This window comes from Megalobrama amblycephala, linkage group LG8 (genome assembly GCF_018812025.1).
Source record: "Megalobrama amblycephala isolate DHTTF-2021 linkage group LG8, ASM1881202v1, whole genome shotgun sequence".
In the NCBI taxonomy this organism is placed as follows: Eukaryota; Metazoa; Chordata; class Actinopteri; order Cypriniformes; family Xenocyprididae; genus Megalobrama; species Megalobrama amblycephala.
In genome coordinates, this window is record NC_063051.1 from 36,289,245 (window position 1) to 36,404,069 (window position 114,825).

A 114,825-nucleotide genomic window follows, 5' to 3' on the forward strand; every position below is an offset into this window, starting at 1 on the left:
CATACTCTTGAATCTTAACTGTCCTGTCATTACTGGAAGACCCACGACTGTTTTCATGTTTTATGATCGTTGTTTGTGAGTCCCTTGTAATTGTAAAAAAGGTAATTGCAACTTTTTATCTCACAATTCTGACTTTTTTCTTTCAAATGCGACTTTTTATCTCACAATTCTGACTTTTTTCTTTCAAATGCGACTTTTTATCTCACAATTCTGACTTTTTTTCTTTCAAATGCGAGTTTGCATCTCACAATTATGACTTTTTTTCTTTCAAATGCGAGTTTTTATCTCACAATTCTGACTTTTTTCTTTCAAATGTGACTTTTTATCTCACAATTCTGACTTTTTTCTTTCAAATGCGACTTTTTATCTCACAATTCTGAATTTTTTTCTTTCAAATGCGAGTTTGCATCTCACAATTATGACTTTTCTTTCAAATGCGACTTTTTATCTCACAATTCTGACTTTTTCTTTCAAATGCGAGTTTGCATCTCACAATTATGACTTTTTCTTTCAAATGCGACTTTTTATCTCACAATTCTGAATTTTTTTCTTTCAAATGCGAGTTTGCATCTCACAATTATGACTTTTTTTCTTTCAAATGCGACTTTTTATCTCACAATTCTGACTTTCTTTCAAATGCGAGTTTGCATCTCACAATTCTGACTTTTTTTCTTTCAAATGCGACTTTTTATCTCACAATTCTGACTTTTTCTTTCAAATGCGAGTTTGCATCTCACAATTCTGACTTTTCTTTCAAATGCGACTTTTTATCTCACAATTCTGACTTTTTCTTTCAAATGCGAGTTTGCATCTCACAATTATGACTTTTTTTCTTTCAAATGCGACTTTTTATCTCACAATTCTGACGTTTTTTTCTTTCAAATACAACTTTTTATCTCACAATTATGACTTTTTCTTTCAAATGCGACTTTTTATCTCACAATTCTGACTTTTTTCTTTCAAATGTGACTTTTTATCTCACAATTCTGACTTTTTTTCTTTCAAATGCGACTTTTTATCTCACAATTCTGACTTTTTTCTTTTAAATGCGAGTTTGCATCTCACAATTCTGACTTTTTTCTTTCAAATGCGACTTTTTATCTCACAATTCTGACTTTTTTTCTTTCAAATGCGACTTTTTATCTCACAATTCTGACGGTTTTTTTCTTTCAAATACAACTTTTTATCTCACAATTATGACTTTTTTTCTTTCAGATGCGACTTTTTATCTCACAATTCTGACTTTTTTCTTTCAAATGTGACTTTTTATCTCACAATTCTGACTTTTTTCTTTCAAATGTGACTTTTTATCTCACAATTCTGACTTTTTTTCTTTCAAATGCGACTTTTTATATCACAATTCTGACTTTTTTTCTTTCAAATGCGAGTTTGCATCTCACAATTATGACTTTTTTTCTTTCAAATGCGACTTTTTATCTCACAATTCTGACTTTTTTTCTTTCAAATGCGACTTTTTATCTCACAATTCTGACGTTTTTTTTTTTCAAATGCGAGTTTGCATCTCACAATTCTGACTTTTTTCTCAAAATTGTGATAAACTCACAATTGCAAGTTAAACTCACAGTTGCAAGTTATAAAGTCAGAATTGCATGATTAAAAACTTGCAATTCCTTATTTCTTTTGAGTTTAAATCTCACAATTATGACTTTTCTTGCAATTCAGACATTTTTCTGAAAAATTACAAAGTTTCTCACAATTATGACTTTTCTCAAAATTGATTTTATATATCAGAATTCTGACTTTTCTCAATATTGTGAGTTTATATCACAATTCTGACTTTACAACTCACGACTGCAACTTTATAGCACGCAATTCTGATAAAAAAGTCAGAATTGTGAGATAAAAACTCGCAATTGCTTTGTTTTTGTTACATATTTATTAGTATTCCAAAGTATTCTAAAGTATTTAGATTAAGTTACAAAACTTGGGTAATATAATGTTACAAATTACTTTTTAAAGCATGTATTTTGTAATCTGTAGTGAAATACATTTTAAAAGTAACCTACCCAGCCCTATACAGTATTATAGTATTTACAACACTTTAATGAATGCTACAGCATACTGTAGTATTAACTATAGTGAACTGATAAACTGTAATATACTTTAGTTTTTACTACAGTAAACTGTAGTGAATTGTATAATATACCCTATAGTTGTAGAAAACTTAGTACAGTTTTGGGTAAAGTAATTTGTTTATATTACCACAGCAACTATAGAATTACAGCAACAAATTAATTCAAGTACTTTATAGTATGGTTCATAAACACTATAGTATTTTTTTCGGGTCAAAATGGATGTTTTCTGTGAAATAAGTGTACTCGAATCTAAAGTATAGGTAGTATCAAATTGTTACTCAATTAAAATTTACTGGAATGAATTTAAATTTAAATATCCACATTTAATTGTTCTTAAAGTACCTTTTAGTTTTAGAAATTAGCTGATGAAATATTAACTGATTAGCAACCTGTTGATCACAAAATTATTGTCCTGTCTTTAGTTTTAGAAACTATTATCAGCGGCTTACTGGAATGCATGATTCTGATTGGTCGATTGTGGCGTTCAGCGGGAAATTATGCCAACGAACGACGTAAATTTCGTTTCGTTCGACTCATACGCAGCTGGCGCCTTGGAAGACTTAAGTATTAATATTACTTTAATATTTTGCAGTGCTGATTGTTATGTATGTTGTAATGGACTATTTTTTGCTTTAAGGTAGTGTACAGGTCATGTATAGAACTCCTGTTAGCTTTGATGATTGTTAAATTCGTTTAAATACTGATAACGTCGAGTTTTTGCATTTGACTAAACCAGTTTTGTGTTATTACTCTAATATAATCAATGTGTGAAAAGTCTCCTCAGAATTTCGCGCCATTTGTCCGCGAGCGCGTAAAAGCGGACACGTTAATATTTGAATCCAGTTACCGAAATAAATGTCATTAAATGATAAAGACTTGTTAATCTTGACTTGACAGTGACACAAGACCTACAAAAACATTTTGGATGCAACGGGAATCAAAGGTATATGCTGTATAATTTCTTCTTATTTAGTTCACCCCAAAATTAAATTTCTGTCATTAATTACTCGACCTCATGTTGTTCTAAGACTTTAGCTCATCTTAGGAACACAAATGAAAATCTTTTTGATGAATGCAGAATCTCTTCAGAAAATTTGGACTAAACCGCTCGATGTTTTCCGATCTATATTAACTTTTTTAAGCGTCAAAGTTTCAGTTGCAAAGGCAGTCTATGGAAGGAAATCTGAAAAAGATCTTAAAGGGTTAGTTCCCAGCTAACAAAAAAAGGTCCCCAGAACGTCCCCTGAATGGCCTCTGCGAACGTCCCCCGAACGTCCATGTGTAGGGTCCTCTGGCTGTCCCGGGGACGTCCGCAAAGACGTCCTCCGGACATTCACGGGGACGTTCACAGGACGTTCAGCGGCCATTCGGGACGTTTAGGGGACTTTCGATTAAGTCCTCTTATTGTTTTTTATTTTACTTCTAGGTTAACAAAAGAACACAAACACGTTGTAAGGAGAAAAATACATTTATTTATTTATAATAAATTATCAGTTTCATAATTGTTGTGCTCTTTCCGTGTGTGTGTGTGTGTGTGTGTTATGCAGTTGTGCACGCGCGTCTCTCGTTGTCAGCTGTGGCAGTCCGATGGCAGTTTTTTCGATGGCTTCTAACCTAAAACGACAAAATGAACACATTCAATAATGTTTCAGGTATCGTTTGTCTATTAAGAAACATTTGTTACTGACAATTTGGATTCGTGAGACCAAGATTAGCGTACATTTGAAGATAGGCCGTAACGGTCAGCCGCGACGGACAACAACTTCAGCAAACGTTTGTAAATGTAATCTTGTCATATAATTTAAACTTTACAAGATAAACAGTGGTTATGGTAGCTAATGTCTGCTAAACTAAAATTTAAAATACCTTTTTGACCGACGAAAGAGAAAACTCAAGGCCTCATCTGAGAAAATCACCGGCAGGACCGTTAACTGTCGACGCCGAGCGTTGCCATGGATACATGCGCGTAACCTAAAGAATGACGTCACTCGATTGTCACTTGCTTGTATCTCACAGTGTGGCTATATTACACTTTTTGCCACATGCTATACCTTTCTTATGTGTAAAAATTAAAGTAATTTTTTTAAAATAACTTTTCTTTAATAAAACCATGTTTGACAGGTATTTATGGGTATAGGAATTGTCTTACCTGTGTTATTTTCCAATTTCTTTGCCAGCAAAGTGCTTTTCCATTCTTCATCTTTTCTTTGGCTGCATTCATCAGTTGAAGTCAATAACATTATTTTAGAGCTCCAGTTCAGGGTGATTGGGACACTTTTTACCATTGAGATGACTTGGATAAAATGTCCCATTCTTATATTATCCCACATCTTATATTCAGTAGCCTACTATTGGGGGGCATCATGATTTTGATGTTTAAAATTTTAACTGCTGAAAGCACACATGATCTGATGACATCTTTAATTAGTTAGTAGGTTGAAGTTACTCCATTATTTTTTCCCATAGGCTAACATGAAAGTTGTTCATTTTTAATATTTACTTCATTTTACAATGAATGGGTCATTCTACAGAAAAGTCCACTTTTCTGTCCCTTTACAGAAATATTACACTTGAAAACACTTTTTTTTATATTGAAAACAATTTTTTTTATATATTTTAATATGAAACAATATTTGAACAATTAAACCTTCTTGCGCATCAATGTGGCAGTATTTGTTTTTAAATTATAAAAATTCCAAACAGCACAGAAGTGCTCGTCCCCACAGTCATGTGGGAAAGTGCTTTATTTTGAGCTCAGAACCAGGGTTTAAATACAATAATGTATGCATAACTGTCAAATATATTATGTAAATGACATAAAAAAACAAAAACAAATGCTGAATAAATATTATAAAATATATTAAAAAAAAACCCTGGTGTTGTGTCACTGGTGTTACCTTTAACAAAAATCTCTTATTTTGAAATAAAAATCACACTGTTGACATCAATTGACTACCTTCTTCCTATTTCCTGAAGATCCATGAAGAAAGACACATGGAAAGTCCACTATCTCTTTTCAGTTATCAGAAATTTTAATTAGAAAATCATAATTTCATATGAAGCTTTTAGTTGAAGTCACTGGTGTGACCTACTTTATTATTAGGGAATTTCAAAAAACTAGAATACAAATGGATTAAACTACTTAATTTAGTGAATATACCATGATTGACAACATGTGGATTGATACCTTGCAGCAGCCATAAAATGCATTTTTCATGAAAAATGTCACTGGTGTTACTGTCACTCACTGGTGTTGTTTATAGAAAAAAAACTTTATTCAAAGCTATTTATTTAGTTATTTTCCATAAAATAGCACTAAATAATGTGATTCTAACTTTTTTTTCCTATTGTTAATCCTCCTTTGGTCAGATATGGCTAAATTGAGGGTATTTGGCTAAACTGAGAAGCTGAGAAGCAGCGACATTACGGACAGCGTATTTTACAGACATTTTTAAAATGTTGTTTATGATCTTTTACTGACTGCTTTCACTAAGTGTCAATGAAAAGTCTTTGATTGTATAAAAAATGTAATAAAATTTAGTCTCCTCTCCTTGATTATAGTTGAAGAATAAGTAGGCTATCTTTGGTCCTATGTATCTGTCACTGGTGATTCATTGTGTCACTGGTGTTACTGTTTTTTGTCTGTCTCATTAAATAAAATGTGTCATATGTGACATGATAATACTTTTACATTCATGGAATTCTGCTAAACTCAAGAATTAAGATGTAAAGGATTGCATTACTTGTTTATAACTGTTTTTCAAACATTTCCATTGTTATAGCAAATACATGCATAATTAAATTAGCATAATTCAATCACTTTTAACTAACCTGATTGAAATTAAAAAACAAAACAAACATAATCTCCTTATTTTTTTCATTATCTTTTTTTCTGTAACTCTGACTGCATGTGCTGAAAAAAATTGAGAAATATCATTTCATAAAAATGTTTAAAATGCCAGAGAAGTATGGTAACACCAGTGACAAAAAAATGGTACATGCTGTCTTTAAATGCACAAAATAATAATAATAATAATAATAAATCATAAAGCTGTCATTTGTATTCATAAAGTCAATGTGTAATATAATAATGTGGTCTAAGTTTAAACGTTAGAAAAAGAAATACATTTTAAGACATTTTGTCATACCAAAAGTGGACTTTTCTGTAGAATGACCCGAATTCATTTACTATTTTTACTTGAAGTAAAACCATAATATCAACCTGCACAACAAAACAATCATGGTTTCTGTAAATCCATTATCATGTTTAAAGGGATTTTTAAGGAACACAACCTCCTTTAAATCCAGTAGGTTTAGTTTCATTTGCCCTTTGTCTGAGTTTCAAGGTGTCAGGTCTGTTGATAAAAGGCAACGCTGTTTTTTTTTTACAAGTGTTGTTATGGAAATACCAGATGAGGGACGTCAGTAGGACTTTCGCAAACTGGCAAGGACTTGAATGTCCTCCGAACGTCCGTCAGCGAACGTTACAAAGCGGACCAAACGCGGACGTCCTCCGAACGTCCGCCAGCGAACGTTAAAAAGCGGACCAAACGCGGACGTCCCCCGAACGTCCGTCAGCGAACGTTAAAAAGCGAACCAAACGCGGACGTCCCCCGAACGTCCGCCAGCGGACGTTAAAAAGCGGACCAAACGCGGACCTTAACGGACGTTCACAAAGTCCGGGGGACGTCCCTTGTTTGCTGGGGTTCACCCAAAAATGAAAATAGTGTCATTTGTTATTAACCCTCATGCCGTTCTACACCCGTAAGACCTTCGTTAATCTTCTGAACACAAATTAAGATATTTTTGTTGAAATCTGATGGCTCAGTGAGGCCTGCATAGCCAGCAATGACATTTTCTCTCTCAAGATCCATTAATGTACTAAAAACATATTTAAATTAGTTCAATATTAATATTATGACGTGACGAGAATATTTTTGGTGTGCCAAAAAAACAAAATAACTTATTTAGTGATGGCCGATTTCAAAACGCTCCGAAGCTTCATGAAGCAGTGTTTTGAAATCGGCCATCACTAAATAAGTCATTATCATTTTTTTTGGCACACCAAAAATATTCTCATGGCTTTATAATATTAATATTGAACCACTGTACTCACATGAACTGATTTAAATGTGTTTTTAGTACATTAATGGAGCTTGAGAGAGAAAATGTCACTGTTGGCTATGCAGACCTCATGGAGCCATCGGATTTTATAAAAAAATATCTTAATTTGCGTTCCGAAGATTAACGAAGGTCTTACGGGTGTGTAACGACATGAGGGCGAGTAATTAATGACATTATTTTCATTTTGAGGTGAACTAACCCTTTAACAGGCCTAGCAATTGACAAATAGGAGCCAAGAATTTTATATGAAGTTTTATTTTCAATTTTTGTAACATTGCAAACCGTACAGATAAATCATGTTCTTAGCAAACTACAGTCTATGATGACGGTGTGTTCACTACAGATAAACACATTGCAGCAGATACAGCTGGACTGGTGAATGACCTGCTAGAGAAAGTAATCCAGTTTACGTGAAGTTTCACAAACGTTCTGCAACTTTAAAAAGACAAACAACTTCCACCTAACTCAGGCTAACTATAAAAAAAAACCCAAATGCATTATTAAAAGAAGAAAAAGAAAAAAAACCCCACTGCTTGACAACGTTATCCAAGCACTTTTAATTAGAGGGTATTTGCTTTAAATAGAAACTGCAAACAGACATAGCGAATGGTTGTAATTTTCAGGGAGAAATTGACTTTCTACACTAAATATACAGTATAACACCGTTCCACATCAGCCATGAGGAAAGAAACAGCTCTAAAATCGGAGAACATTTTAAGACGAGCATGTACCAGTAAATACAGCAGATTCTGAGGATGCAGAGTTTTGTTTTATAAAAAAAAACAACAAAAAGGAATGAGCGAGTTCAGAGAGGAAAGTTTTCAGACTGATCTAGGACGAGCTTTCCTCCATCTAAACTCTATTTAACAATACATCTCAAACACTGATCAGTGGGAAAGGGCTGTTTCAGTCGCTCATGTCCATGTCTTCGTCTCGCTGGTCTTCGCTGTTTCCATCCGACTCGCCACGACCAGCGTCATCTGCACTGTCCGCTTGAGGCTCTTTGGCCTGCGGCGATGAGGCGGCGTCAGAGTTCCTCTCTCGCTCTTCCTCATGCTCGCTGTCGTAGCCCTGCTCTTCCTCATCGTAGTCCCTGGTCACCTGCAGGATACAGAATTCAGGAGCAGTTTTAAAGGTGCAGTATGTAATATTGACAGCTAGTGGTTGAAATGGGTAATACAGTCCAAATTCAAAATGTTGGAGACTTGTTTTGTTTCGTTTTCCCCGCCCAAACTTCCACATGTTTTATCATCTATTGTTTATTATATTTTTCTTTTCCTCCTTCGTTTTTCATTTGGCTTAACATCTGGCAACGAGGAATTTACATTTATTTGAATGTTTATTAATGTACATTGTTCATTTTCAAATAAATTACTAGTGATAACTAGGTCAAAACAACATCATAATTGATGCATTTTAAATATATAAATTATACACAATTTAAAATTCTACCTGTAAAATAATATTCTGTTTCTAAAGCATTAATATATTTGAAACAGCAAATTCAGTAATATGCCAATAGAAACAACTCTAAAATGTCAGAAACGTTCCTGTCGTTTTAAATCAAGTTGAACTAGCGTTACTGGAGATCGATTGTTGTTGACAATACTTTATAATTACAGTAGGCTATCATTAGTTTTGTCCAGCTAATTTTTTATTTTATAGGCCCCCATAAAAAAAATAATTTGTAGGCTAACTGCCAGATAACGATCACCTGTTTTTTCCCGTCATGGCTAACGTTAGGCGTGTTATCTTATCTTAAAAGCTAATAACATTTATTAATTAGCTTATAAAGCCCACATTTAATGTTACTGAAAAAAGCTCAGTGATCCGTCAGGTCCTGTAGGTCAGTTAGTATGATTTACTGCTGAACAACTCATTTGTCGGTGTGAAATAACACAGAAATCAAAAATTAAGTTAGTTATACATCTTCAATCTCCCCTCGAAGCTCTGACAGTTCTCAGAGAAGCTGTCAATCATGACGACACGCCCCGTTTCTACAGCATCAAATTACTAACTAAAATCAAACTTGTCACAAAAACGAACAATTGAACATATATCAGCGTGATAACTACCTTACATGACCAAAACCATCTTTCGGAAAATTTTATTGGAAGTGTAATTTATTTTTTTATTTTGACTCAAGTCCTGTTCGTTTGCATGGAGAGTGCAGGGTTTTTGACTTGTACTGCATCCAGCCACCAGGGGGCGATCAAAGAGCCCGCAGCTTCACTTTTCAGGATGTATGAGGCACACCCGCACACAACAGGAGCGAGCGCAATGAGTCTTGCAAGCATTTCCAATATTTATCTGCATTTTAATATGCCTTTTAAGATGGATGCCGAGGCTTTTTGTGTCGAGTAGAATCTGCAAACTCTGACCCAGTTTGTTTGCTTCCTTCCATGGCTGCAATGCACCATTTTCCACCAACTGGCAAATACTATTGGGTAAATTGGCAGTGGGTGGGATCACAGACATTTCCGACACGAAACGCAAATTTAAGTAGCGTAACTGACTGTTGATTGTTTTTGAGAGAAAAAAAAAAAGTATGTGAACTTAGCATGTTTGCAAAGTGGTGGAACTACGATGTCAGTTAGCATCACGCGCATTCCCTTGAAAAAACCCAATAGGATTTTTCCATAGGCTTTTGGATTATCATAAAGTTTATGATTCTTACATGTTTTGCCCATCAAGAAAATTTTCACAGATGAACACAACTTATGAATTTAAGCCTAAATGCAGTCGCCAGAAGCAAAAAGCTAAAGGTAAGCCATGGTCGCACAATTTAAACGTCACCACCACTAAGCTTCCGACAAGTCTTTCAATCTTTATCTAAAAACATTTTCCCTGAAAGTTTGAATTAGAATAGTTTGAAAGAGCGCAGTTATAAGCATAACTAGGCTGTAAAAGCGGACTGAGCTTACCTGTTCGGCGTGATGTTTAGTGTCGCCGACTGCCTCTGTAGTCTGATTTAGCCACTTGTTAGCAACCGTCATTTTCAAGACATGTAACAGCTTAAAGAAATCACGGGTAGGTTAATACTGATGTATTTTATGTCGTAGAATAAAACGTGAAAGTATCTTGAGCTTGTGTTAACCACGGACCTTATTTTAGCCATTTAACCTAAAACCACTTTGGGGCGATGGAACCGCAAGTGCTAAAATGCTAACTTCGCTTTCGGGTTTTGGCCTACAAAAATGCATCATAGTTCCACCACTCTATTAAAATACAAACAGCACCTTAAACGAATTATTGACACTTTCAGTATGGCTATAAAGATCACACAAAATGATATTCAAAATTCTTTTAACATGAAATATGAGGTTATAACTGTCATACTATGTTGTTGCTCAAGCTTTGGCGTTGCAGAAATAGAAATAATTTCTAAAATAGAATCCAATCAGGGTTGAGTAACATAGTAAAGATACATTTCATCGAGTCACGTCTGGTTAGGACACAGTGTAAAGTTGACTAGTTGACTGGTTCGTAAACGCAGTCGTACCTTCACATCTCCTTTCTCGCTGTCAGACTTTCGGTCTCGGTCCTTGTCTTTGTCTTTGCTCTTCTTACTGGTGGAACGTTCCCTTTTTTCCCGATTTCTTTCCCGATCGTCTTTTCTGTCTCTGTCACGGTCTCTCTCGCGGTCTTTATCCTTCTTTTTCTCTTTCTTGTGTCTGAAAGAAACAACATGCAGTTTTTGGGTTAAATCAGGCCTGAGGAAGGGGACGCGATTGTGTAGGAGCGTGTGCATTACCTGCGAGGAGACGGGGAGCGGGACAGTTTTCTCTTGGGAGATCGAGACTTCTTTGGGGATCGAGACATGCTGCGACTTCTCCTGTGCCGTTTGCTGGAGAAAGAAACATTTGCTGGATCAAGAAGAGCTTTGATCTGATATAAACCATAATTATTTAGGGGGCGTTTTATCAACACCGATTTTTAAAACTTAAAAAAAAAAAAAAAGGAAAATTTTTGCATTTTAGTCATTCACAAACTTTTGAAAATAGGTTTTAAAGAGCAAGTTGTTCAAAACGATACTATTATCGTCTCAGTATAAACTACAAAAACACGAATTTGTGAAAACGGTGACGTCATGCGTATTACATGTTCAATTTATAGGCATGTAGTGTTTCTTTACAAAATGACAGCGCCTACTACTGGCCTGGCAGCAGAATGCAACATTTTTAATCATTTTCGTGGATCTGTGTGAACAGAGATTGTTTTGATAACGGTGTCGCCTGTATGTGAAAAACGCAAAGGAAAAACTTTTCTGTTTTTAGTATACCATTGTCATGTAAACATACCCTGAGTTTCACATTTCATCATTTTACTTTACAAGATGTACTTGTGAAAAAAGGAACTGAAGCACCATTTCTAGTCATAATGGCAATTTTGGATAAATAAAATCAAAACTAGGGCTGTACAATTAAATCGCAACACAGACTAGTGTCTGAATATTAAAGTGCAAGAAACTCAAAAGGTCATCACTAAACCCGTCAAAATAAAAGAAAATTGAGAGAAATATTACTATTGTACAGTAGAATTTACTTTATAAAATTATTAAAATGTTACTGCAAAAAATAAAAATTGTTAAATTTCCATTTGATTACACTTTAAAAGATTTGTTAAATTGTTAGTTTTATTCCTTCATTTGATTACCACCATATTATATCTTAATTATAATAGACAACTTTTTCTGAAAAAACATTTCATAAGGTGTTATTAGTGTAGAAATAGACAGTTAAAGATTTATGTATTTAATTAGACATGCTTGTCTGATTATTAATTTAAACCATTAAAACAGAACTTGAAAAAACATTTCATTTGACCAAAAAAAAAAAATGCAATTTTTGTTAAACTGTATAATAATTATACAAGTTTCATTACTTTAATTAGACATGCTTTTTGATTACTAAAATTTAATATAACCATTAAAACAGAATTTGAAAAACAAAAACAAGATTTCACACTCACCGGCTGGTACTGCGGGACCGCCTGGCGCTGCTGTAGCTTTTCGGTGGAGTTTTTGAACGTTTTCTGTTCTTTTCATCCTTCCTCCGATCTCTACATTCGAAACAAAACACAAACATCTTTTACAGGAAATAGACCACTGCTATTGCACAACTAACCCTGACAAACCAGGAGCACAACTGACATGGTTTCATCTGATAACACAAAACTCACCTGGACCTGGAGCGTCTGCTGCGATCCCTGGAATGAGACCTCCTCCTCCTGGGGCTCTTTGACCTCCTCCTGCTCCTGGAGCGAGACCTCCGTCTGGAATGACTCTTAGAGCGCCTGCGGTCACAACATATCCAAATCAGCCCAGGATATGAATTTCAGCTCAAATTTTGATGATTAAAGCATCTCCACAAACCTGTGTCTGGAGCGGGACCTGGACCTCCTGCGTCTGGATCTTGACCTGGATCTCGAACGCTTCCGTTTATCATCCTTTTTACCTGAAAAAGCAAACACTTTATCACAGTGCCCTCTCATTCAAAACTAAAATAACACTGATTTGATCTAGAGTGTCTGTCCGGCTGAAATCACTCACTTCCAGGCTCGATTGCGGCGGAGATCAGTGATTGTGCCTCTCTCACTCTCTTCATGGCTTCTTCAATCTCTTTATTAGAGGCGTCCGCCTTCAGTCCAGGGGTCAGATTCAGCCCAGCGGCGAGAGGGTTCAGCCTGCAATCACAGCAAATTACTGATGAGAACACACTGAACCTCAGACAAGTAGAGCCTTATGATCTCTGCATATGGACTAGTGTCTGTGAATATTAAAGCCTGCATGTTGTGTGTCTCAGTTTGCTCTACTACACAAACTCTCAAAATCTCACTATATGAAGACTAGGGCTTTAACAATGCACTGATTCTCAATTCGCGATGCAATGATTCTGGATTTATCCTGATATTTTCACAGTTTTTAACAGCAGATGGCGCTCTAGGCTAGATTAAATATACTAGGCCTGGTTAAATATACTTGCACCTCGGCTCAGGATGCTTTTATGATGCAAAATTAATGTAAACAGCCCACTGCAAACCCCCTTGTAATTCGCTTCAACCTGTTTGAACCTTATGAAGGATTATTTTAGGTTGAAGTGGTGCGTGTAAAGTAACTGGAAGCAAGCAGAGTACAGGTGTTTCTAAAGCATGCAGTGCCATCTGCTGTTAAAAACTAAGCTCAGAATGGATTTGAGAGAGAATTGCGATACATTCAGAAGATATCGGAATTGATGCAGATTCATTGTATTGCGAATTGATAATGTATTACGGAGGAGGATTAGGGCCAAGCAATAATAAAAAATTGAAACCATCTCGAGATTAAAGTTGTTAAATTGAGAAAAATGTCGTTAAATTACGAGAAAAAAAGTTAAATTACGAGAACAAATTAGTTAAATTATGAGAAAAAACTTGTTACATTTCGAGAAAAAGTCGAGATAAAATGTTGAGAATAAAGTCGTAATTTAACGAGTTTATTCTCAACATTTTATCTCGACCTTTTTCTCGAAATTTAACAACATTTTTCTCATAATTTAATGAATTTGTTCTCGTAATTTAACAACTTTTTTCTCGTAATTTAATGACTTTATTCTCAACATTTTATCTCGACTTTTTTCTCGAAATTTAACAACTTTAATCTCGAGATGGTTTTATTTTTTTATTATTGCTTGGCCCTAATCCTCTTCCGTAATGTATTGTCCCAGCCCTAATGAACACATGAACTTTATCTCCAGAGCTGCTCTGAGAGTCACTTCATCAGCATTTCACCATTTAATCTGAGAAAACTATCATACACAAACTCACAGCTCTTCACTACAAAAAATAAGTTAGTACAAAATAAAAGTTTGATTTAACTTGAAGTACAGTAGAAATTACTTCCCAATAAGTAGTAGCAATATTAAAACTTTGTTTTAATTTTAATTTTAACAGTTAACCTTTGTTGCACAGCATTTTGTTTGCCAAAAAATAAAAGGAATGGTTACATTTGATTTCATTTTAAAAGATGAATTAAATTGTTAATTGTTTTATGTATGTAATTACAACTTCTTTTGATAATTTTGTATTAAATCATAATCCCCCCAAAAAATGTAAACGACAACACTGAATTTGACAAAATACATTTCATATGGCCCTATTATTGTAAACTTAAAAAAAAAAAAAAAAAAAAAAAATCATGATTTTAATTAATTAGACATGGTTTTGATTCCTAAATGTTAACTAAACCATTCAAATTTAATCCAGAAAAACCAATGAAAAAAAAAAAGTGGTAAAAAAATAAATAAATAAAGCATTTCATAGGGCCCTAATACCCAGTTTACGATAATCAGCCCAATTTTGGCAATCGGCGTCGAGTGACAACTGGTCTCGGGACGCAAGAATCAATCGTTTTCTCTCGTATAGAGTCATAGTGGACGACAACCAGAGCTGCGTCTGTGATGCCTCACGACATCCTGACAGAAAGACTAGCGCGTTTAATTTTTTTCATTCCTCCATAACGGGTTCCGGCACATTTGTGGCATTGACAAACGTGGCGTAAGCTCTTCTGTACACAGCTTTCAAACATGGCGAAACGAAAGGTATTGGATGAATTATGCAATAGGAGGAAAGGCAACAATACTCCTGCCTTTACGATATTTCCTCAAGCGATGAACACCACAAAGATGGCGAACGATAGCGGAGGAGCATCAGCAACACGGTAAGTACTGGAATTAGCATCAAGCTGGCAAATAATTCATTATATTCTCCTTAACCGCTTCACTAGCCATTGTTTTTTATGCTCTTGTTTTCAGAAATCAGATGCTTGTTCTCAATGACATCATGCACATTGTTAAAGACGGCAAGTGATGACTGGTCAGGAAGCAAAGTAAAAAAAAAAAAAAACACATATTCTGACAAAAATATTGTGCAGTCTGATCCTGGTGTAAAAATGCAATTGTTAAATTGCACAATTTTCACAGCCCTAAATGAGCAGACGATGATATTGATGGACTTACTTGGGGTCTATGGATGCCATGAGCTTCATGAGCTGCTCAGCTGACAAAGTCTAAGAAGAAAAACACGATTAGTGAAACAGTAGATCTGGTGTACAAAACCTTCTGCTCAAGGTCTGGAACAGGGCTATTGTTGAAAAAGTCAAACCTGAGGGTTTATATTGGGCGCTGCCATTGCCAGAGCTGCCATGGGGTCCAAGTTAGGCCCTCCTAGACCTCCAAGAGGAACACCACCAATCTGACAACAGACAAAACATCAACATCATTATAGTCCAAAGAAGGCGAGCGTCTCTTATTACAGTGATTGACACTCACAGATGGGACGGGGTTGGGCGTCGGGAGGAGCCCGCCTCCTGGCAGCAATCCTGCGACGGCATTGGCTGGAGCGAGCAGCGATAGAGCCTTGGACTCGTCAGGAATCACTCCTGCAGGACAGAAACGCCACAGTTAAACCACGCCATGGTTCTCGCACCACACACAAACAGACCCCAAAGTGAAACTTTCTTTTTTTTTTTTTTGCAAGTCTATATTTGCACTTACATCAGTACTCGCTTTGTCAGAGGAAGCTAACACATGAGGTCCCTTAACAAAAGCATGAAGTGCACAATACTACAAGAAAAGGAAATGACACTAGACACACTGCCAAGATGTTATCACCTGAACTTGATTTTTTAAGTCATGAACCAAATGTAAGCAAGCACAGCCGGATCTCCACTGGGATGTGCTCTCAAGTTTCATAAGTTGTATAATGAACAAGCGATTCAGGTCGGCTGCTTCGCTATAAAGCACACAGAGACATCAAGATAGACAAAACAGAGTTTATGATTTGGGTGTCAGCATCAAATGACAGTTTATTAATCCACTGATGGTGTGACTTACCATAACTAATGCAAATAACACTTGTTTAGGGGGCTTTTGCTGGTGTTTGAGAGCTAAAACTGCCTTTACCTTTGGAAGCACATCTAAACTGAGTGTGTGTGTGCTGGATTGAGACACAAACTTGATAAAAAGAGAGAAGAAAGGACACCTTCCAGCAAAAGCCCAGTTTAAACTCAACTAGAGACTGTGTGTCAAATGCTGAAGGAAAGAATAACTAGAATTAAATGACAAATGAATGTCTGGTGAGTGCATGGAGTCCATTGGGTGAGCGCCTCTGAAATTAATATTTCACTCCAAACAACACAATCATCACTGACACACACACACCAGAGAGAGAGAGAGAGAGAGAGAGAGATAATATGAGAGAGAGAGAGAGAAACAGGACAAGCTGCAGAAGACAAAACTGTTGGGTGGCATTTTCTGCTGGGCCTGGTTTACAGGACTTGCAGAACCAGGGAAAAGAACTGGAAAACACAACAACAAAAAACAGAAACGACCGTTAAAAAGCGTCTCAGGCCTTTTTCAGTCATGTGGAGAGGAACAAAAGAACATTCTCAGACTGTTTCTTACTCAAAAAGGGAGGTTGGACAAATATCACATACGCCCTGAGTTTAGCTATCATTATATCTGATAGTTAGTGCATATATGTGTGCAAAACACTCATGCAGAAATGCGCTACATCTCGTCTTACCGTAGATTATCTCGTGTCTGATTAGCATGCAGTTCAATCAGAAATGTGGAAACCAACAAGGATTTGAGCCTAAACATTTGTGCTTTGCATGAATAGACGGATCGATCTTTGTCTGTGAACTCGAGTGAATTCAGTTGGAGACACAAGAGAGAGGATTATAGTTTACAGCAGGGAAACACGTGGGCCGGCCGCTTTTATTTTTCTACAGGGCAGCAGAGGGTCACACTCAGACATCTGCCGGCTCTGCAATTGCCTTGTTCACTATAAAAATCACACACACAAATGACAAAGAGAAAAGTTTAACAAAAAAAAAATAAATAATGAAACTAAACTGCAAAGGCAATGAGTTAAACATGAGCTCCTGCCATTCACGGATTCATTCCCAAGCATCTCATTGATATTTCTGAAATATACAATCATACTGATGTAACTGTAAGTCTACAATCAGGGTTGAGCGACGGCCGCTGGGGATTCACTGCGCTAATGCCGCCGTCATCTACACTGTGAAGGGATCGATCACGTGTCTGAATAGAAATATGAACGGCACAAACCTTCTGCGAAGGGGACGACGATCAGCGCTCTGTCCACGAAGACCGTGTTGGTCAGGTGCTGGGAAACTCCGACTGATTCCGGCTCGTGGAACTTTACAAAACATACACGTGAAGTCACAGGCAAGGGAGAATCACTGAAAGAAAATATAGATGCTTTTGCAAGATGTACAGTACACGCACTGATCACACACACCTCCTGCAGTTTCAAACACTGCAGTCAAATATTCATCATGTTTGGCTTGATTCGAGCAAATCAACAGATGCGGCTCATCTACGGCATGTCATAAAGATCCAAGATCCGGCTCAGTTTTAGATCTGCCAGCTTCAGAGCAGATCCACCAGCGTCCTACCTTCGCTGCAGATATGATGACGCCAGATGTTTTTCGTTGGGTGAAAAACAACAAAAGCACAGAACAGAAGTTAGCTACTGGAGGGAGAACCCTACATACTGCCTGCCTGAGCAGTGAAATCAACATTGACTGCATTTACTGAGTCGCGTGTGCTGGCTAGTCAGGCCTGGAAATGTAGTTCTATGCCTACAAACAAGCTGCGGGCAAAACCAGCGCTGCGTCCGAAATCGAATACTTCTCTACTACGTAGTACGCCGAAAGAATAGTATGTCCGAATAAAAAGTGTGCGAAAAATAGTACGTTGAAATAGCATATCCGAATAAATAGTATGCGAAAAACAGTATGGCGAAAGAATAGTATGTCCAAATTAATAGTATGTTTAAAAAAAAAAAAAAGCAAACTACTACGCCCGGGGGGAAAAAAAAAAAATAGTATGCGAAAAATAGTACGCCAAAAGAATAGTATGTTCGAATAAATAGTATGCGAAAAACAGTACATTGAAATAGTATATCTGAATAAACAGTATGCGAAAAACAGTACGGGAAAGAATTCCGAATAAATAGTACGTAAAAAAAACAATTACGACAAAAAATGTCCGGAAAAAAAAAATAGTATGCGAAAAACAGTACGCCAAGAGTAGTGTATCCAAATAATAATATGCGAATAACAATATGGCAAAATAGTATGTCCAAAACAGTACATTGAAATAATATATCCGAATAAATAGTATGCAAAAAACAGTATGCCGAAATAGTATATCCAAATAATAGTATGCAGAAAACAATATGGCAAAATAGTATGTCCGAAACAGTACGTTGAAATAGTAAATCCGAATAATAGTATCCGAAAAATACGGCAAAATAGTATGTGCGAAAAAATTGTATGCTAAAACATATGCTGAAAGGGTATGTCAGAATAGTATGCGAAAAACAGTACACCAAAAGAATAGTATGTTCAAATAAATAATATGCAAAAAACAGTACGCCGGAAGAGAAGTATATCTGAATAATTGTATGCGAAAAACATAAGCTGAAAGGGTAGTATATCCGAATAATAGTATGCGAAAAACAATACGGCAAAATAGTATGTCCAAAAATAAATAAATACATTTAAAAAATAAATAAATAAATAAAAATAGTATGCGAAAAAAACAATTTGGCAAATGAGTAATATGCCAGAATAAAAAGTATTTGAAAAACAAACGCTGAAAGGATAGTATGTCCGAATAAATAGTATGTGGAAAACAATACGGCAAAATAGTATGTCTGAAAAAAAAAAAAATAGTATGCGGAAAAACAATTTGGCCAAAAGAGTATTATGTCTAAGTAGTATGCGAAAAACAGAACGGCAAAATAGTATGTCCGAATAAATAGTATGCGAAAAACAGTACGCCAAAAAAGTAGCACGTCTGAATAAATAATATATGAAAAACAGTAGGCGAAAAGCACTCGGATGACCTACTACTTTCGACAAGATTCTAAAGTGTGCATTCAATGGACACTATACTATCCCATGAGGCCACGGGAGAGAATTCATGAATGCCAGTGAAGCGACGCAACTGATGCGGTAGGTCACATGACAATAACAACATGGCGGACGTTGTAGTCCAAATATCATTCATATTCATTCTATATAGAACATAAATGTTTAACAGTCGCTAAATAAAAACAAAACCTACTCAGACAGTATGCGATTTTGAACGCAGCGCATGTCATTTAGCACATCTGTACGGAAGCCCATTAGCACCAAATAAAAATATATCATAAATTCATCATCATGAAATGCTTTGTGTCATCACTTCGACTTCTTAATATCATAATGACTATTTAGAGCGTCACAATCTAGACTTTCTATATCGTAATTACAACTTTATGTAATCAAGATTTACCAAAACATGATTATGTGGCGGAAATGGGCTTCCATAATGACGCACAGACGCAAGTTTACGTGCGTGACGTCACGCCTCGTTTATGCAATAAAGAGCAACTACTGTAAACTAAATATGCATCTGCTTTTGCTGTTTTAATAATTTAAATTCGTTATAAGGAGGTCTGACGCTCACATGTGGATAAGCTGGAGATAAATGAACGATATTATTTACATATATTAGCATATAATCGGGATGAAGGCAACATTATGGTATTGTTATACAGCCGTATGTGTGTTTTCTACATTGAACGAGCTTATATGGGAGTGTTTTGGAACATTTTTATACTCACTCTGGTGGAAAGAGTTTAAGCTCGTCGATTGTTCCGATGAAGCCGAACAGGGTTCTCATCTGCTCCGCGGTGCTGCTCGGCGACACGTTCGTCACCTGGATAACATTGGTGCTGGACGTCATTATGGCTCCGATCTGATGATGGCGAACGTCAATCGAAAGACATTTAAATCCGTGCGGTAGAAACGCGATTTTACTCGATTTTGTCTCAATGGATTCTATCAGTCGTCTCGCGGCCTGCTATCTCACACGCGCATGACTGCGGGATCTGTAATGGCGCTCGTGCTGCGGTGTGAAGCGCGCCCTCATAAGAATATGGCGGCATAGATGGCAGATTTCAAAATAAGAGTTGTACGCTCAAGTTTTTTCATTTGGTTTTTTCAAACTGGAGAAGTTCAGAGAAAAATGTAAAAAAAAATAAAAAAAAAATATACAAATAAATTAATAAAACCAAATTATTTTATTTATAAATAAATAATATTATATTTAATTTACATAATTGGCCTGTAATCACAAGATTAGTAGGTTACTTTGTTATATTTTCCCTCACAAAAAATTGTAAACTTAAAATAATAAATCTGTTTCTTTGTATGATTTTATCACCTGGCAATGAACATGAAAATTATGTAACCGCTAGCATATATTAGTATCACTGAAATACTACTACTGTAGTTTTTATTTATATTTTAAATTCATTTTTATTTTTATATTTTTACTTTTCATTTTAGGTTTCGTAAAAGTTTTAGTACTCTTCTGCATTTTGTCATTTTTATTAAATGCATATATATTTTTTATTTCAGTTTTAGTGAGTTTTAGGGTTATTTTAGTAAATGAAAATGAAAAATGAAAATGAAAAATGTTATATTTTATTTCAAGTAACGAAAATGTTTTTTTTTTTCTCATGGTTTTAGTTTTAATTTTAGTTAACAATAAAATTGTAGTACTCTTGTGCGTTTTGTCATTTTTATTAAATGCATATATAATTTTTATTTCAGATTTAGTGTGAGTTATTTTAGTAAATGAAAATGAAAAATGTTGCATCTAGCTGAAATAAAATACGTTATATTTTATTTCAAGTAACGAAAATATTTTCTTTTTCTCATGGTTTTAGTTTTGATTTTAGTTAACTATAAAATTTTAGCACTCTTGTGCGTTTTGTCATTTTTATTAAATGCATATATAATTTTTATTTCAGTTTTAGTGTGAGTTATTTTAGTAAATGAAAATGAAAAATTTTGCATCTCGATGAAATAAAATACGTTATATTTTAATTTCAATTAACGAAAATGTTTTCTTTTTCTCACGGTTTTAGTTTTAATTTTAGTTATCTTTGACGTATATTTAATGATACATGACAATTAAAACGTTTTTTTTTTTTTTTTTTTTTGGGAATAATTTGTACATACAAAAACTCATCTTTAATATTTTATAGAGTAAAAGTCTTTTGTGGTGGACTTCCTCTATGGCCGTGACGCGAGGCGGAAGTCGTCGCTCACTGTCAGCAGATAGGAAATGGAGAGTGAAGGGGCCTCATCGATACATTAGCGGTGTTGAATGTGATCGATTACTCTGATGTTGATGAACGGAACCCATGGAGACCCATGAGGAGAAGCCCATCATCTACACGATGGAGAACAAACCCATAGTGACCTGTGAGTGGATGTTAATACCCTCATAATACTGTCATCACGACTGCAGCGGTGTTTTGGTGTGTTGTGGTTCACACTGACATCTGATTCATGATATTCCTCATGTCATAATGGAAATATCAGGGATTTTTATTAAATGAACGAGTCTGTATTTTGCGGCTTTGCTTTTAGACTGGAGTAAAACCCGCAAACCGAACAGTCAGTTCTTATCCATGAATCGGTTTGAATGATTCATTACCGAATCAGTCTAAATTCGTAATCACAATACCTGTAACACCGTATTTTGGTAATTCATTTGTTAGTTTCCTCTGCCAAAACTGAAATTGTATAGGCTATCTCCCTAAACATGAATATAATTACACCAAATGCTGCTGCTGCACACAAAATCCTGTCTAATATCTGCCATGTAAATATCAGCTACATCAATTTTTAATTTTTATTTCAAGTAACTGAAATGTTTAGTAACTATAATAGCCCTGATGTATATTAAAGGTGCAGTAAGCAATTTCTGAGAAATGCTGCTGATATTTGACACCAAAACACTTGTAGCCAATCAGCAATAAGGGGCGTGTCCACTCATGAAGGGGGAGGAGCCTGTGTTGTATAGCGTGTTTGTGAATTTGGGGGCGGAGCTGTCAAGATAGGGTGTTGGTGCGTTCAAGTCCTCCTGGGAAGTTCGTATTTTACGTGTTATGAAGTCGCGTTTATAACATAAGTCACTTTTGTCTGAGCAAGATGGTGGTGTACCTTCTCTTAATTAACTACACAAAAATACAGCAAGGTTTTTAAACTCTACTTCTAAAATGAAGATCAAAGAATGTGCGTCAGATGTGTTTTGCTTTTTTTTTAATGTTTTTAACTAATTTATGAATTAAACACTGTAAACTTTATTGTCACATATTATATTGTTTGTTATATTGACCCTTCACAAAGACCCGCCCCCCCCTTAGTTACTGTTGCTTTGTCCGACAAGCCGTGGCGCCGTCACGCCACACAGAGTGAAAAATACATCGTGGAGCAAAGAGGACACTGACAACGCATCGACAGACAAGACAGAGCAGGTTACTTATGATATTAAACAAAGTCCCAGCTTTCAAACTGTGTAGGTTTTTAAGAAATTCGAACAATAAAAAACGTTTTAGTATCTATAGTGCCTCAGTTCAAGTGGCTCGTAAACTGATCATCTCTTCTTACTAATTCATTTATAGCATCAAATAAACATGAATGAACATCAGAAGGAATGTTGTTTCAAACGCTGAAAGACGTCAGCACACACCATTTTCAAGTTCAAGTCCACCAAGGTTAATCTTCTAACTCCTGACTGCTTTGTCGGACAAAATGGCGGATTCGGCGTTATGATTGGTTAGTTCGCTTGTCAATCAAACTCCCAGCGAAGGGTTAATTAGGGCTGCGCAATATTTATCACAAATTTTATCACGCTCGATTTGGCAAAAGCTGCGATTATTTTATGCGCAGCTTGTCAGAGCTGTACGACTCTGTGATCAGTAGTAAATGCTTCTCCATCTGAAAGCCAGAGGGCGCTCTTGCGCAGAAACTCCAAATATGCTCTGCCGCAGAAGTAGATAACACGCGTCATTAGGGCTGCACGATTAATCGCATGCTATTCTCACGCGCATTTCGTCAGTAAAGCCGGTTCCCTGATTACCGCTAAATCGCCATCACCTGCTTTCAAATGAAGCGGCATTTAATAGACAGAGCCGTAGGTCACTGAAAAGCCACGCAATATCGCGTTCATATCGCAGATGAATCGCCTGCGATAATGAACGCGATATTGCGTGGCTTGTCCGTGAACTACGGCTCCGTCTATTAAAAGGCGCTCCGTTTAAAAACAGGTGATGGCGATTTAGCGGTAATCAGGGAACCGGCTTTACTGACGAAATGCGCGTGAGAATAGCATGCGATTAATCGTGCAGCCCTACGCGTCATTCCAGGAAATCCTATACTATCGCTGTAGCTGAATAAACAGAAAATTGAAACTAGGGCTGGGCGATATATCGCATGCGATTGTCACGCGCATTTCGTCAGTAAAGCCGGTTCCCTGATTACCGCTAAATCGCCATCACCTGCTTTCAAATGGAGCGGCATTTAATAAACAGAGCCGTAGTTCACTGATAAGCTACGCAATATTGCGTTCATTATCGAAGGCGATTCATCTGCGATAATGAACGCGATATTGCGTAGCTTATCAGTGAACTACGGCTCTGTCTATTAAATGCCGCTCCATTTGAAAGCAGGTGATGGCGATTTGGCGGTAATCAGGGAACCGGCTTTACTGACGAAATGCGCGTGACAATCTCATGCGATATATCGCCCAGCCCTAATTGAAACGCTTTAATTGATTAAACATGACTAATAAACCCACGACTGCCTTATTCTGTGTAAGAAGCCACATCATCTCACAGAAGGATGCTCAACTATCGTTATGAAGTGAGTTTACAGTAAAAACATGTTATTAAATGTTGTCTTTTGTGTTGACAAGTATTAAACAAATGTATTTGTCATTGAATCATTCATTCAAGAGATTTGTTCAAAAGCACTAATTCATCCAGTAATGAAACAAGTGAAGTCTTTATGAGTGAGTCATTGAATCTTTTGTTGGACTAGATGTTAATTAATGCTTCTCATATCTGGAAAGATGTTTGACACGTGTTGCTTTTTCAAACGTACATTATAGGCACTGTACATTATTGTAGTATTCCGCCACGTTTCTCACTGACACGCCCCCAACTCGTAAACATCGCGGCTTACAGTGTTTCCGACTTTGTGGTGGCTTTTTATGTGTGTTCAACTTGTAAATGCAATCTGTCCGACATGCCTTGAATGCACTTTCAGATCCTTTTGGATAGGGGCGTGTTTGTTTTGGTGATTTCAAATATCAACAGCGTTTCTCAGAAATTGCTTACTGCACCTTTAAATGATGCATGACCATTAACAAACATGTATAAAAGAATAAATAAAGAATGAAGCACTGTAGATGTGTTTTAGTGGTTTAACTGGGAAATTAAAGTGACAAACTTCAGGCTGGTAATGTGTGTGTGTGTGTGTGTGTGTGTTGAGCAGGTGCGGGCGATCAGAACTTGTTCACGGCCCTGTACAGCTCACTGACCCAACAGTTGCCCAGAGAACCCATGGAGTGGAGAAGGTGAGCGCTGCTTTACTATGGCATATTCTCTCACTGCACAGCTGATGTTTTACTATATAGGGTTATGACTATATCTATATATGCTGCCCATGAAATTTGAGTTTTGACATTTGAGTTTAACAGATTATCGAAATAGAATCAATGTAGGGCGGGGCTTGGTTCTGTGCATCAGAGTAGGTGTTGAGAAGTGGGCGTGGCACTCAAACGTGTATGCAGATGAGTGCGAGCTTGCAGGGGCGGGGCTTAAATTGCAATAAATGATTGGAGGATCCTACATACGTCGTCAAGTACACAAGCACATTGTTTCAAAGCAGCTTTACAGGAAATCATGATGTTAATGTTCATTAGGTTTCATAAACATCAGATTGGAGTTTGAGGTTTGGAGGAAAGCTCTCGCCATTTATGTGTGATCTGCATCAAAAACACGCTCTGTGTGAACCGGCCCTTATATACATCAGATCTGATGAGACGAGAGGATATCAGATATTCTCCTCAAGACATTTGTTTCCCATTTGAGAGTATTTTCTTTCTTCTCTTTAGACTTTATCCTCCTTTGGGGCGTTTATGTCGTATTTAAAGCTGATCCACTGGAGCTGTGCTGTGAAATTTAGCTGCGATCGCCCATGATTCTTGTCTTTAGTCATTCAATTCAAGTCTTTGCATATTCTGCTGTGGTGTGATGAGACACCATTCTGTAGTGTGCCGCTGAAATAAGGAAGCAACCTCTGTCACATGATCTTTCAGGCCTGACAGGGAAATCCAGTCATTAAGGTCTTCCTGTTTAGGTCGTCATTCTGAAAGGACCAGATCTGGAACAGTCTCAACAATTTCAAGTGTTGTGTTCAGAAGAAATGCATTTGTTTTGATAAGAATCCACCAGGATTCATACAGACAGTCAAAAAAGTGTAGAAGATGGTTTAAAAAAAGTTGGATTTCCAGCAGGGATTGATTAAAGAGGACTTGAAGTCTTGATTTAGTTTTTGGCTCTACCTTGAATGGTCATTATTTTCCCCAGTTGTTGCAGCTCCTCTCTTCCCAGTCTGTCAGTAACACTCTGTTTAGTTCCTGTCTCTTTTAAGCCCCTCCTTCTGAAAAGCACAGTGTGCTCTGATTGGTCAGCTGGATCAGTGTGTTGTGATTAGTCAAGCGCTTCAAGCGTGTTTGGAAAATGTCCCGCCCTTTACCATAACCGCCAGTTTCAACACACTGCTAACTAACTCAACCAGGCCCCGCCCCTTTATTCTGCATATGAATTATTTAAATGAGAAATATTGTTCATTTCTCGTCTCAGGTCTTACGGACGAGCACCAAAGATGATCTATCTGGAGGCTAATTTTGTCCAGTTTAAAGAGGAATTGCTTCCTAAAGAGGGAAATAAAGCGCTGCTCACGTTCCCCTTCCTGCACATCTACTGGACCGACTGTTGCGTGAGTCTCCGATCAAACCGTAGTTGTGTCCCGAATGACATACTATGTTTCAAAAGGTTATTTTGTAATCCAAAGTTGGACAGCCTTATTTCTTCCGCTAAATAATTAAAGCTGCAATCATTGAGCGCATGTGTCTAACATTCCACACTTAATTTTTTAATGTTAAATAAGTGCATCATTCTGGTATTTAAAGTGCGCTATTTTTTGTTGAAATTACCGCAGAAGTACTGGGATAAAAATTTATATTTCGGATATAAACACAGATGTCTTCGGTAGTGATCAAAATAGAGCAAATAAACTTTTGAAAGTAACTTGACGCTTCAAATAAAGATTGACGCAATTACATTGTTACACCAGTAGGTGTTGACAAGTGTTAAACAAATGTATTTGTCATTGATTCATTCAAGAGATTTGTTCAAAAACACTTATTCATCCAGTAATGAAACAAGTGAAGTCTTTTCAAATAAGTCATTGAATCATTCATTCAAGAGATTTGTTCAAAAAACAATGTTCATCCCCTAATGAAACAAGTGAAGTCTTTATGAGTGAGTCATTGAATCATTCATTCAAAAGATTTGTTTAAAAACACTGTTCATCCAGTAATGAAACAAGTGAAGTCTTTATAAGTGAGTCATTGAATCATTCATTCAAGAGATTTGTTCAAAAACACTGATTCATCCAGTAATGAAACAAGTGAAGTCTTTTCGAGTGAGTCATTGAATCATTCATTCAAGAGATTTGTTCAAAAACACTGTTCATCCAGTAATGAAACAAGTGAAGTCTTTATGAGTGAGTCATTGAATCATTCATTCAAAAGATTTGTTCAAAAACACTGTTCATCCAGGAATGAAACAAGTGAAGTCTTTATGAGTGAGTCATTGAATCATTCATTCAAGATATTTCTTCAAAAACACTTTGTCCCCTAATGAAACAAGTGAAGTCTTTTCGAGTGAGTCACTGAATCATTCACTCAAACCGATTAAAAAAATTAACAAAATAATTAAACATTTTAAATAGACTGCAACAATTAACATTTTGTCAGAACCTCTAGTAAATTACGTTATTTTGTTTAGTTGTCTATTCGGAATTGTGTGAGAATCATGATCTCTATTTGAAACGTGTTTGAAACGATTTGAAATCATGTTTTCTTTGAAAAGAATTGTGCATCTCTAAGAATAGTGCAAAAATAAAAAAAATTTTGCAAAATAAGTCACACAAAGTCGAAATTGCGTTGTTGAGAGAAAAAAACACTGATTTGCAAGTTGCAACGATGTATAAATCACATTTTATTATTACATTCAGAAATGATTTAAAATACTGGTAAATAAAACTAAACATTATGAGCATGTATTTTAGTTTCCCTCACTTCACAACAAATCCTTTAGATTTAACAGTATTCAAAACAGAACAGGAATGAAAAATATCAGTATATAACAAATTATAAACAACATTATAAATGCAAAGCCTAAAGAAATGTATTTAAAGGGAAACTGAAACTAGCGTGTGGGAAATGTGCTAAACAAATAAACTTGATCTCACGTTCCTCTCTCGTTCAGCACGAACACAAATGTTTTGCATGCTTGACATTAATTGCATAATATAAGTTTCAGGTGATAAAAAAACGTGACATATTCTGGAAAATACAGTATGCAGATAGCATTAAAAGAATGATGTTTTAGTGGAATAAAAAATTGTTTATATCCAAACATTTTTAATCCAATTTTGTGTTAAAATGTCTGAACTTGTTTGATCCAGAATGAGATGGAATGTGCATTATAGATTTTAAAAACAGCATTTAGTATGCCATTCTGAGATGCAGGTGTTGTTTAATGTGTGTGTGTGTGTGTGTGTGTGTGTGTGTGTGTGTGTCAGGACACCGAGGTGTACAAGGCATCGGTTAAAGAGGACATGCAGCGCTGGCAGGGCGTCTTGCGTCTCCACGGGTCAGTGGACTGGCTCATCGTGGTGGTGGAGAGTGACAACAAGAAGAAGAACAAAACCAACATCCTGCCGCGCACCTCCATCGTGGACAAGATCCGGAACGACTTCTGCAACAAACAGAGCGACAGGTGAGACGCGCGGAACCCGACTCCGGCTGCGCTGAAATAGCTCCTGATCCCAGCGCGCGTCAGCAGCTGCTGTGACTGAGATCTGCGCCGCATTTAGTGCTGATGATAGCTTTACACGCGCTGCTACATGTCTGATGAGTGTGTGAGCTGAGCGTACGGCTGAATGAACAACTATTCTCACTATTATTCAGGTTATTATAGACAGATGTTTTGAACAGAAACTAGGGCTCATAATCTAATTTATTAGTCAAACCAGTTAAACAAACCAATTAATCAGTCATTCGCAATGTTTTAAAATGATCATCCTGATTAACTAAACTCATTGTTTTTATACTTTATTATATTTTATCATATATTTGTAGTAAAAAAAAAATCAATAAACATTAATATAAAATAAAAGTATAATATATTTTTATGTTATTGCATTTTTATACAATATTTAGATTTATTAAAATGTTTTAAATATAAACAAAATTATAAAAAAAATATTAAAAATAAAAAAATGAATAAAATTTAAAAATAAACAATTATAATAATTAAAAATAAAAAATGTTAAAATCACATTGAGACATTGAGCTATTTATATTTTTATACTTTTTATACTTTATTATATTATATTATATTTATTATATACTTTATTATATTTTTATTGTAGATTTTTAACTATTGAGCTATTTTTTATACTTTATTATATTTTTATCGTAGGTTTTTAATTTAAAGATATATATATATATATATATATATATATATATATATATATATATATATAATGAAAATAAAATATAAAAAATAAAAGTATCTAAATATAAACAAAAATACAAAAAATAATTAAAAAAGTAACATACTTTTTAAAATATGATTAAAATTAAAAAATAAACAATTATAAAAATAATGTAAAATAAAAAAAATGCTAAAATCACAGAGATATTGAGCTTTTATACTTTATTATTTATCATATATTTTTAAATAAATATAAATAAAATTATTATAAAAACAAATTATAAAAACTAAAAGTATATAAATATAAACAAAATTATAAATAATTTTATTAAAAATAAAAATGTAACGAATACTTTTTTTGAATTAAAAAAAAACAATTATAATTTTTAAAAAAAGTAAAATTCTGAAATGTAAAAAAATATAATAAAAACATCACATTGAGACATTGAGCTATTTTTATACTTCATTATATTTTATGACATTTTTAGTTTTATTATATTTTTATATTTTTTTTATTATATTATTTAATAAAGTATTTATTAAAAATGTTTAAATATAAATAAAATTATAAAATATAATAAAATATCTAAATAAATATAAATACATTGTGTTATTTAAATAAAAATGACAAATGTGTTTAATAAATATAAATAAAATTTAAAACATTTATTTAAAAAAATATCACAACACGTTGAGCAAAATAATCAAACTCAGCACATGCAGCGGTCAATCAGATCTGAATCTTACTCAGGTTATTATTCATGGGTGTTTTGCATGTTTTTCACATAATCACCAATTAATCCGGCGTTATCAGAGATTATTGTGTGGGCTGATAACTGAGCCTGTTGCCACGGTGTTTAATCATCTAATGCACTAAATGGTGTGTAAATGAGCGTTGATTGATTTTCCGCCAGTGTTTTGTGTGCGTCTCATCTGCTGTGAATAAATCTGTGTGTCTGTCAGGTGTGTGGCTCTGTCTGACCCTCTGAAGGAGTCGTCTCGCTCTCAGGAGTCGTGGAGTTCGTTCCTCACTAAACTGCGCACGCTGCTGCTCATGTCCTTCACCAGGAATCTGGGCCGCTTCGAGGACGAGATGCGGACGCTCCGAGAGAAACGCACTGAGCCCGGCTGGAGCTTCTGTGACTACTTCATGGTCCAGGTGTGTTATTGGCGGAGGAAGCTGTCAGTCACACACACTGCCTGTTTCCAGCTGTGTAAATCTGTCTGTGTGTTGATCAGGAGGAGCTGGCGTTTGTGTTTGAGATGCTGCAGCAGTTTGAAGACGCTCTGGTCCAGTATGATGAACTAGACGCTCTTTTCACACAGTATGTGCTCAACTTCGGCGCTGGAGGTAAACTGTCTTCTGTGCATTAATGTCTTGTGTTGCCTGGCCTAATTTAATATTTGAAACAGACGTTCATGTTTTAAAGGTAATATGAATAAACGTACACATAGTTAACTACTGTATGTAAGAATATTAAGTGGGAAATAATGTAGGGAGGGAATTTTTTGGGATTTTGGCCATCAGGATTGATTTTTATTGTGAAATTTCATCAGCAGAAAAAAAAATGTTTTATGATAGATTATTGAATGTATATTTTCATTTATTATATTTTTTTATATTGTATTATATTTTTATAAAATATTTATTTATAAAAAATATTTTAAAAATTAAAATAAAATGATCAAAATATTTTAAAATATTTTAAAATATAATAAATACTTTTTGAAAAATGAAATGAAATTATAAAAGAAAAATGTTTAAAAATTAAATATTTTTAATATATATATATATATATATATATATATATATATATATATATATATATATATATATATATATATATATATATATAAATAAAATAAACAAAAATAAAAATATAGAAATAAAATAAAATATTTTAAATACAATAAATTCCTTTTGGAAAAAATTGAAATAATTATAAAAAATAAAATAATTTTAAAAATTTTAAATGATTTAAAAATATATATTTTAAATATATACAATATAACTAAAATTCTAGAAAATATAATAATAAATAAAAGCAAAAATATAATTATAGAAATAGAATAAAATATTAAAAAATAATAAAATATTAAAACATAACTATAACTATAAACATAAAAATAAAATTATAGGAGTAGAATCAAATATATAAAAACATAATAAATACATTTTATAGAAATAGAATAAAATATTTAAATATATAATAAAATACTTTTTGAAATGAATATGAAAAAAATTTATAAAAATAAAATGAATTTTGTTTAATTCAATAATTTAATTATTTATTTATTTATTTAAATAATTTAATTATTTTTTATATATATTATGTTTATAATATATAATAAACATAAAATTATATAAGTAGAATAAAATATTTAAAAAGATATTAAATATGTTTTGGAATAAATATGAAATAAAATTATAAAAACAAAACAATTTTAATTTTTTTTAAATTAAATCAAAATATATTTATTTTTAATTATATGTATATATAAAGCATTTAAAAAATCATTATAGAAATAGATTAAATATGTAAAAATACTTTTTGAAATAAATTTGAAATAAAATAAAAATTTTTAAATTACTCATATTAAGATAAGAGACAAATTAAGAAAGTAAATGGGGCTCATTTTAATTTGGTCATAGTTGGATTCAGGTAAATTGTGCCCAACTCGTCCAGTATTCCCAGGATTCACTCTATTCCTGTGTTTTCTTTGTGTTCAGATGGTGCCAACTGGCTGGGTTCGTTCTGTCAGCCGGTGCGGAGCTGGAACGGGTTGCTGTTGCGCCGACCCATCGACATGGAGAAGCGTGATCTGATCCAGAGAGGAGAGGCCAGTCTGCTGGATCTGCGCAGTTACCTGTTCTCCCGCCAGTGTACGCTGCTCATCTTCCTGCAGAGACCCTGGGAGGTGACGGCCCGTGCGCTCGAACTCCTGCACAACTGCGTGCAAGAGCTGCGACTGCTGGAGGTACTGATGAGTGTTTGCTCAGAGCTTTATTCAGGTGTGATTCAGATGAGTGGGCTGATGGGTGTCGCTGCTGCAGGTGTCTGTGGTGAGCGGCGCGCTGGACTGCTGGGTGTTTCTCAGCTGTCTGGAGGTGCTGCACAGGATCGAGGGCTGTTGCGACCGCAGCCAACTGGAGGCCAACTTCTCTCACACCGTGGGCCTGTGGACATACGCTACTGAGAAGGTGCTGAGACTTTTACTCCATTTTAAAACAAAATTAGAGCATTTGTTACTTAATGTTACTCAGTACTTCTTTGTATAATTATACTGTAACAATGTAACAACCTTAAAATAAAGTGTATTTCAATCTGATGCTGATATAGCGATGCATTTAAATACACCCAACAACCATGTGTTCATCTGTTGGCAGCTGAAATCTCTGGGTGATCTGTGTGGTCTGGTGTCTGAGAACGGCCCAAACTCTGAGGACCTGAACAAAACCGTTGACCTGCTGGCTGGTCTGGGAGCAGAAAGACCGGAAACTGGTAATTAGCCTAAAATAACACCTTGTTGTATGAGGTATTTCATTGTACTAAAATTTAAAGGCACAATATGTAAGATTTTTGGATAAATGTACATTAATACACTCAAATGTATCTGATATGATAAACAGCGCTGCGTTACCCCACATACGCTTGACCGGAAGAAGCAGAAGCGGCGACTGTGGCATAATAAAAGTCACTGCTCTCGAGCCATGTGTCGCGCTAAAGCGGCCTCATTCCGCTCCCACAGCTCTCGGCCTCCTCTGCTTCATACTACAGTTACGTTAATAATCTCATCCCTGAACATGATTTCTGCTCGAGTCCTGTCCAGATTCTTTACCACCATCTGTAGACGTGAAGACAACACATCCCATGATTTCACGCTCAATCTCGTCGTCATCAAGCTACGCTTTTGTTTTGAATAGGCGACGTCTAGTGGCGAAAAATTACATATTGTGCCTTTAACAGGTTACGGTTAGGAATATGTAAAGCGTGTGTTAATGTAAAAAAAACAATTTATATATATATATATATATATATATATATATATATATATATATATATATATATAAAATATATTAGAGCTGTCAAGCGATTACATTTTTAAATCAAATTAATTACATGATGTGTTTATTAATTAACCGCAAATTAATCTTGCATCAGATTTGGCTGAATTACCCCCAAAAGATAATTTAAAGTCATTATTGTGTTAAATGAGAAAAGCATCAAATAGACATTATAAAAAGTTTTAAAGCGTTTTTACTTTTTAGTCATTTTCACGGATTCGTATGAATGGGGATCATCGTTTGACAATGGTGTTGTTGAAGGAAAAACTTCTCCATTTTAAGCATATCATTGTCATGTGAACGTACCTTTAAAAAGAAATATTTTATTTGATTCAACATAGAATTTATTACACAAACTCTTAGGCTTCAACGGCCATGATATATATATATATATATATATATTTTTTTTTTAAGAAGCTGCATCTGAATTTGTATTTAGATATATTTACAGACCGTTTATTGAGGTGGCATGAATGCACTACAATTAAACTGCAATTGAACATAAAAATATAAAAATAAAATAATTTTTTAGTTTTTTAATTATTTAAAAATATATATTTTAATTATATATAGCTAAAATTCTAGAAAATAGAATAATAAATAAAAACAAAAAAATAAATATAAAAGTAGAATCAAATATTAAAAAATAATACAATATTTAAATATATATAAAATACATTTTTAAACATTTTAAATGATTTAAAAAATATATGTATTTTTTTATTTTATGTATGGAGTATATATATATATATATATATATATATATATATATATATATATAGATAATTTGAAGATAATTTAAGAAATGTCTTTTTTCATACAATGGAAGTCAATACAAAGTAGTTTGGTTACCAACATTCTTCAAAGTATCTTCTTTTTATATTTCGCAAAAGAAAGAAACTCATACAGGTTTGAAACAATATGAAGGGTGAATAAATGGTGACAGAATTTTCATTTTTGGTTGAACTAACACTTAAATGGGTTTTTTATTAATATGGAAATATGAAATTTTTTTTTTAATGACATGATACTCTAAATAAGAAACTAAATCTGCCAGTAGGTGGCGGTAAATGTCTAAATGAGTGAGTCATTGAGTCAGTCATTCAGTTCGTTCAGGAATGAAGTAAATGGCTCTCTTTATGAATGGGCCATTGAATCATTGGTTCACCCGATTTACACACACATTATATATGTTCTTATTTAAATTATCTCTGTAATGTGTTTGTAATCTCTCTCTCTCAGCGAACAGCCTTCAGAGTCCATATAAAAAGCTCAAGGAGGCGTTATCGTCCGTAGAGGCCTTTGAGAAACACTATCTGGTGAGAGTTTAGTCCTTTAATCTGTGTGTGTTTACTTTAGGTTTATTTTTGACATCATTTATGAGAGTCTGTCTCTCTGATCAGGAGCTGTCTCACGCCGCTATGGAGATGTACAGGGCGATCGGCCGGCTGCGTTCGGCTCGGCTGGTTGGGAAGAGTCTGGCTGAGTTCTACATGTGAGCATGACTGAAAATCCCTGAAGGAGCAGAAGCACGTATAACGCCCTCCTAGGGGAGATGGGCTGTACAAGTGCATGATTAATCAGACGTGTGTGTGTGTGTGTGTGTGTGTGTGTGCAGGAGGAAGGGAGACCCTCAAAGTGCTGAGAATTTCCTTCTGGATTCCCTGAAGTCGTACGTGTCCGAGAGCTGGAGTTTACCGCTCACACACACGCGCAGACAGATCGCAGAGTGTCAGAAACAGCTGCAGAAGATGGACGAGTATCCTTCACACATCTCTGATCACATGTAAATGATGAAACACGTGACCATATCATGCCACGTGTTTCTAACACTTGTACAACCAAAGACTGACTCTGTTCCTGGTCTTACTGTGAACTAATAAAGGAGAAATGACAGATTCTGGAAGTAAAATGACGTTGTTTCCTGCTGTCAGAAGTGAGGTCAGGTTCCTGTGTTTGCATGTGTTTTCTTTGACCGTGTGTGTAGATACCTGCAGACGAGCGCTCTGCTCGCCAGCGATGCCAACCTGAGCGATGAAGAGAGGAAGCACTTCTGCCAGGAGATCCTGACCTTTGCCAGCCAGACCGCAGAGAACAAAGGTCAACAGAAAGGTCAGATTTGTGTTCGGAGTGTGTTTACCACAGCTGTCCAGCTGCAACAATGACAAAAACACTGTAGAAGTGTCATAACAGCACACTTTATTCCGGGTCACATGACAGATTTGAGGCAGGAATGCTGTTCTTATGTTGTTGAAAGATAGTTGTTCCTTTAAATAATGAATAATTAAAACTTTTTTAATTAAATTTTTTTTTTCTTTTTTGTCTTGCTCTTTGCTCACAGACGGAAGTTGCTGAGAGTTTCATCAAAGATTATAAAATTAAAAAAAAATTTTTTAAATAAATAAAATTATAAAATATAATAGAATAACTAAAAAGAAATGTAAATAATTATAAAAATATAATAAAAATCTTAAATCTAATAAATTAGATAGATTAGAATAAATTACAATAAATAAATTATATATATATATATATATATATATATATATATTTTGGGTCTCACGTTGTTCATTTAAATAAAAGTTTCATTAAAAAAGATTATGAAATTTAAATAAATAAACATAATTGTTTAAAATAAAGATCAGTAAAATATAAAAATAAAAAATTATAAAAAATATAAATAATATATAAGTAAAATAAAATATTATATATAAATATATAAATAATTATGTAGTGAAATATTATAAAAATATAATAAAATAACTAACATTATTGTTATACATAACATAAAAAAATTATTAAATAGTGAAATATTATAAAAAATACAACAAAATAAGTAAAGATATTGCTATATACATTACATTATAAAAATATAATAAAATACTTAAAAATTATAAAAAATATTTCAGGTTTCATGTTGTTCATTTAAAAAAAATGTTTCATTAAAAAAGATTATGAAAATTAAATTTAATTAATTGTTTAAAATACATATCAGTACAATTTGTAAAATATAAAAAAATATAAATAATATAAATAAAAAATAAATAATAATATATAAGTAGTATAAAATATAAATTTATATTATATATAAAAATATAAATAATTAAATATTATAAATATTTTAATATTATAATATTAAATATGAATAATAATATTATTTAACTATTTAAAAATATATATTAAAATAGCAAAAAAATATTGTTATATTACATAACATATATATATATATATATATATATATATATATATATATATATATATATATATATATATATATATATATTAAAAAAAGGTCAATTTTGTGTTATGATAAACGGACCACAGTTACCAGGCTACATAAATGACAGACTCAATGAAATCATGCTATCAGTGCTAATCGTGTGCTTTATTTCAGGTCACATGATAGAAATGTGTCAGGAAAGCTGTTGTCACATGGTTGTGTCTGCAACATTCTTGTCTTTCTCTTTTCCCTCAGACCCGCGTGTTGCTCTGAGCATGAGTTCGTTCACTCAGCTTCACGAGTTGCGTTTCCGTCCCGCCTCGGCACTGGTGCACGTCGGTGCCGTCCTGCAGCTGGAGCTGCATCTGTGCAGTCTGATGCCTGTGCCCGTACGGGTGGAGCAGCTCGCCGCCAGCGTCCACTTCGCCGGGGAGCAGCCCGGCACGACGGCTCAGAAACGAGCCGCTCAGAACCCGGACGGTACCGTCACGTTCCCGGCGGCCAGTCCGGTGTCGGCGTCTCCGGCGCTGGAGCTCTGCGAGATCCAGGAACACAGTCCGTCTGATAACGCGCTGAACACCGCCGGCGTGGTCTGTAAGAACATGCACCTGCTGATGCGACGCCACGACAGCACCACGTCCCTCGACACGCCCATCACTGCGCCGTCTGCGCTCGCTATGGATGATGGAGCTCAGATGCTTAAGGCTCATGATGTCACTCTGTTGCCTGGCAACAACAGCATCGTCTTCACCGCACCAGTGAGAAGAAGCCTTTAATTTGATCTGATTATAGCAGGGTTTACCAAACTGATGAAAAGATCATCATTAATTAATCATAAAAATATAACATTAAAAAATAATTAAATCTTAAAAATGTCAAATTAAATAAATAATTGTAAAATAAATAGTAAAACACCTTTCTGAAAAAAATTAAAGTCTAACATTAAAATAAATCATTTTAAAATAAAAACACTAAAAATAAAACTTTTTCTGAAAATTAATTAAATCTTAGAAAAGTCAAATTAAAATAAATAATTGTAAAATATAAAGTAAAACACTTACTGAAAATGAATTAAAGTGTAACATTAAAATAAATATTTTTTAATAAAAACCCTACAAATAAAACACTTTGTAAAGATTTATTAAATCAGAATGTAATGTAAAATTAAAATACATTTATTTAAAAATAAAACACTAAAAATTAAATCATAGAAATGTAAAATTTAAAATAACTTTAAAATAAAAACAATGAAGTTTTTTTCTAAAAGTGTATTAAATCATAAAAATGTCAAATAAATAATTGTAAAAATAAAACACTTTCTAAAGAATAATTAATTAAATTATAACATTAAAATAAATCATTTTAAAATAAAAACCCTAAAAAACACTTTTCTAAAGATTTATTAAATCAGGAAATGTAAAATTAAAATAAATTATTTAAAAATAAAACACTAAAATTAAATAATGGAAATGTAAAATTAAAATAATTTTAAAATAAAAGCAATGAAAAAAACTTTCTAAAATTGTATTAAATCATAAAAATGTAACATTAAAAAAATCACTTTCTAAAAATTAATTAAATCTTAAAAATGTCAAATTAAAATAAATAAATTTAAAATATAAACCCCCATTTTTGAAATTATAACATTAAAATAAATCATTTTAAAAATAAGAAACACTAAAAATAAACTAAGATCAGAAAATATAAAATTTAAAATAATTTAAGAAAAATAAAGAATAAATTTTAATAAAATAAAAAATAAGTATATATAGATGTTTTACTAAAACATTTAAATAAATGTTATAATAAAATGCATTTTAAAATATAATTTATTTATAATAAAAAAAAAAAAAAAAAAATATATATATATATATATATATATATATATATATATATATATATATATATATATATATATATATATATATAAATTTGTTTAAAATATTTTAGGTAAAAGGGTCTCGACTGACAAAACAGTTTTATTTGGGAATCTCTGGATTATTGGATATATTTCACATAATCATGTGATAATCGCCACCTTTTCATGTGATTTCATTAATCTAAAGCATAAAATGAATCCCTGATTTTCTCAGAGTCAGAAGCCCGGCACATACACTCTCCGGCAGCTGGGCGCCACGGTGGGCCGCGTCCAGTTCGTTCTGCCTCATATTTACCCTGTGGTTCAGTATGAGGTTTACTCCCAGGAGCCTCAGCTCACCATCCAGCCTCTCACAGGTCAGTGACTGAGACGAGAGCGCTTGTGTCCCGATCGCTCGTTTAAACATCGCTGTTTCAGACCCGACGTTTCTTGTTTTCTCAGAGAACCTGTTGGCTGGGTTACCGCAGCAGGTGAAGTTCACCATCCTGACGGGTCACTACGCAGTGAAGAAGGGCGATGCTCTTCAGCTGAGTAACACAGACTCCATGCCGGTGCTGCACTCGTCCACGTGCACCGCCCGCATCCTCAGCAGCACCGGAGGTGAGCGAGAGTCACAGAGAGATCATAGAAATAACCATGAAATAAGTGACACCTAGAACTGAAGTGATTGGATGTGTGTGATTGTCTCAGAGCTGGTGGGTGAGAGCGCTCTGTCCATCCAGTCGTCTGAGAAGGTGACGAGCATCTCTCTTCCTCTGACGCCACCCTACCACACGCTGGAGTTCCTGCTGGATGTTCTGTGTCACATCCCATCATCCCCTGCGCGGGTGGAGAGCGAGCATCTGACTAACGGTCAGATCAGTCATCGCGCCCGCAGCAGAGCGCGCTTCAACAGCGGGATGGCCGTCATTGACCAGAAGGTTTGATACGTGTGCAGAAATCATGCAGAAGTTACACTGATGATTGTTTTTGTGTTTATTGCTGATTCAGCCATAATTTATTAGTTGTTATAAATCTGTCATGTTTTGCTGGTTTTACTTTGATTAATTTCATTAGACATTAAAACAAAGAGAAAAATAATTCATAGTTCTGAATTTTAATGTCATGGAATTTTTATATTGTGTTTGCCAGGCCTGGAAAAGTCTAAATAATGAAAATAAATATATTTAATAATAATAATAACAGAAATGCCAAAAATAAATCTTCCAATAAATATAAATAGATTTCTTATTATTATTATATTTCTTATATATATATATATATAGTCATTAAAATAATTATATATTTAGTAATTTTATATTTATATTTATAATTATATATTTTAAATTTAGTCATTAAAATAAATTGTGCATATATATATATATATATATATATATATATATATATATATATACACAATTTATTTTAATGAATATCTAAATATTAAAAATTAAATATTATTAATAAAAATAATAATAATATTAAATAAAAAATGCCAAAAATAAATCTTCCAATAAATATATTTCATATATATATATATATATATATATATATATATATATATATATATATATATATATATATATATATATATATATATATATATATAATTTTTATTTAAACATAAAAAATATATTTGCATATTTAAATATACACATTTATATATATTTAAATATCAAAAATATATTTTTTTATATATATATATATATATATATATATATATATATATATTTTATTGACTAAATATCTAAATATTACAAATTAAATATTATTAATAATAATAATAAAACATGTCAAAAATAAATCTTCCAATAAATATATTTCATGCAAATAAATATATAAAATATTTTTGACATTTGAATATATATATATATATATATATATATATATATATATATATATATATATATATATATATATATATATATATATAATGTCAATAATATTTTATATATTTATTTTAATGACTAGAAATGATCTCTTTGAAATACATTTTACACAATATAATTAAAGACAAAGAGTGTCACTGAAGGCCCTTCAACACAGGTGTGATATAACGGTCTGTATCTGTTGGTTGCAGGTGTCTGTCGATTGTCCCTGGTCCATTTACTCGACACTGGTCTCTCTCACCTTCCATGTGCCCTTTAAAGTCAAACACTCATTGCTGTCTGCAGGACGGAGGTACTGACCCCTCTTGACCTCTCATTGTTACTATAGTAACCAGTGGTTTGATGTGTTTCCTGTGTGGTTTCATCTCAACAGGAAGTTCATCCAGGTTTGTCTTCAGAATGTATCGGACACTAATTTTAAGCTGACTAATCAGACGCTGGCTGAGAATCAACACACGCCGTCACTGGAGCTGCTCTCTCTCAACACTAAAACACATAGCGTGAGTCTGACTTACTCTGATTGGTTCTAGATAAATAGGGCTGATCGGCTCTTTTGCACAAATCTCTTGAGTGAATGATTCAGTGACTCACAAAAACGTAACTTTTTTTATTACTAATCAGCGTTTTTGACCAAATCTCTTGAATGAATGATTCAATGACTCACTCAAAAAGACTTCACTTGTTTCATTACTGGATGAATCAGCGTTTTTGAACAAATCTCTCAAATGAATTATTCAATGACTCTCATAAAGACTTGTTTCTTTACTAATCAGCTCTTTTGAACAAATATCTTGAGTGAATGATTCAATGACTCACAAATACTTCACTTGTTTTATTACTAATCAGCGTTTTTGAACAAATCTCTCAAATGAATGATTCAATGACTCACTCAAAAGACTTCTCTTGTTTCATTACTGAATGAATCAGAGTTTTTGAATGAATCTCACAAATTAATAATTCTGTGACTCAGTAATAAAGACTTGTTTCATTACTAATTAGCACTTTTGAATGAATCTCTTGAATGAATGATTCAATGACTCACTCACTAATCAGCACTTTTGAACAAATCTCTTGAATGAATGATTCAATGACTCACTCTCAAAAACTTCACTTGTTCCATTAGAAATCAATGTTTTTGAACAAATCTCTTGAATGAATGATTCAATTCTAAATGTTCGCTGTGATCATACTTTAATAGATAGAGTGAATCGTCATTTAGGAATAAGATCTCATGTGTGTTTGAATTGAAATCACAATCTTTTAGCGATTAATCGTGCAGCTCTTCTGTGACTCTGTCAGTGATCTGTGTGTGTGTGTGTGTGTGTGTGTGTGTTCAGGTGGTGTTCAGTCAGCAGTGTGTGTTCAGCGTGTGGGAGCTGCGGTGGAGCGGCGTGCCGCCCGTCTCTCTGCAGTGTGTGTTCTCGGCCAGTTTCGCTCCTGCAGACGCACCGGACGCGGCGCTCAAACCCTACAGCTACGAGTTCGCAGTGGAGAGAGTTTCCGTGAGTCTCGTTCTCTCGCAGACAGACGATCGACTGCGTCGCAGCATCAGTTTAATACATCACATGTTTGTCTGTGTCAGACTCTGTACAGCGTGAGAGCGGAGATCCGTCCGGCCGCAGGCGAGCAGCACTGCCGCACTGGCACCCTCTGCAGGCTGGAGGTGTCGCTGACACGCCTCACTGAACCCAACGACGCGGACCGGTCCGACGAGGAGTTCAGCGAGACGGAAGGTCTTCGCACTTCACGACTGATGTATGAAGGTACGACAGCTGAAGATTGAAGAAACATGAACTTGATCAACATCAAGATTTCAGGTTCAGATGTTTTCCAAGCTGGGGTTTGTGAGTTTATGAAAAGCTAATAATTAATTAAATCATAAAAATGTCAAATTAATTAATAAATAATCTTTTACCTATAAAAATAAATTGCTTACTAAAAACATGATATTTTTTATGTCTTTCAAACTGGTATTTGTGAGTTAATGAAAAGCTGATAATAATTAAATCATAAAAATATAAAAATTATGAATAAATAATTTTAAAATTTTACCCCCCCCCCCCCCCACCCAAAAAAATAGCTTTTTCAAAAAAAAATATATTTTTCAAACTCGTTTTTGTGAGTTAATTAAAAGCTAATAATTAATTACATCATAAAATTGTCAAATTAATGAATAAATAATTTTATAATTTTATCCTAAAAATAAATCGCTTACTAAAAACATGAAATTTTTTATGTTTTTAATGAAAAGCTGATAATAATTAAATCATAAAATATCAAATTAATTAATAAATCATTTAAAAATATTACAAAAAAATAAATAAATCACTTACAGAAACAACGTGATATATTGTGTTTTTCAAGCTGGTTTTTGTGAGTTAATGAAAAGCTAATAATAATTAATACGGAAGAGGATTAGGGCCAAGCAATAATAAAAAATAAAACCATCTCGAGATTAAAGTTGTTAAATTTCGAGAAAAAAGTCGAAATAAAATGTTGAGAATAAACTCGTTAAATTACGAGAAAAAAACTCGTTAAATTTCGAGAAAAAGGTCGTTAAATTACAAATTTGTTCTCATAATTTAACAACTTTTTTCTCGTAATTTAACGACTTTTTTCTCGTAATTTAACGAGTTTAATCTCAAGATGGTTTTATTTTTTTATTATTGCTTGACCCTAATCCTCTTCCATAAATTAAATCATAAAAATGTCAAAATAATGAATAAATTATTTTAAAATGTTACCCCAAAAAATAAGTCACTTACTAAAAAATGAAAAAGCTGGTTTTTGTGAGTTAATGAAAAACTAATAATAATTAAATGACAAAAAAAATAAAGTCATATGAAATCATATGAATAAATCATTTTAAAATGTTGCAAATGAAATTAAAACACTTACTAAAAAAACATGAAATATTTTAATCATTTGTCATCTGACCATTAACCAACATCAGAGAACCGTGAGCATGTGATCATGTTGTTAAATTATCCAAATGTTATTTTAAATCAATTAAATATTTTAGCTCAAAAGTGACCATTTTTCCCATCATTCCTGCGGTGTCACGGATGAATGTTGCATTGTTTTGTATGTATTTTAAATTTAAATGATTTAGATATAAAAACTGCAGTAATTATTTGCATTATAATTAGAAAATGGATTTTAATTGAATGTCCCTTTCCAAATGAAGACATGCACTAAAGGTTTTTTTCAATCACGTAAAGAAGTTTTCTGATTTATTCATTATTTGGATGATCTGTGTGTGTGTGTGTGCAGTGATTGACAACCACAGTAACTGGGCGGTGTGTGGCAAGAGTTCAGGGGTCGTGTCTATGCCGGTCGCTGCCATGGCGACGCACAAGGTTCAGATGGAGATCATGCCTCTGTTCGCGGGTCAGCTGCCCTTCCCCAACATACGTGTGTTCAAGTACCTGCCGCATCACGCCAGCGTCGTCATCCAGCCCGACACAGGTCAGCTCACGGCATACACTTTAACAACCATTTATTAGAAGTTTGATTTTTTTTTTTTTTTTTTTCTCCCATATTCTGATTACATTTTTCTGTATGTTGTGTTTTATTACAAATTTATCAAAAGCAACTTGAACATTTTAATACATTTTTTAAACATGGAATCAAATGAAAATACACATTGCATCACATTGCATTTTTATTTTTCATTTTTTATTCAGTGCTACACAACAGAATAATCAAATAAACTCATAAAACTTGAACAGTTTAATACATCTTTTAATGTGTAATCAAATGAAAATACAACAACTCCTTTACATCAAAACATTGCGTTATTATTATTATTTTTATTCAGTTTAAATTTATTAGAAGTACATTTGCCTCTTTCTGTCATCATTTCTTTTGGTTTGTATTGAAGAGTTTTTTCCCACATCACTGAATTCATTCACTTTACTCTTCTAGAACTGACACACGATTCTGATTCATTTGAGTCGAATTCTGATTCGAATTGGTTCAGCTCTGCTTTATTTCATGTTTTATGATTCAATACAGATTTATCACCAAATAGCAATGAATTCATAAAACTTTAACAGTACAATCAATCTTTGAAAATGTAATCAAATGAAAATAAAACAATTCCTTTGCAAAGAAACATTGCATTTTTAAATGTAATTTTTTAAGTTTACTCGATTTATTTTTATATTACCAGGTTTACTCTATAAATTAAAACACGAATGAGTGTGATATTCCTTAAAGATAGTATTCTAATAAATTGTATTTAAGAAGTACATTTTACTTTTCCTGTCATAATTTAATGAACTTTTATTTTGGCTTTTATTTTGGGTTGTAATGAAGCACTTTTGTCTGCCTCTCTCTCACACACACACGATTCTGATTCATTTGAGTGAATCGGTTCATTCGGACAGTCAATTCTGCTTGATTTTGTTTTTGATTCAATACAGATTTATCACTAAAAAGCAATGAATTCACAATAGTTTCTTTGCAAAGAAACATTGCATTTTAATTTTTTATTCAGTACTTTATGAATTAAAACATGAATTTGTGTGATATTCCTTACTTTTTCTGTAATAATTTAATGAACTTTTATTTTGGCGGGTTATAATGAAGCACTTTTGTCTGCCTCTCTCTCTCACACATGATTCTGATTCATTTGAGCCAAATTCTGATTCGAATCGGTTCATTCAGAGAGTCAGTTCTTTGATTTTGTGTTTTATGATTCAATACAGATTTATCACTAAAAAGCAATGAATTCACAATAGTTCCTTTGCAAAGAAACATTGCATTTGAATTAACATTAACATAAATGTGTGTGATATTCCTTAAAAATAATTGTATTTGTGAAGTACATTATACTTTTTCTGTCATAATTTAATGAACTTTTACTTTGGCGGGTTGTAGTGAAGCCTTTGAGTGAATCGGTTCATTCGTTCCGTCCGTTCTGCTCGATGTGACTCATGATTGGTGTTTGTGCTCCGGCAGACTCGTGTCTGGAGAACGACAGCCTGTCGGTGCTGGATAAGGCTCTGGAGGATCAGGCGGACACGGCGAGTCTGCGGAGCCGCGGGAGCGTTCAGTCTCTGGGCGAGCAGCAGCCGCGGGGCGTCCCGATGCCCAAACGCCAGGCCTTCGGACCCGGACAGGTGTTCAACGGCACGCAGGGACGCCAGGTGCTGGTGCTGCCCGGCACCGACCATCACGTGCTGGAGGTCAACGTCACATGACCCCGATGGACGGCCCCGGACGCCCATCTCTGCCGGACGCTCTCATTGGGTCGCGGGAAACACAAACGGACGTGTATGACTGGAGCCTGACACTGGCTTTAATTTGACTTCATTCTTACTCCGTCACGAGACACTAGACGGCATCCCTCAGACATCCCATAATGCCTTGCAGCCCCTCCTCTCCGTGCTCAGGTGTGTGTGTGTGTGTGTGTGTGTGTGTGTGTGTGTGTGTCGCTTCATTCGCTGTATTCAGTGTGAGTGTTAGTGACGAGAGCGCCACCTGCTGTACATACTGTTGAATACATAGATGATATTTGAAGAGAAGCATCGGTCACTGAATCAATGATTGTTTCACTGGGATTTTGGGGATTTAGATATTTAACTTTTTTATTTTTTGAAGGTTTCCGGGGAAAACGAACATTTGCGCTTTATTGACTTTATTGACACAGTGTTGATCGAACACGCCCCTTCCTGCTGACATCACATGATTGATGTGTCGTCGAATGATCGTATTTACACAAACACGGCATCAGAAAATCAGAACGACAATAAATGTTGTTTTTGTTTCATGCTTTGTTGTGAAAAACAGTCGTATTTCAGTCCATAACCAGGAGTTTTGCCTTTTTTGTTTGTTTGTTTTTTTGCATTCTGGCTATTTTCATGACAATTTAATCCCTTAAAAAAAGGAAATTGTAAATCAGTGTCATTTATAAATTCTAAATCTAAAATATAATATAATAATATAAATATAATATAATATAAAATATAAATGATATATAATTATAGATAAAATATATTTATATATAATTAAATTTAAAATATATTTATCTATAATTATATAAAATATATAATTATATTTAATTTATATTTAATTTATATTTTATATTATATATAATTAAATATAATCGTGTGTGTGTATATATAATATTTTATATATATATATATATATATATATATATATAATATAAATTATTTTATTTGTCATTTATAAGTTATAAATAAATATCACACTGGCTATATTTGTTAAAATCCCAAGAACTGGATTTTTATATTAAACTTATATATATATATATATATATATATATATATATATATATATATATATATATATATATATATATATATATATAAACTTTTGATTATATAAATGAGATTGATTTTTTTTTTTTTTTTTTTTTTTTTTTTTGGCATACATTCAGTAATTTTGGGGGAAATGTGTCATAATGATCATCATTATCTGTCATAATGCACAAAATCTTAATGGTTCTAAAAAAAAAAAAATGTTAAGAAATCTTTAAAAAAAAAATGTCTTGATTTTGGGGTGAAATATGAGCTGTTTGTGTTTGTGTGTAAATGTCACAGATGGACGTTTGTGTTTTTAGTCCATCAGGAAGGAAACGGTTTCAGGCTCGTTTGTTTGAACCTGTAAACACTAACGAGTGTGTGCGATTGATCCGGAGCGTCTGAGACGAACGAATCTCTCCTGATCTCCAGCATTAGTGACGTTCAGGAGGAAGTGATGTTTCTCTCAAGAGGAGAACCTGCTGTGAATGGTTGCTTCAGTCCGTCCGTCTCGTGTGTGTCGTACGTGTTTCAGTCCTGAGAAAACAGATGAAGCTGTGTGTCGTCGTATGAAAGGCCAAAACTGATCACCTGTCCAGTTCATCCACTGCTCACTATTTATTTTGCTTTCCTCTGGATCGGATCAGGACCTCGTGATTCTCACTCATTTTGGGTGTCAAACGGGATGTTGGGTTTCAGCCCGTGACGTCAACAGTTTCACAAGCTGTTTGTAAATTGTCAATCAAACATCACAGATTGTATTTAGATTATTTAAATGAAAAGAATATGTAAGCATTATACACTTGAAAATATACATATGTTTTAAAAGGGTGTTTGTTGTCTTGTTTTTCCATTAAAAAAAACACTTAATTTTTTTTACAGATCCTCGACATACAGGCTTGTAGATAGTTGCACATTTGCAACACTTTTTAAATAAAAACAATACTAAAACAAGTGTTTTATATTTCTGTGAAAGACTTTTCTAATAGATTAATCCATAAAGATGTCTACGGAAGAGGATTAGGGCCAAGCAATAATAAAAAAATAAAACCATCTTTTTGAAGTTGTTAAATTTTGAGAAAAAAAAGTTGAGATAAAGGGTTGGGAATAAACTCATTAAATTACGAGAACAAATTCGTTAAATTATGAGAAAAATGTTGTTAAAAGTCGAGATAAAATGTTATTAAAATGTAATTAATGTTAATAAAGTCATTAAATTATGAGAATAAAGTCGTTAAATTACGAATTTGTTCTCATTTTAACTTTTTTTCTCGTAATTTAATGACTTTATTCTCGTAATTTAACGACATTTTTCTCATAATTTAACAACTTTTATCTCGAGATGGTTTTATTTTTTTATTATTGCTTGGCCCTAATCCTCTTCTGTAGCTGTCAGTCCAAATGTTGTTCTTGCATTGATAGTTATTTATCCATTTTAGGGATTCCCTTCCCTTTTTCAGGAATCTTGCCACAAAAAAAGTGTATATATGTGTTATATATATATAATTACCTGCAAAAAAATAAAATGAATAGCTAAATTGCAAAATGTTTTGCTTTAATTGACATGATTTTATGAGCAAGATTGGTTAGACATTTAATAATCAAATTCATTTTTTATGGCACTAATCTTTAATGCTTGTTTATATAAAGAACTGGTTTGATGATTGAAAAGCTTCAATCGCATGAGATCAATGTGATAAAATCACTGAATGCATATTTAGTTGCTTTAAAGTGTGAAACATGTAAACAAATCTTGAAAAATCTATTATTTTAGACATTTTTGTTTGAGAATGACAAAACAGTTAAATAAAAAATTCAAAGAAAATTAAAAAAATAAAATAATTTAAAATTAAAAAAAAATTAAATGAATAAAAAAAAACAAATCAAAAGAAAAATCAAGAACACCCCCCCCCCCAGAAAAATAAGAATAATGTAATCATAAAAAAAAATCTAACCAACCCCTCAAATACCAATAAAAATTATAATTGCCCCAAAAATAAGAATAAAGACTATCTAATACCTGAAAAAAATAAAATATCCAGTCAACTATTAAATATCCACCAAATAAAAGAATAAAGCCTCCCTGTTCTGATGAAGGCTCATTCTTATTTTCTTGTAAGGATAATTTGCATCAATTATTGAAACAAGTCTTTAAAAAATAAATAGTTTCAGATGTTTTTGATCATTTGAGGAAATAACAAAATCCAATAATCATTATTAATAATTTATTGAAGTGTGCAAAGATAGAAAACCAGCAAGGAATGACAGCAGAGCTGAAGCTGAGAGATGCACAGACTCTCAGAGGAAACATAAATAAACCTGCGCTGAATAACTGAAAACATGTTCAACACAATAATATAAAAACACGAGTATAAAAGAGTTTGTGTCGCGCTGCGTTCATCTCGCAGTGATTTTCTTTGAAACCCGACAAATTTTTGGCACAAGGTTCCATTTCTCCACATCCGACGGTGAAAACTTCTTCCTGTCAGCTGACTTCCTCTGTAGCCTGATCACAGGAAACACAAATGTTAGGGTTTTAAGATCAGCTCAAATTTATTCACACTACGGTTTACTGCAGGTTCACTCACATGACCAGCTTCTTGCGCTCTAAAGCTTTCCTGGTGGCGGCTGAGAGAAATCCCTTCACTTTATTATCCTGAAACACAGAGAAGAGACTCATGAATGATGCTTTAAACCCCTGACCTCATCATCGGTACATGTATTCATCCTGAACTGTCATGGCTCGGTGCATAAAGTCAGACACAGGGAATTCACACTCCAATCCAGAAGGGGGCGTGCAGTAATGCAACACTGTTTGCTAACCGCCACAACAAGAAAAAGCGCAGAAGACAACGGCGATCTATGCATAGATGTGTTTACATGCTTCAGTAAAGGACGATCAGTTCAGTTTCTCACGTGTGGTTTGAGTCGCCGGTCTCGGCTCAGCTCTCGGTCGCAGCGGATCATCTGCATGCGGTCGCAGGAGCTCGTGCTGAAGAAGATCTCGTGCAGCTCGTACCGTGCCGCTCGCAGCTGATGATGCAAACCAAGAGAGAGAGAGTCATGTGACCGTCATGAACCAGTGCAGTGTGTGTTCAGAGAGTCGTCTGACCTGCAGTGTGACGCGATCCTGCAGCATGAGGTCGTGTCGGCCGCCGATGGACGTCTGCCGCTGGAACGTCAGCAGGAACGTCTGTGTGTCCTGAGACAACACACACACACACACACACACACACGGCTGTGAGGTCACGGGACGCTTTACATGGAACCTGAAATCAAAACTCTTTATGGAAGATGTAGATATTATCCAGCAGGAACAAAATGTTCTAATCACCAAAAAAAACAACTAATCCTCCCCAAAATAATTAAAAATGTCTAATCACTCAAAGAAAATGAATAAAAATATTACCCAAAAAACATTCAACATAAAAGAATATATATTTTAAAACAAAATAGCCTAACCGTTACCCTCCTCCCCCCCAAAAAAACATCTAAATAAATAATATATAATTAATAAATAAAAAATATATATATATCTAATCACCCTCAGAAGATAAAAATATCTAATTAATAAACAAATAAAAATATCTGATTACCTCACCCAAAAAATAATATCACAAAATCGCAATAATAATAATATATTACACCAATAATATCCCCAAAAAAACCCATAAAAATATATATTACCCCAAAAATAAAAAAAATATCTATTTAATATATAAATAATTAAAAAACAAATTATTACCTGAACTAAAAATAAAACAATATCTGATCTGACCCCCAATTGTTTTAAAATATTATCTAATCACCCCCAGAAGATACAAAATACCTAATTAATAAAGAAATAAATATCTGAATACCTGACCCAAAAAACAATATCATCACCCCAAAAAGTCGCAAAAATATTAATAATATATTGCACCAATAATCTAATCCCCCCCCCAAAAAATTTAAAAAATCTTACCCCAAAAATAAAAAATATCTATTTGTTTGTTTAAGTTTTTTATGCCATGTTAAAAAATATCTATTTAATGTATAAATAATTAATTAAAAAAATCTTATTACCCCAGAAGATAAAAAATACCTAATTAATAAATTAATAAATATATCTGATTACCTGACCTAAAAAATGAGAATATCACTCCCTCCCCCAAAAAGTCAATAAATAATACAAAATAATATATTACGCCAACAATCTAATTACCTCCCCCCAAAAAAAATCATAAAAAATATATATTACCCCAAAAATAAAAAATAGCTGTTTAATATATAAATAATTAAATAAATCTTATAACCTGACCTAAAAAATAAAAATAAAAATAAAAAGGGGTGATCACACACCCCTCCAGCCAAATAAAAATTTTTTATCTAAATCATCCCCAGAATAGAAAAAATATAAAATAAATAAATAAATAAAAATATCTAATTATCTGACCCAAAAAGAAGGGAAAAAAAAGAATATCACCTGCCCTCCCCAAAAATAATTGTCTCAAAAAAAATATAAATATATAAATATTACTCCAAAAAAGAAAAAATATCTAGTCACCCAAAAAAACTAATAAAAACATCTAATGATGTGGAGGAGGTGGGAGCTCACCTTGATGGTCCTGATGAGCCGCGTCACGCGTTCTGTGCGCAGGAGTCGACGGGTCAGGAAACCCCTCGCCAGCGCCGCCAGTAGAGGGCGACAGGACGCCACCAGAGAGAGACAGCACTGCTGTGAGAGAGACAGACAGATGATGAGCACTCATCAGACTCACTGCCTTCATATCTATGTGTGTGTGTGTGTGTCGCACCCGTGAGGTGTGGAGCGCGTCTGTAAGCCCAGCGTGTGTGCAGACAGATGAGCCAAGGAGCGAGGTCGACGTGTCCTCCAGACGTGAGCCTGCGCTGGGACACGGGAAGGACACGCTCCGCAGGAACTGGTACCGCACCGCTAACGACTGATAGAGAGACCGAACCACAGTCAGACAGACAGGATGATCAATCAAAGACAATACAAGCATTTCACTTCCAGATGAGCTTGTGTTTTTGGGTGGAAAGACTGAATGATTTAGTGTTTTAGAAACAGTCTCTTCTGCTCACCAAGACTGCATTTATTTGATCAAAAATATGGTAAAAAATATGAAATATTATTACAATATAAAATAACTGTTTTCTATGTGAATATGTAGAAAAGTGTAATTTATATCCAGTGATCAAAGCTGAATTTTCAGTGTCTTCAGTGTCACATGATCCTTCAGAAATCATTCTAATATGATGATTTGCTGCTCAAGAAACATTTTTCACAAAAATATGAACTGTTTTCAACATTGATAATAATCTTAAATGTTTCTTGAGCATTAGAATGATTTCTGAAGGATCATGTGACACTGAAGACACTGAAAATTCAGCTTTGATCACTGGATATAAATTACACTTTACTATATATTCACATAAAAATCAGTTATTTTATATTGTAAAAATATTTCACAATTTTTACCGTATTTTTGATCTAATTAATGCAGCTTTGGTGTGCAGAAATAGTTAAGTTCAGCTTCTGTTTTTATTGTTTTGGCAACAAACAATCCTGTCGTGCCAATAAAACACTTTAGAATGACAGAACGAGAGAATACAAATGAAAACAGGACAGAAGGATGACATAAGAGGGCACGTGGAGGTGAAGAGAGAGACGGTTAGGTGTGTTCAGGCACTTAAGATCAGCGGCTCATGAATTAAACACAATTATCCTCATTTTCTGTGTCAGTTCCCACAGTGAACACACAGACGGGTCATTAATATAAAAACATTAAAGCCAGTTCGATGCATAAATTAGAGGCAGTAATTAATGGCGTGAGCAGCTACAGGACCTGAAGGAGAAACGTGTGAAGCTTCGGCTAGAAACTAAACGAAACGTTTCCACAATCCTCTGGGCAGTTTCAGGTCTGATCATAGAGTCCGACATGCGTGTGCTGGTGAATGATTCAGTTAGAGATGTAATATATACCAGTGATCAGCTGACAGAGACAGACGAAGCGTACTTTCTCTTTAAAATCCACATGACATCATGAAAATCGAGACTCTTAAAGGCACAGCAGCTGATCTGCATGCGATCACGTGACTGATGCTCACCTGCAGTAGTTCCTGCTGTCGTCTGCACTCTTCCTCCATCAGAGCCGTCACCTGATCCTCCTGCGTCTGCGCAGACGACTGCAGCACTGATGACATCACTGAACACATAAAGAACGGCACTGAATGTCACAGCGCTTATGATGTTTGGGAACGCAATGTGCAGAAGGAAGCATGTGACGTCTTTATGAATGGATCATTGAATCGCTGACTCTTTAAAAAACAAAACACTGATTCATTCAGGAATAAAACACTTTGTTTGGAGCTATTTTCCTTGGCGAAACAGCAAAAATCTACAATATAGTATCTAAAATATTGTATAGAATCATATAGAATATATCATATTAGAAATAAGTCATATTTTGCCTCAATATATATAGAATTTCAGGCTCATTCTAACTACATTCTACTAGTCTACATCAGATCACACCGTAAAAGTGTGCACTATAAAAGGCATGTTTTTTGCAAAGAGAGTGACATACTCAATGTCAGCCCTCTGGTGCTCTTCGGTCTCTTTTGAGCAAAACAAATTGTTACGTTTTGATTTTTTTACTTCATCAGACTTAATATGAACCCTTTGTGACTTCTGTTGCACTTGCAATGATTCCAAAAAGGTTAAATGTTATATTATATATATATATATATATATATATATATATATATATATATATATATATACACACACACACACACACACACAAATACAAAAATTCAGAGAATTTACATATCAGCAGCAATGCAGAATTGTTTTTTGTTTTTTTTATGGATTATTTGGATTATTGTATATCTACGGAAGAGGATTAGGGCCAAGCAATAATAAAAAAATAAAACCATCTCGAGATTAAAGTTGTTAAATTTCGAGAAAAAAGTCGAGATAAAATGTTGAGAATAAAGTCATTAAATTACGAGAAAAAAGTCGTTAAATTTCAAGAAAAAAGTCGAGATAAAATGTTGAGAATAAAGTCATTAAATTTCGAGAAAAAAGTTGTTAAATTACGAGAACAAATTCGTTAAATTATGAGAAAAAATGTTAAATTTCGAGAAAAAAGTTGAGATAAAATGTTGAGAATAAAGTCATTAAAGTACGAGAAAAAAGTCGTTAAATTTCGAGAAAAAAGTCGCGATAAAATGTTGAGAATAAAGTAATTAAATTTCGAGAAAAAAGTCACGATAAAATGTTGAGAATAAAGTCATTAAATTACGAGAAAAAAGTTGTTAAATTACGAGAACAAATTCGTTAAATTATGAGAAAAAATGTTAAATTTCGAGAAAAAAGTTGAGATAAAATGTTGAGAATAAAGTCATTAAAGTACGAGAAAAAAGTCGTTAAATTTCGAGAAAAAAGTCGCGATAAAATGTTGAGAATAAAGTCATTAAATTACGAGAAAAAAGTCGTTAAATTACGAGAACAAATTCGTTAAATTATGAGAAAAAATGTCATTAAATTATGAGAAAAAAATTGAGATAAAATGTTGAGAATAAAGTCATTAAATTACGAGAAAAAAGTTGTTAAATTACGAGAACAAATTCATTAAATTATGAGAAAAAATGTCGTTAAATTTCTAGAAAAAAGTCGTTAAATTTCGAGAAAAAAGTCGCGATAAAATGTTGAGAATAAAGTCATTAAAGTACGAGAAAAAAGTCGTTAAATTTCGAGAAAAAAGTCGCGATAAAATGTTGAGAATAAAGTCATTAAATTACGAGAAAAAAGTCGCGATAAAATGTTGAGAATAAAGTCATTAAAGTACGAGAAAAAAGTCGTTAAATTTCGAGAAAAAAGTCGCGATAAAATGTTGAGAATAAAGTCATTAAATTACGAGAAAAAAGTCGCGATAAAATGTTGAGAATAAAGTCATTAAAGTACGAGAAAAAAGTCGTTAAATTTCGAGAAAAAAGTCGCGATAAAATGTTGAGAATAAAGTCGTTAAATTACGAGAACAAATTCGTTAAATTATGAGAAAAAATGTCGTTAAATTTAGAGAAAAAAGTTGAGATAAAATGTTGAGAATAAAGTCATTAAATTATGAGAAAAAAGTCAAGATAAAATGTTGAGAATAAAGTCATTAAAGTACGAGAAAAAAGTCGTTAAATTTCGAGAAAAAAGTTGCGATAAAATGTTGAGAATAAAGTCATTAAATTACGAGAAAAAAGTCAAGATAAAATGTTGAGAATAAAGTCATTAAAGTACGAGAAAAAAGTCGTTAAATTTCGAGAAAAAAGTTGCGATAAAATGTTGAGAATAAAGTCATTAAATTACGAGAAAAAAGTCGTTAAATTATGAGAACAAATTCGTTAAATTATGAGAAAAAATGTCGTTAAATTAAGAGAAAAAGGTTGAGATAAAATGTTGAGAGTAAAGTCATTAAATTAAGAGAAAAAAGTTGTTAAATTACGAGAACAAATTCATTAAATTATGAGAAAAAATGTCGTTAAATTTCGAGAAAAAAGTCGTTAAATTTCGAGAAAAAAGTCGAGATAAAATGTTGAGAATAAAGTCATTAAATTACGAGAAAAAATTCGTTAAATTACGAGAACAAATTCGTTAAATTATGAGAAAAAATTTCGTTAAATTTAGAGAAAAAAGTTGAGATAAAATGTTGAGAATAAAGTCATTAAATTATGAGAATAAACATTAAATTAGCGAATAAAGTCATTGAATTACGAGAAAAAAGTCGTTAAATTACGAGAACAAATTCGTAATTTAACAACTTTTTTCTCATAATTTAATGAGTTTATTCTCAACATTTTATCTCAACTTTTTTCTCGAAATTTAACAACATTTTTCACACAATTTAACGAATTTGTTCTCGTAATTTAACGACTTTTCTCGTAATTTAATGACTTTATTCTCAACATTTTATCTCGACCTTTTTCTCGAAATTTAACGAGATTTTTCTTGAAATTTAACAACTTTAATCTCGAGATGGTTTTATTTTTTTTATTACTGCTTAGCCCTAATCCTCTTCTGTATATATCTGGATTATTTAATTATATTATATTTAGAACTGTCAATCGATTAAAAAAGAATTAATTAATCGCACATTTGTTCTGTAATTAATCGCGATTAAGTTTTTAATATTTTTATACTGTAATAATTTTACAGTTACTCAAATTTAATGTAGAAACAACTTAAAGATGGTATATTTTAAATATTTGTTTAATGGCATCTTTTTATGAATGAAGGCATGTGATGTCTCTATGAAATTGATTGTTTTTAAAAGCGTTAAACTGGAAAAATTAATCGCATGCGTTAACGCGCTAACTTTGACAGCACTAAATTATATTGCAAAAATTGTGGAAACAAATCGATCTTATTTATTGCCTAAATATTACTTAGTTCCATAAATTTCTCTCATAATACAATATATATTAAATAAAAAATATTGTTGAACAAAAATATATAACTGATTTTACAAACAAGAAAAACTACTGTGGGGAGTATGAGTGTGACCCCTAAATAAGGAGCACTACAGGGTTAAAATACGAGCAATTACGATATTATCGTTTACCCATCGCAGTCATACCTCTAGGCGTGCTGGACCGCTCTCGTCCGGGAGTGAACACTTCGCCCTCGTTCATCAGGAGCCTCCGTTTGACACGAGACACACACTCGTGACCTCCCGTCTCAGGGGTCAGCTGCGTCCACAGGCTGGAGGGGGCGTCGACATCGTAAGACGAGCCTATCAGAGAGCTTTCTGCTTCATCTGAGTTTTTTCGTTCAGAATGATTAGCGGTTTCGGTGAGGACTCCTACGATTGAGTGACTGGTTTTGGTTTGGATCGAGTTTGGGTTCTCTTGACTTATCCCACAATCCTCTTCCTGGACCGTTTCATTGAAAGTGACCATGGAGGGTTGTTTAGTGCCATTATCGTTTGGACTTCCTGTCTGTGAAAGCGTGAGCGTCGACTCCAGGTCTGAGATCAGCGCTTTAAGGCTGGACAGATTTAGCTCAAGCTGAGCGATCTGCTCTGTTTGCGCCAACATCATCCCTCCATTATTCGACGAGCCGAGGATGTTGGCATCAGCCGGAACGCTCGGCTCAGACTCGCTCAGAGCTTTCCGAACCGGACCGGGAATCCTGCTGGCCTTTTTGGTGCAGCGCATGGGACTTAAGCAGAACTTGGGCGTGGGGATGTTAGTGAATCTCTTACCCGCTGCTGAGGAAGATCTGGAGATGCTGACCGGCTTCTGTTTGGAGACATACAGAGATCTGGCCGTAACAGGAAGTGCTGTGGACGTGGCCTGAGGAAGAGTGTCAATCTGAGCGTTATCTTCATCATGAAGGCTTTGATGGTCCTTCCTCTTCTCTCTGGCTTTCCTCAGCTCTGTCTTACAAGTCTGTTTGGGAAGGAGTTCCTCGTTCTCCTTATCGGACAGACTATGCTCGGCTGCGGCTTTGGCTTTGGCTTGACTGCGCAGCTGACGCTGACGCCGCCGGTACTCTTGGGATTTCTTTAGCAGGTTTTGAAGGCTCATTCGATACGGACCCTCATCCGGGTCAGATGGAGGGTTCACCAGTTCTGTAACATTTTCTGAAGGCAACACAACATCCTCCTCCTCTAAGAATGCTCCATCTACTGGAGCGTGACTGATTATGTCACTTCCTGTAGTGGTCGGTTGTGTCGTATCTAAGGGGACGGCTCCAGCCGGTCCCCCATCTCCTTCAATCCAGCTGGAGTCACAGGTGACGTCTGTGTTGTCATTGGTCACATATCCCGATGACATCATCATCATCATCCGGCTGTGAGAATGATTGTCAGGTGCGTCATTCGTTCTTTGAGTTTTGTATCCAATGCCCTCAAACAGAACCGTGATCTGCGATTCGTCCTCTGGAGAAGCTCTCAGCTGATTGGCTGATTGGCCATCGAGAGCGGTTGACGTGAGCGGAGCGGATGAGATGATGTCATCACTCTTGTATGTGTGTCGTTCAGCATCACTGATAAACTGACACACGGAAACAATGTGAGGAAGACAATCCATTTTTATTAGGAACATGAATTAAAGGTGCAGTAAGCAATTTCTGAATTTCTGATTCTGATCACACCAGACGCGAATGAAGCGTTAAAGGAACACTCCACTTTTTTTTGAAAATAGGCTCATTTTCCAACTCCCTTAGAGTTAAACAGTTGAGTTTTACCATTTTTGAATCCATTCAGCCGATCTCGGGGTCTGGCGGTACCACTTTTAGCATAGCTTAGCATAGTTCATTGAATCTGATTAGACCGTTAGCATCCTGCTCAAAAATGACCAAAGAGTTTCAATGTTTTTCCTATTTAAAACTTGACTCTTCTGTAGTTACATTGTGTATTCAGACCGATGGAAAATGAAAAGTTGCAATTTTCTAGGCCAATATGGCTAGGAACTACTTTTCATTTTCCGTCTATCTTAGTACACGATGTAGTTGGAAAATGAGCCTATTTTCAAAAAAAGTGGAGTGTTCCTTTAAGCGCGAGTGATTTACATGTTAAATCAATGCAAAGACGCGAATAGAGATCCAGCGGCGCAAATGACGCGATTCGCGCGAATGAGGCGCCGCAAATTGAGAGTTTCGGGCATTTGACGCACGTAACTCGTGATTCGCGCAAATTGAAAAATCTGAAAAATTTCGCGCCACGTTAACCAATCAGGAGCTATCTCTAGTAATGACGTAATTACAACATAGCGAGCGAAGGCAGAAATCCGAAACAACAACGGAGGACAAAACATCTTTAGTCCCGCCCTCAAATTCACAAACGTTTTCTCAAAAATCACTTACTGCACCTTTAAGAAAGTAAATTTGATGTCAGCTGTTTTGATGTATGATTTTTAGAATGAAGCTTTAATAAAAAGCAGCATGATATATTTATTAACCATTAAATAAACATAATAATCAGCATCAGGTCATATGAAGTGTCTCAGAAACTCACGCTGACGTGAGACTCTTCCTCTCTCCTCTTCTTCATCATCATCAGACTCATGGCTGTTTCTCTCAGTCGTCTCATCTCATCTCTCTGCTGCTCATTCAGCTAACAAACAAACACACATTAGCATATGTGCATGTATAATGAGAAGATATGAATATGATGAAGATGCTCATACCAGAGGAGGAAGGACACGAGCTCCATGAAACACGATAAGTGACGATGGTCTCTGCGAGTCGTCATCATCATCTTCATCATCATCATTATAATGACTGTTATAAAGTCTCTGAATAAAATCTTCATAACTCTCCATGACACTGAAACACACGAAAACATCAAATTGAAGCTGTCATGACACGATAAACAGAGTCAGCTCTGCTCATATATGGTTAAAATCTTCTAAAACACATTAATTAAAGTTTATAACCATGTAAAGCATAAGCAGAAAAGATAAATCATATTTCTAAGCGTTTTACCTGGTGTGTGAAGTTAAATCTTTATCATCATGTCTGTTTACACTCGACTGCTTCCGCTTACAATAACGACCGTTAAAAACGGACTGGAGTTTCTCATGATTTGGATCCGGACTGACAAAAGCAGCGTCTGTTCAAATCTAAACAACATTTCAACGTATAATTTACAGATAACATTTATTACTAAGCTATTATTCTATTAGAGATTTCGGAGCAGTTTGTCAGTAAAACAAATTCATTTTAACCACATTCTGCTGAATGTTATCCAGGCCACGTTTTACAGACCTCCCGACCGGTCCCAACGCACGCGCGAAGCGCGCTATTCAAGCGCTGATAATCGCGGGAAAGAGACTCTACTGCCCCCTAGAGACAGGGATGAACGGATTTCGCCATTATTACATGATCTTTCAGCAGAACAAAAGAACACAAAGACGGTGTTTTACAATCAATATTATTAGGATATAACAAAGCCTGTCTCAGATAGAAAGTGAAGTGATTCTTAGAAAATTGCGATCTCACATTTTAGCATATTTTAAAAATTTTTAAATCTCATATTTCAAAAAGATAATGCAAAATCATTCACAAAAAATCTTATGTGTTAAATATGTATATGTTAAATAACATTCATCCTACACCTTTATAAGAATAAAAAAAAAAAATTATATATATATATATACATATACATATACATATATATATATATATATATATATATATATATATATATATATATATATATTTTTTTTTTTTTTTTTTTTTTTTTTTTTACTGCACTCAAAAACAGCAATTTCTAGTTGATAAAATATTTCACAGAAAAGATGAGTATATGTTCATTATAGACATTTCTATTACTTTTTGAACACAACAGAAGATATTTTAAAGCATGTTTGTAACCAAACACTTGATGGACCCCATTGACTTAAATAGTATTTTTTATTTTTTTTCATACTATGGAAGTCATTGGGGTCCATCCAATGTTTGGTTTCCAAGATTCTTCAAAATATTTTCTTTTGTGTTCAACAGAAGACAGAAATTCATACAGGTTTGAAAAAAATTGTGGGAGAGTAAATGACAGAATTTTAATTTTTGGGTGAACTATCCCTTTTTTAATGTTCTCTGAAAGTTTAAAACATCAAATTATTATACACTTTATGCAAACATTAAGGGAACATTCCATTTTAACATTTTCTTTCATTCTTTTTCAAGTTGTCTGGATTACTTTTTACAGTTTACTGTTAAAATTAAAACATGGAAGAAAATTTTTGATTATTCCTTAAAAAAAAAAGAAAAAAGTATTGATAATAGTTTTTTAGTATTATTATTAGTGTTAGTATTATTATTACATTGAAATGTAGCAAAATTCTACTGTACAACAGCAATTTCTGTCACATATATATTTCTGAACTTTTATTTTGACGGGTTGTCGTGACGACCTTTGAGTTTTTGACCTTTTGACCTGTGTTTATGATATATGCAGATGATAAATTCTGTGACATTCCGCGTTATATAGTAAATTACATTTTTATGACTGGATTCCGCATTTCCAGCCATGTTTTCCATATCACGGAAATGGGAAATCACTACTCACTACATGTTGTACCATCAAATGAGACGTTACATCATAACAAACGTTTTTTTTTTTTTTTTTTTTTGGAAAAAGCCATAAATCTTCAGTTTATTTCCATTTACAGTGATTCAATGCTAGTGGTCATTTATTAGGAGAGTTAAGACACAGATGAAGATGAGACTCAAGTGAGGGACTCCAGAGAGGAAATGACATCAGTGATGGTCAGAAACACTGGTAAAGCGTTGGTCTGCGAGGCAGAAGTAAACACAGATCTGTCTGCATGTCGCAGCACCTAGACGTCCCTCATGACTCTGTCATGTTTTACTAATGTCAGGCCAAAAATACGCCCGCCGAGAGCTGCTTCAAACTAGGTCATCTGCTACCTTTCTTTCTCTCGCTCGCTCTCAGCCTCTCTTTTCAGGGTCCATGGAAAAAAAAATAAAATAAAATGTGGCAATGCTATTCATGGCACACCTAAAAAAAGGTTTTAATTCAGGAATATTTCTTATGCATGTTAAATTAGGTCAGACACACTTATCAGAAAAAAAAATCCTCACAAACCAGGTCTGTTTTTCAAAATGTATTTATTAGTCATATACAAAATAAAGTAAGCTGTATATCAACAAACATACAGTATATACATCAATAAATTAAAGGACGCCCCAGACTGACTGATACAGTTAATTTCATCATTATATACCAATACATTATATTACTTATCTACAAATTGCAAAAGTACAATAACTTAGTTGATAAATACTTACAATTAAATGGACTTTCACGGTATCTATATTTCCCATACAAAGAACTATGATATCTTAATTTAATACACCCCATACAGAAAAACAATTTTTTTTAGACAAAAAAATCCATCGTAATAAACTCACAGCAATTTATAGCTTGACATTTCTGACCGTTTACACCAGAGACAAACTGTCTGAACAGCTTGTCGAGTCGCTGAGGGGGGAGAAAAAGTTGGGAAAAGGGGGGGAAATCCAATATTATGAAGCGATTAAAATAATGTTATTTCATCTTTAGAGAACGTATGTTTCAGGCTGCGACCAACGCCAACAATAGTGCTAAGATATACAGGAGATTTCCTCGTTTTAATCGATCTGAAAGTCACAAATCTAGAGGAAAAGTCACCAAAAAAAAAAAAAAGATCCGTTAGCAGCGCGATAAAGAGTTAATGATTGACACCTTTTCAAACAGCGAAAGCGCGCCAAACCTGACGTCAAACCCTAACGGCAAACGGAAGAAATGAACTCTTTCAAGATCGTTGACTCGTTTTTCTTCAACCTGAAATGAAACATCTTAATGCGTGTCCCACGAGGCCCAGGAAAGAGAGAAAAACGTCTGTTGGGAAGAGCAGAAACACATCGGGGCATGACAAGAACGAATAAAAGTCAAGATAATGTGGAAGTCTGAGAGTTTGCGGGAGAAGTAGGACAAAGCCTGCAATTCAAAGGTAGTTCAGGCTTTGCCCAGCAACAGACCGGACGCTTGGGAGCGTCTCTGACCTCCGATTGCATTCGTTAAAGGCCTGTTCACACCAAGAACGATAACTATATTTGCGTCCACACCAACGAATGATAACGGTCTGTTTATTGTAAGCTCACGCGCTGCGGTTTCAAAGTGTGTACAACATGTTTTTGCTGTTCTTGTTGCATTTACACGGCTTTAACCAGCAGAAGTCCTCAGCATGCTATGTTTGGAGTGTGAAATCGATCTAATCTAACAGTGAATTTAGCTGAAGAAGCATATTGGAATAAAAACAATGCCTTTTTCTTTTTAACTTCAACGGACTCTAGCGCTGGATACTTGAGGTAATTTTATTTTACACTGTTTGCTAGCCTGGCATAATTATCTCATTGTTAATATTCATAACTAATTCCAAGAGTATGACCGATTGTTTTCCATATATACATGTTCTTTAAAATATCCTTGAGAAGGGGGTTTGACTTGTTAAACAGTGGTGGCTTTTTCTGGACCTCGGCGACGGCCATTTTAAAAGCCGCGAGCACTAAATTAGAATGGATTCTGATTGGCTGTTAGTGTTTTATCGTTCAACAGCTAGAAAAAAAAAATCGTTCAGAAAATGATCCCAACGATATTGTTTCTCTGTATCGTTATAGCTGTGAACAGTGCCATTTTTAAACGATTTTTAGAACTTAATATTTATCGTTATCTTTATAGTTATCATTCTCGGTGTGAACCAAAGTCCCCTTAAAGGCCAGAACACACCAAGCCGACGGCAACGAACTAGTGGCGACGAAAGCAGACTGTGGGGTTGGCTCACGTCGGCAGCGTCTGTGTCCAAAGTTGCCCTGACACACCAAACCAACGCTAAACAGCCGACGGCCAAGTAGCACGTCTGTTCTGCGCCTGCTTGAGATGAAATGCCTTTCCGTACCAGCAGGTGGCAGTATCTGAACAGCCAATCAGAATGATCAGATGGACCGCCGAGCTCTGACGGTGATTAAAAGCCGACGAGGACCAACTTCAGACGACGGTGCGGAACACACTGAGAAAACTTAGTCGCCGACGAAGAAAAACTGCCCCGACGGCCGACCGTCGGCTTGGTGTGTTCCTGCCTTAAGACAAGTCATTTCACTCGGCGGCCATCTTTGAAATGCCTCTCGGGCTCTCTTGTGCCTTATTTCGAAGGCGCGCATCTGACCGTTTCTATAGAAACCGGTGCTTCTAACGGCTGCTGCAGTGACGCGATGATTTTACCAGTCGGCGATTGGCTCTTATTTAGAAGGCGGGACTTATTCCGCCATATTGTGCGTTTCACTTTCTCCCATTTAAAACGTTAGGAGTCTTGTGTTATTCTATAGTCTTTGGTGTGAACGGGCCTTTAGAACTACAAGCAGATCGGAATGATTTTAGAGAGATTCCACCATGTGTGAGTGTTTTGGCTGCAACCAGGATTGTCTTACTTCACTGTTAAGAAGCGAACGGCCTCCTGGGACACAGCACTGTTTCTAACAGGGGAAAAAAAAAGGCTCATTCAAATGAAAATATAGACGTTAAATGCTCAGTTGCAAAGCCCTTGTTGGGTAAATCTAGACGGCAATCGCTTTCTTTTTTTGCAGAAATGCTGCACTTTTACGACAACTTCAAGGACAGAAAACTATTCCTACCGAGAGGTCGTGACCCCTCCCTACCGCCAGCTGATTTGCATATAGGATCACAAGTCACCACGACGACCATAACGACAACAAGCCACTCCTCCTGGAAGAGAGATCGGAGAACATCATCAGGAGCGTCATTATTGGGCAGTAGTGCTACCTGACACACGAACACTTCAACGAAAATCACATCGTCATCATCATTGTTTGCGAGTAAACTAGAAGTATTATTATTTTTTTGTCTTCAAAACCGCCTATACAATGCCGGACACGCCACAAAACCGCTACCATTGGTTACGAAAGCAATGCCGAGATGGAGCAAAGACTTTGTTACAAAACGATTTCACAGATTAGCCAGTCAGAGGAAGTTATTTCTGTTGATTTACATCAATAAAAAAAGAAAAAAACCCTGTCGTACAATTATACCCACAATGAATTGGTTCTTAAAATGCCAGATCTGTGCGGTGGGACCGGACTGGGTGAAATCACTGAAACGTCATCAATGAGAAGTTCAGATCTTTTGAAGCAGATGTGGCCTGTTGAGATTGTCACAAGATTAGACTCTTGTGCTGTAGAGTGTTAATGCTGCGTTCACATCATATCGCAATTCCTGCCGATTCCGAGAAGTACAAACACTGTTACAAACGTTTTTGTAACTGTGACGTTAGAGCTGCACAATTCTGGATAAACCGAGAATCACAATTTTGATTCTGAACTAAGCAAAATAACGTAATTTACTAGAGGTTCTAACAAAATGTTAATAGCTGCAGTCTATTTAAAAAATAATGAATTTTAATTTATATATTTTTTTAAATCCATTTGAATGAATGATTCAGTGACTCACTCAGACTTCACTTGTTTCATTGCTGGATGAATCAGCATTTGAATGATTCAATGACTCACTCATAAAGACCTCATTTGTTTCATTACTGGATGAATCAGCATTTTTGAACGAATCTCTTGAATGACTGATTCAATGACTCACTCATAAAGACCACTTGTTTTATTACTGGATGAATCGGTGCAATCACGATCTTTTAACAATTAATCATGCAGCTCTATGTACGGAAGCATTTGCAACTTGTAAAATGTAATTTTATTGTGTGCATTATTTTAGCATGTGCAGTATTTCGCTGACACATTTAACGTTATACGCATTGCAATAGAAACAATTTCACAGTCCAAGGATGGACAGAATATACAAATTGTAACATAATTATGTTAATAAGTCTCATTACTAGGGATGCACCAATGTATTGGCCAATAATCTGTATTATTTTCACTATCGGCCATTGGCCAATTGTTTAAAAACAACCAATAATCAGGGCCGATTATATTCTGTCAATCAAAAGTTGGCGGAAAAAAACGACTACATGCTGTGTGTGAAGACAATCTTGTGTTGAATTTAGGGCTGTCAAAGTTGACATGACAATAACTCATTAACACTTAAAAAAATAGCGGTGTTAAAGCAGGCTCTTTTTGACCCTATAAATCACCTGTAGTTCAAGCCAAGGTTGCCAGGTCCGTGGTTTTTCCCTACACCAAACCTTATTTGTAGCGCCTCTCATCCAATAATTGCAAATATCTTTGTGCTTGTTACTTCTGATAAGAAACAAAGACTCAGCTTTCTAAATTCTGTCCATTTTACCACGAAATCCAAACCAAAAAAGGCGTTTTGGCGCACTTAAATGTGATCGTGACAGATCGAGTCTTTTCTTCCACTTTTCAAAAAACATGAATGAACATCAGAATGTATGTTTAAAGATACAGTACAACTTACTGAAATGAATCATGTCTTGCGTAATCGATCAATCAATGTTTAAAATGCGGAAATTATTATATCCGAAAATAAATAGCAGTTGAATACAATAGTTTGGGCTCAGTTGTTAATTTTAACCTCTAATATTATAGTAACGTACCAAATGAGAGGGTTCCCTGTATATTTACAGCATTAGTTGGGAGAGACTATCAAACTATATTGGCATCAGCAGATATTCTAAATAATCGGTATCGGCGGAGAAATTTAGTATCTGTGCATTTCTAATAATTACGATTGAGACATGAACGCAGCATTACAACAGTTCTGAGTTTTACATCTTTTCCTAATGAAGAAACTTTTTGGCCAGAAAAAAAGAGAGAATAATAGGGATAGAGACAGCTCTTTCTTTGTCTTAAAGGTAGAGAAAAGGAATATTTTGAGCAGCTTTGCAGCATGAAGAGCAGCCGTAAGTCACATCGCTTGTTTAAATCAGTGCATTTAAAAGGAGTCACTTCCCTGGCATTTAAAGAAAACAACAGAAAAAAAAGAAGAAAAAAAACAACAACAAATATACCATAGAAACGTATTACACCAAAAATATATAAAAATCACACGTCACATAAAAAGGACTCAAACGCAGGCGATACGGCCGCTTCCCCTCCTTCGTTTGTGTCCCGTCCACTTAAACATGGAACACACAAACTTTCAGTCGCACACAAACAATCGCAGGGATTCTGGGTAACCGGCGCTCATCGCCTGCGTTGGGCTGAAATCAGAAGATAAGAGCATCACATCCACATCGTAAACAACACCGCCACCTCACCAGTACAAATCACACCACACGCGCTAGTCCACAGTTTTACGCGCCTAGTCACTAGAAAAAGCTATTGACTTCAATAGTTAAGCCACTTTTGGTACAATTGCAAAAAAGAGAGCTATCAAACAACTTTATAATTCTTTTTTTAAATGTTTTATAAATAATGCAAGATACTCTGTTCTTTTTTTTTTTATAAAATTCAAGACTCCACCATATAGACAAAGATTTTTAGAATACGTTACGCAATGTCACAGCAACAAAGTTATGGTAAAGCTTGTGAGATTTCACCAGTTTATGTCTTTCAGTCAGTCTTTCAAAAACAGAAACTTGTTTTTTTGTTCGCCATATTTCATTCTCGTTTTTAGTGGGGAAAAAAAAAAAACAACCTCTCTGGATCTACAAACAACGAAAGACATTATAACCTTCACTCTGAAGGTTACACAACATGAAGCAATTCACCATAACCAAATGACAAGAGAAGGTTACACAAAGCAAACAAAACCTCAAAATTTAACATTGCACAACATAAACATGTTATTGCCTTGCCGATAAAGATGATCTCCTGTCTTGAAACAGACGACTGGAGCACATAAACTGGTGGCAGATTATTCTGATAGCTACCATATGAACAACATCAGCTGATTTGACTCCGCCTCCACTCCTCCTGCCCGTCAGTGATTGGTCAGTGCATAAATTAGGCTCAGGTAAAGGGAGTTTCTCATTGGCTGATTCTCTCTCCTTCAGTTCCACGGCAAAACATACAGACGGTGGAAGAGTTTGGAAGTCTGAACGGTTTAAAGTGTTTTGTGCCTGCAGTCCGTAAACAAAAGGACGGAAAAATGGCGAAACAGCATATCCAAAGAGAACAAAAAACACAACGCTGTATAAAAAGTACAACATTTCCAATAACACAAACACTGAATGATCACATATCAATAAAACACTTGGACCCCATGTGAAAAACACAATACGAAGTCGCCAATATTTGTACAAAATTACAAATCTCACAGCAATATTAAACACATCCACCAGGAAAATTTGGCTGCATGTTTTTAGATTTTAGTTATGTAATTTGGAGATCGTTTTTGGAAGCCCAAGTGAATAAACCGTCCTAGATGTGCTTTCCTTCTTTTGTAACCCAGAAAAAGCCACATTAGAGAGCATTGCAGCAAAAACTGAAGGGTTTTGTCATCAGTCTGTTTTCTTCCCCAAAAGCGCTGTGAAATCGAGAAGAGAGCGACGAGCGTCCCGCACCTAAACCCTCATGCACTGACCAACCCTTCTTCTGCGTGCGGTACTAAGACCTCGCGTCGGTTTTCGATTTAACTATCGTGATAACACTGGTGGCTCCCACCTTGCCGGGAACGAGGGGCCCGATGACGGAGGCCAAGTGCCCGCGGTGGGACACGGGTGCGGCCGCGTTAGAAACGGGGGCCACGGGCCCTCGGGCCACAGTTCTGGCGAAGCTCTGCAGAGCCTCGTATTTGGAGCGCAGCGCGTCCAGCTCCACTTTCATACTGGCGTTCTCCGAAGCCAGCTTCTCCACTTCCTGCTGCAGCTCCGCCTTCTGCCTCTCCAGCTCCTCCTTCTGGGTGACGCGCTTGACGCGGCAGCTGGCGGCGTAGCCGCGGTTCTTCAGCGTCCGCCGGCGCTGCTTCAGCTGCAGGATCTCTTCTTTGGACAGGCCGCGCAGGTGCTGGTTGAGCTCACGGACCGACATGGACACCAGCTCATCGTCCGTCAGACTCGTCCCGTTTTCGCCGGGCTCCCTCTTCACCTGAAAGATGGAAGAATGGGAAAATTTAAAGGGAAGAAATAAAATGGTATGGTTTAACAGAAATATATTATTTTTTATGGTTTTTAATGTACTTATCAAAGTCATAATAATAAGATTTATTATAGCAGTATTTTTAATTATTCATCTATGTTTTAATTTAAACATTAAATCTCTCATACAGCACTTTGTTTGCCGAAAACTGAAAGGAATTGTTCAATTTTCATAATATAATAATTAAATTGTTAAAGTTTTATGAATTCACACCAGCGTTTTTGATAATGTATTTGTTAAATAAACACAGAAAAATAATAAATTACTAAATTAAAATAAAAAAATATTATTACATTGCTAAAGTTTTTTTAAAAATTTAATTTAACTTTTTTTTTATCAAAATCTAATTAAACCATTAAAATGTAATGCAGAAAAATGAAAACAGAAATACAGAATTTCTGGAAAAAATAAACTATTATTGTTCAGATTTTAATAAATTATTAATTATTTAAAAATATATATTTACAAATTTAATCTGATTATATAATTAAATATATACTCTACCAAATATTTTATATAATCTAATAAATATATTTAAAAATATTAATTAGATATGCTTTTTAATTATCAAAATTAAATTAGACCATTAAAATGTAATGCAGAAACATTTAAACAGACAATACAGAATTTCTGTAAAAAATAAAATAAAACTATGATTGTTAAAATTTTAATAAATTATTGAATTGCTAAAAAAACAAACAAATTTATTCCAATTTTATATATTTATTATTAAATATTTTATATAATCTAATAAAATATATATTTAAAATTTTTAATTGATTATCAAAATTTAATTAGACCATTAAAATGTAATGCAGAAAAATTAAAACAGACAATACAGAAGTTTTTGTAAATTTTTATAAATTATTAAATTGATTAAAAAAATAGTTTAAAATTACATATTTAATCATTTGATTCGTATATTCAAATATATAATCTGATAAATATTATATATTCATATATTTTAAAAAATGTAATTAGACATGCTTTTTGATTATTAAAATGTAATTAAAATCATTAAAATAAAACAGACAAAACAATTTCTGGAAAAAAATAAAACTATTGTTAAAATTTTAATAAATGATTAAATTGCTAAAGTTGTATTAACTCAATTGATTAGACATGCTTTTTGATTATTAAAGTTTAATTAAACTTCAATTAAACTCCATAAAAAATAAAAAAAGAAAATTTGGGAAAAATAAGACTGAATTCATAGGGCCCTAATTAATGGAAATTCATATAAAAGCCGTCATCATTTACTCCACCTCATGATTAATTTAAAAGAATGTTCAATACTGTTATGATGATTTTTTAGTGTTTTTCAGTCAAATTCATCATCCACTTTTATTGTATTGACAAGAGCAGCATGAACATTCAGGATGAGGGAGTAAACGATGACAGACTGATCATTAACAACAGGAACATGAGAAATCAGACCGCTCACCTTCAAGGCCTTGTTTCCTTTGTTAGTGGTCGTCATGCCACGAGGAACCGCTGCCAAGCCACGCAGATCTACAAAACAAACATGTATAAGAACTGGGTATCAACATGTGAAGTTTAATTATGGAATAGAGCTGCGTATGACTTCAAGGATGATGCTTATGATGAGAAACAGCAAGTGAAAGCAAAAGAGTTTTGATATCTCCTGCCACGTGTGAAAGGAACCAGGCACCTTTCTCTGAAAAAAACAAACTGGACTAGTGAAAGTGATAACTTTGAACCCACGGCTTCCTGTTTCAGACTTCCTCTGTGGTTCTGGCGGTTGGGAGCTTAATGTTCTACAACACCTTCTCTGCATTCGAGTCTCGCTGCAGCCAATAAGAGGAAGGAGAAGCAATGATAAGGAAGTGTGTTTTGGGCCACGGTCCAGGGGATTACCAGCCGCCGGTGAAGGGCGAGCAGACAGACAGAGGAAAACGGGATCCCTTCCAAAAAACCCAAACCCAAATGAACTACAATCACCGTCTGAATCAAACGATGAACAAACCAATCGAACACTGCAGTCAACGCACACTAACTGCGTTATAGTTGTCTAATTAAAAACAGAGTGTTTTGGGGAGAAAAAAAAAATCATAATTTTACAATCCATTTCCAATGCAATGATATTCATATTCAATATATTTCTCAATATTTAGGTAATTATTAAAAAAAATTACAAACCATTTAATGATTCACTGAATCTACACTAAAATGCTGGGTTAAAAACAACCCAAGATGGGTTGAAATTGGACAAACCCAACTATTGCGTTGTTTTCTGGACATTTTTTTAACCCAACTATTGTTTAAAAATTACTATATGTCTGGCTTAAATTGAACTCAAAATATGACACATAATTACTAGAGGCAACAATAATAATCAAAAACAGAACATTATTAATAAGCAGTTAAATAAATGTTATTCGCTGGATTAAAACACCCCAAATCGGTGGGTTAAAACACCCCAAATGGGGGGGTTAAAATTGCCCAAATCAGTGGGTTAAAACACCCCAAATCGGTGGGTTAAAACACCCCAAATCCGTGGGTTAAAACACCCCAAATCCGTGGGTTAAAACACCCCAATTGGCAGGTTAAAACACCCCAATCCGTAGGTTAAAACACCCCAAATCAGTGGGTTAAAACACCCCAATTGGCAGGTTAAAACACCCCAATCCGTAGGTTAAAACACCCCAAATCAGTGGGTTAAAACACCCCAAATCAGTGGGTTAAAACACCCCAAATCAGTGGGTTAAAACACCCCAAATCCGTGGGTTAAAACACCCCAAATCAGTGGGTTAAAACACCCCAATTGGCAGGTTAAAACACCCCAATCCGTGGGTTAAAACACCCCAATCGCTGGATTAAAACACCCCAATCGGCGGGTTAAAACACCCCAAATCAGTGGGTTAAAACACCCCAAATCAGTGGGTTAAAACACCCCAAATCCGTGGGTTAAAACACCCCAATCCATGGGTTAAAACACCCCAATCCATGGGTTAAAACACCCCAAATCAGTGGGTTAAAACACCCCAAATCGGTGGGTTAAAACACCCCAAATCAGTGGGTTAAAACACCCCAATCGGCAGGTTAAAACACCCCAAATCAGTGGGTTAAAACACCCCAAATCAGTGGGTTAAAACACCCCAAATCCGTGGGTTAAAACACCCCAAATCAGTGGGTTAAAACACCCCAATTGGCAGGTTAAAACACCCCAATCCGTGGGTTAAAACACCCCAATCGCTGGATTAAAACACCCCAATCGGCGGGTTAAAACACCCCAAATCAGTGGGTTAAAACACCCCAAATCCGTGGGTTAAAACACCCCAAATCCGTGGGTTAAAACACCCCAATCCATGGGTTAAAACACCCCAATCCATGGGTTAAAACACCCCAAATCAGTGGGTTAAAACACCCCAAATCAGTGGGTTAAAACACCCCAAATCCGTGGGTTAAAACACCCCAAATCAGTGGGTTAAAACACCCCAATTGGCAGGTTAAAACACCCCAAATCAGTGGGTTAAAACACCCCAAATCAGTGGGTTAAAACACCCCAATCGGCAGGTTAAAACACCCCAAATCAGTGGGTTAAAACACCCCAAATCAGTGGGTTAAAACACCCCAAATCCGTGGGTTAAAACACCCCAAATCAGTGGGTTAAAACACCCCAATTGGCAGGTTAAAACACCCCAATCCGTGGGTTAAAACACCCCAATCGCTGGATTAAAACACCCCAATCGGCGGGTTAAAACACCCCAAATCAGTGGGTTAAAACACCCCAAATCCGTGGGTTAAAACACCCCAAATCCGTGGGTTAAAACACCCCAATCCATGGGTTAAAACACCCCAATCGGCAGGTTAAAACACCCCAAATCCGTGGGTTAAAACACCCCAATCCATGGGTTAAAACACCCCAATCGGCAGGTTAAAACACCCCAAATCAGTGGGTTAAAACACCCCAAATCAGTGGGTTAAAACACCCCAAATCCGTGGGTTAAAACACCCCAAATCAGTGGGTTAAAACACCCCAATTGGCAGGTTAAAACACCCCAATCCGTGGGTTAAAACACCCCAATCGCTGGATTAAAACACCCCAATCGGCGGGTTAAAACACCCCAAATCAGTGGGTTAAAACACCCCAAATCCGTGGGTTAAAACACCCCAAATCCGTGGGTTAAAACACCCCAATCCATGGGTTAAAACACCCCAATCCATGGGTTAAAACACCCCAAATCAGTGGGTTAAAACACCCCAAATCGGTGGGTTAAAACACCCCAAATCAGTGGGTTAAAACACCCCAATCGGCAGGTTAAAACACCCCAAATCAGTGGGTTAAAACACCCCAAATCAGTGGGTTAAAACACCCCAATCGGCGGGTTAAAACACCCCAATCGGCGGGTTAAAACACCCCAAATCAGTGGGTTAAAACACCCCAAATCAGTGGGTTAAAACACCCCAAATGGCGGGTTAAAACACCCCAAATTGGCAGGTTAAAACACCCCAAATCAGTGGGTTAAAACACCCCAAATCGGCAGGTTAAAACACCCCAATCAGTGGGTTAAAACACCCCAATCGGCGGGTTAAAACACCCCAAATCAGTGGGTTAAAACACCCCAAATCAGTGGGTTAAAACACCCCAAATCAGTGGGTTAAAACACCCCAATCGGCGGGTTAAAACACCCCAAATTGGCAGGTTAAAACACCCCAAATCAGTGGGTTAAAACACCCCAAATCGGCAGGTTAAAACACCCCAATCAGTGGGTTAAAACACCCCAATCGGCGGGTTAAAACACCCCAAATCAGTGGGTTAAAACACCCCAAATCCGTGGGTTAAAACCCAATTTGGGTTGTTTTTAACCCAGCATTTTTTAGTGTATGTTTTGAACCGATTCACTGAGAGAGTGATAACACTGCACAATAAGGTAGGAACAAGTTAACATTAAATATTTTTTACAGCATTAATTAATCTTTGTAAATTTTATTTAATAAAAATCCAATTCTTCATTGTTTGTTCTCCATGTTCACAGTGCATTAACTAGTGTTAACAGATAGGTAGTACATTCGTAAATATGGTAAAACTAATATTAACAAATGCTGTAGAAGTATTGTTTGCTGTTCGTTCTTGTTTACTAGTGTAGTTAACTAATGTTTAATAATGGAACCTTATTGTAAAGTGTTAGCAAAATATCTGTCGTAACGCTGTCATGCCTCTAAATCACAAGACGATGTTAGTTTATCATGAATACTGAATTAACTGTAATGATCTTTTTCATCACAAATCAAAACCAGTCCTCACACCATCATCTGTGTTTTTACATCATTCATACATCAGAATAATCAGAAAAATCTCACACACACACACGTCTACAATGACTCCCATTGAGGCACTCCCTCAGTGTAATGAAGGGTTGTCGTTGTTCCCGCCGTACAGCGACATCATGGGATACAGTGAGCGTGATTCTGCACATTCCTAAACACAGCAGTTCACCTGATCCTGAATCAGAAATGAACATCACAACGCAGGAAATTAAAAAAAGCAGCAGAAAAACTTGCTCAATTAATATTCGACTCAAAGAATTGTTTTTTTCTTAAAATATCACAAAACCCCTCATTTCAGCACTGGTCATTCACAACGCCGATTCAAAAAAAGACTCAAGAAATGGGTGTGTGAAGCTGTGGAAGGTGGCAAGAGGGGAGAAAACAACCAATAAAACACAGACCTGCCACACACTCATTATACAGACACACGAATAGTAAAATACGAGCTGAGAAAAAACAGTTGGGAGCACATTAATGCATTTTAAAAATACATTAATGCGACAACAAACTCACAAAAATCTTATCATTAGAGACAACTAACAACAATCATGCAAATCAGTGCTATATTTGTTTACATTGATGTGCAACCTGTACTGTTAACATCTGAAAAAAAAGTGTTTTAGGGTTTCATGACCCTTTAAATATGCTTGATCAATCAAATTCCATTTTTTCCAATTTAAAATTTTCTGGATTCCATTTTAATTACATTTTAGTCATCAAAATCATATCAAATCAGCTGAATTAAATCAAACTTCAAAATTTTTGTGCCTTATGAAATAGTTTTAATTTTCTCAAATTCCATGTTTTCCCCAAATTAATTTTTTTTGTCATCAATTCTAGACATCAAATCAACTGAATTCACAAAACTTTATGAAGTCACCTTGAATTTCCCAAATTACATTTTTTTCCCAACCAAATTTTTCTGGATTTAATTTTAATTCAAATCTAGTTATCAAAATTACATCAAATCAACTGAATTAAATAAAACTTCAAAAAATGTTGTACCTTATGAAATAGTTTTAATTTGTCCAAATTCCATTTTTTTCCCCCAATTACTTTTTTTCTGGATTGCGTTTTAATTGAATTCTAGACAGCAAAATCATATCAAATCAGTTGATTTCCTAAAACATCAATCTTTGTATCTTATGAAGTCGGTTTTAATTTTCACAAATTTTCCCAACTAAATTTTTCTGGAATTCCATTTTAATTCAAATCTAGTCATCAAAACCATATCAAATCAATTGAATTCATAAAGAAATAATGTATTCAACCTTCTAAAAAGTAATTAAAAGAAAACAATTTATACCAAAATCATTGTTTTTAATTTAATCTGAATCATTATTTTTGAAATAATTCCCTCAACCCCCATCAATTTTAGTCATCAAAATCACATCAAGTCAACTGAATTCCTAAAACTTCAAAATGTAATCAATCTTTGTGTCTTATGAAGTTGGTTTTAATTTTCCCAATTATTTTTTAATTACTGTTTTAATTCAAATCTAGTAATCAAAATCATATCAAATCAATTGAATAAATAAAGCAATAATTTATTTAACCATCTAAAAAGTAATCAAAGGAAAATAATTAATTTACACCAAATCATTTTTTAATTTTCTGTGCTGCACAACAGAAACTAATGCATTGTGTGTAAATGCAAAACACACCGTTAAAATCACCTAGTCAGTGGCTTTTCTGAACAACACATCGATCGTTCTTAAGCAAGCCCTGCATAATTAGGCTTCATTATTTAAGTAATTAGACTAAAAATAAATAAACCCCATGATGACCTGGCTAAGTGACTAGTTAACCATCCTGACCCATCCCTAATGTGTGTGTGTGTTTTCCTGGAAGTGGATTCGGAGAGAATCCTCGTGTTAGTGATGACACAGACAGACGGCTCCCATGGTGTGAAGACAGACAGAGAGAGAGAGAGAGACAGATAGTGGCTCCTCTGACCCCGTCATGAATCCTGAAGTTATGAATAGAATCACATCAAAGGAAGTCACAACATCAGCAGGGGAAGCTACATGACTCTCTCACACACACACTCTAATAAGACTGAAGGACGCCTGCCATGACTTACAGTGCAAACACACACAGTAACTCTTATCAGAGAGAATACGAGTGGGCGGAGCTTGTGTTTCCCCTCCCACCAAACCCACATGTGCTCATCGGGGAGGAAGCATCAGAATGTTTAAAGAGCTTCAGATTTTCTTTAGAAATTGACATACAGGCAACGTCCGAAATAAACTTAAAAGTTACTCTGAGAACACTGAACCATTGCAATAAACTGTGTTTTACATTATTGAATTGAAAAATGAATAGAATAGAAAAATAGTAGTAGTAGATGAACGAGCTGCAGCAATTAATATAGTAGAATCAGTTTTATTTTTGTCCCAAATTCTATTTTTTCCTATTTAAATTTTTCTGGATTCCATTTCAATTAAGTTTTAGTCATGAAAAAAATCATAATCAAATCAGTTGAACTCATAAAACTTTCAAATTGATTTCATATTGTTATTCCATTTTTCCTATTTAATTTTTTCTGGATTGTTTTTTAATTAAACTGTAGTCACTAAAATCATGAGATTTGTCATCCATGTTGTAATTTATTTATACAGTAAAATTCACAGTAGGCTTTATTTGACAAAATTTAATGTAAATAATTGGTAAAATAATGTACATTAATTGTTATTTTCCTTTGATTACATTCTAAAAAAAAAAAAAAAAAAAAAAAAAAAAATCGAATAAATTGTTGAAGTTTTATGAATTAATTTGATTTAATATGATTCTAATGACTACAATTTAATTAAAATGCATTCCAGAAAAACTTGAAAAAAAAAAAAAAAAAAATGGAATTTGGGAAAAATTCAAACCGACTTCATAAAACTTCAAAATTTAATCAATCTTTGTGCCTTACGAAATCAGTTTGAATTTTCCCAAATTCAATTTTTTTCCCCCCCAGTTAAGTTTTTCTGGATTGCATTTTAATTAAATTGAATGCAATTTAATTTAATTCATATTAAATCAAATGAATTCATAAAACTTCAACAATTTATTAGATTTTTTTAGAATGTAATCAAAGGAAAATAACAATTAATGTACATTAATTTACCAATTATTTACATTAATTTTGTCAAATAAAGCCTACTGTGAATTTTACTGTATAATGGATGAAAAAGCATGATATGATTGCATGATATAGCTTAAAATAATAAATATTTGTTGTAGTTGTTCTTAAATAATAATTTAAATTGTATTATTACTACTACTTTGTTAAGTACATATTATAATATAATTACAGTAACAACATATTGTTGTAATAATTCCTTCAAGTTAAACCAAACGTTTAATTTGGTGATCTGAAGAGCTTTGAGTTTTCATTTACTGACGTCAGAGAGGATCAGACTATTACACTTGCAGTTTTAAGAATAATCCTGTTTAATGTTGCACTTCATATATAAAGTTAGTGACCAGCTTTACATGACGGCATCATTCACATGTGTGTGTTTGTGAAGTGCTGATGTCTCAGACAGATGAAGGGCGTCTGATCACAATCACAGAAGTTCCTCAGAGGACACACAGGTTAATATAATGACACACACAGTCTGTTTAATATTCATCTGAGAGGAGAAGGACACCCGCTGCTGGACGCACAAAACACATTAACTCTGATAAAGGACTTACGCTGTCCTCTGTGTGTGTGTGTGAAGATGAGGAGGGCTGCTGTTGCCGTGGTAATGAGGGATTCTTCCTCACTGACCCAAAGATATCACAAACGAGACAGAGAAAAGGTTTCAGGATCAGAACAGCTCGATCACACATGCACGCTGTAAGTCTTCATCTATACTACATCAGTTTGTGCATTTTGCTTCATATAAACTTTTCTGTCCTCTGTACAAAAAACAGATCTCCTCACAAAAATATACATACTGTAAAATATATGTTTATATATATATATATATATATATATATATATATATATATATATATATATATATATATATATATATATATATATATATATGTTTGTGTTTGTTATGGAAGCTTGTTTCCACCACAGAATAAAAATAAATAAAAGAAATTGCGACTTTTTATATCACACAATTCTAATTTTATAACTCACAATTGTTTATATCACAATTCTGACTTTATAACTCAATTTTAACTTTATAACTCAATTCTGACTTTATATCACACAATTCTGACTTTATAACTCAATTCTGACCTTATAACTCAATTTTGCCTTTATAACTCAATTGTGACTTTATAATTCAATTCTGACTTTATATCACACAATTGCGACTTTGTCACACAATTCTGACTTTATAACTCAATTCTGACTTTATAACTCAATTTTGACTTTATAACTAAATTCTGACTTTATAACTCAATTCTGACTTTATAACTCAATTCTGACTTTATAATTCAATTCTGACTTTATATCACACAATTGCGACTTTGTCACACAATTCTGACTTTATAACTCAATTCTGACCTTATAACTCAATTTTGACTTTATAACTCAATTTTGAGTTTATATCACGCAATTCTGACTTTATAACTCAATTCTGACCTTATAACTCAATTTTGCCTTTATAACTCAATTGTGACTTTATAATTCAATTCTGACTTTATATCACACAATTGCGACTTTGTCACACAATTCTGACTTTATAACTCAATTTTGACTTTATATCACGCAATTCTGACTTTATAACTCAATTCTGACCTTATAACTCAATTTTGACTTTATATCACGCAATTCTGACTTTATAACTCAATTCTGACCTTATAACTCAATTTTGCCTTTATAACTCAATTGTGACTTTATAATTCAATTCTGACTTTATATCACACAATTGCGACTTTGTCACACAATTCTGACTTTATAACTCAATTTTGACTTTATATCACGCAATTCTGACTTTATAACTCAATTCTGACCTTATAACTCAATTCTGACTTTATAACTCAATTCTGACTTTATAATTCAATTCTGACTTTATATCACACAATTGCGACTTTGTCACACAATTCTGACTTTATAACTCAATTCTGACCTTATAACTCAATTTTGACTTTATAACTCAATTCTGACTTTATAACTCGCAATTGCGACTTTATATCACACAATTCTGACTTTATAACTCAATTCTGACTTTATAACTCAATTCTGACTTTATAACTCAATTCTGACTTTATAACTCAATTCTGACCTTATAACTCAATTTTGACTTTATAACTCAATTCTGACTTTATAACTCGCAATTGCGACTTTATATCACATAATTCTGACTTTATAACTCAATTTTGACTTTATAACTCAATTCTGACTTTATAACTCAATTTTGACTTTATAACTCAATTCTGACTTTATAACTCAATTCTGACCTTATAACTCAATTTTGACTTTATAACTCAATTCTGACTTTATAATTCAATTCTGACTTTATATCACACAATTGCGACTTTGTCACACAATTCTGACTTTATAACTCAATTCTGACCTTATAACTCAATTTTGACTTTATAACTCAATTCTGACTTTATAACTCAATTCTGACTTTATAACTCGCAATTGCGACTTTATATCACATAATTCTGACTTTATAACTCAATTTTGACTTTATAACTCAATTCTGACTTTATAACTCAATTTTGACTTTATAACTCAGTTCTGACTTCATAACTCAATTCTGACTTTATATCACATAATTCTGACTTTATAACTCAATTTTGACTTTATAACTCAATTCTGACTTTATAACTCACAATTGCGACTTTGTCACACAATTCTGACCTTATAACTCAATTCTGACTTTATAGCTCATAATTGTTTATATCACTCAATTTTGACTATATAACTCGCAAATGTGACTTTATATCATGCAATTCTGAGAAAAAGATATTGCGCAAAAAAGTTGAAATTGTGAGATAAAAGGTCACAATTATCTTTTATTTTTTATTCAGTGGCAGAAACAAGCTTCCATAGTATGTAAATTAAAAAGTGATTAAGTTACAAAAGTGATTCAGACAAAAAAAAAAGCAGTGAGAGATTCTCTTTTTTGTTGTTTGATTAACATTAATGACAAACGACAGCAGGTTTATTAGGCTGCTGTCACTTTAAGACCGACTGCACAGATCCAATATACGTGTGCACTTTCTTTCTCAACTGTTTACGTTCACTTAAGACATAAATTAATGCGTTTACTTGCAAAGACAGTCATTTTGATACAAGTATGTGTATTTAACCATTCAAGCCGAATTAGGCGGCAAAAAGAACTCAGTTCAGTACTCAAGCGCTCGATGAGCAGCGGCTCATGTGCGCACGTCAGAAACAGTCTCTCAGACAGCGTGTGCATATACCTAAATTAGTCGTCTTTCGCTGCTTACTGCTCTTCAATCACTTGTTTTTAAACCGCAGTGCTTTATAACGCATGCAAATGATAAGCGTTCATGACCACACAGCACAGCAACGTCACATGAGCATAACTGCGATAGAGATGATAACCTGTTGACAAATTTAATCCTGTCTACCAGTGTATCACCCACCTCTAATGCCAGTACAGGATATTTAATCATCTGCAGTTCGACAAACTTCAGTCAAAAACAACCACAGAAGCAAAACTCGTAAAACTGTGTAAGTGAGAGAATGAAGAACAGATGAAGAAAGCAGTGAGGAAAGAGAGTGAGCGCTGGGGGTTGTTGGGAAGCTCTAGGTCAAAACTGCCTCCTCAACACATTTTGTGAAGCTTAGCGGAGAGCGGCGGGATTGGGGTCGAGCGAAGGGGAGGAAAAGAACTGAACTCAGCAGCAGACGACACAAGAAAACCTGCAATTAGAAAAAGTTCTGCTGCAAGACCTTCAGCAGCTCGCAGACGTCAAACCTGCGCAGACTCCAGCCGAGACAGAGAATACTGACTGTATATCAGAATATCATCATGATTTTATGTTTTAGACATTAAGATTCCTAAAATCTGTCATTAAATATCACTATTCTTTGCATTTATTTAGCAAAATAAACAAGAAATATATATATTTTAAAGGGGACATATCATGAAAATCTGACTTTTTTTGTGTTTAAGTGCTATAATTGGTTCCCCGGTGCATCTACCAACCTAAAAAAACGTAAAAAAGGACAACCCAGCAACTTTGTTTTGGTAAGCATGTGAAAAAACAAGCCGCTCAGAATTCGCTCCACTTGTGACGTAGGAAGGTGATCTTATTATAATATTACCACCCCTTAATCTGCAGGTTTCCACCCATGGCGCCGTCATTTTGTTTTTGCAAGCGACAACGGTGTACCAGTTTTATCGCCATAATAAAAGTTATTGATGATCCTCATTTTGGCTGCGTGAGATTCTCCAGCTTTGTTGTTGTTGAGCTGTTAAAGCTCCGCCCTCTTCTGGAAAGGGGGGGGAGCAGCAGCTCATTTGCATTTAAAGGGACACACACAAAAACGGCATGTTTTTGCTCACACCCAAATAGGGGCAAATTTGCCAAGCTATAATAAATAATAAATATATATGTATAATAATTGATCTGTGGGGTATTTTGAGCTGAAACTTCACAGACACATTCTGGAGACTCAAGAGACTTATATTGCATCTTGTGAAAAGGGGCATTATATATTAGTTTATTATTCTTGATTTATTTGATTCTATTTCATTGCTTGAAATGATGCTCCATTTGAGAAAATAAGCAAATTTGTTAAAGAAAGCATAATTTCAAACGACAAAATAGATTAAAAATGTTAAACAAGAATAATAAATGATCAATAAATCAACTTAAAATATTTTATATATTATCATATTTTCTTGTATAAAATATAATAAACACATATAAATCAATTAAATAAATAAAATAAAAATCTGTAACGCTTACAAATAATGTCCGCTTACAATAAGCAATATATATGTTAAAAGTATTTATCATTTCATGTCCATTAAATAATATTAACATTCAAATTTTGATTTTGAAAATGTACTAGTAAATGTTAAAATGAACATTAACTAAGATTATGAGTTATTTATCATTGTTATTTCATGTTAACCGATGTCGTTAACAAATAATACCTTATTGTAAAGTGTTACTTAAAAATCTAATCTCATCAAAAGGCTGAAAAATATGGAGAATGTATGTGAAAAATATGCGTTTACGTGCGTGTCAGTATACATAAAGATTAGCCAGTGGCTCGCAGCAGCACATGATGGTTGATCAGAAAGTGGGTCTCCGTCTCTCTGACCTACTTCTGTATGAAGGTTGATGTTAATGTTCGGGTCTGGACAGCCATGGATCGTCGTATGCAGGAATGTGAGAGTGTGGTCACATGACTGACACACCAGTCTTAGATTCAAGGAAACAGATTCACAGGTGAGTAAAGGTTTGTGTGGGCCTTTCCTAGAAGTTCATCCAGTTTTAGTGTTGTTAATCCTGTGTAAACGCTCTTGTGCAACACAGAAGGCGTCTTGATTTGTACTAGTAAACACATACTTTTATTTAAGGGATTGATCTGAAAAAAAAACCCTATCCATCACAGAAGCACGTGCAAAATGCTGGATTTAAATAAAAACATGCCTTTTTAACTACTGAGAACCAGTAAAATGTCTTCACTTTCCAAGACATTTCATCTACTTGAGGCACAAATATCAGAGCCGTGAGTCTCTTGAACAAGACACACAAAGAAAACAAGAAACTACAAGAGGCTGAAAGGAAAGTAAAAGCATCAGCGTGAGAGCGACAGGAAAACTCAAAGGTGCAATTAGACGAGTGAAAGACGAGAGAATGATGGTGAGGCGCTGGAGGAGAGAAACGCTCCCCGTCTCAGGTAGTGTGTGAGAGAAATCTCCTCACCGCAGCAGAAAAACTGCTCCGTCAGGAAGGCCTGTTTTTTATAGTAAGGGCTTTTTCCAGCAGAGAGACTCGTGGGTTAATTTGGTTCTCCGAGGCACACGCAGATAAGTTAACTAAATCTTATTTCCCCCTCCTGCTCTGTCGCAGGTCAGCACAAACACAGACACGCCAACACATAAATATCGCATGCAGAGGAAGAAAGAGCGAATGTTTGTCGAGATGCAGCAGGTCTCCATGAATCGGACCAACGCTCGAATGAGACACGAGAAAACAGTCATGTGACTGTTGCATCTTTTCAACGACTTTCACAGATGACAGATATCTGCGGTTAAACACACCTCTTAAAAACAGACATACGCACTCACATACGCACTGGGAATTATTTGTTTGTTTATAATTCAACACTATGCCAAACAGAGAACAGATTAAAAAGTAGTAAAATACACTCTAAAAAGTAATTCAGGGGACCTGTTACCACAACTTAAATAAATGCATCGTTGCAAGTTAAAAATTCTAATTTATTGTTTTTTTTTAAGATTTTTTTTTGTTGTTGTTGACATAATAATGTTGATTATTACATCAACTTAATATTGTCTGTAATTTAAACTCAAATATCTGCATTAACTGGCTTTTTTTTTTAAATTAGGTTGTAGTAACTTAATGAAATTGCGTTGATAACTTCAGAAATTAGACAGCATGCTCCCAGCATGCTTTGCATATAGGACTGGAAAAGGAGAATAAATGTTGAAATTAAGTCTTAATTTATTTGTTTTTAGTAATAGGAAAGACCTGTTAGTGTTTAATGCTTTTATGTTTGACATTTAAAAAAGTTTTAGTGGTTACCACTGTGCTGAAGAGTAGATACATGAAGGTAAACACTATAAGCAATAATGCCAAGTAATATCTTATTTGTTCATTAAATATACATGTTAAATAAGTTGTATTAGCATGTGCTATGAAAGCTGTTGATTTGAACTGAAATAAGATTAATTGGTTCCAGGGCTAAAACTCGTTTATGCTACAAATTATGCTAAAATCTGTCATTAAATATAACTATTCTTTGCATTTATTTAACAAAATAAACAAGAAATATATATTTTATTTAGACTGATTGTATATTAGTTTATTATTCTTGATTTATTTGATCTATTTCGTTGGTTGAAATGATGCTCCCTTTGAGAAAATAATAATATTATAAGTATATTTGTTAAAGGAAGCATAATTTCTAGAGATGCGCCCATACTAAATTTCTGAATCGATACCGATAAATGATTATTCAGAGTGATATCTGTCGATACTGATAACGATATCGATAGTTTTGGGGGTTCTACCTTTTATACCTTCTTTAAAATTAATGATAATTTAATTATAATTAATAATTATTCATTATATTTTGAAAGAAATCCAAATGAAAACATTACTCTCTCCATTTCATCAACTTGTTTCAGAATAACTGGTATCAGTTATAAACAAACACATTACTCAAATTAATATTAACACACATTAACTAAATTCTGAAGATTAAATTAATGTTTCTCAACTTTCTGAATGTTATTAATTCATATAATTACTATTAATATTGAATATTAAACTGGTTTCTTAGCATTTTCTTTACACAAAGCACAAATTCAGTGCATTTTCCGGCCCTCTTTTGATTGACGGGATACATCAGCCCTGACTATCGGTCATTACCGATTATTGGCCGATATATCGGTGCATCTCTAATCATTTCAAATTAAAATATTTATATATGTTATCATATTTTCTTACATAAAAAAATAAATATCGGTAACACTTACAAATAAGGCAAGTGTAATAAATAATTAAATTGTAATGTAATATCTTACTTGTACATGCTAAATAAGTTACAGCGGTTGATTTGAACAAACAGATAAGATTAATTTATTCCAGGCCTACAATCAACTTAAAAATTTGTGTTTATGCTACAAATTCCTCTAAGTCAATATAGCTTGTTGGTTGAACGTAAATTCATTCAAAGTTGTCATAACTCAAGACATTTTTTGTTGAGCCAACATATTTTTTTTTAGAGAGTATGACGTGAAAAACAAAACAAAACTGGACCCTGGGGTTGCAAAAAAATTTCATTAATGGAGATTTTTATCACTATGTAATGCCAGTTGGTGGCGCTAGAGGGATTGCGTTAGAGACTCCAGAATTGTTGAGGTTAATGTTCAGACTGTCCTCTATCTCTGTGCCAAATTTCACAACATTTTACCATACGGTTTTATGGGCCGCTGACATAAACTCAAGAGCGGAAGTTTTATAAAATTCAAACAAGCTGAGAGACAGAAAACACAGAACCAAGAAGACAATCACTAACTACTGTGTGTGTTTAATAACTCAACGTAGCGGCTGTGAAGCATGCGAGGAACAAAATCATGATGTTTTTAAAACGGGACACTTGGCTCAGCTTCTTCTCGACATCACGTCCTCCATCCTCTTGAGTGTTTGTGTAAAGAGTTGATGACAGTCCTCAAAGACACCAGCATACACTTCAGAGAAAATACAGAAACATTAAACACCTCAACAAAGAGACAAGCCACACCTGCCCGAAAAGGTAAATCTCACAAGAAGTGAGCTTTCTCCTTTTCTGTCTCGATTTCACTCGTTCGGAGGTTCATTTTGGGCGGGTGGAGATTGCAAGAGCGAGCAACACTTCAACACTGCGGGTAAAAACTGCAGCAAAGCGCAGCCGGGATGATGCAACTGGAAGACATCGAATCCAGGCAGAGAGAGAACGCCATCAAGTCCAGGAGACATTATGAATATCCATACTTCACTGCGGCAGATATGTTTCCAAGAAAAGTTTCCAGTTGAATGAGAAGCTTTGATGATTATCTTTCAAAACTTTATTTGTAAAATTCATAATTGCATGGAAAACATCCTCACAGCATCTGAGAGATTAAAAATTGCACCATTTTCAACTACTAGACCATAAAACAGGTGAAAAAAAATCCCATGGAGGCAAATCTACAGGCTTTTGATCAGTAAACAACCAGTTTGCAGCCAAATAATGCAAATATGCATCGTGGCAGCAGGTTTATGCATAATCTAAATGCATAATTTTTGCCTAATAAAAATACAAACAGCCATTATAAACACATATTGGCATAAAGGGCATCCTCAAGCTGAGAGATGCATGTGACAAAATCCCACACATTGAAGGAGGAATTTGAGTTTTCGACTAGTAAACAATCAGTTTGCAACCGAAAAACAATCTTGACACCTGCAGGTTTAGCAGCACAAACACCTCTCAAATTTTCATCTAAATGAACAAATGGAGTTTGTTTTGTGCTTGTCGTGTTCCCGTTCTCTAATGTTCGGACTGCAGTGGTTTGCGTGTAATTCCCGTGGTATCTGTCTTTAAAACTATGCCACTGTTCTGAGGCGCTGCGTTACTATACTTGAGCTGTATCTTACAGCGTATTTCATCATTGCTCAAAGAGGCCATGAAAAAAATAGACTCCATTGATCTACACACACACACACACACACACACACACACACACACCCTCCTCCAAAACACACACTTTTTCCTCTTTATTTACATTAACTCAGTTAAAACTTTTCTGTGTGGTGGAGGGCGTAGACTCACACGCAATGACCTCAAATAACCTTCATCTCCGTTTGTGCATGACCGCTATTACACAGAGTCATAAAGATGAACACACACACAGCAGTGGGTTAATGATCATTGAGTGTGTGTGTGTGTGAGAGTGTGTGTTTACTCTTTACAGCACCTGCTAATGCAGCACACACACACGCAGCTCAACATCTTTCCTGGAGTTTCATCAACCCTCCACACACACGTCAAGGCTAATGTGTGTGAATTCATACAGCAAACACAAACATCAAACAACTGTTGCTGCTGTGTGTGTGTGTGTGTGTGTGTCTCACCGATTCCCCCACAGAAGGTAATAAATCTCAGGCTCATCTCCTGCACTGAATACTGAACAATGTTCATTTGTCCTCATAAGCCTGAGCGAGAGATATTTATTAAACAGAAGAACAGAGGGAGAGAGAGAGAGACTTTCTGAAGGACACCTGTCCTCCAGCTCAGACACAAACACTCATCACTCACACTGACAACTTCCTGTTAAAAATATCCTTCTCTAATAAATTAAAGATGTTTGGACAAAATAGGACAAATTCAGACCAGCTGCAACTGACTTCCTGTTGAGATGCAAACAAGCGGCGAATCTCACAAAACCTCCCAACAACATGTCCAGATCTAATTTTAGCAAAGGAAAGATTTTATTATATATATATATATATATATATATATATATATATATGCCAATAAATGACAGTAATCAAAATAGACTGTTAAGTAAAAACAAATAAATAAAAAAATTGTAAAAATAAATAAATAAATAAATAAAATTTAAATTATGATTTACTACATATATTTTCCCTTCTGTTGTTTTTTTACTAAATTGTAGGGCTGGGTATTGAGACAATTTTCACGATACGATTTGATTACTATTCACATGCTTGCGATTCGATTCGATATCAATTATTTTGGATGTAGTATTTCAGTTACAGTACATGGCAAATTTTCTAGAGGAAAAAAAAAAATCAACTAATGCTGTAAACTACACATAAAAATGCTGCTCTCTAGAGTTCACTTTTCTAGCTGACTAATGAGTTTATGCTCACTGAATATGTTTTTCTGAGGTAAACGTGACGTTACGTGACATTGTTTACAAGCTGACGTCTTTCCGAGGTTGAAACACTGATTGAGCGATTACACGAGACATGATACGGATTTCAGTAAGTTGTACTGTATATTTTAACATACCTTCAGATGTTCATGCATGTTTATTTCGCTGTAACTGGTATTAAAGCGGAGGAGAGGATGATCACATGCTTCTCTTTAACTGAGGCGCTAAAGCGATCTGTCACGCCACATTAAACAGCGCCAAAACGGTATTCATTTGAAATCTGAGACTTTGCTTCATATCAAAAGTAACAAGATTATTGCGATTTATTGGATGGGAGGCGCTACACATTCTGCTCATTCATCAAGTGAAATCAGACTAGACTAATCGATTCTTGGGATTTAAGAATTGATATCGGTTCGTAAAAATGAGAATCGATTAAAATCGAGAAATCGATATTTTTTACCCAGCCCTACTAAATTGTATATATATATATATATGCTGTACATTTACAGTAAAAAATGTGTTAAGGTAAAAAAAAAGAAAGTATAACAACATCAAAAGGGACATTTTTTATTATTACTTTTATTATTATTTTTTTACATGACAAAAATCTGTTTTGATTACTGTAATTTTTACGGCATATATCAGTGTGAACAGGCAAATTCCCCAGTAAAAATCACATTCCGGGGGGTAAAATCCACATTTTCTGCAGCGTTCCTCTGGTTAAATTCGCATTCCAGGGTCTAGATATCATGTTATTTGGGTTCGAATCAACCTGCAGACATTAAAAACGGCAACAGCGATAAAGAAAACCGTGGACTTGGCAACACTGGTCAGGAGTCTTTACTGGTGAATAAAATAATTGAGAAGGAAATGTGTTCCAGTGTACTGGGTCCATGCAGGTCTTAAAGTGACAGTAGCCTAATAAACCAGCTGCTGTCTATGTGATTAATGTTAAATCAAACAACAAAAGAAAATAGAAAATAGAAAATCACCCAATTCTTGAATGCATAACTTAAATATATATCTTTAAGAATCAGTGTATAGTTAATTTATGCAGTTTTTTTTTACATTATATTATTTAAAGCTGCAGTCCGTAACTTTTTTTTTTGGTGAAAAATTATCCAAAATCAATTTAAACAAGTACATAACCAGCCAATGTTCAAAACTATCTCATTACCTTAGCCCGATTCACAACGGTAAGCTTGCAATAATGTTTTATAATAAAATCAGCACTGGTGGGTTTCCGCGAGAAATTTGAGTATACAGCCGTTCGTCTTTGTGCCATTATGTCACGTCTGTTTACATAAAGGAGGAGTCGTAGCTAGTAGGCTATATTATGTGAGGATGATTTATAGCCTTTTCTCACAGCAGCTGAAATAATTAAACATATCATTATCATAATCCAGAAAGGTCCAAATGACAATCATCAGTGACAACTGGAGATTCACTCGTAGTCAAAAGCAAAAGACTTCGGACTGTGGAATCGCTACAGAAATTGAAATCTACAGGTAACGCAATGCTGATGTTGATAACATGAACAATAATTTGCGCGTGATCCGAGCTAAGCGATCGTTAGATTTAATCACGATTACAGCGCGGTTTATTGTAATGCTTTTTTTTTATCAGTTGGTCAGAACAAAAGTGTCAGATTTGTTCAGATGATATTTTCCGGTAAAAATTCTTATTTTGGTCATACTATAAAGACGTAGAATCTGTGATTCTGAAGTACAGTATCCACACGATGTGGTGACTGACAGCAAACATTAGACTCATCCGCACTGAGGCACAACCCACGTAAAGATGATAATTCCACAGATAACTGCAATTGCAGGTTTCAAACAGAGATGGCGACAAAGAGGCAAAACTTTTACGCACTGCAGCTTTAATATCTTACTTACTATTGCTACTATTAAATAGACCTACTGTAGCCTACCTGAAAAGTGTAAAGCACTATTTATTTCATTTGTATCTTTCTTATAGAATGTGTAATATTGTTTGATTGTATATTTGCTTTAGTAACAGCGATAAAATAGTTATTTAATTTTACGTTGTGATTATAAAATGACCTTTTAAAAAATATTAAATTATGAAACAAGATTTTGGTCATGTCAACCATCCCTATCACAACCTGTTCAGAATATTAGCAAGATTGATATTTGAAACAATGAATTTTAAGTTCTGTCATATTCAATTGCCGTTTTAGTTTTTTTGCCATGGTATCAATTCAGTATCGGTATCGAAGTATTTTAGTCAGGTAGTCAATTTTGGTATCATAACAACACTAGTGTTAAGTGCACTTCTCCACCTCATTCTCATTTCTGTACCGCAAACCCTAAAGATATAAGAGAGTCTAACAGGACAGATTATGTGTTCAGAGAAACTGATGCAATCAAACAGGCACAAATGGGGTTGATATGAACACACACACACACACACACACACAGCTCTGACTTTAGTCTTCTCTAAAACACACACACTTACTGCTAATGCAGCCGCATCGCTCTGAATAAGAGGAAGAGTATTCTGCTGGGGGAAGAAAGAAAAAAAGGAGAAAAACTACCTGTTTGTAAAAAAAAAAGAGGAAGAACAGAAATTGCAATCTGTTGCAAAACACTTACTGTAAATGCAAACGATCACATTTCTTTTGGTGATGCAAGTCTCGCATTTTAAAAAGTTGCAAGTGCAGCAATCCGCCCTCCTCTCGTTCATCACACCGTTTAAAACCGCTCACACCGTTTTACACCTTTATTTAAGATTAACCCGCGGCAGGCGCATCTCAAGTTGTTTCCGACATCATCATCCATGTCACATTACGACGTCTTTTGCTCGCTCTCAGAGCACAAAGATCACCAGTAACCAGCGCAAACACCATCTGTCAAGCGAGAGACTGTTTTTTGGTTGTCTCAGCACTTTCAGAGAATGCCTTAAAGACAAAAAAAAAACTCTCCTGTTCACCACAACTTCAATCATGCACTCGTTTGCTCTCAACCATCAGCAGATTTCACTCATAAGCTTCAGTCAGCGCTCAATTAAGAGTGAATCTTCAGCCTAAAGTACAGTCCTGATCAGATTACACCTCTCTACCACAGAGCTTCAGACTCTAATTGCCTGAATATCACAATTAGCTGGAATTGTTATTGGGAGATTTCCGGTTAATGATGTAAACTGGCTCTTAAAAGGGTCTAAATGGATTTACATGGTTACAAGGATCTCACTAACCAAAAGAAAATGGTACCACCAGTATGGTGCTACAACTTTTTTAGACATGTAGCAACTTTTGGATTGAGATGCAAATACTTAATACATACTATATAAACATGATAGCAGTTTTGGACACCATTGATATGTAAACTTACATTCATGCATTTGGCAGATGCTTTTATCCAAAGTGACTTGCATTGCATTCAAGGTGTATCAGTTCATGCACTTCACTGGGATTCGAACCCATCACCTTGCGTTGCTACTGCTGTTTGAGCTACAGGAATATCCACATCAAAATGTATTTGTTTGTTTGTAGTTTAACGCCAGCTAATATTTTCATGGTGAGAAACAGCACTCTAAAAAATGCCGGGTTGAAAAACACAAGTTGGACAAACTCAGCGATTGGGTTAAATGTTTGACCTGACCTGCTTTTAAACTATTGTTTAAAAATTACTATATTGTTTGCTTAAAATGAACCCACAATATGTTGGAAATTCATATTGATATGTTAAATATATGAATGTTTAATGAATATTAATTAAACAATAAACATTTATTAAATTGCTTATTAATAAATGTTCATCTTTTGATTATTATTGTTGCCTCTAGTAATTATGTGTCTGATTTTTCTGATTTTGAACCTATTTTGGGTTCATTTTAAGACAGTCATATAGTCATTTTTAAACAATAGTTGGGTTAAATAAAACTGTCCAGCACGTTGGTCAAACATTTAACCCAACCGCTGGGTTTGTCCATTTTCAATCCAACTTGGGTTGTTTTTAACCCAGTATTTTTTAAAGAGAGATTTGACAGCAAAATATAAAAAGTTAAAAAGTACAAAACTAAAACTAAACTAAATGTACAAAAATGTATCTTCTATGTGCAATTTTATTAAAAATCTCAATGAGGTCAGTATCTGTGATGATGCTGAGCAGGACTGATGCCCAGAAATGCTGTCTAGGTTGAGCAAAAATCACTTTACCATGGTACAAAACCACTAAAGCTGATTTAACAGCAAACAGCCTGTAAAGCAAATACACAAGTACAAGCAGCAGATATGCGTGTATTCTAATCATATCTTCCCTGAATCAATGTAAAAATGCAATGTAAACATTACTAAAAAAGACACATAATAAGTGCATGCTATATATAATTATATTTTGCTGTCATTTGTGTCTACACAAGTGTAAAAGCAACTGATAAAGACATCAGTGAAACGCGCAGCGCTGCTGTTATTGATGCACGCGCTCTCTCTCCGTGCCTCGAAAGCTACCCGGTTCCGCGCGCTCCGATGTGCCGTGTTGCCATGACGCCCCGGTGCCCGGGCTCACGTCAAACAAATACCAGCGATTGATGAATCAGCATCTTCCTCATCCGCTCAAATGCCCATTAATACCGCTGATATGATGATTTTCAGCAGCGCTGATTTGAAATCACGCTGATATCATGATTCCGAGCGCGCGCGCGGTAACGGAATTCAACAAATGCTCCACAAAACTAGTTTCCCGTTCACAACATGAATAAAACGGGGCGTTAAATCATTATGTCAAGATAAACAACGATAATACCATAGTGTTCTTTGAAGTACAATTCAAAAACAGTGATATATCATTCAGTAACATGGTATATTTTTATAAGTACTTTTTGTACTTTCTTTTAGCGAAAATAAAAAAACAAAATGTGTTTTATTGTCTTAACTAACAGGGAACGTTTCAGAACTTTCAAAAGTAACGTCCCAACGTTTGGAAAATGATATAAGGGAATGTTCCCGCGCTTTAAATAAAAAACGGTTTAAAACCCTTTTTTAAAAAACGACGGTTTGGATTAAAAAAATATCCGTTAGCAAAACGTTATGAAGAACATACATTTTTGTTCGCTGTGGTCTCGAACCCTAATGTGTTCCCTACCTAGGGCTCGTAAGCACCTTAACGATTCGAAACGACACAGATGCCCATGAAATGATGTCAATGTAGGCAAGTAAATACCATGACACACGAATCAGAAGCATATAACAAAAAGTACTACACCTGATACTATAGTACCGCCACAGCACTTTTACTAAGGGTGTAAACCTGTAGAAATAATTCCCTCGTCTCGCGTAAAACAGACAAAAACGTCTGGAGAGAAAGAATAACGCACCTCGAACCCGGACGATCTGTGTCCAGCGCAGACGGTTCTGATGAACCAGCAGGTTCCGATTATTCAGATCCAGAGATTCGCGTGTGCGCGCGCGCGTGCGTTTGTGTTGCTGTGTAACCTCTGCCTGACACACACACACTCTCTCTCTCTTTCTCTAAATATAACACAAGCCGAATCCCGCTGATTTCTGCAAATGTTTCAAATCGAAAGCGACGATCAGAGCCGATCTGAGCAGCTGATTGATCACAGATTAGGGTGTGTATCGATGAGCCCTTTGTCTGTTCGCTGTCATCATGTCTCAGTGTGTGTGTGTGTGTGTGTGTGTGTGTGAGAGAGAGAGAGAGAGAGAGAGAGAGAGAGAGAGAGAGAGAGAGAGAGAGAAAGAGAGATAGAGAGAGAGAGTGTGTGTGGCGGGTTTTAAGCGGAATGACCCGATCGTGATGATTCAGCACGGCGAGCCCTTTAAAACGCGCGTCCCGCTCAACGCGCGCGGCGGCGTCATGTGACGCGCACACATATGAACATATGTGAACACTGATAGTTATAATATAGTAAACAACACACATATTAATAAAGTATTGTAATATTAACACCATTTTATTCTTAGCCTTTTGCTAGTATAGCTAAATACATAGATAGGGTAGTTAAATATAACGGGAAATTATATATTCATGATTATAAATAGTTCTAAAGATCACCAGTAGTTGTGATAAAAAGAAAGAAAGGGGAAAAAAGTTATTTTTGGGTGATATAGCTTTTTTAATAAAAAAAATATATTTTTACAATCCATTTATGAACAACTTGCCGAATAATAGTTATGAATTACATATTTAAATATTTATGAATATTCATAACTATAAATAGGCAAATTTAATAAACCAGAATTAATGCATAATACTGTGATGCTGCAAAAAAAGACACTAAAAAGCAAAGCGGAGATATAGAATATATGAAACTTCTTAAAATACAAAATACATAACTTTTATTCTAGTCCCTTGACAATTTTTTTAATTTAAATACTTAGAATTATTATTATTAATAATAACAATAATATAGAATATTGTTGTTATTATTTATTATTATTTTTAATATAAATAACTAGAATTAATAATAACACTACTTTTTTTGGTGCTGTTATTCTTTATTTAATTCCTCATTTTGTTTGTATATATTTGTAAATGGTTCTGCACTAAAAAAAGAAACTGACATATACGCTCACACGCACGCGCAAACACATACACACACAGTGTCGTGCACACTCAGCAAAACAGGTCTGAGCCGAGCGACTCTCGTCCGCGTTATAAACACATTCAGCATCGACGCACTCACCGAACGCGTCGGGAAACGTCTGGAGCTGCAGATGACGGTGTCTGGTGGAAGCGAAAAGAATCCAGCGGGAGTTTGACGCTGTTGTCGGCGAATTTGAGACCGTGTTGATCCTCTTTCTCTCGCGCTGAAGCCAGACGTCATATGATTTGGCTTGGTCACGTGGTTTCATTCATGAAGGACCTACGCAACGGCAGCGCGACTCTTAAAGGAACACGCGCATGATGAGCGCTCATAAAGAGTAGAATTAAAACAGCAAAAAATGCAGTCTACTACATTTAATAAAACATAATAAATAAGTAAAACACAATAAAGCTCATTAAACATAACATCTTTACAAATAGTATTAAGAATGTTATGTATTTTGAATACATAAAGCGCAAATGAGGACTGAAATCGCATACTGAGTATGTACTGCATTTGAACTTGAACTTGCTTTGCGAGCGTTAAAATGCTCCAATTTTAGCGAACTTCCGCTCGTTGCCGCCATTTTGAAGTGTTCCACTTCGTGAAGTGGACGAGGGGAGTTTATATGGACATAGATTTTGACCGAGGGAGCGAGTCTACTCCGATGTACACCTCAAGCAGCTTTATATCCCACAGTTCAACTTGATTGTGATGTCACAGCAGATTGCGCTTAACTGATAGATTGATTATTGTGAGAATTAATCGCATAATAGTGTATAATATTATGTTGAGATTTAATCGTATAGCTATGTTAACAGTCAAAGTTTGATATTCAAAAATTGTATTTTTCTCCAACAGCTCATATACCTATAGAATTTTATATATTTTCTCCAACAACTTATAAGCATATAGAATGCTGAATAAAACAAATTCATAAGTAGAAAAGGGTTTTAAATAATAAATCAGCTCCATAGTGAATTCGAAGTGATCAAGGGCTTAGTGCATTTCATTTAAACCTTATGCACGGGTTTCGCCAGTAGTGGGCACTCATGCAACGTAAACAATGACGCTCATGCTGCGTTCACACGACCTCGTATTTACCGGGATCTTGAAATGACAACACGTGACGTTATATTCGGACCTGTTCACGTCCTTTTGGTTCTTGGACTGGGAATTACGCATTTCCATAGCACCACTATCAACGCCTAAATGAATCTACAGTGGTCAGGTGGTACAGCGGCCACATGGTACATGTGGGAGCTTTCAGAAAACTCCCAGCTTACAAACTGTAATTACAAGCTCTATGAGGACGTGAACGCTTTTTACAAACTAGAATCTCGTAACTACAGGAATTACCATGGGAATTACGAGGCTGTGTGAACACACCTACATCGGAGACGTATCGCCATATATCATGTGACCTTACAGGAGGGTTGCCAGGTTTTCACAACCACAGAAAATATGGCGTTCCGGAGGGGAAATCTGTGTTTTTGGTGTTGGTTCTCGTTCCAGGGGCTAAATATCACATTATTTGGAGTCGCTTCAACCCACAGACATGAAAAACAACCCACGGCAACAGTGTAAAAGTAGCCCAATTCCGCGGGAAAACCGTGGACTTGGCAACACTACTTATTAGCGTCAGTTGTGTTGTTTCACTAGCATTCATAAATTCTCTCCCGCCGCTTCATGGGATAGTAAAGTGTCCATCGAATGCGCACTTCAGAATCTCGCCAGAAGTAGTATAGACTTTTCGTCTACTGTTTTTCAAATACTATGCATTCGAACTTACTACTCTTTTGGTGTACTGTTTTTCGCATACTAGTAGGGAAGAAATCGATTTCGGATGCAGTGCTGGTCTTTAATAATATTCTCAAAATGTTAGCACAAAAATGTTAAACTCAGGTGAAGCTGCATTGACTTCCATCAGGATTGCATCAGTGATGTTCACACTTGAGGAAGCTGACGTGATGATTCACTGCGGTTTTGATGAACCGTCAGAACCAGAGCCCGTCTTCCTCTTTCCCCTTTGCAGCCGCCAGCTGTACAGCAATGATAAAATATATCTGTTCAAACACACACTTCTCTGTTCACACTCCTTCCCAGTAGCTCTTTTCAGAGAATATCAGTGCTGCGGAAGCCCCAACAGAAATAAAGAGCTGAAATGCATCTGCAACACGCAAGGTGGTTTTGAGCAAACGTCTAGATGGATTTGTGGTATCTAATGGACACTTCCAGACAGCTCTCAGCAAAAACGGCTTTAGTGTTGATTCTGTGCCAGCCAGGGTTGCCAGGTGTGCGTAACCAAACTAGCCATATCCCAAATACCAAAACTCAAACCTATACCTAAAATACATATTTATGCAAAATGAAAAGCAATATATCTTAGTGATCACAAAACTTAGCATCTTATCATTGGTAGAATATAAAATATTTCAATATAAGCATTTCAGTCTCACACAATTTATGCAATATGTCAAACCTTTAACCCGTGGGGGGAAAAATCAGCAGTTTAAAAGTAGCCCAATTCTGCGGGAAAACGGCAAACTTGGCAACCCTGGTGCCAGTTGTCTATTAGATCAGTATATGAAATCAGTGTTTTACCCAAAAAATGATGCAGATGGGGCTGTCAAGCTGAAAAATGGTATAAAAGCATCATAAAAGCAGTTCATATTCTTCATAATCATTTTGCATGAGGAACACATCATGATGTAAGTCATACTTTTATGATGGTGATTTGTTTGCCCTTTTTGGAGTTTGACTCCATCTAACAAAAAATATGTTTTAGAAACGTTAATAGTCATGCTGTCAAATCGGTTAATTGCGATGAATTGCATCTAACAAAAGTTTGTAAATGTGTGTGTGTACAAACTTCTATGTCAGATGCGATTATTCGATTAATCGTGATTAATCGATTTGACAGCACTAATATTAAGTTATAAAAACATTATTTCTGAATGTTGTCATCTAACAAAAGTTTGTAAATATATGTGTGTGTGTGTGTGTGTGTGTGTGTGTGTGTGTGTGTACACAAACTTTTATGTTAGATGCTATTAATTGTGATTAATCGATTTGACAACACTAAGTTATGAAAACATTATTTCCGAATGTTCTCATCTAACATAAAAGTTTGTAAATCTATGTGTGTATATACGCAAACTTGTTAGATGTGATTATGTGATTAATCGCAATTAATTGATTTGACAGCACTAATATTAAGTTATGAAAACATTATTTCTCAATGTTCCCATCTAACAAACTTTTGTAAATATATGTGTGTGTATATATTATAAACACAAACTTATGTTAGATGTGATATGCGATTAATCACGATTAATCGATTTGACAGCACTAAGTTATGAAAACATTATTTCTGAATGTTCTCATCTAACATAAAAGTTTGTAAATATATGTGTGTGTATATATACACAAACTTGTTAGATGTGATTATGCGATTAATTGCAATTAATCGATTTGACAGCACTAATATTAAATTATGAAAACATTTATGAATGTTCTCATCTAACAAACGTTTGTAAATATGTGTGTGTGTGTGTGTGTGTGTGTGTGTGTGTGTGTGTGTGTGTGTGTGTATACACAAACTTATGTTAGATGTGATTAATCACAATTAATCGATTTGACAGCACTAAGTTGTGTAAAAATTATTTCTGAATGTTCTCATCTAACAAAATTTTGTAAATATATGTGTGTATATATTATAAACACAAACTTATGTTAGATGAGATATGCAATTAATCACGATTAATCGATTTGACAGCACTAATATTAAGTTATGAACACATTATTTCTGAATGTTCTCATCTAACAAAAGTTTGTAAATATATATATATATATATATATATATACACACACACACACACACAAACACAGTCTTTTATGTTAGATGCGATTAATCAATTTGACAGCACTAATATTAAGTTATGAAAACATTATTTATGAATGTTCTCAGAACATTCAAAATGTCCAATGTTTTAAAAACATTCCATTTTATAATTTTGCAACATTATGGGAACATTACTTTTGAATGAACTTTGAGAGAACCTTGTTAGAACGTTCTGAGAACGTTACCTGTTAGCTGGGACAGGAGACATGAGAGTAAATGAGAATTTTTCCTTTTGGATGATCTATCCTTTTTATCTGTGCAAAAAACTTAGAAGAAAAAATAATCCCAAGTAGTTAAAAATGGTTCACAAATAGGCAAAAGCTCTTTTGAAGAAACTTGTTTGGCGAGGCGAGCAACTCAAGAATGGAGAAAATGACTGATTGTGTTTGTGGAACATCATCAGAAAATGATGTCTGAAACAGTCCCGTGTGTTTCCAGAGGAATAACAGGAGCGTAAGATTCGTTTGACTTATCAGCGTTTGAGAGCGCTGGGCCAGCCGAGGAAGAACCCCTGGAATAAAAGGAGGATTATCAAACTCTTTAGCGCCTCCTCGACTTCCAATCAGAGACACAAATAAACAGCGGCCCTCAGAACACACAACACAAGAGCAGCATCCTTAATCACACGCTGAACGCTGGAACTAATCCTGCTGTCCTGCCCGTGAACGGAAAGACATCGACACATAATAGTAATCACTTTGAAAGGTTCTGAGGAACAGAAATTAACTCTTGCTCTGAAACTTTGCAAAAATGAAAATGCTTGTGTTGTAATTCAAAGAAGACTATCAGGAATCTGCCCCGGTCAGACTCGGGCACTTCAACTTTATTAGACTTTTTACATGATGATAAGAAAATGAACAGGATGTTCATAAAGAGCTGAAGAGACAGCCAACTTTACTGAGGATGTCAACTCATCTTTCTAAATGCTGATATTATGATTTGTGTAATTTGATCAAACAGGTTGCAATATAAAATAACACCATCAGGATCACATGGAGGTCAGCCATCACAAATGCCATTATCCCAGCTCACAAAGAATGTTCCGGCAAGGTTCTCTCAAAGTTATGAGCAAACATCCTTTCATTAATATTATTAAAACATTAATTCAGAGATATTCAGTCTTTAATAATGTTCTCAGAATGTTAGCACAATTACTACCTGTTTTAGAATGTTCTGAGAACATTCAAAAGTAACATTCACATAATGTTTGAAGAATGATACAATCCCTTAATGTTCGCATTTAAAAAATGAACAGAACATTCAGGAGTAATGTTTTCATAACATTAGCAAAAAAAAAAACATAAAATGTTCTTATACAGTATTGGTCAGCCATTTTGCTCTGCTCATTTCCTTCTCTGAGCTGGCGTCTCCTCTACATGAACTTTGACCTGTAGGTCAGAGCAGCTTCAGAAGTGACCCTGACGGTTCTAAAACAGGCGTCTGTCTTCATGCACTCATCTACATGCCAGCTGAGCAGAAAAACATCTACAAAATTCAGCTCTAGAAATAGCTGAGCCTCCAGCTGAGTTTGGAAACGTTCCCTCACATCAGCTCAACGCAGCAGAACTCTCTTTCACACACTCACACACACACACACACACACTCACTCACTAGTGAGTGAGTGTGCGCTTGTGTGTGTGTGAGTGAGTGAGTGAGTGTGTGTGAGTGAATAAGTAAGAGTGTGAGTATGTGAGTGTGTGTGTGTGTGAGTGAGTGAGTGTGTGTGAGTGAATAAGTAAGAGTGTGAGTATGTGAGTGTGTGTGTGTGTGAGTGAGTGAGTGTGTGTGAGTGAATAAGTAAGAGTGTGAGTATGTGAGTGTGTGTGTGAGTGAGTGAGTGAATAAGTGAGTGATTAAATGAGTGAGTGAGTGTGAGAGTAAATAAGTGTGTGTGTGTATGTGAATGAATGAATGAATGTGTGTGAGTGTGTGTGTGTGTGTGTGAGTGAGTGAATGAGTGAATGAATGAATGTGTGTGTGTGTGAGTGTGTGTGAATGAGTGAGTGTGAGTGAATGTGTGTGTGAGTGTGAGTGAATGAGTGAGTGTGAATAAGTATGTGTGAATGTGTGAATAAGTGAGTGAATGTGTGAATGTGTGTGTGTGTGTGAGTGTGTGTGAATGAGTGAGTGTGTGTGTGTGTGTGAATGAATGTGTGAGTGAATGAGTGTGTGTGAATAAGTATGTGTGAGTGTGAATGTGTGAATAAGTGAGTGAATGTGTGTGTGTGTGTGTGAGTGAATGAGTGAATGTGTGTGTGTGAGAATGAATGTGTGTGAGTGAATGAGTGAGTGTGTGTGAATGAGTGTGTGTGTGTGTGTGTGTGTGTGTGAATGAGTGTGTGTGAATAAGTGAGTATGTGTGAGAGTGAATGTGTGTGTGTGTGTGTGTGTGAATGAGTGAGTGAATGAGTGTGTGAATAAGTGAGTGAATGTGTGAGTGTGTGTGTGTGAATAAGTGAGTAAGTGAATGAGTATGTGTGAGAGTGTGAGTGAGTGAGTGTGTGTGTTTTTGTGTGTGAATGAGTGATTGTGTCTGTGAGTGAATGTATGAATGTGTGTGTGTGTGAGTGTGTGTGAATGAGTGAGTGTGAGTGAATGTGTGTGTGAGTGTGAGTGAATGAGTGAGTGTGAATAAGTATGTGTGAATGTGTGAATAAGTGAGTGAATGTGTGAATGTGTGTGTGTGTGTGAGTGTGTGTGTGAATGAGTGAGTGTGTGTGTGTGTGTGTGAATGAATGTGTGTGTGAATAAGTGAGTGAATGTGTGTGAGTGAATGAGTGAATGTGTGTGTGAGTGTGTGTGTGAATGAGTGAGTGTGTGTGTGAGTGTGTGAATGAATGTGTGAGTGAATGAGTGTGTGTGAATAAGTATGTGTGAGAGTGTGAATGTGTGAATAAGTGAGTGAATGTGTGTGTGTGAGTGAATGAGTGAATGTGTGTGTGTGTGAGTGAGAATGAATGTGTGTGAGTGAATGAGTGTGTGTGTGTGTGTGTGTGTGTGAATGAGTGTGTGTGAATAAGTGAGTATGTGTGAGAGTGAATGTGTGTGTGTGTGTGTGTGTGTGAATGAGTGAGTGAATGTGTGAGTGTGTGTGTGTGAATAAGTAAGTGAATGAGTATGTGTGAGAGTGTGAGTGAGTGAGTGTGTGTTTTTGTGTGTGAATGAGTGATTGTGTCTGTGAGTGAATGTATGAGTGTGTGTGTGAGAATCGGTGAGTGAGTGTGTGACTGAACCACTGAACCTTTTTTCTAAGAGTACAAGTTGTCTGTTTTTACTGCATTTAGTGCATCTGATCAAGTGTTAACTTTCAGCATATCACTATCAGAACTAATATTTGAGATGACTGACTAGTAAAGTCAAGTCATTTCTACAGTACAGATCATTTCAGAGCAGCTTCACCATGAGAAACAGGGAAATAATGATCAGTGATGCAAACAGAATTCAATTCTGCTGTAAAGCAGCTCTAAAAAAAGACAAGTGTCATTATTCAGCTGAACTCAGTTCAGTGTTGAGAATGGCTAGACTCGCTAATAACTGAAAAGTTCAATGACTGAAAAAAAACTTGCGCAATCACATGGAGAAACAGTTTACGGTAACACACGAGGAAGAAGCGTCTACTGAGAAAAACTTGTGCAATGTTTTTGGTGGTTTGTGTGTTCAGCACCTGAAGGCCGTCATGACGCAGCGTGTTTGTTCTCCTGTTGAGAAACACCTTCAGTTCATTTGCTTAAAGAAACATTAATTATTCATAGTTCCCTCCTGCTCTAATTACAGGTCTGAAACAAACTCGATGTTCTCGCTCATCAGGAACGCAGTTCATCAATGAAGCAGACAGAAATAAAACTGCAAGCGTAAGCACTTCTTTTTTAACATTAAGCACCATTTATGTGGTTTTCTGCAATAGAAATACACATAACGGACAGACAGAAAGATGCTTCGCACATGACAACCGGCTTACAAAACACTTTGGCTGTTTGACATCCATTATTTTCGCCAACGTTTTAAAAATAACAAACAAAAAAAATTATATACGGGCATCAGATCTACAATAAATCCCCATGAAGTGTTTGAAAAAGAGGTAACATATTCAAAAGAGATCAAGAGAAGTAAAGAAATTACTTTTAAAGAGCCACACAGAAAAATCAACAGGTCTGAAGGTTCGTGTGCAAATGACCGTAAAGTGACTACTGACATTTTATATTACTTCCTTTAAATTCTCAGCGATATGGCATAAAAATGACACTCCATAATGACATCATTTCCTGTACTAGTGTAACATCATAATGCACTTCAGTCTGATTGTGTGTGTTTGTATGGACGGACGCCACTGCCATCATCTTGTATTGTCCCGTGAGAGATCAGACCGTCATGTTCAGTTCTTCTTGGCGCCGCTCCGGTTGTTGAACAGGTTCACTCTGCTCTTGGTTCCCACTGACGTGGACGAGACGCCCGGCTGCTGCAGCACTTTATCCAGCGTCGTCTTCTTGATGGCAGCGGGCGAGATCCTCTCCTGATCGGCCAGAGACTGCAGCTCCCTGCCAAGAGGAACATATTAATGAAGAGGACCTGTTTTTCTTTATGCTGTTTTTGGGCTCTACTACTATTTTCATTTAAAGGGAACCTATAATGCCCCTTTCACAAAGTGTAATATAAGTCTTTGATGTCTTCAGAATGTGTCTGTGAAGTTTCAGCTCAAAATCCCCCACAGATCATTTATTATAGCTTGTCAAATTTGCCTCTTTTTGGGTGTGAGCAAAAACATGCCGTTTTTGTGTGTGTCCCTTTAAATGCAAATGAGCTGCTGCTCCCCGCCCACTTTCCAGAAGAGGGTGGAGCTTTAACAGCTCAACAACAACAAAGCTGGAGAAACTCACGCAGCCAAAATGAGGATTGTCAGTAACGGTGTTCAGCCTTACATTGTTCAAATTAATTACATTAAATTGTTATAAATTCAATTGATTAGACTTGCTTTTTGATTGTTAAAGTTTTTCTCTTACCGGGTTCGGATGCAGGACGCCTCCACGGCGTTGATTAGGAGACTCCGGAAGCCACCGCTCTCCAGGAAGTGCAGCGCGTGGATTGTAGCGCCACCTGGTGAGCAGACGTTGTCCTTCAGTTGTCCCGGGTGCTGCTCCGAGTCCAAAAGCATTTTAGCCGCACCCTGTAAATAATAACGACAGAAGAAAACTGGAATTTTGGAAAAAATAAAATGGATTTCATAGGGCTCTAAAAATGTAGCTTTTGTTCAAATGTAATAATAAATTGATGTTAAACTGAATTATTTTCATGATTTCAATTCATTAGATATGCTTTTTAATTACTGGAATATAGTTTAACATTTAAAACAGAATCCAAAAAAAAAAAAGAAAGAAAGAATAAGAAGAAGAAAAGAAAAAGATTTCAAAAATTTATTTTTGTTAAAATGTAATAAAGTGTTGTTAATCATAATGCTTTTTGATTAATAATTTATTTAACCATTAAAACAGAATATGTGATGAAGAAAAAAAAAAAAAAATAGGGCCCTAAAATTAATGTTAATTTAATAAAACAGAATCCAGAAAAAAAATAAGGGGGAAATTGGGGAGAAATAGGGCCATAAATGTTTATTTTTATTAAAATTTAATGAATTATTGTTAAAATGTACTGAAAAAAATAAATAAAATTTAATGCAACCATTAAGACAGAATTTGATTTAAAAAAAACAAAAAAACAAAAACAAAACAGAATCCAGTAAAAATAAAATTGCAAAAAAATCCTTACTTTTTAATATTTAATAAAGTGTTCTTAAATTGTAATGCTTTTGGATTAATAATAATAATAAAAAATGTAAGAATTAAAACAGAAATTGGGGGGGGTGGGGCCTTAAATTTTTAGGGCCCTAAAATTAATTAATGTTAATTTAATAAAACAGAATCCAGAAAAAAATAAGGTGGAAATTGGGGGAGAAATAGGGCCATAAAACGTTTATTTTTATTAAAATTTAATGAATTATTGTTAAAATGTACTGAAAAAAATAAATAAAATTTAATGCAACCATTAAGACAGAATTTGATTTAAAAAAAAACAAAAAAACAAAACAGAATCCAGTAAAAATAAAATTGCAAAAAAATCCTTACTTTTATTTTTGTTAAAATTTAATAAAGTGTTCTTAAATTGTAATGCTTTTGGATTAATAATAATAATATATATATATAAAAAAAAAAAAAAAACACTTAAGTATTAAATAAGACACTACAGCTATATTGGAATGTAAAAATCACTAAATAAAGCATAAATTTGCATAATATTTGTGATGCCATCAAGCTAAACAAGTTTTTTTTAAGGTTCATACATACAAAAATTGTTGTAGCTTCAGCCTCACATTTATCACCACTTGAAAAAAAAAGGTCAAAAGGTCATGTCATCTTGTGTATGTGCATCTTTAACCACTATTATAATCACTGCAAAACCAGACTACAAAAGTCATGTGACGTGACGTACCAGTAAAGCTTGAGCTCCCAGTCTCACCGCCAGTCTCCGTGGCAACCCCATCTTCACCCCGCCATCAGCCAGAGCGTCCAGAGCCGTAAACGCCTGACAACAAACAAATATAAATTATTAAAAAAAGGGGTTATTCTCATGCAGAGAACAAAGTAAATAATGCAAGATTCATTAACATACAGTAAAAATTGTGAAATATTATTACTACGTAAATTAGCTAATGTTCTGTGTGAATATATTGTAAACTATAATTTATTCCTGTGATCAAAGCTGAATTTTCAGCATCATTACTCCAGTCTTCAGTGTCACATGATCCTTCACATGTTTCCCAGTGTCAGTGTGTGCGGGTCAGGCTCACGTAAGCAGGTCCGCTGCCGCTGAGGCCCGTCACGGCATCGATCAGATCCTCCTCCACCTCCGTACAGAAGCCGACGCTCGCCATGAGCTGCTCCAGGAGCTTCCCGTCCTCCACGTCAGCGTGAGTTCCCGTGGCGTAAACCGTCGCTCCCTCGCGCACCACCACCGGAGTGTTGGTCATGCAGCGCATCACTTTAGGAGACGTGCGGTACTGAAGCAGCTTCTGCACACAGAGGAGGATTCATCTGCATCTTATTTACCTGTACATGGAATTTTTGCGATTATTAAAAATTATATAAATACTGATCAGGCATAACATTATGACACCTTCCTAATATTGCGTTGCAGCCAAAACAGCCCTGACCCATCGAGGCATGGACTCCTCTAGACCCCTGAAGGTGTGCTGTGGGATCTGCACCAAGATGTTAGCAGCAGATCCTTTAAGTCCTGTAAGTTGTGAGTTGGATCCTCCATGGATCGGACTTGTTTGTTCAGCACATCCCACAGATGCTCGATTGGATTGAGATCTGGGGAATTTGGAGGTCAAGTCAACACCTCAAACTCGTTGTTGTGCTCCTCAAACCATTCCTGAACCATTTTTGCTTTGTGGCAGGAGCATTATCCTTCTTCCCATAGTGCATCCTGGTGCCATGTGTTCCCTAGGTAAGTGATGCACATGCACCCAGCCATCCACGTGATGTAAAAGAACATTCTTCCATTGCTCCCTGGTCCAGTTCTGATGCTCACGTGTCCAGTGTTGGCTCTTTCAGCGGTGGACAGGGGTCAGCAAACTGGTCTCAAATCCTTACATTTTTCCTGCTTCTAACACTTCAACTTTGAGGACAAAATGTTCACTTTCAGTCTAATATATCCACCCACTAACAGGTGCCGTGATGAAGAGATAATCAGTGTTATTCACTTCACCTGTCAGTGCTCATAATGTTATGCCTGATCGGTTTATACGTGTATATATAGTGTCATTTACATATACTGTGTACTCATTGTGCAGTGAATGAACTACTCCAGAAATCACATGCTGAAAACTTGCGCTTTATGGAATAATGAATGTGATTTTTACTTCCAGAAGCTGCTCTACACTCCATGTAAACAATCACAGAGAAGAAAAGAAGATGAACATGTAGCGGTCAATATGAAACAATGGATCAAATCACACCATAATTGATTCCTTTGGGAGCGTCGGCCGAGGAAAAATGTTTGATAAAAGAGAAAAATGCATAACCTGAGGGAGAGACGAGCTTCAGCATAATTAATAGCAAGGAATGTGTTTTTCAGGAGCCACGACAGGTTATTACTAAAAGAACAATAATACAGCGTTTCATCTGCCACTTTCTGCTGAATAATTCAGTCAATCCGGTTTCTATTAAACTCACAGTGTGTAGAGAAGTTGTTCATGACATTATTAAAAGCATGCATGAAATTCAGTGAAGTATTCGTGTGTCTCGCACCTTCTCGATGGAGCTGATCGTGACTCCGGCAGCACAGGAGACGATAAGGTGACGGTCCTCGATATCCGGACCGATTTCATCCAGAACGAACGGGATGATGTGCGGCTTGACCGCCAGGAACAGAACGTCACTCTTGTGTGTGGCTTCTTTGTTGCTTGTAGTCAAACTGACGCCCATTTTCTGTGAAAAGAACATGTTTAAGTCACCATGAAATCAAAATTAAATTCATATTATAATGGAATATTGCAGTGTTTATTCTAAATGATTTATCGGTGCACTTCATCATCATTGTTTTAAATTCATGTTCCTCATAATCTTGAATTAGAATAACTTCCCTTCCCTCTTGCAGCGACATCTGATGATGAGGGCGGGGCAACCTGTCACTCACATGAGATCCACCAATAGCAAACCACAACCATCCAATCAATTCCCCACAGATAAAATCAAGCCCCGCCCTACATTTGTTCTTGTTTGCAAAGCCGTTTCTCTCGGATATACAGCACAATATGGAAGAAAAGACGAGTGCAACTTCTCTTTCATGACAGCTTTAAACTTTAAACATCAGAGTTCAGGTTCACACACCCGCAGACCGGAGACTGTTGGCAGATCTGTGTCAGGTGAACTCGCTGTGATTCTGTTTGCAGCAATTACACCTGAAAAACACACAGCAAAAACACAAACACAACATGACTTCAGGAAACGGAGAACATACACTATACGACTATGACACGCTAATTGTGTGGTTTGATATTTTTGGATATTGAGAGTCGAACTGGTTGTTGAATGTAAAAGAGCTGAATGAAATAGACCACAGGGGGGGAAAAAAAACAAAACAATATAATTTGTATTTGAGTTTTAAACATAAAAAACCCTAATATTTTATTATTTGAACAACTTGTCAAAATCACAAAGCAACGCTGACAGAAATGCATAAAATCTTTCTGTAACCAGGGTTATTAATGGTATCTAAAACAAAAACTATTAAAAACACTGTTAAATGAAATGAAATATAAATATTAGATGAAAACCTAACCCTAATGAAAATTAGAAATGTTGCTTTTGCAACTAACTGAAATTGTATTTTAAGTTGAAACACTAAAATTTCTAACTGCAAATAAATAAAAATAAAAGTGAAATAATAAAAATTAAAACTAAATATTAATATAAAAAAAAAACACTAATAAAAAACAACTAAATTTCTAAAATTAAAATGAAAACAGAAAAATAAAAGTTTATAACTAAAAAAAAAAAAGGACCACAGAGGGAAAAAATTATTTGTATTTGAGATTAAAAAAAAAATTTTTTTTTGAACACTTCTACATTAGAACTCTAAAATGATTTAAAAAAAATTAAATAAAATAATATAAATAAAATATATACTAAATAAAAATGAGAAACATTGTCTTTAAGTTTATGCACTAAAATTACAAACTGGAAATAAATAAATAAATAAATAAAATAATAAAAATTTAATTAAACCCAAGTATTAATTTTTTTTTTAAACGCACTAATAAAAATGAAAACTTAAAATAAAAACATAATTATTATTATTATTATTATTTTTATTTTTTTTTAAAGTTTATTATTTTAAAAAATGGACCACAGGGGGAAAAAAATTGTATTTGAGGTTAAAAAAAAGAAGAAAAAAAAGATGATGATTTCATTATTTGAACAAATTGTTGTTCAAATAATTTCTGTCGTAATTTGAAGACTTCTACATTAGATCTTACTGGAACCAAGGTTATTATTATCTAAAATGATTAAAAAATATATATATTTGTTAAATGAAATAAAATAATATAAATAATAGATGCACTAAACAAAAATTAGAAACATTGTCTTTTAAGTTGATGCACTAAAATTACAAACTTGACATAAATAGATAAATAACTAAAACTGAAATAAACAAAATAAATTCAACCTAAATATTAATATAAAACATAATAATAAAAATGACAAAAGCATGTAACTAAATTTCGAAAATTAAAATGAAAACATAAAAAAATATTATTATCATTAAATAAATAAATAACTGAAACTGAAATAATAAAAATAAATTAAACTTAAATAGCAATATTAAAAAAACATAATAAAATTAAAAAAATATATATATATATAAAAACAAAAGCTTGTTATTTTTGGATCTTGACTGACGTGGTCACTGTGACCTGGCTGTTGCATGCAAAACAAATAAAATGATATAACAATCCGATCAGTCAAGAGACTAAAGTTCATTAGTCTGTGTTTGATGAGGTGTCTCACCCGCTGCTGTGAATCCCTTGACCAGGGCATGTGCCAGCTGACCCGCTCCAATGAAGCCCACACTCATCCTGATGATTCCTACCTGCAGAAACACAATCACACACATCAACTCGATTACTCTTCTGCCAGACATTTTCATCCACACAAACATGCATTGCATTGAAAACATATGCTGTTCATGCATTCACTGGGAATCAAAGCTTGAGCAACAACACATTCACAACCTGAAGAAGCTGGAAGACAATAATAAATTACAGAAAAACACTGTAAAATAACAATTATACAGTCATATTATGCATACATTGCAACATAATGACAACAATATTACTGTAGTAGTTGATGCACAATGGGCTATTTTTATAATTTTGCCTAATTGTGCATCAACTACAGTAATATTGTTGTCATACACAATAGCATAAAGTATAAATATGATGTTATTTTTAGTATGATGAGTGCATATGAATAATCATTCCTTATCCTGCAGCCTGATACAATCTCGAAAACATTTCATCATCTCTGGAAAATGAATATTTTCTCACCTCCGCCGAGATTCACTGTGAACTGAAGATTCGGTTCTGTGTTGTAGAAAATCAAACGCTACAACAACATTAATTGGTGTCAACGTGGCTTCATTCCCTCCATGTGCAGAGAGACCACGCTCTGACTGACACATGGAGGCACCAATGAGAGGCGAGATGCTGTCGCGTCAGACCAATCAGCGCTCCTGGATGAAGTGAGGGCGGGGTTTGTAACAGAGAGGTCTTATTGCATCAGTTCCTGTAGAATAAACGCTGGATGTGGGTCAGTGGTGTGTGTTTGTGTTTATATAGACTAGACACGTCACATAACACTGACACTTTATGCTTTACATTAATACACTGCACATAATACGTTTTGCGTGGGTTTTCTGTGAAGCTGCTTTGTCAAAATCGCTATACAAAAAAATATCCTTTAAATAAAGTGATTTTTTTAGAATTAAAAACTACAACATTATTTAATTCGGCTATCCTAAACTATATATTTTAGAAATAAGGACGTACCTGGGTTAAACGTTGTAAAAACTTGTTTCAGTGTCATCTGATCAAAATGTTTTACTAATAGCATATGTTAGAGTCGTTTTTCAACATTCACATTTTTTTTTAATGAAAATGTTTTTATAAATTGCAGGATTTACGTTATTAAAACCGTTAAAACGCGTCATCACAGTCTGTGAAAAGGGCGGGAGGGTGTTTCTAATAAAGCGGCTGGAAGTGACGGTAAAAATGACTTCTTTTTCTCTTCTGACTGCCGTTATCAATCGCTCTATATTTTTTTCCTCTTTTTGAAAGTTATGAAAACACTATTGTGGGGTTTTTCTTTTGCTATTTTTGAAAATGGAAAACACAAAAAATACCACTATAAAGTTTACCCAACTATGACGACTTCCGCTTCTGAGAAGCCCTAAACTAAAATAAAATTATAAATGTTACCTTGGAAATAAAAAGTTGAAGTTGAAGCACTAAAATTACTAACTGAAAATAAATAGCCTAAAAACTAAAACTGAACTAAAATTAAACCTGAAATAATAAAAAGGGTTAGTTCACCCAAAAATGAAAATAATGTCATTTATTACTCACCCTCATGTCGTTCCACACCCGTAAGACCTTTGTTAATCTTCGGAATGCAAATTAAGATATTTTTGTTGAAATCTGATGGCTCAGTGAGGCCTGCATAGCCAGCAATGACATTTCCTCTCTCAAGATCTGAATCATTGTCGACACACTGATTCATAACGCTCCGATGCTTCCTGAAGCAGTGTTTTGAAATCGTCCATCACTATATAATTCGTTATTTTGTTTTTTTGGCGCACCAAAAATATTCTCGTTGCTTTATAATATTAATATTAAACCACTGTACTCACATGAACTGATTTAAATATGTTTTTAGTACATTAATGGATCTTGAGAGAGGAAATGTCATTGCTGGCTATGAAGGCCTCACGGAGCCGTCGGATTTCAACAAAAATATCTCAATTTGCGTTCCGAAGATTAACGAAGGTTTTACAGGTGTGGAATGACATGAGGCCGAGTAATAAATGACATTATTTTCATTTTTGGGTGAACTAACCCTTTAAACCTAAATAGAATATTTAAAAAAAAAAAAACACTAATAAAAACAACTAACACAATTTAAAAAAAAATTAAACTTAAAAAAAAAAAAAAAAAAAGCTAAATCAAAATATAAATGAAAACTAAAATAGTATATGAATAATACTAAAACAACTGCTGTCAAATCGATTAATCGCATCTATACATAGACATATACAAACTTTTGTGTTAGATGCGATTAATCACGATTAATCGATTTGACAGCACTAAAAATGAGACTGGAACTGAAGTTTATATTTACAGTGTCTAATTTAAGATACAAAACAGGATTCTTGTTTTAATCCCATTAGGATTAGGACTAAATCATGACTGAAATTCCATAAACATTCCTTTAGAATTTTTTGACACTCCAGTTACACTTGAAAATCAAAGTCCATTCAGTGTCTGTCTGGCATACGGATCCCTCATATATCAGAATCCACCATCGGCTTAAGATGGATTATCAAGGATCCCCATATATGTTTATCTTAAGTCAGGAAAGCATACTTGAAATCCTCTCTTTCTCATGAATTATATATCAAACAAATTCAGGGTTTTGTCCCCCCCACCACCACTATTTACATACAAAAGTTTCAGTAATGTTGAAGCACACGACTAAAGCCTGACGTATGAAATAATAGTCAGAATTGAACAATTTAAATTGAACAGGTTATGGAACCTTTGGACAAAATATGACAAAAGTTTGCATAGGCCTATGTATTTTACATTAATGGCTAATATAGTCAGATAGTGAGAAGATGAACAATTTTATTCAGAGACCCAAAAAATATGCAATTAGGTGCAAATGCTGACCAAAAGTAAGTTTAAATTCAGATGCTTGTAATGTAAATCAATGACATCTTTATAACAATAAAGCAGATACTTACATAAAATGCATATAAATATCAATACCTGCCAATAATGTCTTAGTAAGATATTTATGCAATATGATGTTTGTGAGATGAACAAATAAACCTGTCTCAAAAGCCTAATGATCATATTTGATACTTATGATTTTTCTATAAAACAATGTATTTCAAGCAAACCAGTTGCTTCAGTCCAGTTGAAATATTACTAACAATATCAAAGTTATTCTTACGTTTACTTGATAAAAATCAGTAAAGATTTCACAGCAAAAAGACACGTAAAGCACAAGCTGAAGGTGAAAGTTTGTACAATTACACTTGATAAAAAAAAGTCTAAACTATCAAACAGAGGACAGAAGGACTGTAGTAGATTGTGTGCGACAGGTTTATCAGATCATGTTGATCATTTAAAGACCTTAAAATTAACATCAAATATGGCTTTATAGAGTTAAATGTTGGGCAGAAAGAATGAGAGTCTCAGTTAAAGGAATAGTTGACCAAAAAGGAGATTTATTCACTGAAAAAAAAAACATAAAATTGACTTAATTTTTCTTTCACAAGTTTTTGCACGCATATTTTTTTAAAGTAAATTTCAAATATTGAATTAAGTAAAATTAACAAAGAAAATAAGTAATTTTAACTTGGCCAATAAAAGGTAAGTAAATTCTACTTATTTGAACTTTCTTTTGCAATACATTTTACTCAAACAATTTAACAATTAAACCACACTTTTAAAGAATATGTTTAACTTAGAAACATCTAAGTAAATAATTCAATAGATATTGTGAAGACTCCATAAGTATTCAAAGCAATGTGGCACTACAAAAAAGAGACCTCAATACTTGGTACACAATGACGGTAACATTTGATGGATCATTTCTGAGTGTAAATGTGCCATTTTGAGTATAAAATGAACTCCACATGCCACAAAATGGCAAATTACTAAACATAACCACAAAAGCAATGATAAAATACAGCTAGAAAACAGTGAAAAATCGACCTCATGATGGGAACACCAGTATCAGAAAAGTTGAGTAGTTTTACTTAATTTTATAATGTTGATATTTAAGCTTTAATTTCTGAAAGCTTAATTGAATAGATATAGAAATACGGTTATGAATGGGAGAAACCGCAACACGCAATATGGCGGAATACTTCCCGCCTTCTAAGTAAAAGAGCCAATCGCTGATTGATAAAGTCATTGCGTCACTGCAGCAGCCAGAAGCTCCGGTTCCCATAAAACCTGAGACTCGCGCTTAGGACTGCACATGCGCATTGGCTGTCTAGCCTGAAAAAGAAGCTTTTTTTGAGCATAAGCAGCAACATTTATGGGACAGTTCATGTCAGATTTTTTTTTTTTTGCTTTGAATATGTTATTTAAATCAGAAGACAGATATTGATCATATGATTTGGCCTTGATGTTATAACCATCAAGTGCTTGTGTTTAGTGAACAGCTGAGAGAGGAATCTGTCTGAATAGTGTTCATGCCAGTGTGCTAAATATACTGATCCACACCGCAGCTGCTGTCTCACTCATCTGAGAGCACGAAGACGATGTCCGGCTTTCATTCCCCTGTCAAGAGAGCCACTTTAACCGTCTGTCTACCAGTGACATCACGAGCGCCTCACCTCCGGGTGAAGAGCCAGAAACATTCGTGTTTCCTGACAGAAAGTTCGAGCGAGCCAAACTTCGCCCGTCTGCCTCTTTAAATAAGTTAATTAAAGTCCCGCGGCGTGGGCACAATATGCCTCTCTGTGCCCGCCGGAGCGTACCGACACTCATTGGCTTTCTCCCTCAAATCCCCTCAGATTTATTAAAAATACCCAAATACATGAATCAGTTCTGTCTGAAAAGGAATCCAGGCGAAGCGTGGACGACGATTTCTGTCACTGTGATTAGACGGAGACGGATGCCAAATCCACAGATTGACGGTTTTTCTTTAGGGGCTCATTTGGCTCGAAGAAAACCAAAGAGAGAGAGACAGATAGACAGAGAGAGAGAGAGAGAGAGAGAGAGAGAGAGAGAGAGAGAGAGAGAGAGAGAGAGATGGCGCCCACACAAGGTGTTCCACTGACTTTCTGTATTCAGCTCGTATCGCGCGTTCTGAAATTACCGCGGCGGTCGCCGGATTAAATGCTTCCACACAAAAGACGCGTCAGGAGCGATAGAGCCGTGAAGCTCTTGACATTCAGATCCGCTCGTAGGTGATGTGAGGGTCTTGTGTGAGGAGGTGAGGGTCTCTTTCATGTCGGTTAGGGCTACACACGAATACAAATGAACCAAAACTACCGCGCGGGCCGGTTATTAAAAATCATCCCGCATTCATGTGCGTTTGGATCAACAACGCCTCTAATTCATTAAAAGATGAGCGCTTAATGACTTTTTAATTAGTATTGATTCATTCAGCTTGACTGGCATGTCAAAAATATGCATGAGGGAAGCTTCACAACAAAGCTCAAGAGGCGCATTTACGAAAATGAGTTTGACACTGCGTCCGAAATCGTGTAAGCACTATGTTAAAATGGTATGTAATATGAATATGGGTAGTATGTTACTGACCTACCGACAGGGTTGCTAGGTTTACACAAAAAAACCTGCCCAATTGCTACTTTAAAAGCCCAGAACTAGCCCAATCGCATTTCAGGGGGGTCCCCAGTAAAAATTGCATCCTGTGGAGTAAAATCCGCGGGGTTTTAGCAAAATTAGCATTCCAGGGGCTAAACATTATTGGGGTCGCTTCAACCCGCGGACATGAAAGACAACCCACAGCAACACAATTTCGCGGGAAAACTGTGGATTTGGCAACACTGCCTACCAGCGTCAGTTGCCTCGCTTCACTTCCATTCATAAATCCTCTCCTGTGGCCTCATGGGATAATAAAGTGTCCATACAATCAAAGAGCTTAGAACCCAAGAGGCGACACTTTGATACTTTTTGGGTAACAGCCACTAGGTGGCGCTCCGGTAGCGCGGCCGCCATTATGGGGTGAAAATACTAACTGGACCATAGAATCCTTCACATCTTACGCACCCCAAATTGGCGAATTTCACAACCAAATCAGAAGCGCAATAGAACAGTTTTTTAAATTAAGTCACAAATTGTATGGCTCCGACAGTAAATGTTGTATTGTCTTATATGTTTTATTTTACCTGTTGTGGAATCCAACCATTCAACCATCTGAGGTAACGCCTACTTTATTGAGTATTTACATTTTATGAAACTTTACATTTATTAATAGTAATTAATACATTTAAGATCATCATGTTTGCAGCGAACAATATATTTTAGACCTAGTGGAGTAATATATCACTAGGTCTGAATTGAAATATTGTACGTTTTAATGGATCACGCTACAAACATAACGATCTTATAATACATGATGCATTGCTGTGTCCGTTATCGCATAATTCCCACTTTTGGACACTTTTGCTTTAACGGACATTAGACAACACTGCAAAATCAAGCTCTTATATTCATATATTTATTGTCCAACATTCACAATTTTTTTTGATGCATGTCCTTAATTTAATTTCATATGTTGGTAATAATTCAGTGTTTATAAGCCTTTTAAAGAATTTTAACCCAAACTGACTGGGTTTCTAGAGAGCTAAGGTTTTGTGAAAAAAAGTTAAAAAGACTTAAACACAAAGTGTGTAAAATAAACTGTAAAAAGGATTTGATGATCACTAGTGATAGTGTTTTATTCTGTGTTGTCATCATTCAGGTTGGATTTCAGCTTTAATGTACGTTTTTTTTTAACAAAGCAGATGATATTGCCATAGAAACTAGTGGACTGACGACTCGCTTTCACCCCAAAATGGCAGAAACGCAGGGCTGCTGCTGGGCACCGGTGTTTCAATGGAACGTTCTATTGACTGTCGCTTCTTGTTGGTGTATATTCTTTGATAGAATGTGCACTTCAGAATCTTGTCCAAAGTAGTCATCCGGTTACTTTTCGCCTACTACTCTGTTGGTGTATCATTTTTTGAATACTATATAGTAGAGAACTATTTGATTTCAGACACAGTGTGAGTTTAAAGTTGCGATGAAACGGAAGTAGCAACAAATCTTTTCTTCTGTATTGTAACATACATCAGAGTGTAAACCCAGTTCTGAGTGGAATGTTCAGAGAACATTTAAA

The 114,825-nt window shown here is 35.0% G+C and overlaps 5 protein-coding genes and 1 long non-coding RNA gene across 11 annotated transcripts; 1 reads left to right on the top strand and 5 right to left on the bottom strand.

The window, feature by feature from the left end:
- Positions 1-3,548: 3,548 nt before the first annotated feature.
- Positions 3,549-4,890, bottom strand: LOC125274484. The gene is made up of 2 exons (XR_007186264.1): positions 3,963-4,890; positions 3,549-3,710 (listed from the first exon to the last, which is right to left on the bottom strand). It is a non-coding gene; the product is annotated as an uncharacterized LOC125274484 (long non-coding RNA).
- A 2,569-nt stretch (positions 4,891-7,459) lies between these two features.
- On the bottom strand, positions 7,460-20,211 carry srsf11 (serine and arginine rich splicing factor 11). Of its 2 annotated transcripts, XM_048200921.1 has the most exons (13): positions 19,902-20,211; positions 17,333-17,466; positions 15,527-15,636; positions 15,360-15,449; positions 15,215-15,264; positions 12,772-12,905; positions 12,595-12,676; positions 12,402-12,515; positions 12,192-12,281; positions 10,975-11,067; positions 10,723-10,894; positions 10,145-10,234; positions 7,460-8,321 (listed from the first exon to the last, which is right to left on the bottom strand). In XM_048200921.1, the coding sequence occupies exons 1-13, from the start codon at positions 20,021-20,023 to the stop codon at positions 8,127-8,129; spliced, it is 1,476 nt and encodes a 491-aa protein (XP_048056878.1). In that variant the 5' UTR covers positions 20,024-20,211; the 3' UTR covers positions 7,460-8,126. The 2 variants fall into 2 exon arrangements, with proteins under 2 accessions (XP_048056878.1, XP_048056879.1); XM_048200922.1 differs by lacking the exon at positions 10,145-10,234.
- A 1,155-nt stretch (positions 20,212-21,366) lies between these two features.
- trappc10 (trafficking protein particle complex subunit 10) lies at positions 21,367-45,737 on the top strand. The gene is made up of 23 exons (XM_048200924.1): positions 21,367-21,552; positions 24,631-24,712; positions 26,004-26,139; positions 28,012-28,208; positions 29,892-30,087; positions 30,168-30,279; positions 31,660-31,907; positions 31,984-32,130; positions 32,317-32,431; positions 34,237-34,313; positions 34,398-34,489; positions 34,613-34,753; positions 34,982-35,106; positions 36,470-36,972; positions 38,308-38,449; positions 38,535-38,693; positions 38,784-39,013; positions 40,153-40,253; positions 40,335-40,461; positions 41,299-41,463; positions 41,544-41,724; positions 43,235-43,429; positions 44,927-45,737. Exons 1-23 carry the CDS (start codon positions 21,492-21,494, stop codon positions 45,166-45,168), a joined length of 3,774 nt encoding a protein of 1,257 aa, XP_048056881.1. The 5' UTR covers positions 21,367-21,491; the 3' UTR covers positions 45,169-45,737.
- A 2,704-nt stretch (positions 45,738-48,441) lies between these two features.
- si:ch73-100l22.3 (centriolar coiled-coil protein of 110 kDa) lies at positions 48,442-59,006 on the bottom strand. Of its 2 annotated transcripts, none has more exons than XM_048200926.1 (11): positions 58,715-59,006; positions 58,417-58,555; positions 58,245-58,343; positions 55,863-57,282; positions 52,342-52,439; positions 51,027-51,173; positions 50,828-50,944; positions 49,343-49,432; positions 49,147-49,263; positions 48,819-48,886; positions 48,442-48,736 (listed from the first exon to the last, which is right to left on the bottom strand). In XM_048200926.1, exons 2-11 carry the CDS (start codon positions 58,549-58,551, stop codon positions 48,628-48,630), a joined length of 2,400 nt encoding a protein of 799 aa, XP_048056883.1. In that variant the 5' UTR covers positions 58,552-58,555; positions 58,715-59,006; the 3' UTR covers positions 48,442-48,627. The 2 variants fall into 2 exon arrangements, with proteins under 2 accessions (XP_048056883.1, XP_048056882.1); XM_048200925.1 differs by having other exon boundaries at positions 50,828-50,947.
- Positions 59,007-65,667: 6,661 nt separating this feature from the next.
- Positions 65,668-93,519, bottom strand: mafgb (v-maf avian musculoaponeurotic fibrosarcoma oncogene homolog Gb). Of its 4 annotated transcripts, none has more exons than XM_048200927.1 (4): positions 93,322-93,519; positions 69,261-69,328; positions 67,343-67,765; positions 65,668-65,937 (listed from the first exon to the last, which is right to left on the bottom strand). In XM_048200927.1, the coding sequence occupies exons 1-4, from the start codon at positions 93,488-93,490 to the stop codon at positions 65,854-65,856; spliced, it is 744 nt and encodes a 247-aa protein (XP_048056884.1). In that variant the 5' UTR covers positions 93,491-93,519; the 3' UTR covers positions 65,668-65,853. The 4 variants fall into 4 exon arrangements, with proteins under 4 accessions (XP_048056884.1, XP_048056886.1, XP_048056887.1 ...); XM_048200929.1 differs by lacking the exon at positions 93,322-93,519 and adding an exon at positions 91,993-92,578; XM_048200930.1 differs by lacking the exon at positions 93,322-93,519 and adding an exon at positions 91,881-91,905.
- A 7,466-nt stretch (positions 93,520-100,985) lies between these two features.
- pycr1b (pyrroline-5-carboxylate reductase 1b) lies at positions 100,986-108,384 on the bottom strand. Its single transcript, XM_048200931.1, has 8 exons — positions 108,231-108,384; positions 107,692-107,773; positions 106,012-106,082; positions 105,430-105,609; positions 103,965-104,186; positions 103,607-103,699; positions 102,124-102,287; positions 100,986-101,661 (listed from the first exon to the last, which is right to left on the bottom strand). Exons 2-8 carry the CDS (start codon positions 107,756-107,758, stop codon positions 101,499-101,501), a joined length of 960 nt encoding a protein of 319 aa, XP_048056888.1. The 5' UTR covers positions 107,759-107,773; positions 108,231-108,384; the 3' UTR covers positions 100,986-101,498.
- Between the last annotated feature and the right edge of the window lie 6,441 nt (positions 108,385-114,825).

Coding starts and splice junctions, on each gene's coding strand:
- si:ch73-100l22.3 (XM_048200925.1), bottom strand. CDS start 58,551: ATGGAGAGTTATGAAGATTTTATTCAGAGACTTTATAACAGTCATTAT. Junction 58,344..58,416: donor CTCGTGTCCTTCCTCCTCTG/GTATGAGCATCT, acceptor TTTGTTTGTTAG/CTGAATGAGCAGCAGAGAGA. Junction 49,264..49,342: donor AGGATCGCGTCACACTGCAG/GTCAGACGACTC, acceptor TTGCATCATCAG/CTGCGAGCGGCACGGTACGA.
- trappc10 (XM_048200924.1), top strand. CDS start 21,492: ATGGAGACCCATGAGGAGAAGCCCATCATCTACACGATGGAGAACAAA. Junction 35,107..36,469: donor GAACAAAGGTCAACAGAAAG/GTCAGATTTGTG, acceptor CTTTTCCCTCAG/ACCCGCGTGTTGCTCTGAGC. Junction 39,014..40,152: donor TGGCCGTCATTGACCAGAAG/GTTTGATACGTG, acceptor TGTTGGTTGCAG/GTGTCTGTCGATTGTCCCTG.
- srsf11 (XM_048200921.1), bottom strand. CDS start 20,023: ATGACGTCCAGCACCAATGTTATCCAGGTGACGAACGTGTCGCCGAGC. Junction 12,516..12,594: donor AGGTCCCGCTCCAGACACAG/GTTTGTGGAGAT, acceptor TTGTGACCGCAG/GCGCTCTAAGAGTCATTCCA. Junction 11,068..12,191: donor CGGTCCCGCAGTACCAGCCG/GTGAGTGTGAAA, acceptor TTCTTTCTCCAG/CAAACGGCACAGGAGAAGTC.
- pycr1b (XM_048200931.1), bottom strand. CDS start 107,758: ATGAGTGTGGGCTTCATTGGAGCGGGTCAGCTGGCACATGCCCTGGTC. Junction 106,083..107,691: donor CAAGGGATTCACAGCAGCGG/GTGAGACACCTC, acceptor TGTGTTTTTCAG/GTGTAATTGCTGCAAACAGA. Junction 103,700..103,964: donor GCGGCAGCGGACCTGCTTAC/GTGAGCCTGACC, acceptor GTTTGTTGTCAG/GCGTTTACGGCTCTGGACGC.
- mafgb (XM_048200927.1), bottom strand. CDS start 93,490: ATGAAACCACGTGACCAAGCCAAATCATATGACGTCTGGCTTCAGCGC. Junction 69,329..93,321: donor GACGTTTCCCGACGCGTTCG/GTGAGTGCGTCG, acceptor TTTGTTTTGTAG/ATCTGCGTGGCTTGGCAGCG. Junction 65,938..67,342: donor GGCCCCTCGTTCCCGGCAAG/GTGGGAGCCACC, acceptor TTCTGATTTCAG/CCCAACGCAGGCGATGAGCG.